Source organism: Macaca fascicularis, chromosome 5 (assembly GCF_037993035.2).
Source record: "Macaca fascicularis isolate 582-1 chromosome 5, T2T-MFA8v1.1".
NCBI lineage: Eukaryota > Metazoa > Chordata > Mammalia > Primates > Cercopithecidae > Macaca > Macaca fascicularis.
The window spans coordinates 35,577,800-35,721,978 of record NC_088379.1 but is presented as its reverse complement, the minus strand read 5'-3'; the positions used below and the strand labels follow the sequence as shown (position 1 = coordinate 35,721,978).

The 144,179-nt window shown below is 36.5% G+C and overlaps 1 protein-coding gene and 1 long non-coding RNA gene across 4 annotated transcripts; both read right to left on the bottom strand.

Annotated features, from left to right (window-relative positions):
- Positions 1 to 56,418: 56,418 nt before the first annotated feature.
- Positions 56,419 to 127,622, bottom strand: DTHD1 (death domain containing 1). 3 transcript variants are annotated; one of them, XM_065544858.2, is made up of 11 exons: positions 127,238 to 127,622; positions 124,778 to 125,393; positions 118,031 to 118,361; positions 115,034 to 115,213; positions 113,700 to 113,944; positions 100,258 to 100,422; positions 98,108 to 98,397; positions 90,058 to 90,302; positions 66,318 to 66,375; positions 61,580 to 61,944; positions 56,419 to 57,582 (listed from the first exon to the last, which is right to left on the bottom strand). In XM_065544858.2, exons 1-10 carry the CDS (start codon positions 127,506 to 127,508, stop codon positions 61,622 to 61,624), a joined length of 2,724 nt encoding a protein of 907 aa, XP_065400930.1. In that variant the 5' UTR covers positions 127,509 to 127,622; the 3' UTR covers positions 56,419 to 57,582; positions 61,580 to 61,621. The 3 variants fall into 3 exon arrangements, with proteins under 3 accessions (XP_065400930.1, XP_065400929.1, XP_065400928.1); XM_065544857.2 differs by lacking the exons at positions 61,580 to 61,944; positions 127,238 to 127,622 and having other exon boundaries at positions 56,419 to 56,618; positions 57,264 to 57,582; positions 124,778 to 126,829; XM_065544856.2 differs by lacking the exons at positions 61,580 to 61,944; positions 127,238 to 127,622 and having other exon boundaries at positions 124,778 to 126,829.
- On the bottom strand, positions 82,127 to 84,399 carry LOC141410287 (uncharacterized). The gene is made up of 2 exons (XR_012434772.1): positions 83,934 to 84,399; positions 82,127 to 82,686 (listed from the first exon to the last, which is right to left on the bottom strand). It is a non-coding gene; the product is annotated as an uncharacterized lncRNA (long non-coding RNA).
- Positions 127,623 to 144,179: the final 16,557 nt, after the last annotated feature.

The window sequence follows — 144,179 nt, the reverse complement described above, 5'->3', positions numbered from 1 at the left end:
GAAGGAGGCATATGTATTTGACATTGAGAATTCAGAGTGCATTATCTTACAAGAGATTCTTTTAAAACTTCTCATTTTATCAAAATTATGAATAATTAGTTTTAAAAATGGGTCATGAGAATTGACAATTGAGTAAAGAGGAATAAAACTTGTATTATTGCAATAATATAAAAAATTATTTTACTTATCTCTTTTCTGATCCCTGTTTCGTTTCTCAGTTAATTTATAATTATTATACAAAGGTTGAAATAAAATGGTTTCCAGCATATTAGGGCTATGATCTATGTTGTCATTAATATGACATTTAGCAAAAATTAGTTTGAAGAGTTTTCATATTAATATGCCAGTGCTGCAACACAGATATGCATGTTGTGCAGTGGCATCATGCTGCTAGCTGGTAGGGATTTTTTTTCTCCCCATTTCAATGGAATTCCAAAAATTAAATTGATTCTAAGTGGACTTTCTACCTTTTGAATATAGGAATAATTTTCATCTAGTAAACTTAGTTGTTTCATGTTTTCTCATGGAAAAAACATGTTAATAATTCAGAACTTTTCACTTTAAAAAATGTTTACTACATATATTTATAATATACATTTCATAAAATCCTAATTATATCAATCAATACAGAAATCTAACTCCTTGTCTTATATACTCAAAAATATTGATATAAATAAGAACCATATATGTTGAAATCTTAAAATTACTGTTACAACTCCAAAGAGATAACTTCAGTGAAAATACTTTTTATAAGCCTCATGACACACATTATTGTACAATGATCCCATTTTCTCTAAGGCTCTAACCCTCATTGTGATGCCCATATCATCTTTTCTTGTTTCCCCAACATGTATGTCCGTGGATACTACAAATGTGATGACATCATTGCTCTGTTTAAACCCCATCAGGGGTTTTCTGTTGACTGCAGAGAATAGTCAGAGCTGTTTGTTTACCTTCGTAATCGTACTCCTGTTTCTCTCTCTCTGGCCAGATTAACTTATTATTACTTTCTCTCAATTATTATATCGGTAGTAATTGAGTATTTCCAGTTACCCAACCAAACCATGATGCTTCATGCCTCTTCCCATTTACTCAAGCTGTTTCTCTCTCAAGAATTCCCTCCTTTAAATATCATTAGACTTTCTCCACCTTCTTTCTGCCAAACTTGTCAGATTATTAATCAATCCCTAGATTCTCACCTCCAAGAGATGGCTAATCACACCTACACTGTGCTACTTGTGTTTCTTACCCATGATTCTATGTTGTATTTGTAACTAATGAGATTTGCTCATTTCTCTATCTCATCAGACAGGCTGTGTGCATCTCAAAATCAGGTACTACATCACCAACATTTAATAATGTTGAATCCACACAGTGCATTCCAAATAAATGTTTGCTCAAAGTATAAAAGAGCAAAACTGGGGACCCAGAGAACCACACAGGAACTTGAGCCCAAGAACTACGCAGGAACTCTGTTCTTGTGGAAACAAGTCTACGATCGGAGATTGAACCAAGGAGAATGACTTCCTGTTAGGGGAGGTGCACATCTCTGAGCACCAAAGCCTTGGAAGCCACGCTACCAGTCATTTAATATCAACTATTTCATTTTTGTGTTTTCCAGACTTCAGTCAATGGTATATTCTTTAATGCCTTTTGCTATTTTTGCCTAAGTTGTATACATAATGTTTACTTAATATCTTTGTTTAAATTGACTCACATTTTACTCACTAAATGTATTTTAATGAAAATCTTGCATTACTATAAATAGAAAATTCAGTGTTATGCTCCAAATTCACAAATTACACTTAAAAATAAATGTAACAGGAAGTTAGCTTTGGCTGATGGCACAGTAGGTAATTAGGAAAAATCTTCCCACTAAAAACAACAAAAAATCTAAACAAGATATTTTTAAAAGTTTGTTTCAATGCACTGGAGATCTACCAAGGCGAGGAAGAATTTCTTTAGAATTTAATTAGAATTTAAAAGCAAGATCTGGGAGAATATAGGAAACCAGAGGGTGGAGTTTCACACTTTAGAATCACCTTTCTTCCTACAGGTACTTGTTCTGTGATTCTTAGGAATCAATCAGAGCTTTCAAAATATTTGCATGTCTAAAGAGGAAAAAAAATAATTTCAGGGCTCAAAAAACAGGGAGGCTAGTAAAACTATAGGCTTTTATAAACTGAAATCTCTGCCCCTAGAGAAATGGCACAGTTGTGATCATCTCAAAGCATTAAATTTTGTCTGGCCATGGTACTTTCTTCTCTTGTCTGTATTTGTTCATCCTCATCTAAGCCTCATCCACCTCCAGAAAAGACTCCCACTTTCCATTTTTCCCACATTATACCCGCAGTGCCTGTGTCTAACTTGTTAAGTGGTAGTCCTTCACTAAAGATAGTTTAACGTTGCAGTGGTCATGTTAGGGAAGTTTTGATTCTAACAAAGTTTTATGGCTCTTCAGAGCTCTAGGACAAAAGGGAAACAATGATCTATTGGACAATGGTCAGCCTTTTGAGTTGTTATGAAATCCGTCATGATGTGCGCACTCTGGAAATATCTCACCCAGATAAGTAGATCCTAGGGAGACTCAGCTGTGTTTTGTGAAACAGCTAACTGAGGGGAGTCCATTGAGGTTTCCTTAGGTAAAGGAGGGCTAATCTCCTCAAGCAGGGATATAAGTATTATTTTTCTGGCACAGAAGACTTGGTAGAACTTAAAGAATTCAGTATCCCCAGCTATATCAGAAACTGTCTAAATGTCCTATTTCAATTTTTAGGATCCCATTTCTTCCCAATCAATGCCCTGACTTTAATAGAAGGCACCCGGAGAGGTCAATTCAATTTGTCTTGTAATTAAGCCACTTGCAGGATGGAGCTCTGGATTTAGTTTTCAGAAATCTTGGCCGTATAACTGTAGTAAACAATGATTTTCTTTCAGGGAAGATATAGAAACTTTCAAATAGCTTATGTAGAACTTGACTTGGGGATTTCAAGTCCTGAGTTCATCAACTTATTTCTCCCTTTTTTCCAGCACAGTTAGAAGCAGCCAGCCAATTCCATTGAATTACTTAGTTCAATGAAAATGTTGTAAGGTAGCAAATACATAGTGACCCAGAACCTTGCCTGCTATAGATATTTGACTAGGAGTATCCAATAGCAATCAATACTTTGCTTATCTCTATTGCCACATCATGCCATGAACTATCAGTGCTCTCTTTACTACTGAAAATAGAGCCTTAAGTGCCTTTAAATCTAACCAGATTTGGTCTACTCAATTCCAGAAAACCCAAAGTCAATTCGTAACACTCCTCCTTCTGCTTCTGTTCCTCTAATCTACCAAAATTTGTATCATTCAGAGTTCAACCAAAGAAGCAGAACCAGTGGAAATTATATAAGAAAAGATTTATTGTAAAGAATTGGCTCTTGAGATTTTCGGGACTGGCTAGGCAAGTCCAAAAACCATAGATCATTCGGTCAGAAAGGGCCAATTGGAATTCTTGGGCACATGCAGATGCTGCTGTCCATAGGTGGAACTTTTTCTTCAGAGAAGCCTCAGTTCTGCTTTTAAAGACCTTTCAACAGATTAAATTGGGCTCACTCATATTGTCCAGAATACTCTGTCTTACTTAAAATTGATTATAACTTTAATCACTTATATAAAATACCTTCAGAGCAGTACTTAGATTCCTATTTGATGAGTAATGGAATTGTAGCCTAGCCAAGCTGACATATTAAAAGATGATCACGCCAGGCATGGTGACTCACGCCTGTAATCCCAGGACTTTGGGAGGCCAAGGCGGGTGGATCACCTGAGGTCGGGAGTTCGAGACCAGCATGACCAAAATGGAGAAACCTCATCTTTACTAAAAATACAAAATTAGCCTGGTATGGTGGCACATGCTTGTAATCCCAGCTACTTGGGAGGCTGAGGCAAGAGAATCACTTGAACCCGGGAGGCGGAGGTTGCAGTGAGCAGAGATTGTGCCATTACATTCCAGCCTGGGCAGTAAGAGTGAAACTCCATTTCAAAAAAAAAGGTGATCACATGCTTCTATATGTTGTTTAATATTTAACAGGAATTATTTTTGAAATTTAAAAATAATAAAATACATGATCGAAAGTTTTTTCAGTGAAATGACAGGGGATGTATTTTGAAGGTTGTTTTCTTCTTTGTACTTCACTTAGGCAATCACATTCTTGGGATCCATTTCCCTTCCCTCACTGACCTTCCTTCAGACTTGGCCCACACTCCCTGTGTTTGAAGTATCAAAGACTGGTGACATAGCACATATGATAGTTGTTGGATGGTAGTCCAAACGAATACAGCTTCCAAAGATAATTTTCTTTCCCTGAAACGATAGGTTACATCCCAAGATAATTTTACTTTTAAATCCCAGGAGCTCTATCATCTCTTATTACATCAAAGCTACCAGTTATTCTTTATAGCAGACTAAATTCTGAACTTCAGATGAATAAAAATGCACAATGACTATTAATCAATTTTAAAAGTCACATTAACTTGAAAAACTAAAGATGAGACACTTTGGCATTGTGACTATAACAGCACAAAGAGAATCCAATCCCACAGAGTGTGATATTCAGTCTCTTGGCTGGCATGGGCTATTATCACAGGAGATTCAATTATGTTAAAGACAAAATATGACATTCTTTTAACACATTTTATATCAATTCATTTTGTTCTGTAATCTTGTTTGGTCTCTGTCATGTTCTAAACAGTTCAGCAGAAAGATGTTACAAACCACTATCCCCATTTACACTGATTCATTTTCCAGGAAATCTCCATGCTGTCTCTTTTCATTAGAAAAGAAATGACTAACCATTCAACCAGATATTTTTCGTGCCCTTGGCAACAAAACAGGGTGACTTCTTTTTAATAAAGTCCCGTGGAAAAGTCATCTGTGTTCTGAAAACATTTATCTCAATTAATTTTTTAAAGAAAGAAAAAATTAATGTCATATCCTAATTAAAATACACTAGACAGAACCCTGTTAAAATATGATGAGAACAAAATCATATTTATAAGTGATTTAAAAGTAGAAGAAAGATGCTGCATAGAAAGTAACATACAGGACCCACTTATTTGTTATTCATGAATTATTAAACAGATAACATTTTTCTTCTTATCTCAACTTTTCAGAGTATTCCTCTACTTTGTCCTTTATCATCTTCATCAAGAACAGAATGAGAGGAAACCAAAAAAAAAAAACTAAGAAGAAGAACTGAATGAGAAAGTTGTCCCTAAATATAATTGGTTCCAAAGAATTGCTGGTTTATAAGGAAAATATTTCATACATGTGACCTCTAAGGAGTTGTGGAATAAAATTGTTTATATTCAATTGAAGTATTTGTCTTTTCAGTTTGAAAGACTTGGGTGGCCTTTCCCGCCCAAGAAATAGACTGATGATACCTGAGCTGGTGTCAGTAAAGAGATATTGTATTTGTCTCTCTGAAACAGAAGATTCCCAGGATGGGTGGGGTGAACCAGGATGTTTATGTAATTCTTTACCGTTAAGACATCTTTTCTTAAAATTGTTTTAATCTTTTAATCTTCACAATTATCTCATAAACTAGGTACTATTGTTTCAGTTTTTAAAAAGAAGAACTTGAATCTTTGAAAAATTGAGTTCCTTTCCCAACTTCACAAAGCAGTTAGCAGACTCTGAATCCCATAGATCTTTCTGTTAGAATACCCTTCCATCTCAGAGGGTGTATCTTAGGCTGTGCTTCCTTCCAGAGAGATAAGAATTAGTATGTTTCATATAGGCTCAAAGATTTTAACAGTCGGAAAGGAATTCATTTTATAGAAAAATAGAGGCCCAGAAAGATAAATTAACGTATTAATAAAAACTACCAAATAATGGTAGAATTAGGATCAGAACTTCATCTTCTGATTTTCACAGCAGTACTCTTACCACTAAACAAAACAACTTTACGTCTTATGATTTTATTGTTCATAGATAGTCTTGCTATGGTACCTACATGGCAGAAGGTAGAGTCAAAGTTACCAATTTGGAAGAGACTTCCAAGGAAACCAAGTGAAATTGATCCAACTTGTAAAATAGTCTGAGCCAATATGGCCCCTCAAAATTACTGGCTTCATTTTAGTATCATAGCAGCCAATCTTCACAGGCAAGTGAGCACTAAGGACTCTCTTCTAGACACCTACTGCCAGGTATCAAAACAATCATTAGAGTGAATTCCATACACATACAATTGTTTATAACAAACAGGAGTTAAGCGAGTCATGCAACCTGTTCCCTAAGCTCAATGAAATCCCAGCTCTCTGTCATTTAAAATGATTTGATCATGATTCACACAAAATCTTTCCTTGATACAAATATGACAATATGCTAAAGACACAAATCTGCTTATCTACTTGTAAGCAACAGACAACCAGATTCTTTCAAATTAGTGACTGAGTATCAGACTCCTTGGGAGTAAAAACCCAGGAACCACCAGAGACATAGACTGCAGGGCTTAGTGTTCCTGTAATGACCAGTGCCTCTACAGTATTTCTAGTCAAGTCACAATCTTGTTTACTACTCATTTTATCAATAGAGTTCTTTTTGCAACATGAGTTATCCTAGTTAAATATCCTCTAATGTTGATAAGAGATAAATAAAACTGAAGTCCTGTAATAGTCATTTCTCATGTATGAGCAGGGTCTTGCAAATTGTACCAAGGTCACCTGTAGAGTATGTTACTTGTGATGGTAATTAACCATATCTCCAGAGAGAGAATTAACAGATACATCACAATGTCTCTAATGAAATATTTTAAAGTAAACTACATAGCAAAGGGATAAAACATTGTTCTGGGTGGAAACATACATATTCTGATTTGTGCAATCCAATACGTTGCCCCCATCTGAGTCTTTCTGTATTGCGTTTCCTTGCCTTCCTAAAAATTATTCTCAGAAAGTTCTACAGTCTACATTTTCAGACATGCAAAAATCTGTTCAAAATATGTTTAAAATTATTTTTAAAGATTTATTTAGTCATACAGCATTCATTTATTATCATTCTAATAAAAACTTACGTGGGAGTCTTAACTATGATGGCAGTCCATGTGGCAATATATCATTTGTTATAAAAAGACTGCTTACGTTAAATAGTTATCACTTTATTCACCATTACCATTAGACTTTATAGAAGAAGGCAGTAGTGATGAGGCCAGGTTATTTTTAACATCACAGACACCAGTGTAAAAATCAGCAGCTGGGAACTTGGGAGGCAGGTTGGATCCCAGAGCTACTTATAATCAGGATTCCTTAGATGAGGGCCGTTAATTCATATATTTATGTAGCTGATTTCAATATATACTCCAAGTATGGAGACTACCATTAAAAATATTTCTGCTTCTTGGATAATTTTCCCTAGATGCCATCATATACTTAAATACAAATATAAGAAAAAAACTGCTCAATCCCTACTGATAATACTTTCAGAGCCCCTTTATTATGTTTTATTGCAGAATAGAAACATTTTTGCACCAACAGAAGGAAACAATTGACAATAAATAAATGCACTACATAAAATGAATTACATAGATCTAACCAAAGAGTTAGGAAGAGGTCCTAACTGGCTGTATTCTCAACACATGACTGATTTATTTGAACTACGAGTGTTTTGTCTCAGTTTTTCAGTTAAAATAGTTTCAAGCATTTCAGGGTAACACACAAAATATGTACTTCCATTTTCCTTTGAACAGAACTTGACATGATTCCACCAGGTCCACTTTCTCAAATGGCCACAGCAGACATGTCTGAGCCGCAGCTGTCCCACTGAGAATGGCATATCCATGCCATGTTCCTAGAGTTTCTAGTCCTTCCCAAGCCTAGGTTCAGTGCTGCGCGTGGGGATTTGATTTTATGACCTATGAGTTCATGAATCACAGACATACAATCAGTTAGCTAATGCATAATGTGAAGTAATTAGGGCTATGCATGGCTACATATTGAAGTCTCCGAAGTGTAATCATCAGAGAAAAATAAAACTACCCGAAAATGAGTACATAATGATAGCAGTTATGCAAATTTTAAAACAAAAAAAGCAATATTTTACTTTTAAAAAATATATAACAGTTGTATTGTTTATAGATACAGGCATAAGTAATAAAAAATTTAAAAAGTGGAATAAACACACACAGTGGCAGGATCATAAATGTTTCTAGTTAGAGAGAGAGAATATAGAAGAGTGACCACATTCTATCTCTATTTTCTCTAAAAGATAGAGACAGAAAGGGAGAGAATCAAATGCAATAAAATGCTATCATTTGATAAATCTAGGAGATAGTATTTTTCATTACATTTTCTGTAATGTTCTGTATATTTGAAATATTTAATAGTTACAATTAAAGTATATAGAGTTATAATTCTAGAATAAATTCATTCTTTGTCATAAAAAAATAGTAAAATCCATTTCCAATTGTGAGTAAACAAGTGTCAGGATCCCTTCTGTTTCCAAGCGGATACTGTGTCATCACAGAGTCTGTCTGTGATCTGTGTCCCTGTCATTTGTGACCCAAGCTAAGTTGTGCTGAAAGATGTATTTTTTTTTTTTCCTATTCTAGAGTTATTTGGTTAAGTTTTCATTTGGAAACTCAAATCAAAAGTGCATGCTCCAGAGAAGACATCAACTCATAAGCCTCATCTATTTTTACCTTTTATCAACACCAGAATTTTGGTTAACATAATGGATATTAGAAATGACTAGTTGTGGTGGGTTGTCCTGTTTCTGGAAGGAATAATGAGCTTGTGGATTTTAGGTTGCTAATGAACTAAGATGTTATATGTTTTACTAAACAATAAAGAATTACAACCTTTAGTTGCTAGTCTGGCATGTAAGGAACTTAGAGGTCACCACTCTGTCATAACAACAAGTAAAAAACTGAAAAATGTGGAAAATCATACATTCTTCTTAAATCTATAAGAGAAGTGAGGTCACAGGAAAAATCATTGTCCCTGAAATAAGGGAGACAGAAGGGCAAATATAGAGACTCACAAGCTACTGGAGCAGAAATCTGAGTGGGAACCAGTACTGAAGTAGGAAACCTTAAAATGTAATTGACTAATTAGGAGTTAAGAAAGGGTAAAACTGGGAGTAAATACTCCAGTAGGGTCCCATCATAGAGGACACTATTAGTCCATTTTCACACTGCTGATAAGGACATACCCAAGACTGGGCAATTTACAAAAGGAAGAGGTGTATTGGACTCACAGTTCCACGTGTCTGCAGAGGCCTCACAATCATGGCGGAAGGTGAAAGGCAGTTCTCACATGTGCAGAGCTTGTGAAGGGGAACTCCCCTTTTTAAAAACCATTAGATCTGGTGAGACTTATTCACTATCATGAGAAGAGCATGGGAAAGACTTGCCCCTATGATTCAATTACCTCCCACTGGGTCTCTCCCACAACACGTGGGAATTTGAGATGAGATTTGGGTGCAGACACAGCCAAACTATATCAGGTACCCCCACACTTTTTTGGCTTTACCTACAGGAGATGAAGTTCATTCTCCACAGTAAACATGAGAGATAAATCTCCAGCTTCCAGCAGGAGAAAGATTCTGTTTTTTACATAGCCTGTCCCTGAGAGAAACTATTTTATCAGATCCTGATCTGAAGGGGTTTTATAGGAGCCTAACGTACCTGGGAAAGTGAAAAACCCAACCCTAACCCTCTCTAGCTTTTCACATGGGGGATGAAAAATACTTGACTCCATCACCCTGTAGCCATCCTCTACTGGTCGATAAAACTGAGGGACACCTGTGAAGTTCACAGTCCAGGGACATAAGCTCATTAAAATACTGAGACATAATCATAGGACTCTAGAATGCTTGCTAAATGCCCACACCTTACCGGCACATCACTAAAGGCCTATTTACTAGAGTTTATTTTACCCACTACATCATGTCCAGCTTTCAATAAGAAATTACAAGGCATACTCATAAAAAAGCATGAAATCATGTCCTTCACAGCAACGTGGATGCAGCTAGAGGCCATTATCCTAAGCAAATTAATGCAAGAATAGAAAACCAAATACCACATGTTCTCACTTATAAGTGGGAGCTAAACATTGAGTTCACATTGACATAAAGAGAATAATAGACATCAGGGACTACTTGAGTGTGGAGGGTGGGAGAAGAATGACGGTCAAAAAATGACCTACCAAGTGCTATGATTACAACATATGTGATAAAATCATTTCTACACCAAACCTCAGTGACACGCAGCTTACCCATGTAACAAGCTTGCATATGTACCCTGTGAACCTAAAATAAAAAGATGAAGAAAAGGAAAGTAAAAATGCCCTAAGGCTAAAAAAAAAAAAACAATTACAAGGCATACTAAAAGACAAAAAACACGGTGTAAACAAGGAAGGCATCAGAACCACTCTCAGACATGGCAGGGATATTGGAACCATCACACTGGGAATTTAAAATGATAATGATTAATGCGCGAAAGTGTCTAATGGACAAAGTACACAACTTGTAAGAAAATATAGGTCAGGTAAACAGAGAGATGGAAATGCTAAGAAAGAATCAAAAGGAAATGCTAGAGATCAAGAACACTTTAACAAAATGAAGAATTCTTTGATGTGTTCATTAGGAGACTGGACATGGCTGAGGAACGAATCTCTGCGCATGAGAATATGTCAATAGAAAATTATAAAACCAAAATATGAAGAGAAAAATGATTGAATGAATGGAACAGAATATCTAATAACTATGAGGCAATGACAAAAGATGTAACACATGTATAATGAGAAAGCTAGAAAGAAAAGAGTCATGAACAGAAGAAACATTTGAAGTAACAACAACTGAGAATTTCCCTCAAATTAATGTCAGACGCCAAACCACAGATCCAGGAAGTGCAGAGAAAAACAAGCAGGATAAATACCCAATAATTTGCACCTAGCCTGAAAATAAAAGGTCAAGAAAAACCTTGAAATGAGTCAGAGGAAAAAAAAACAACTTACCTATACAGGAGCAAGACAAAAATTCCATCTGACATCTCAAAACTCATGCAACCAAGAAGAGAGTGGAGGGAAATATTTAAAGTGTTGAAAGAAAAAAATACATCAACCTAGAATTCACTCTCCTGCAAAGTTATCCTTGAAAGTCAAGGAGAATGAAATCTTTCTCAGACAAACAAAATTGAGGGAATTTGTTAAAAGTAGATCAGCCTTACAAGAAGTTATTTAGAGAGAAGAAACATGATAGAGCTCAGGAATTCAGATCTGCATGATAAACAGAAGAGGATTAAAGAAGGAATAAGGGAAGATAAGAAAATTTTCATTTTTCTTATTCTCAATTGATCTAACAGATAATGATTTGTTTAAAATAATAATAGCAACAATGTATTTGATGATTATAGCTTATGCATTAGTGAAATAAATGACATCAATGATACAAGGATGATGCGAGGGAGGAATTAGGAATATTTTGTTATTGTAAAATACTTGCACCACACACAAAGTAAAATAATTTTATTTGGAAATAATAATGAATTACTCTTACCACTCTTGTTCAACCTCTTCCCTCTGCTCAGAACGTCCTCCCAGCCTCTGGTCTAAATGAAAAACCTCTCCTCTTCCCCTAAAACCCTAAGAAACATTACCTCTTCTATAAAATCTTTCCTGGTCTTCCTTCCCAGCCATCTATTATGTGGAAATATTTTGATTTATTTCTTTCCATTGATTTTTCCACATTGTATGTAGATGTCTACATTAGTGCATATTTCTCTGTGTTGTATTTTTTTCTGTTAGGAATAAAGTCTACATATTACTAATCTTTATACCCTAAGACTTTAGAAAACTGTGAAGTCACATACATATAGAAGTTATTATTCATATACTGCTAAGACTGAACTAGGGTTTCTTGAGTATATCTCTTTGGGACAGCCCCCACTTATATTTTCCTATGAAATGCTAGACACAAAAGAGAAGTTCAAAGTTCAATTGCCTGAATTAAGAAAAGTGCTGCAATGATGACTTTTGTCACCAGAGGGCATCACTGACTCAGCAGCTGCTTCTCTAATGCTAAGACATTTTAAAACTTTGTATTTAAGTTTCCTTGACTAAGTCAAAAAAGTATTTATTGAACACATACCTTGTGTCAAGCAATGTTCTAGGTCTGGGGAAATACAGCAGTAAATAAAAGTGACGAGGTTTCTTTCTTTGATCTTGTTTATATTTCACTCAAAACTGATGGTTGGAAACAGCCTAAATTCTGTCAGCCTTAGGAATCTAAACTTGCCTAGATTTTGTTTCCAGTATGGGAAACCGGGTTAGTTTCGAGTTCTCCTTCTGTCACTCAGTCAATAAATACTTACTAAAAGCCTACTATGTGCTATATTTGGATTGAGTATTCAACAGACAAGACAAAGTGGCCTTAACTTTCATGGAAGTTACAATATAATCGAGAACACAAACACTAATTTTAAAATGTACAATTGTGGTCAGTGATAAAAAGGTAAATAAATTACAAGGTGATTTCACAGTATACAAGAGGGTAAGCTAATTATTTTTTAGAGTTTAGGGAAAGTATTTTTGAGGAAAGAGAACATAACTCCACCACCACCACCACCAAGATGAAGCATGGGTAGAAATAACTTAGGGAAGAATTTCTATGAGGATGTTCTAGAAAGAAGTAACCAGAAAGAGTCTAATAAAACATGACATGATGCCCGAACAAGGGAAGAACTGTCTAATCACAAAGACAGTTTGATATAGAATAGTAGCTACATAGGAAGCTGTACTAACTTTTCTTTTGATGATCTGGGATATGTCTGCTAATCTGGCTCTTTACCTAATGTAATCTCAGCCGTACAACAGCCTCATGACAAATCTAGAGCCGTAAGAGTTTGGGACAAGACTGAGAGTGTTGCTTAATAAAATACAGCAAATCTCATTGAGTTTAAATAGAAGACTAGCTTCTATAGTAACAAGATATGGAATAAACAGCCAATAAAATAAAAAATATACAAAAAGTTTACAACAAAAGATGCATTATAACACCAGATAATTCAAATTAGTTCCACTTTAAGTAAGAATGGTAATTAATCATCTCAAAGGTACTGGAAATTAAGGATAAGGCCCACAAGAAACCAAAGTAGTCTCATGTATATGAAGAATAAGGCATGGCATTTTAGGTATATTTAGCTAGCTTCACGAATGAAAAAAATAAATTTGTTATATTTTTGCTTTTAAAAAAAAAAAATAGACCCAAGAGATCACCCTCTTCCAAACAGGGAAATCTCTGTTCTAAATAAAATACATTATTAAGCTGGCATGTTTTTTTCTCATTGACTTCCTTGGAAAGTGATTTGAGAATTCTATAATCCAGGAAAGTATAATATCAGGTAGCTGTAAGGAGAGACTGAAATGAAGAGATATACTATTATTACTTTTGTCTGTTTAGTATTTCTTTTCCATTCTTTCTCTGGCAACCAAGCTAATTTTATCTGGGGTGAAACAATTTCATGTGGTTCTATGGAGCCTAAGACGAGACAAACAGGGCTTTGAAGAGCTCTTGTGACAGTAATTAGTTCAATGATGATCATGTGATCCAAGTCACATGAATTTGCTTTTTTGTGAACTTTTCTTCAATTGATATCTTAAAGACTATTTTTCCACTGAGGTTTTAAGTTTGAAAGATATGAGTATACGGCTTGATGATGAGAGGGACAGGATGTGAAGTAGCTCCAGGATCTAGTCATGACTGAAATTTGCCATACTCCATAACTTCCAAGAAATTTGGTGTGAAATATTCTTACTCCACTTGCAAGTGAAAATAATTCTTACTTATACCGAATATATTACAATCTATTCTTGTTATATACATTTTTTTTTAAATCTTGAATTTCAAACTTGAAATGTTTTTAAAGATAATAAAGTCGTAATTTCTGCATTAAATAGGCCATTGAATCCTGATATTTTGCATTGTTCATTAACAAAACTATCGTTAACTAAAAATCGTTCAAAAATATAAAAAAGCAAAGCAAGTTTATGAGATATTAGACTACGAGACTTCTGGGATTACACAAACAACACAACGGCTTACGTCAGATTCTGAGGTCATGAATTTCTCATGCAGATAAAAATACATATAGGAAATGAGGTGGATTAGTGAGTGAGTGCAGAGAAAGAGTCTAATTTAAAACTCATTATAAAATTTACCTACTAACAATGTAGGATGCTACATATGCAGTTATAAATGTACCTTAACAGGCTACAAAATGAAATAGAATTTTTGAAGTGTTTAGCTCCAAGCAGAAAGCTGCTGGAGTTGACAAGTCCATTTTTAATATTTGATTTGAAAATCTTGGGCACAGCAGTAACAACTTAAGATGCAAATTAAATTTTTCAGGAAACAGGAGAGACAGATATTTTAATTGCATTTCCCATGAATAAAATGTTATAAAGTTCCCCACTGGAAGGGAAGCAGCTTTGTTTCACAGTCTAAATTTCACTTTGGATGGTTTGGGAGGAAGTCTTAATGTTATTCTCTTTTTTAATTTTCTCCTCCAGTTTGTATTAAGAATCCTCCCATACCCTGATGTCTTAGGATGTTGTCAGAAGAACTACCAGGACATAAGCTTTATTTTAAAAGGAGTTAGTTACAAATGAGACCAAGTGAATGGGCTACATGTGACCTAGGATTAGAAGTGAATGCCTTGGAAAGGCAGTTCCCTCCAGGTCTACCTGCCCAGCTAACAATGAACTTGGGTTTGCATTTCAACACAATTTGCAATTTTTTTGCTTTAAGAGATATCAGTGAGCCTAAACTAAAAATTAAGTCCCTTGTTCCTTGACCAACCGAGGGTAACCAGCCTTTTCTCCAGATGTACATGTAGCTTGTCACAGCTTCATGTTCAACTCTTAAGACTAATGAGATGGTCTGAATGTTTGCCTCCCCTCCAAGTGCATATGTTGAATTCCTAATCCCTAAGATGATGGTAATAGGAAGTAGAGACTTTGGGAGGTGATTAAGTCATGAGGGTGGAGTCCACATGAACGAGATTATTGTCCTTATAAAAGAGGGCCTTGAGAGGTCCTTTGCCCCTTCCAACATGTGAGGTTACACTGAGAATATGGCCATCTATGAACCAGAAAGTGGGCCCTCTTTAGACACTAAATCTGCTGGCACCTAGATCTTGGACTTTCCAGGTTCTAGAACTGTGAGAAATAAATTTCTGTTGTTTATAAGGTATCTAGTCTGTTTTTTTTATAGCAGCCTGAACAGATAAATAAAGAAGGTTAAAAAATGTTATTACTAACTCTATTAGTGCTGTAATGAATTACTGTATTATCTCACTGATAGATCCAGAGGCTCACACATGGGGGACTGCTACTTGATGTTCAATGCTTTCCCCATAATACAGTAAACATAGAGATACATAAGGGCTTGCAAAGAAAATAGCAGTAGAAGAAAAAAATGACCTTAGGAATTACATTTTCAAAGGCAGTAAATTGTCATGTTCCTGTATTGACTGACAGTGACCAGATTGCAGACTTCAGGACCCAAAGCAATGTCAACAGATGAAGTTACAGGATCAGAGGTGAGAGCATGTGGCTTTAGCCCAGGGCCTGGGACTGTCATGTGACACTTGTGTAAAGTCAGTTCAAGCCCATGTTGAGCTGGTCATCACAGTGGCAGCTGGGATAAGAGACAGGTGAGGCCAAGAGGCTCTGACATGGTGCATAAGAGGTGTCTAATACACAGAGACTGATAGAAAACTTAGTTCCAAATTTGCATACAACCACTGACCAGTGCAGCGAGTTTACACATGCATTTTGTGTATTAACTCCATTTCTTTTAGACATTTCCAAAACTTAATCAATTTTTTTTGTCTTGAAACAAGCAAGACTCTGCAATTTTAACCAAAGGTATAACCAAAAAGAAAAAGTGCTATTGATAATACTGAACTATATAAAATACATAAGGGGAAGGCAAGATTCAATGTCATATGTGATGGAGAAAATTTTACATTTTGACATATTTGAGATAGTTGGAATCCTACCAATACAAATCTGGCATCAGGGGCTTCTTTTCCCTCTCATGATCCAAGACATTTAGTGTATTGAAAATATCTTTCAGTTTTATTTTTATATCTATTTTATATAATCTTAACTCAATAATTACTTCACAAATTTTTAAATGTTTATAATGAAGTTTTTATTGTGTATTTATAACTGTATGTAGAGTATATATGTACATATCTATAATTTACATATATAGATAACATATAAGCAGATATATATGCATATGTATGTTATGTTTATGTATGTTATCTATAGACATAAATTATGGAGGTATACTATGTGTATGCATATATGTGTTATCAATACACATAAGTTATAGATATATACAGCAATATAGAGAGAGAAAAAGAGGGAAAAAGAGCAAAAACAATTATGTAAACTTTATAATTTGCTACTCTGAGGAAAACACGAAGCTGATGTTTGTATCATTTATTCTAATTGGTCTAATGCATATCTTAACATATTATATTAAACAGAAAGTCAATTGCACCTCACTGATGATACTGTCCTCATTAACAATGATCCAAAGAAGAAATTATACTTCAATTAGTTTATAGCTATTCTTGGGAAATGTAAACCATTACTCTGGAATTTTTGCATATTTAAATATTTATGATTGGTTTACACATATTTATACTTTAATAATTCTGTATATTAAAAGTAAATGAAAACTGCTCTAAATGTGTAGTGGAATTGAGTAAATAGATGGCAGGTGGTAGGTGCCAGATATGACTGGCATCTATAGAAAAGGGAAATTTGAACACAGACAAACACACTGAGAACACCATGTGAAGGTAGAAATCGGGATGGCACATCTACAAACCCAAGAACTTCAAAGGGTGCCAGCAAACTACCAGCAGCCAGGAGAAAGACGTGAAACAGATTCTCCTCACTGACCTCAGAAGGAACCAACCCTGCCAATGCATGATCTTGGACTTCCAGCCTCCAGAACTATGAGACAATACATTTCTGTTTGTTTAAGCCACTCAGCTAGGGGTACTTTGTTATGTCAGCCCTAGCAAACTAATATAGTGATTTGGTTCCAAAGAGTGCAGAATGGAAAGAGAGAGAAAAGAAGAATAACTTTAAAGTAGATAAAATTTACAATGATCTCAGCCAGGTGATCAAGGTGACATCAACAGTGATGAGTCATAATGATGGTAGGAACCCTTGGCATGATGTGGTGACAAAAGCACTTTACCTCTGTGACCTTCCTTGCAAAACCCCTAGCCCCAGTCTGGTCATGAGAGAAAGTATCAGACAAATCCCAACTAAGCAGCGTTCTACAAAATGCTGACTAGTGCTCCCCCAAACTGTCAAGGTCATCTAAATCAAGGAAAGTCTGAGGAACTGTCGCAGCCAAGAGGAGCAATGGAGACATGATGACTAAATAGAATGGAATTTTGAATGGGAGTAAGGAATAGAATATTTACTTAAAAGGAAGAAAATCTAAAAAACATTATGAACCTGAGTTAATAATAATGTATCAATATTGGTAAGTTAATCATAAAAGATGTGCAATATTAATATATTAATAACAGGAAAAATGAGTATGGAATATATGAAAATTCTCTGTACTATCTAGTACATTTTTATGTAAATCTAAAACTTAGTTCTAAAATGAAAAATGTATTTAAAAAATAAATGAAAATTTGATCAGCTGTATGTTTTGTGATGTGTTTAGAGTACATAAAACAAAGAACTGTGAAACACAGGTATGTTTAACATAAAATGCAGTTTGCAGTAACCCCCATGTGCTCATAAAAGTTAATGTACACATTAAATAAAAATAGTACTATCATAGGCCATTTATGTAAATAATGTAGTTCAGTGAGGCAGAATATAAATTTCAAATATTATCTACAGCACTTTTTAACCTTTTAAAAGTGTAATTAATGAATTATTTTCCCCTGTCAGGTTGCTAAGAATCATAATAATTTTTGTCATAGTATCCTTAGACAGTTACATAAACAACCTGTGGTTCATTTATTTTCAGTGAAACAATAATTTTTGGTTCTACAGTAATAACTTAAGAGAAAATAAAGGAACAGATTGAAAGATTTATTGTAGATTTTATCTTCCGTATTATGTGCAAAATCAGATTGTCTGGGGATTTGCACAGAATTGTTCTGTCATTCTTCGCCTTGTCAGTTTCAGGCAGCTGCTTCTTAACATCAACACAAGACAAGATAGACCATTTACAAAAACATCTGAGGCACTAAGATACCAACTCATGTATGGTATATTAACTTTCCCAATAGAATAACACTTCTTACGAAGACATTAGAAATGCTTTTACTGAGAATTCTGTATCTGGGAATAATTAATTAATGTCTTGCTTTCTATTTGACTAATGATTAGCATTTATCATTGCTTCGGGAATCAATGCAGTTTTATCTGGTGGAGAACTGTCAGTCTGAGAGTCTTCGAATCAGGGATTATTGTAGAAAATAAGCCTTACTACACCATTGTAGGAAACACAGTTCCAGATGAAAGATTGAATCAGAGATGAAGTCACCAAGCAGTCAATTAGAGAAGCCAGGTCCTTCCAGCTAGAGACCTGAAGAGGTGTTTGTGGAGAAACCTATGAAATGCCATTGCTTCTGCGTAGCCACTGCCTCTGTTGGTCAGCAGGACCAGGAGTAGGAAGAATGAACACAGAAGAGGTATCTTTATGAACGTCTGTCACTGTATAGAGTTGGGATAAGGCCTTTGGAGAATCATGACCACTGCTTTATTTCTGTCTTCAGAGTTCACAGAAGTACCTTTTACCACTCTAACTGGAAACCATACAGGAAAATGTAGCTCTCAGTATAATCAGTTTAGCCGCAGTGGGTGTCATATGTATACTCTGTCCTTCTAAAAATCAGATAAAGCTATGAAGTATGTCTGTGCTTGAAATATTTTAGTCTACACATATGCAGGACTTTGTTAGAACACTGATTTGACCATTTGATTCCCAGAGTATACCCTTTATTAGAAAACTTAATGGGCTTAGATAATGACATTTTAGTGAGGATACTGTAAGTTAGGGTTTCACAATGATGCTGCTGGTAAATGCTTTCTTCAGAAATTTAAGAAAGAAAATAAGAGATACCAATGGTACAGCTGTGATTACATCTATGTCTGGATGCAGTCATCAAATATATTACACCTAGAGACCAAATCTATTCTGGAGTGAAATTCTGCTGGAAGAGATAGGGAGACGAAGCCCTTAAAGGGTCAAAGAATTCACAGAACAAAAAGCATACAGTAGGAGATAGCACAAATAATATTTAAAAGCAAGCATTAGACCATTAAACTTCTGAGTCAGATGTCAGACAAGCCTGGGTCTGAGGCTCAGCTCTCTCACTTACTAGTCACTGGACCCTGATCAGTGATTCACTCCCTCTAAACCTCACCTTTATCATTCTATGCTTGTATAATCCTTGCCAAAAGAGAAACTGCTTCAAAATTTTATCATGAAGAATAACAATAATAACTGCCTATGAAAACTCAACTGTACATAGTGCCTGACACACGTGAGTACTCCATAAACAGTTCTAGGAAGGCAGGGATTTTATCTATTTTGTTATCATGAAATCATCAGCTCTTGGCCCTGCTTACTAGCCTCTCATTACATTAATTAATTGAGTAACTAATGACAGCTATTTGTATTGCTATTCTTGCATTTGTTGGTGTCATACACTGAGGTGTACAGTATTCATAAGGAGATATATCATGATTGGTTTGTTTGTCTCTCTCAAAACCACATAAGCATGTGCTGCTTTCAAAATGTTGAAAGAAGACAGATTCGCCATTGGGTTTCCAGTATACCAGGAGTCTCTAAACTCTGAGTGTAGCCATGATAATCAGTCTTTTCTAACATCACCATTGCTCAACAGCCTTTTTCCCCATAAAATTCTTCACATGAATGCTTTTTTAAAGGCTGGTGGTGATCACTTTTGATTTTTACTTCTGGCCTCAGGCACTATAGCGTATCTTTGCTGAACAAAATGCTGTTATTTCCCAGAACTACTTTCTAACATTTGAAGTCATATGTCATGCTGTCTCTCTTTTTTTCTTCTCAGCTCCTAGGAGTAGCAAATGCCATTGTTGTTTCATAAAATCTCTACAGAGTCTTGCATATAAAGTGGGGATCAAAATGTGCCATTTTAAAGCCTACAGCCATTTCCAAACTTCAGGGTAAATGCCAACATTCTCCCTTTGTACCTACTGGAGACGTTTGGGTGACCCTATTAGCCATGCAGATATAAGGCAGTGGAGAAATGAAAATGAATGTGCTTCAGACCAAGCTTTTGAGAATTCTGTTTAATCATTTAATCATGTAAAAGGCTCTATTTACTTTGAGTTGACTTAGTCTTTGCAGAGATAATTATGTGGTTAGGATATATAAGTTTCCTCTGGCTGAGTCAGGTAGGCAGAGTGAATAAAAAGCTGAGAAAGGATGAATTTGTCCACCAAAAGAGAATTTGATTATATCCCAATAATATGTATATAATTTTTATTATACTATGGGAATATAATTATTTTCAATAATATGGAAATAAGCCAGCAGCTTAGAAGACATGTCCAATGTCCAGAGAACTTGAATCAAAGAGAATATCCAAAAATAGAGAAAGTTATGAGATAACCAGTTTTAATGTTTTCATTTTTACATTGTAATTCCTTCCCCTTTAAGAGAATACACTCTACAGGCAGACTGCATGGGCTGAAATCCTGAGTTAATCGCATATTAGAAACATGTCCTTGGGAAATTTATATATCCTCTCAGTGCTTTAGAGTCTTATCTATAAAATGGAGAAAATAATACCTATATCCCAGGATTGGTAGGATAATTAAATGAATATATAAGTATACATAATAGAAATGATATTGTTAAAGCAGTGTGTAGTTCATAGCAAGTACTGAGTAGGTGATTGTTATTTTACCAACCGTATTATTGTCCCCAAAGGTAAGTAAAATCTTAATCTTGAGAACATTGCAATAGCTGTGTTTAGGAACTTATGACGATGCTTTGGGATGCTCAGGAATAAGATGTGGTCATGAGACGGCTGGAGATAACCTGTAACAGCAGAAAACAGGTCATGTGGAAAACAGGATGGATTTCAAGGACTTGTCGGGAGTGATCTCAGAAATCCTTGGGAAGAGACCTAGACTTCCAGCAATTATCCAGTATGGGGGCTTAGATTATTGGAGTGTGTACATTAAAAGTACAGATTGAGTATCCCTTATGTGAAATGCTCAGAACCACAAGTGTTTTTGAGTTTTGATTTTTTGGGATTTTAAAATATTTATATATACATAATGAGAGATCTTGGAAATGAAACCCAAAACTAAACATCAAAATTCATTTATGTTTTATATAGTCATCTATATATCTTTACCTATATATCTATCTACATATATCTATATGTGTTTACACATAGACTGAAGGTAATTTTATACGTTTTAAATAATTTTGAGCATGAAACAAAATTTGTGTATATTGAGCCATTAGAAATTGTCACTGCTTATTAGAATACCCCCTGGAAATTCTTTCCTCATTGGCTTCCAGGATGCTACATTCTCCTAGTGTGACTCCTGTTTTTCTGGATGATTCTCAGTCCCTTAATGGGTTCTCGTCTCAAAGCTGCTGGTTGGCATATACTGGCCTTCATCTCTACTCTACCTATACTTTCTAGATGATTTTCTCTAGTCTCATGGCTTTAAATATCATCTATATTATAAAGTCTCTCAAATGTATATCTTCATCGTGTACATCTACATTAAACTTCAGATCCACATGTACAGCTATCTGGTGGCACCACAGATGTCTAAGAGCTATCTGAGAGTTAACATGTTGAAAACATAGCTCCTGTTCATTTCTCACCACCTCGCCCCGCCAGAGAAACAACCTCACTCTTTTAGTAGCAGTTTCATTAGTTCAATTGTACAACAAAACCTTGAGGTCATTTTGACTCATTTCCTCTTCTTTCATCCTAGACCCAATTTATTTCCTGGTTGATTCCAACATCAAAATATGATAGAACTACTTAGTGTTATTTCCACTGCTAATACCCCAGGAAAACCATCATATCTGGCTTGGATGAATGCAATTGGCTCTTAACTGGTATCTCCATTTTTACTTTTATTTCCCTAAATGTATTCTACATATAGCAGCCACTAGTGCTACTTCAAAAAAAATAAACCTATCATCTTCCAGCCTCCGGAACTGCGAGAAAACTTATCATCACACTTCTCTTTAAACTGCTCAATGTCTTCTCTTTGCAGTTGCAATGAAAGACAAATCTTTCTCTGTAATTTATTGGGCCCTGCTACCTTTTTGACATTATTTTCAAATACTTGCTTCTCATTCACTTTGCATCAACCACATCGCCCCCTTAGTTGTTTCTCAAATAGTGCTCTGTGCTCATTCTTCCCATTTCCTGGACAATTCTTCATCTAGACATTCACAAGGCTAGTTCACTAGTGCCCAACAGGCTATCAGCCAGGACACAGAAACTACATTAGGTATTTCAGGGGAGAAGATTGGATATGGAATTGGTTAAGCAGGTACTGAAGGACAGGAACGCCAAAGTCAACATTAAGGCTAACACGACATAGTAAATGCAGGCGGCAGCTACCACTGCTCCAACTGGGACAAAAAAAGGGGAGGGTTTTAGATGATCAGAGCCTTGCCATTCAGAGGGGTGTCCATGGAGTTGTTACTCAGATATCTGATAGTGGGCTGGCCATCTGGCATTGGGAGCTTGGAAAATCAAAGGAGGAGTTCTATGAGGTTTGGTCTCATACCTCAGAGGAAAAAAACTGAATGGTGTCCCTCCTCCCACCCCAAATCTATGTATTGCAGCCTTAATTCTCAGTGTGACTGTATGTGGAGGTAGGAAATTTAAAGAGGCAGTTAAGGCTAAATATGATTATAAGAGTTAGGGGCCCTAATGCAATATGGCTGATGTCCTTACAAGAAGAGGAAAAGGCACCAGGGATGCATGCACACAGAGAAAAGCCATGTAAAGACACACAGTCAGAAGGCAGCTGTCTGCAAGCCAAGGAGAGAGTTCTCAGGAGAAACTTTGATCTTAGAATTTCTGCCTCAAGAACTGAGAAAAAAAAATACCACAGACCCAGCCTGTGGTATTTTATTATGGCAGCCAGAGCAGACTGACACAGACCACTACCTGTGTGTACTGATGCTCAGGGATTCGAATGGAGAGTGAGGATTCTGAGTCGGGAACTCTAAGGAGTCAGAATGTGACTGGTTCAGAAAGTGCCTGAAAACTAAGATCATTTATTTCTTCCAGAGTGAAAGGATCATTTCTAGAGTGATGCTGTCAGGAACAGAATAGGAAGGAACAAATCATTTCTTCCTTCTGCACTCCAGTCTCCCTCTAGTGAATTCTACTGGAAGAACTTATGAAATCATCTGACAATGGAGAAACAATTTGCAGAGTCCCAACTGCCAGCAAGCAGAATACAGCATCGGAATCACGTGATCCCTGACTCTATTCATAGGGAGAAAATACGGTCCCATAAGTCTTAAGTAAGCACTGAAAATCTGTGTTTTTAAGGTGTCCAGTTGATTTTGAAGTTCAGCTTCATTTGAAAGCTCCTGACCTAAAACAAATCTCTTGTTTTGTGGTGAGGAAACTGAACAAAGGGCAGTGAAGTGTCTTATGGTCTGTAACTCTGAGGTTCTGGCTACATGTAAGGAAAAAATTAGCACTGAACATCCTAAGCATTTGCCATTAACAACCACTGCCTGCTTAGCTTGGTTGATTTGTTTTTCCGTAATTGGGTTTATTCATTCACTGGGTGTAAATGGTGTGTTTCGCATTAGCTTGAATTAAAAGAGAATCCCATATATTAGATCATAATAATATATTGTATTTTTTCTAAATAGGAGATGGCCAATAGGGTACCATAAAACACAGCACTTAGCCCAGTGATGTCTAACAAATTGTTAGATATTTAGAAAAGAAGTATAATAGAAAATCAGTAAAACATATGGGATGGTGGATAAGACAGTAAATGATATAGCTGACAATAAAGAGGAAAGTGGAGTTAATAGATCTGCAGTGGCTTTTGTTTATATAGAATGAACAAAGTGGGAATTCATATGACAAAATTCTCTTGTCAATGTAGTATGAAATGAAAAAATATTCTAGTAAGGTATGAGCAGTGTTAGACTAGGGTGTAGCTATCATTTTTGTGTAAGTGGAGAAACAACTCTTTTTGTCTTTAATAAGCAGATTTGGTGGTGAATAGCATTACCTCAGTCTAGGGCACTGAATCATAAATCTTTACAATTTAGTTTTTTCTTTAAAAAAAAATCCAGATCTTTTGTCAAAGGAAAAAAATCAACGTCAGTGGAAGGCACTCTAAATGTATCCTGTCCTCCATACATTTTAAAACAGCACTATTATTAGACAGTACACTGCAAAAATCAAATGAAGGATAATTATAGGATTTTATGTTTAAGATTAAAATACAAACCTGGCAATATCTGATTACTTGGCTTGCCTTTTCCCAATTGTATGAAAATATAAAATGATTTGTATTAAACTTGCTACTTCTCAAAGACAAAGGAGATAGTTCTTGGTGTTAGAATCCTGTGAGAATTTTTTCCCTGAATTTCATACACTGTTCTTCCACTGACAACAATAAGCAGAGAAACACATGCATAGGACTTTGCATGACATCTACTGGTTAAGTGTGTACATGATACAAAAGCTCATTTTTCTTTGTTCCAAATATATCAGTGGATAACCTCCCCAAGGCTCCCTGTGGAAGGACAATGCCCACAGGGCTGAAAGACTTCCTTTCTCCCAAAGGGTTCCATAGATCCATTCTGTAACCCATGGGATTTCATTTTACACAAATAAAAACTAATAAATTAGACAATAAAAGATACTCTAGTTGCAACATCTGGGCTTCCTCATCTCCTATATCTGATTATTTCCTTAAACTCTAGAGTTTTCTCCCTGAAATATATTAACTTGATAAATTAGCAAATGGAACTGGCTTAGAAGTTTGTGAATGACTGAAAGCAGCAGCATGTTCTAGTAACACAGGAAGCGTGCGGTAGGGTTGGTACCTTGTCACACATTGGTAGTGATCTGAGGGTCAGGCGGAAGTCTTCAGCATCCAAAAATACTTTTTAACATTACCTTAAATTTCACTATTAGAAGGTTATATATTTAAACCCCTGCAAACACGTATATCCCTTTTTTAACATGAAAATAATGCAGTGTGTCTATTTTTGCGCTGACAGCTCTCCACTGTATCTGCCTCCTATCCAGATCCTTCCTTTGACCTTCTCTATGCCCCAGGTGTTGACCACCGCAGACTGAATCGCCCAGGTTCCCTTCTTGGCTGGCTTCTAGTTGAGATGGCTAGTGAAAAGCACTAGCAGGAGATCGATCAAAAGGCCGAAGGAGTGAGATATTGTGTCGTGGTGTTTTTTTCTCACTTCCTCATTGCTTTGGTGCTGTGTCTCTTGCAAGAGCTGTGACTGTCCATGAACACAGTTCCTGTATATGGCCCTTCCTTCAGAGTACAAAAACTCAGTATTGTCAACTTCTAAGTGCCCCACCACCTCCCTATATCCTTTGTTTGTTTTGTAGCTCTGCCTATACTCTTTAAGTAGTGACTTCAATAGAGACTCTATTTGAACCTTCGACTTATGTGCCAAAAACTTTAACAATACCTTTCTAGATGAGACTCCGTTTACATAAAAGGGTACATAAAAGGGAAGAAACAGAAGAAGGGGAGGGGTAGCATGCGAAGAAAGAAGAGCAGTGAAAGGCCAGGAAGCTGAAAAAAGGGACCTCAAACTCTCTTATTTGGCTAAGGACTTTTCCAAAATGGTACATGTATTTATATGAAAGGGTTTACCTCCTCATCTCCAAATTAACATTCTGTGCCTAGGGGTAATTTTGTGCTTTGTTGCATTAGAACTTAAGCTCTATGAGAGAATGGTAGTTTTGGGGTTTTGTTGTTGCTTTCTGCCCGCATCTACTGATAACCAAATATCTAGAATTGATTAGACTTCCTTGTTATTGCAAATATTAAAAACATGTTTATATATTAATTACAACAAAGAGTTTTTGTAAAGACAATTGAATCTCTACTCTGTCCTTTGGAGAAGTTATTTAACCTTTTCATGCTTGCACTTTCTCATCTATTTAATAGGATACAGCATAATATAATGGTTAAGAACAGTGATGTACTGGTAAGTGTTTATCAACTGTCTCTCCAGGAAAAAAAAAAATTATAACATTTGCTGATCTCTTTAGAGTAAATAGTCCCACTAAACTCCTTAGTTTTCTATTGCTGCCATAACTACTTCCTTCTTATGCTGCATCTCTCTGACCCTACTTCTGTTTTCACTTCGTTTTCTCTGACCACAGGTGGGACAGGATCTTTACTTCTAAGGAGTCACATGATTATATTGAGTCCACCTGGGTAATCCAGGCTACTCTCCCATCTTAAGGTCCTTAACCTTAATCACATCTACAAAGTCCCTTCCGCCATGTAAAGTAATATCTTCACAAGTTACAGGGATTCAGACATGCATAACTTTGTTCATGGGGACCATCATTCTGGCTACCACACCCACGATGGACAATTTCAAGCAACCAATGTAACATCAACTGGCTCACAACATCCCTGATAATTCATCAGTTCTGTGAGCCAGATGAAATCACTCCTGCTACCAGAACTCAGAGTGTAAGTTTCAAAATTGAAAAGTCTGGGTTTGAATTTTGGCTTGGCAATATGACTTTGACCAAGTTGCTTCTTTCCTATATCTCAATCCTTATCTGTTTAATGTGTTTAATGGTGATACAAATACTCCAATTTCACTGGGTTTTTAATGAGAATTGACAACAGAGATAATGCATGTAATTAGAAAATGTGAGTATTCAATGTATGTTAAGAATTATTTTTATGTTTCTATCATCTTTTCAAACATTTTTATGTTTGATAGTAGGAGTACAAATGTTTCTTATCCCAGCAAGCTAAAACATTAAATACCAATGTATACAGTGATTAAGTAATTAGAAAGTTCAGAGCACTTCTTTTCTTCCCAAGGCATGTGTAATTTATGTTCATAATGATTATTCTAAAATGTATCAAGAGGCTCAAAGACCTTCTGAAACGTCAAAGAAAGACACATTCAATTTGGCAGTGTTAGTGTTACTTCAATTTTGAACTAGCCAAATTCTTAGTTGCTGCTATTAAAATTTTCTAGTAACTACAATATCAATGCTTAAGAACAAAGCACCTTAAGCTAGGTAGGAGTAAAGCTGGAGTAAAATGGTCTTACAGTATAGTCTTGGAAGAAAAAACATTGTTGTGAATATACTCCTCTCAGTAAAGGTATGGATGAAACAGGAGCGAGGGGCTGGAAAAGGTGGGAAGACTGACAAGAGGTTATCTTGAGTAAAGTCTAGGTTACAATATCTCATGTATTTGATACATGGGGTTGGAGATGTCACCTTACATCCCTCTTAAGACTTCTGACCAAATAAATGTTCTTCAAAGATTTTTCTCATCTCAAGTATCTAAGATATTTTATAACTTTGGAGCCACAACAAGACTGCCACATGGTACACAATTGTTCATTTATTTAATAATTAAATATTTATTGTGAATATTCAGAAATTATTCATAAAATAAAACAAAATTGGACAAAAGATATGTGAGGTTCAGATGTGATCTGCAAGTTTGCTTATGGCTCCAGCCACTTGTTCAAATTATAGAGAGTAGTTTCTTAGTTACCTAATGTCATGAAGTATTTTAGGTATTGATTCTCTGTCTAGTTCATTTAAATAATATAGAAATATGTGAGGGGAATATCCCTGATCTCAAAAACTTTATGATTGAAGTTAGGAAAAAATGGGATAATGTGTACCAGCAAGAGCTAAGTAATAACAAATGAATAGTCAAAACAAACAAACAAACAAAAACTACAAGAAGCATGTGGCTAAACAGAAAAGGGTAATGGGGTGAGGTGTACAATGAGTTCAGAGATCACTGTGAGTTGGAAAAGCCATGAAGAAGAGAAGACTTGAGAACCACATCAACTGATTAGAGGCTTGAAGGGAAGAGTATATTACAAGTAGAAATAATTAGCATGTGCAACAGGCCAGTTCTGTATGTGACATGTTGTGGGACAGTGAGGAGAGTGGCTGCACTGACCTCTCTTTTTATTTGGGAATTTTCTCTTTTAAATCCCAAATAACGAATTTTTATTTCAGCCATCTCACACCAAGATTTGTAGCTTTTCTATGAATAACAAACAGAAAAAGCTATAAAAAAACTAACTTCAGTTTTGTGTAATTTTTTTTCTTCTTTTTTTCTCATGCAACTTTTTTGGCATGGCCTCTACTTAAAGCTATTCATCTGTTTATTTTTAAAAATCTCTAGCCTCTATTAGCAGGTGTAAGATCAAAGAAACCTGAATTGTAACCACCTAGCCAGATTTTTAGGGACATCAAATGTCAGAGGACAAGATAGCCTGATGGAGAGAAGGCTGCATATTCAAAACCAGAGTCGTGACACTCTCCTATTCTCTTTCAGGCTCTTCTTGTTCTGTTTCGTGTCATTTCCATGTGAAAATAAAAGTATCCTGAAAACCATATTCTGATAAAAAGAACACTAAATAAAATCAAGGAAGAATAATTATTACTGTTTCTCTACGTTTTTAAATCAGTTTTGTATCTATAATCATACTTCCCAAAATTTATTTTGCATTGACCCTCATCCATGTTTCAGCACAATACACTGATATGAAAAATATGTATCAGATTAAACAGTTTATTTCACAACTTTTATTTCCAAGGCAAAGATTAACTGTGACTACTCCCCCATGAGGTAAATAGAAGAATCTCCCTTCCCTTTCTTTCCCTGATTCTATAGCTAGAAGAGGGTACTCTACTGGAACTACTTAGTCTGCTCCCCCAACCTCAAGCCACAGAGAACCTAATACATTTTATTAGAATTCTGTGAAGAATTGAAATGAAAACTCACAAAGAAAGAGAGTGGAGACTTAGCCATGCCTGGTTTTGTTTACTGTTAGGTCCTCAGAAACTAGCAGAGTGTATGGCACATGGACATTCAGATAGCGTATGCTGAATGAAAGAATTGGTGAATGAAAACTTCTTAAGGAAAGAAACTTTTACAAGTCCTTGAAGTCACAATTCTAGCATTGTATCTGACCCTAAGTTTGATGGTGTTCAATAATTTGTTTAATGAAAAAACTGTTATAAATAATTAAATAAAAGAATAAAATCATCTCCACTGAAAAAAATGCACATCTCTTCAAACGGGATGGCCTCTACATCACATTTTCTTCTTCTTCAGAATTAAAAAGTCTGGGTTTGAATTTTGTCTTGGCAATATGACTTTGACCAACTAGCTTCTTTCACTGAGTTTTTAATCATGGGTTTCTTTAATCATGAAGATACACAAAATTTTAACTTATCTGCTGACTCTACCATCTTGTCATCTTAAATAACAAATAGAGAGAGACTCTTTAATGGAAAAAATATATTTGGAAATAGAGCACTGAAATGGGAATAAGCATGTGTAAACTGTATGCGTATTCCCATTGCAAAGCTCAGTTCCCAAATAAGCATCTTTTCCATTAGAGAGCTTCTCTCTGTTTGTTATTTAGATTTACACATATGGTGACAGAACTGGGATCTGAAAAGTATCACTTGCAAAGAATCAGTGATGCTTGGGACCTGTGTGCAGTACCCATTTGAGCCCTTTGAGCTCTCCACTTTAATGGCCAGGCTTTTCCACCCTGTCAAATCTTCTCCCAGGTTGAGCCTCCCTCCTTTTGTCAGTGGCTTTAAATGGATCTGGTTTGGAAAAAGCCACCTTAATAGAGGACCATATCTTCCTCCTGAGATAACAATTTTTTTTTTTTTTTGGTCTTTTCTCGTAAGTCCTTTCTGATATAAACACAAGTATCTTTTTTGACTGAGTGCTTATGATTGCTACAGAATGCACATTCTGTCTATGAAGCATATCTTATCTGATTTGATCACCAAGTTTAATATTTTATCTGATCTGTATGCCTATGTTAATATCTTGTGAACATTTTTATCTTGGCTTCTTTTGATTTAGTTTGATATCCTTGCTTGTTTATGAAAACCTGAGTGTGGTGGCTTATGCCTGTAATCCCAGCACTTTGGGAGGCCAAGGTGGGCGGATCGAGAGGTCAGGAGATGAGACCATCCTGGCCAATACAGTGAAACCCCGTCTCTACTAAAAATACAAAAAAATTAGCCGGGCACAGTGGCAGGCACCTGTAGTCCCAGCTACTCAGCAGGCTGAGGCAGGAGAAAGTCATGAACCCGGGAGGCGGAGCTCACAGTGAGCAGACATCTCGCCACTGCACTCCAGCCTGGGTGACAGAGGGAGACTCTGTCTCAAAAACAAACAAACAAACAAACAAACATTCAAGGTGATAGGTGTAAGATGGCTAACTAAAAGCCACTATGGTGGTTGCAGCCATCTAAAACACGAGTTTAAACTCCTGACATTTCCTGATTGCATTTATAGGATTTTCTTTGCTCCTGGGAGATCATTAAGAAATGAAATGAGATTCTCAAATACTGACATGCCAGGTTTTCTGGGAGTCTAGCCAGCTACATATTAAGGTCTGTTCTTGTGCACATGTTAAACTGATAGACAAATTACATCAGGAAAATTCAGAACTCAAATCGTCATTACTGGAGAAATCTACAGCTACAGATTTAATATGCAGAGTCTTCTAATTTTTCTCTATGCTTTTTTTTTTTTTTGCTTTTTTTCGATCTGTTGACTTTTCTACTGGTGTTAAGATAAAAGTAACTGCTTATAGCGTTCCAGCTAAAACATGAATATAAATAGATATTCCAGATAGATAGATGATAGAGATGTCTTAAAGGCCTTTCAAATTAATGACTTTGCGAACTAAAATAGCTCCCTGGTTTCCAAAAACCTAGACACCTTTTAGAAATATAAATTTAGGTGTGCTTAATTATCTATGGTGGTAGAAAATTCATTGAAAATTTAATAAGCCAAAAACAGAACTAGATAAATGTTTATAAGTTAGGCTCTCAGATTAAACAGGTCAAAATCTTGAGCTCAAGGTAATATATGGTATATGTCCAGCATAAAAATTGTGATTTTCCTTTCACACAGAGGGCAAAAAGAAAAAGCCAGAAATCAAAAATTTAACACTTGATAAAATTCTTTCCCATCTGCATTTTGCTAATTAAACGCATCTTACTAAAAAACAAAAGACAGATTTTTTATGAGTTCAAGGCTATTTGAAGACTTTGTTTTTCTTCTGTAATTCATCCAGTCCTAGCAAAAATGTAAATATTGAAAATTTAACCCTAAAGTTTATTTGAAAAGGAAAACAAAATGGTAAAAGGGTCTTTAAAAATCATATTGTCATACAAACTGCTTTACCGAAATTTTGATCTGCAGTATTTATTAGATTATCTATCAGGGCAAATGATGTTTAGCCATATGAGCAGATTCCAATTTTGTTAGAAATATTGTCTTATACAAACCAGTTAGTTGGTATTACTACTTCAGTGCTAAAATTTTAAAATGAAAGTTGTAAAATCTTGTTTGTGTGTGTACATGTGTTTAGATTTGTTTTCCTGTATGTACATCTATTATGTGTTTTATCTACATGGCATGATCTAGCATAGTTGACCAGAAACCCCTTCAAGTTAAATGAGTCCTCACATAAAATATAAAATTATTGATTAAGCCAAATGCCTCCTAGTTCACATGAGTTAAGTCAATCTTTAATAAATATGGTGGTTTTAAAATTATAAGTACAACACAAATTGAAAAGTCTTAAAATAGTCAGCATATATTCTTGCCGGGGTTTACTGGTCAGATAGTTTTTATACTTGCCTTTACCAAATATTTTAAAGTATCAGGTTTTGACAGGAAGGTTATAAAACTATAAACCCAGCCTAAAACAGGGAGATCTTTGTGTGATTTTTAATAATTAAGACTAATTTAATATTATAATCATTAATATAATGAAACAGCTGTGTATTCTGAGTTATCAGAAAAATATCCATACATTTAAATTTTAGGTTCTTTCTTGGGCGATTATATAGTATTCACAGCTATAAATATAGTTAACAAAGAAATAACTTGAAATGATGACTAGCTTTGTCTGATATCTCAGTTCTCATAAATAATGTAGGTGAACTGTTAAAAATTTAAGTAAGTCTTTTCATGTAATTTGAAAACTTAAAATCATGTTAAGTTAAATAATACATACTTATTCAATGTCAGAGTCATTTCCAAGTAGGATTAAAAAATTATAGGAAAACATGTTTCTAAAAATTATAAGATAATTCTTAATAAAACACTGATACGTTACAGTTAATTCAAAATTTTGCCTTCTAGTTTAGTTTTCACTAAAATTTAAGGCTACAAAGAGTTAGAATTTTTAATTAATAAAGTTCTGTCTACAAAGGGTGCCTTAAAATATATAAGATGTGCTTTTAATTAAAAAATAGTATAAAAATTATTAAAATATTGTTTATTAAGAAAAATAACAATTTTGTTTAATTTGGAGGTTATTTCAAAGTTGCTTCAAAATGTGAATTAAAAATAGAAACAAGATAGAAAGAAACCAGTAAGTAGAAGAGAGATGTGAAGAAAGTTATGAATATGAAGAGGTATTTTAGGTAAGGAAAGTTAAAAAAGAAAGGAAAGTAATTTTGTATGAGAAAGCATCTCACATGGTGAATTTTTTTTCTAAAGTAAAATGACTGATTATTTAAGAAATATAGAACAAAGCAGAAAATACAAGCTTGTCATCAACTACCTGAGTAAAGCTGTGATAAGATTCATGAAAAGAATATATGAAAGGACTTTTGTGTGTGATTGACTATAATTAAAAGGGAATTATTTGTGATAGTCTTTCTAAAGATTGAAATTTGATATTAAAAATACACTAATACAACACTAAAAAATTGTGGTCTTCTATTTTAGAAGAAGATTTCTCTTACAATACGGATTTACTCAGTATACTTGTAAGAGGTTTTGATTTTTGATTCTGAAACCTGCTTGTCTTTGAAACATTCAGATTTAGATCTCAGGAGCTGAAGTTTTGCTTACCTCACTGCCTGTGATTTGCAGGTCATCCATCATTGCCTTCTGGTTTTTCTCCCCTTGAAAAAGCATATATTTTTGCTTGGGTGGGGTGACAACTCTTTCCTTCAACCTTTTTGTCAAATTCTATACGTTTATTTTTAAAAATTCCATATGTTATAATGGCCTGGCACTGAAATGTTTATATGAATATCTAGGAAAAGTATATTTTCCTTCAATATAACTTGATTCTATACTCCTGGCTTCTGTTGATACGTCTGAGTTGTTCCACATAACGAGGTAACTTCTCATACCATTAGTAAGAACCACGTACTCCCCTCCTGAAGGTACTAGTTTACTTGTTTATGTTTCTCTATAATGTAGTGTACCCTTATAATCCCAGATGCACTCTTCCTATCTCTGATTAAATTCAAGCACTTTTATCAGGTTTGACTTCCAGTTTATCAAAATGAGCTTCCCATAAATAGGATCAGTCACACTACAGGAGGTTTTTCTTTACCTTTTAGGTAACTAGCCATAGGAAATGGTTTTGTTTTCTCAAAATAATTTCTGGGTTGTCTTTATTAGATTTTTTATTACTTTGGAAAACTGAGCTTTCAAAGGGTTAAAGTTTTTACATCCATATATATTTCTGTATCATTTTTGAAGTATTTTCATTATTACTCTTGTTAAATAAATAATTATTATTTAGCAATGACCTGTAATTCTGTTTTGATCCAGTGTTTTGAACTTTTTGAAATTTTTGGCAGATTTCTCCAAGATCAAAATACCAAATTAAGTCTTTCTGACCTAAAATTAACTCTGAGGTTTTGCAGTTGGACTCCTGGAAAGATATATATATATATATATATATTTGATATATATATAGTAATTATTTAATATTTATATAGATATTAAATAATTAGACCTATTTAGCAAATTGTATGAAAGGCATTTGGAAATAATAAATGATACTAGATCTTTTTTCAGTTACATCTATGAGTATGTTATTGATATAAATTTCTAAAATGAATACAAATTTATAAAAATCTAATGTTATCAATCATAATTTTGATTATATTATATCTTTTCTACGGTTATATTTTTATGTTACTAATGTGAGTACTCTAAAGATTATATGAAATTTATAAAGCTTGATGGTATTAATGCAACACTGTCAGTAATGATTCTGGTTGTTACATGCTGCATGTAATAGAAATAATTAAATTTCCTTGTCATTTGGGAATGTTCATCAGATTTTAACCATGGCTATCTTAAGTTTTTGTCATCCACAGTTATTAAGTTCTTCTTTAAAAGTATTTATAATCAGCTATAGTCCAAAATTGCTTTTAGTGGGAAAACTCTAACAAACACTTTTAAACACAAATTTCTTATAAGATTAAGATGAATAAGCTAAATATAAATTTCTAAAACTCTAAGAAAGAAACAAATGGGTTTATAAAACTGCTAATTAAGATAAAGCAAGTAAATATTAATTACATAAAATTAAATAATTAATAAAGATTATTTTTATTACTTTTATTTAAAATAGCATGAGTCCTTCACTTAAATGTTTTGTTTTCTAGATTTAAGAAAGTTTTCTCTCATGAGCTATCTATAGTTTTACAACAATTTGGTAAAGTATACTTTCATGAGTGAGGTGTGGATTGGTTGCCCTCTCTGCTTAGGCTGGGAACTCTCCAGGGCAAAGCCCAGAGACTCCAAGGATCATCAGTTCTCACTCTACCCTGAAAGTGATCCTTAGTGGGTCAGAAGCCAAAGTCAGTCCCCTTTTTCTGTGTGCTTTGGGAATACTGAACCTAGGGAAGAAGAGAAATTAATCATCCCTGAATTTTCGCTCAATCCTCCTTTCAGTCCTTCAAGGTGCTTACTATTTTCTCCTTTGGTCGACTGAAAAAGCCACATGAAGGACCAGGAATCAAATGTGCAAGGGTCTTTTTAAAAAACCTGTGTCCATTATTTCTACATTGAGATACCTCCTTCCAAGGCTTATAGAGGAAGCTTCAAGGAAGGAAACAGTCTACCAAGGCTCCCCACTCCTATGTCTTTTCTCATCATTACCAACATTCTACTCCACTCAAAGTAGTTGGCTCTTAAACCCAGTCCTACAATTCACCCCCTCGATTTCATTTATTCTCTCAGCAAAGATTGAACAGGCTTTCTGCTTAGTGCTGAAAATATAGCAATGAACAAGACATACAGGGCCCTGCTGTCTTGGACTTTACAATCTGGTAGGAAAAAGAACAAAGTAAATAGGCCTTGTCATTTTGCTTTTACCCTATAGCTTAATGATAGACTTTTAATTCGCCACTCAATTCTCAGCTCTGCCTCTTCAACTGCCAACTAATCTTTTAAAAATACCATATGGGCTAAAAATACCATATGGGTAAAAATACCACGTGGGCTATTCTTGCTTAAATCATTTGCTGATCACTCAGACCTAAAAGACTCTATGGTAAGTTCCTTGAGTGTGACAGTCAAGGTACTCCAGAAGCTACCCTTACCCTTCAGTTGTTACCTGCTATTTCTCCCCCATCATAAACACCGCAGTTCAACTGAGTAACTTCTTATCCTCCCAATATGCCATCTCAAATATTTCCAAACAGTTTGACTTCGTTGCCAACATTTTTTTTTGAAACGAGAGATCTCAATGTGAACAGAAATCTGTATCTCTACCTCATCTGTCAGCACTGCCCACATTTCAATGTGGCAACAATTGGCTGAAGCCAAGGAGTGATTGCCTTCTTTAGATTGGGCATGGATTTTCTGAAGTGCCAGGTACCCTCCTGATCTGAGTGTGCTTTCCTCATTTATGTTGTCTGCTGTATAGGCGTTTGTGCCGGTCATCCCCGTACTGCATTACCTTTTAAGTAGAACAAGAATGAGAGAGCGTGTATTGTATAATGTTAACAACATAGATATGAGTCAAAACCACCAGATTTTGAATCATGGAGAGGTTTCCTGGGGCAAAAACTTTCCCATAAGGATTATCTTTGGCAGACCAAAGACCAATAACCCAGAGACTACTGAGTTTGAAGTAAGCTTTAATATGACATGACTGTGCTTTACACACCTAGCCAGAAAATAGCATAATAGGTCAAAGAGCTCGTTAAAAAGAGACAAGTTTTTAAATAATACTTTTATGAACAAAAGTAGAGACATTTTCTTTTTATCCCTACCTGATTCCTTCAAAATTCAGAAAGTACTTATGAGTATTCTTATTTTTCTTTATATAAGCTCAGTAAAAATCTGCTTTGTAAGCAGGATACAATTGGAAATATTGTTTATATGACCAAGGCTTTGACTAAAAGTCAAAGAATGCACATTCTTAACTACAGTTAACTTAACTTAGTGCATAAAATCCCTGGCTTCAAAAGATCCCAGACATACAATGAATGAATAAAAATTGTCACTTCCTAACAGATCTCAGAACTTAAGACAATTGAACTGGATCTTGAATTCTCTTGATTTCCTCTAGCATTTGGCTGTAGCTCTCCAACTCAAAACAAAATCTGCCCTGTTTCTAAAGCCCTGTGAGCTGAAACTAATAGATTGTAAAGAACAAACCTCATGCATGATATATGGACCATGTAAAAAGTTTATAAAGCTGCCTGAGGTCATGACCCAAGACATTAAAATTAAAACCAGCAGTTAATGTTTTCACGCTGTAGACAGCTTCCCCAAAATGATGGAACAAGACATTATATTATAATGAGACTTTTACCACCCTTAATGCTACCTTTTTACTTGCAGAATAATGGTGTAATTGAAATTTCATGGTCAATAGCTTCTTCTGGTAAATTAAACTTAAAAAAAAATCCTTTAGTGTCCATTAGTTATATAAGAAAATGGTCATGCTATTGATAATACCACATGCTATACTTGAATAATTTCCTTGGGAACGTTGAGACCCAGAAACACAAAATAAGTGGACTGGCCACATGGTTACAATAGATCTCACCTAATTCCTTTTGGTCATAGGAATAATTCAATTGTTTGTCTTTAAGCCCAGGTTCATGGCTCAAAGCCATTATGTAAACTGGAATTGTCATATTACTGTTAATTTTACTTTATATTTTTCCTTTTAAAACTTTGTGTCTATCACTTGTTAAGGTTTTGCAGATGCACAAGTCCTAAAAAAATAATGCTGGGCCAGCATTTTAAGATGATCGTTAAAGACACTGAAACAGACAAAATTGAACTTAATATGGACTCCAGTCACTTCCTTCAAACTTCCCTTGTCACTCAAATGTGACTGAAAGGGTTTTAACACTGATTTCTAATCATCAATCACTCCCTGTAGTATGGGACAAGACCAGCAACTAAGATAGAACCATCCCAACATGAGGTCACATCAAAACCTATCTACAGGATTATTGATCAGTGATACTTTTGGAGAAAGATATTGATCAAAAGGGGCAACTGTGAAAGTTGGCGAAATCAAGATGGTATCACTAATATTAAGAAAACCCTGGGCTGGGTGCGGTGACTCATGCCTGTAATCCCAGCACTTTGGGAGGCCGAGGTGGCAGGATCACAAGGTCAAGAGATGGAGACCGTCCTGGCTAACGTGATGAAACCCCATCTCTACTAAAAATACAAAAAAAAAAAAAAAAAAAAACTAGCCCAGCGTGGTGGTGGGTGTCTGTAGTCCTAGCTACTCGGGAGGCTGAGGCAGGAAAATGGCATTAACCCAGGAGGCAGAGCTTGCAGTGAGCTATCGCGCCACTGCACTCCAGCCTGGGCAACAGAGCAAGACTCTGTCTCAAAAAACAAACAAACAAACAAAAAAGCCTGAAAAATAGAGTTAAGGGAGGCCGTGAAGATAGGGTACTTACATTAGTATGCCTGATAATGAAAAATACTCCACAAAACCACAACCTTGCACAAAGGCCATCTCAACCTTACACAAAGAAAATACTTCCGCAAGTATATCTGTTCAGTAACTGCATATCTAACCTTGAACTGGCATCAGTCACCCTTGTTATTGATTTTTGCAGCCAAAGATAATTATTTAAAAACAATTATCTAATTCTCCTCATTATTTTCTTTTAAAACCTTTTGTCTTCCTTTACCTCTTTGGATATGCACACAGTGTACTACAGCCTGCATATCCCTGTTCTAATACCCTATTCCCAAATGAACATCTTTTCTCTCAGAAAACCTCTCTCTGTTATTTAGGTTGACAGCCCTAATGTAGCCAAATAAATACATTCCCAGTTTGCCTGGCAAACAGAACACCATGGAAGCCCCAGGCTTCAAACTAATGAATAGAGACTTTTCCACTGATGGTTGCAAATGGTGCCTGGAAGGTTTAAATTTTCATCTGTTACTGTCACTCATGATGCAAATGTCACTGCAGGTAGGCTTCTGACTTTTCACCTGCCAAGGAAAGTATCTTTGCAGAGTCCAGGAAGAGATGGATGTGTTTTCAAGCAAGTTTCCTGTGTACAATTGTCAGATTAATGAACAAAGCAGATATTTCAACTAACGAAAGAGTGGGCGTCCTTCTCTAACGCAAGGACCACAATCCATCAGTCTAATGCTTCTGCCAGGGCTCAGGGAGAGGCTTCCTCCTGTTCTTATTTACTTGACCTCAGCATCAATCCAGGTGCTTTCTATTGGATAGAAATCATTCAATTGTAATGCCCTTTAGAGTCAGCCTTAAGTTTCCTGTACTTTAACTCCCAATTTGTATGAAAAGCTTATCCGGAGATGACATTTCTTATAAAAGCATTGACATTTAGTTTTTCTGCTCTTCAAAATTTTTTCTTGAAACCTTGGCAGACACTAATTGCACTTCTGATCTATTTTCAGAAAACTGAACTAGAGAGAGAGCTATGCTCTTATTTGATGCCCAGGCTTTTGTACAGGCCCTTCTCTACCTTTTCTGCCTGGTGGATTTATGGTGCTTGACTCACATTCATTCCATGTACATGATCTACTTGATGCAAAAAGCAACACTACCTTCATTTTTACCCATAGCACCCCTTGTACCTATCTCTATCCTAGCACTTGAGTCCTGGAGCATATAATTCTCCCACACGAGTATCATCTTCTTGAGAACAAAAACTGACTTATTTATCTCTGTATGCTTGATAATAGTAAATGCTCAATAAAATGTTTGTTGATTGGTGTGATGAATGGATAAAGAGATAAATGGGCAGAAGGAAGGAAACTGTATGTATCAGAGTCAGATCACTCTCAATATGAAGACAGAGGAGGAGAAATCTGATTTATTTGCCCCAGGCCCCAGAGATGTAAAGATTAATGAAACATTTATCTAATTCTCAATGTAGCCGATTAGTGATGCAATGTAGGGGTTGCCTACTAATTAGTCTTCTAGAAACACTCCTTATAAGTAGAAATTCTGAAAACCTTTTTAGTAGTTGTAACTGGTTGATAATCACAGTATCATCTTTCTCAGCCAGGAATAATCAGGGTGGCAGATAAGGTGAGATGGGGAGATGATTGACTGACTTTCTTCCCACTCAGTCTGAGTTGGAAAAAAATTAAGTTGAGGAGACTTACATTGGCATATATGATAAGCCAAAAGTGATTCAGAGATTTCCCAGAAATCAGGATAACTAGGAAGCCTTTTTAAAAATTTGAGTGATTGTCTTTTGGCCTCTTTGCTTCCAATAAATAAAATCCTATGCTATAAAATGAAACTTTTTACTTCCCTATGTTCATCTGAATTTATTTTCTTTTTCCATTACAAATGATAATAATGATTTTTTACTCATAATTTTTACCTAAAAACTGAGTTTCGGCTAGTCTCAAAAAGGCTTTTGCTGAAAATATGTGAAAAACTACCCAAAAGAGCAACCTCACAAATAGGAAGATTGACTAACCTTCTTATGGTTGGAACTGAGAGAGGCCAGGAAGGTCCCATGCCCACCTCACCACCTATCACATGTCACAATGTTTAAATTTGCACATGGAAATGTATACATTTCCGTATTACATTTTTCAAGCTTTTGGAGGCCATTCACGGGAGTGGTAACACTTACTAGTGTCAAATAGTCTTCACCTTGAGTTTGCCAGATATGTGACCCATGGGCTGTCATGCCATCTTCATTCTCCCTCCTTCTCCTACAGGCTGGTCTTGGCACTCATAGCCTCAGGTTCCTCAAGACAGATTTCCAGGCAGCTGTCACAAAGGGATTGAAATTGACCTTCAAAATGATACCTCTTTGTTAAATGTTAGCTGAACTCTTCCTAAAACTTGCTTGGAAGCCCCGTCTTTCATCTGTGATCTTTCAGGTGAGTCGGAATATGTGGCTTATATATGCCTCCGTAAAAGTACCTGTTTGCAAAATGATACCTGTTCGATCTCCCAGTTCTAAGGAGACTTACTGACAGCTGGCGAATATAAAGAAATTCACCTATCTTGATGTCAATATAAGCTGATGTAAGTGATCATGGAAAAATTCCCCGTGATAATTTTGTGATTATTGGTAATCAAAATGGTAGAATGACTCTAAACGAAAAGAGAATAATCTGGATGGCTCAACACTTGAGGGAAATGAGTGACATGTTTTTTTTGTTTTGTTTTGTTTTGTTTATGTACAAGGAAGACTCCATCTTCATCCTAATTGACTTTGTGTATAATTACCCCATATCCATGTTGAATATTGTCATGCAGGACCCCAAGAGAAATAAAGAAAGGCATTTGGTTTTCCCTCAGGAAGTGTTCAGTCTGAGGGAGAGTTATGTTGCTGAGCTAAGAAAGCATAGAGAATCATTAAGGAATTGAATGAGAGTATAAACCCAGGACAGAGAAATCACAATTTTGTCTGTCAGTAAAGCTGGCAAATAGCATGGTATAGTCATTTAACTGTTTTAATTTGATGTTTCTCAAATCTCAATTCTTCTCAAACCATCTTTACAATTTTGTAGCCATTTCCACATACGACTGATATAATTATTTAAATGATATTTAAAAATCAACTTGTTTACTTTTAAACAATCTTTTTATTTGAGTATTTTTAGTCTTAAAAAAATGTGAAGCTAGTGCAGAGAGTTCCCACATACCTCACACTCAATTTTTCTTACTTAACATCTGGTGTCAGGAGAGTGCCTTTACCATGATTAATGACTCAAGACTGATACATTATTCTTAGCTAAAGGCCATAGTTTACTTATAATTCCTTAGTTTTTTTATTAAACTAATAAAAACATTACTTTTGCCATTACTTTTAATGACAAAAACCACAATTACTTTTGCACCAACTAGTATTTTATATCCTTTTCATCTTCTAGGATCCCATCCAGAATACACATTACATTTAGTCATCATGTCTGCCTAGGATCCTGTTACCTGTGACTAAGACTTTTTTTATTTTTGATGACCTTGACAGTTTGGGAGAGTATGAGTCAGGTATTTTGTAGAATGTTTCTTAACTTGAATTTGTCTAATGTTTTTTGCATGATTAGATGGTGTTATAGGTTTTGTGAGGAAGACTACCGAGGTAAAGTTCCCTTCTCATCACATCCTATCAGGATTGCACACTGTCCAGATGAGTTATCCCTGTTGATGTTAGCTTATTTATTTTTCACATCAGCCTCACTTCACAAGTCAAGATCAGATCACAGTTTTGATGTGCTGTTTGTATCTTCTAACACATTTTTTCACAGTCTTTTATCTTTGTGTTTCAGTTTAGGCAATTTCTGTCAACCAATTTTTAAGTTCACTGATTCTTTCCTCAGCTGTGTCAAGTCTACTGATGAGTTTACAGAAGGCATCAGCTCTGTTCTCTACTTTTATTTCCAGTATTTTCATTTGACATCTTCCTGTAGTTTGCATCTCTCCACTGAATTATATATCTGTTCATCCGTATTGTCCAACTTTTCCACTAGAGCCTTTAACATATCAATCGTGGTCATGTGAAATTGTGGTCAGATAGCTCCAATATCTGGGTCATAGCTGAGTATATCTGTATGTATCACTTTGCCCATTGAGAGTGTAACATGTTGCTTACTTCTGTGTGTGTTTTGTAATTGTACTGAAAGTTTAACATTGTGTGTACGACAGCAGAGACTGAAGTAAATAGCATTCCCGCCTGGAAATGGGTATAGCTCTTCTGCTAGGCTTTTAGTTTATGGGAATGCAGGTAAGTAAGAGTTGAGCTGGATTTGAGTTTAGCTGTTGCGGTGATACCTTCAGTGCCTCACTGGCTTCTATTTTCTCTACTGTCACCTCGTGCTTAGGGGTTGGTTTTCTGGAAGGCTTCTCACCATATTCCTGCTCTACTCTCAGCTCTAGGTTTTGCCTGTGCTCTTGCCCTTCAGAGAGGCTTTCTCTGCAAGGTTTTGGCCCTCCCCAGTCAAAGACAGCCATTGCTTGTTAGGTAGTGCTTGCTAGCTTGTGGATGGTGGGCACCAGGATTTTCTATTGCCCCAATTCAGCCTCGTATCATTGCATCTCAGGGCTCTCACAATGATCCTTCTCCCTCAGTGGTAGAAAATCTCTTGTGGTTTGGCCCAGTAGGTTCTGTGCCCCTACCGAGATGTACATTTTCCTTTCATGACCTACAGTGTGTCCTGACCTGCGACCTGTGTGTGGTAGGGTTTGCTGTTCTTCTCCCCAGTGACATAGGCATTTTCTCCCAGAGGGAGCATTCCAATGGAATGTTCTGTCTTTCTCCCAGGTTGTGATCTCTCCCTTTCTCCGGGCCTGAACCACAAGGGAAGTTGTCTGTCTTTTCCCACCTGCCCCCAGTCTTTCTTGTGAACACCCAGTGGAGAACTGTGAATAGCCTGCGTGCAGATACAAATTCCCCTTCTGTTATCAGTTCCCGGGGCTTCTATATTCTCACACTTTTCCACACTCCATTTTTAGCAACTCTTCTTTAAATGTTAGCTGAACTCTTCCTAAAACTTGCTTGGAAGCCCCGCCTTTCATCTGTGATCTTCCAGGTGAGTCAGAATATGTGGCTTGTATTTCCCTCCGTAAAAGTACCTGTTTTCCTTCAACTTTGGGTTAGTTGGTAGACCTGTGACCTCAGCTCTCTGATGCATTCAGGAAACTATATCATTTTGCAGAATACCTTGCTATTTCTGACTGTTAGGGTGTAAGCAATGCTCTTCTCAGTTTTTATAACCTATGCAAAAGCCAGAAGTCCCTGGTGCATTTTCAAATAAACATATAATAACTTGTTAATGTTCATCCTCATCTACCTGGAATTATCTAGTTTACTACCATATTATACATATCAGACTTTGGGAGATTTTCCTGTACTAGAAGAAAAATGGACTGGATATCAAGAACCCTGGATTATACCCATGCTGTACCACTAACTAGGTGTGTAGCCTATGGAAAGTCATTTATACATTTTGGATTTCAGTTTTCTCACCTGCAAAATGAAGGTGTCACATCTCGTTGATCCTGAAGAGTCCTTTCTAGCTCTAACTTTGATTACATTTCATATTTTTAGAAGGAAAACATATGTTCACATGCTTTTGTGTGTACATTCTTTACTGAATAGAGAGTTGAAATTAGAACTTAGACAAATGTTCCCTGTAATTTAAGTACTTCCTAGCAGCAAGTTACATGCTTGATAAATTGCACTGAATGGTAAATGTTACTTTAGGAAGTGAGAATAGTAAACAGCCCATAAAGAAGGCCTGTGCTTTGCTGGCTGAGTAGTTCATTAATTTCAATAATTGATTTAATTATTGGCAAAATATAAATCCAGAGCAGCTGTGACTCTACACATAGAAAAAAAAATGAGATTTTCTGTAAATAGTAGCCATAGAATTGCACCTGAAATTTCCAAAAGGAAGTTCAGTGTACAACTCACATGAAAATCAAATTTTATAGGATCTACATATTTTATAAAATATATGTGTTCACTTTATTATTTACTTTTTACACTAGAGTATCCAAATAAATACTACATTTATTTAAGTGTTAATGTTTGTCTGTTTTTAAGACTTCAAATTCCTTGTTGAATTGTTTTACAGTAGAAAAGCACAGGATTTAATATAACTTTTAATAGTGAAAAATACATGCAAGCATATTTATTTTTGGCTTGTCATCTCTCTGCTTGTCCCCAGAAGAGATATTGATTTTTTAACCTATTTGTTTATTCTTATTGTCTAACTTTATTTGATAAATTTGACATGGAATTTGTGAAAATGTCAAGTATTACTTTAGATATATTGCATTTAATGATAAATTATTTAAACTGACCATAGCATTGCCCTGTCATACCGCCATTCCCTGAATCTTGTGAAAGAGCAGTGCTTCTGATTGATCAGCAGGGTTGTTATAGGTGAAGTATGGGGTTCAGAGTCTTTGGTTCCCAAAAGCAGTGTTTGACTCAAGGTGGCCTTTCAGATATATTGTGCCCAAAACTCTACACCTCTTCTCTGCAGTGTTGGGTCAAACTCAAGAAATTTCTCCTGTAATTTCCCTTTTTGTCCTTTGAATTAACTTATTACCATTAAATTTGTTGACTGCATATTATGCACAAATGTCACGTGTGATGATGTAGTAAGGCATATACAAACATAAGTAAGGCAATTTTTGCTTTTAATATGCTTACAATTTTAGGAAAAACATAGACAAGTAAATATTCAACATTGTGAGGATGAGCATCAAATCTGATAATCAAACAAGCTCTATAGTTTCCAACATGGTACCATACATTTTTGCAGTGCTTTATAGCAATGTTTGTGAAACCTGATTGTCAGGATTATCTGAGGAACCTACTAAATTAGAATCTCCAGTTTGGGGCCGAGGATTTGAATATTTGGAAAACTCAACAATGATTCTGATAACCATCCAGGTTTGGCAGCCACGTCTTTTGGGTTTAACAAAGTGAAGAACAGTCTCTTTAATCTATTTTTTTTTTCTGGTAAGATACCCATAATTTTATGGAGGGATGTACTTTAATGCATAGATACTGCTTGGCATTAATGTGGATAAATGTATTGATTGCATTATTCCTTGTCACTATGAGTGTACCAAGTAACCCTGGCATTCTCCTGGTCATCAAGATGTATTTAGGATGGTCCAAATACTGTGAGGTGAAGGTTCTTGGTCATGGGTTTTGCTGTAATCTTTTCTCCTCATAGCCATGCGAAAGAAACTACTGTGCTATAATCATGGGTGAAGGCAGCCTATGGACAGTCAAATGATTGATAATATTGAGTTTGAGAAAATCACTAAGAATTAGTAATAGCGATGAAGGGCTTCCTGTATATCAGAGAATGCTCTAAATCTCTCCCTACCTGTGCTCTTATCAGTTATGTGAACTAAAAGTTCACTCCGTTATCTAATCTAGTTTGAATTAAATTTTGTCCTACTTTCAACCTATATTACCTAATGAATATGTTCATGAAACATTTATTGAGTACCAATTATGTGTTACGCACTTTCTCAGCACTTGGAGCAAATAAACAAACATAACTGAGAATCTCCTTGCATTTTGTTGACTAGATGCTCACAGCTGTATCACAAGTTACTAATAACTGGATATAGTTGCTTCTTTCGGGATGGGGCTGCTACAGTGTTTGTACCTGGCCAGCAAGTCTAGTCATCTGATTAATGTGATCATTTATTCAGTAATGATTTATGAGAGCTTTGTGAGCTAATCATCTGAGTTAATCCACATTAATGTATCTTTTAGGTAATATGCTTCTTTTCCCAGATTATAAACAATTGCAACATCATTCAAGGGCCTCTGCTTCCAAGAGGAATTTAGAACCAGGGTGGAGTTTTCCATATTTTAGTTTCCATCAGAAGACTGCCTGCCATATGCGTAAAAGGACAGATCTTGTTTTTCACCCTTAATCACGATTTTGACTTACCAACTTGCCCAAAACTTTAGTTTGGAGTGGATGAACATTGTGCTGAACTCTGTTTTTTTTTCTCTCATAGTCTACTATATCCTTCGGACCCCATTTGCTCATCTTCTACTCCACTCTCTATTAGAACATCCTCTAAGGAAAGGATTGTACATACATGTTGCCCTATGGAAAGACTTCAGCCAGGATCTCTCTTGCTTGGTCAGCATTCGAATGAAGTCCAATCCAGCTCACAATCCTGCACTCCCCAGCTGTGAGGGCTTTGCACTTTCACATTTCCTGCTTGTCTCCTCAGGTGTTTGGCTTCTCCTGCCCCAACCTGATGTTCTAATAGCAGTTACTCATACTTTCGGTAGAATTTTGCTCCGTGTGTTTACTCTCTGAAATATTCGTGCTATCTTATTTCTTCTTGGAATAGCAATGGCAAGCAGGTAAAGGAGACTTGGAAGGGAAACAAAAGCATCTGACTCAACCTGTGTATTCCAACACGGCTTCCATTTTACTCTGTCATCCCCTAAAGCTATTCAATTTTTTTTAAATTAACTTCTTTAAATCACTTGTGTTTCCTGTTTTATCTATTTTCTGTGTGTGATATTAGTTTCTGTCAATGTGGATTACTTAGTAAATTCTCAAGAGACAGATGGTGTTATGTACTTGGTTCGAGACTTGGCAAGAATACACAGTCACTAATGGACTTTTTGATGTTAAATATTTTAACAATTATGTTCCTTGGACTAGTAATACTAAAGAAAAATATTTTTAATTCAAAACCCCTTGTAAAGAGGGTAACTCTTGAAAACTAAAGACCTTGAAGTGCTCCTGTTCATGTTGGTTATATTTAACTATACTTTCCATGTTACTAATTAAAACAGATTTTTTTTGTTTGTATTTTGTTTTTTGGTTTTTTGAGACGGAGTCTTACTGTGTCACCCAGGCTGGAGTGCCATGGTGCGATCTCAATTCACTGCAACCTCCGCCTCCCAGGTTTAAGCGATTCTCCTGCTTCAGCCTCCTGAGTAGCTGGGATTACAGGTGCCCACTACCTTACCTGGCTAATTTTTGTATTTTTAGTAGAGACGCAGTTTCACCATGTTGGCCAGGCTGGTCATGAACTTCTGACCTCAAGTGATCTGCCTTCCTCAGTCTCCCAATGTGCTGGGATTACAGGTATGAGCCACAATGTGTGGCCAAAACAGAAACTCTTGATATTTTTATTGATTAATTCATTTATAAATAACAACTATATTAAACCCATTATATGTTAACATAAATAACAGTTTCACTAAAATAACTATATTTTCCAAAACAAATAATAATGAACAGTGACATCGTTTAAGTTTTTGCAAATTTCTTTAACATCTGGTCTAATACAACTCAGCTGAATTTTCATATCTTCTTTTTCGTTCAGTCATCACACATCACATAGCCTCTGTAAAATTCCACTGTCTACTAATAAAAATGTAAAAGAAAAGGGCAGATAACATATTAGTAGCACCATTAAGTGCCTTTACCTTGTCTTTTGAGATTCCCTGAAAAGGTTCCAGAGACCTCACCACTGCCACCATGTTTTGAGAGCTGCTACTCTGAGTGATAATCAAACTTAAAGAAACATCACCATCCTGGCTAACACGGTGAAACCCCGTCTCTACTAAAAATACAAAAAACTAGCCGGGCGAGGTGGCGGGCGCCTGTAGTCCCAGCTACTCCGGAGGCTGAGGCAGGAGAATGGCGCAAACCCGGGAGGCGGAGCTTGCAGTGAGCTGAGATTCCGCCACTGCACTCCAGCCTGGGCTACAGACCAAGACTCCGTCTCAAAAAAAAAAAAAAAAAAAAAAAAAAAAGAAACATCAGAGGCATCTTACTATAAGTGCCATCTGGAATAGCAAAAATGGCATATAGAGTTTCATCATGAAAAAGGTAAAAAAAAAAAAAAAAAAAAAGAAGCCATATAATTGTATTTCTCCAACCATGCAGCTTGATATTTACCTGCTCAGATGGAAAGGCGACAAGAGACAGACATCACCCATCACCTCCAGTTCTGTGGCTGCCAGATTTTCTGGTGGTACGGGTATAGCCACGAAGGTCCTGCTGTATGGCACATGACTTGCCCTTAACATCTTTATTATTCTCTTCGTTTAGAAAGAGAGTTTATGTCTCCCACCATGAACCCTTCTAACAAATTGACGAAGCCTATAAATTCTATCCAGAATAACATTTTCAGTGTTAAAAATGAAATGCATAAATTAAAAAGAAAAATTTATATGAAAATAAGTTACCAACATATTTTATTGAGACATAATAAGAAATGACCTTTTTAATAACCCATAACATAATCAAATCTAATGACAGATAAATAACCAATATTATATCAAAGTGGTGATGTACATAAACCATATTTCAATATATCTGAAACCATTGTAAGGTGATATGAAAATATGTCTTATTTATATTGGGACAAAGTCAGGTACAACTAATATTTCTGTGGTTTGTTGCCTACATTCATAGTAGGTTAGTAAAATACAAATATAATTGTTTAAACCGTCTTTTTCTTTTTTATACTCTCCCTGAAATCTATCCATAGATGGTTGGAGATCTACTAACTCTAGCTTCAGTCATGTTTTAGAGAGAAATGTTTCTGATAATGTTATCCTTGGAGTAGCAGCATCACAATCACCTAGAAACTTGTTGGAATCGCAAATTCAAGTGTCTCACTCCAGACCCCCTGGATCAACAACTGAAGTGGGGCCCAGATATCTGTGTTTCTCCAGATGCTGATGTACACGAATGTGTGGGCACTAATGTTCTAATAGTTCATTTACTGTACTCATGAGCAAAGTGTGTCCTGCATTAAGGAAAAAGCAGTCAACCAAGGCACATAGTCGAGAACTAGAACAAAAGGGATCCCTTTTAAAGGTTATGTGAGATTTCTTTCACAGAATGATCCATGCGACATCACAGAATACTAGGAAAATAGAAGAGGACTTGGAGACCATCTGCTCCAGGAGTAATATTCATGTTAAATGACAATTCGATTATGTTTATACGTGTGTTGAAAACTACAAAGTTTAAGAATGAGGATTTTGGTCAAATTTTAATAAATGAATGAATGAATAGTGTCAGGTTTAACTATCTGTATAGATGAATGTGGAGATGGCAGAAAGTAACAACCCTCATGTAGTATATTTGCTCTCTTAAATATTTCCAACTCTCTTATCTGTAACTAGAAAAATATTTTGAGGAAAATATGTAGGAACTTGCCAAAAGACAACAGAAAATTAGTTCCAGAGCCTGAACTAGGAACTCGGGACCTCTAACCCATAATCTAATACTGATGCTCTCTTATATATCATAGGGCAGTAACTTCACAGCCTGTACAATTTTATATGCTTGGACCTCAGAGTCATCTCCAGAAGATAGATTCTTTCTTTCCAAGATTTTATAAACTAGGTAAATAACTTATTTAGATAATATCATATTCTGGCCAGGCATGGTGGCTCACGCCTGTAGTCCCAGCACTTCAGGGAGGCCAAGGTGGGTAGATCAAGACCAGCCTGGCCAACACAGCAAAACCCCATCTCTACTAAAAGCACACACACACACGCACGCACACACATACACACACACACACACACGCAAAACAGCTGAGTGTGGTAATGGGCGCCTTGTAACCCCAGCTACTCAACCAGGAAGGCAGAGGTTGCAGTGAGCCAAGATCACGCTACTGCACTCCAGCCTGGTTGACAGAGTGAGACCCTGTCTCAAAAAAAAAAAAAAAAAAAGAAAGAAAGAAAAAGAAAAAGAAAGAAGAAAAGAGAGAGAGAGATCACATTCCATTAAATGATTAGGATTGCTGTGGCTGTTTAAGTTGTTTACATGCTATTTAAAACATTGGAAACCCCCAGCCAAGCCAAACCAAGTCATCCCTTCTAGAAAGACAATTTAAGACATCGATTTTATAAAGACACATGCACACGTATGTTTATTGCGGCACTATTCACAATAGCAAAGACTTGGAATCAACCCAAATGTCCATCAGTGACAGACTGGATTAAGAAAATGTGGCACATATACACCATGGAATACTATGCAGCCATCAAAAAGGATGAGTTTGTGTCCTTTGTAGGGACATGGATGCAGCTGGGAACCATCATTCTCAGCAAACTATTGCAAGAACAGCAAACCAAATACCGCATGTTCTCACTCATAGGTGGGAATTGAACAATGAGATCACTTGGACACAGGAAGAGGAGCATCACACACTGGGTCCTATTGTGGGGAGGGAGTAGTGGGGAAGGATAGCATTAGGAGATATACTTAATGTAAATGGAGAGTTAATGGGTGCAGTACACCAACATGGCACATGTATACATATGTAGCAAACCTACATGTTGTGCACATGTACCCTAGAACTTAAAGTATAATAATAAAAAAAAATTCAAAAAAAAAGACATCAATTGAAACAATATTACTAAACAAAGAGAAAGTAGGATTGTTTTCTTGAATGAAGACATATAATTCAATGTACCAAGTTAAAATGGAAAAAAAAAAATAAACCTGGAGAGAGGGCATTCTAATTGTAAATGCCAATGAATAATGGAGCACACTTCAAGGGAAACACTAGAAGATTCATTGCTGAGGAATGGATCCGAGAATAACTTCTCATTTCAAGATTTCATTCCATAGAGTTTTAGGTTAGATGAACAATTTGCTGCTGCTGTGCCTTATTTTTCTATTTGTAAACTCAGTAAACTTTCAAGACCATGTTGTTTACACTCTCTTACAGAATGTTGTCCGAACACCTCATAGACCTTGAAATTGGAAAGGAATTCCCTAAAAACTAAAGTCATTTATATTCCAAGTAGTTTAGCTAAGTGGCATTTTATTATAGATACATTTTATGTATAGGAAAAATTAAAACTATTCATGAAGTTTTTGATACAGAAGAATACTAAGGTTAAATAAAAATAATCTTACACAAAAATCATGGAACTTGCCTCCCAAAATTCAATGGTCAACGAATATTTAAGCTATGCTACATAAATAACAACAGAGAAAAAATAACTGGGGACAGTTCAAGGTTATTGTAGGAAATATGTGCATATAAATAAAAGACTATAGCAATGAAAGTGCCCTTATACTTGTTCATACTGTCACCATGGGGAAATCTTTTGAATAGGCTTCTGAGTCCACATAAAGAAAAGAATTAGGAACGCTAGTCTAACTGCTACAGAGAATTGTGCAGTCATGCCAAAGTTTCAAACAGGGTAACATTTAAATTAAATGACTCATGGCTCTGGAAAGTATTTCTTGTTCAAAGTAGTATAATATGGGTTGACCACAACAATTCAGAAAGCCTTCACCCAGATTCAACAAAAAAATCTCAATTAGTGTATATGATGAAATAATAAAATTCATAGGATTACTTTAAAAAGGGACTTGAGAGGTCATAAAATCAGAAAATAAAATCACAAGCTCTACAATTTAGAAGGCAACTTAGCAATCTTATAGTATAATTATTTCTCATCACTTTTTTTTGCCTTACTCTACTGATCAAGCATATTTCTGAACTCTACTTTCCTACCTTCTATGCAGATAGTTCCAAATATAATTAATATTTGTATTAATGACTTGAAGTTATCAGTCTAAGACGACATTAGTTTTCTATTGTTTTGTAGCTAGTTATCACATACTCGGTGACTTGAAATAGCACCTATTTATATGCTTACTCTTTCTGTAGTTGGAATCTAGCACATTCTAGCTAGTCGTTTGATTAGGGTCCATCTCAGAAGGTCGAGCTCAAGGTGCAGCTGGCTGTGTCCAGATCTGGAGCTGTGGCTAGGGAAAGATACACATCCAAGCTCCATCAGGTGGTTATCAAAATTCATTTCCTTGTGATTGTAGAACTGATGTCCTTATTGTATTGCTATCTGTCAGTGAAGATTTTTCTCTTCTTCTTGAGGCTATCTTTGGACCAGGTGCAGTGGCTGACACCTGTAATCCCAACACTTTGGGAGGTCGAGGTGGGAGTGTTACTTGAAGCCAGGAGTTCAAGACCAGACTGAGCAAGAGCAACATAGAAAGAGTCCATCACTACAAAAAAAAAATTTTTGAATTAAGAAAAAAATTGAGGCTACACTTGGAGTTTCACCAGGTGGCTCCTTCTACTTCAGGAATGGAGAACCTTCTTCAACTGGAATTTCATTCATGCTGCTTTTGACTTCCCCTGCTGAGACCAGACACAAAAGGGCTCAGGTGACTAGGTCAGGCCCAGTTGAATACTTTCCTAATTCCTTTTAACATTACCAAATCCCATGCATTAAATCAATTTATATTCATAATTTGGGGAATTATTGAGTGTATATGACAAGAGGATGGGAAATCTGGGGGAGTCATCCTACAATTCTGTATACTATAGAATTCCATGGAATGGAGAAGACATGGACTTTGAAATCAGAAAGGGAGGGGTTAAAAACCTAACTTTGCCACGTGATTTATTTATAATAGGTGCTTAAGAAATATTTGTTGATTGAATTATGAGTGAAAAAGTGAACAAGGGAATATGTAAATGAATGAGCTTAACATTTCAAAGCCTACTTCATCATTGAGAAAGAAAAATAACAGTTGAATTAAAGGACGCTTATGAGAATAAAGTGAGATTATACACAAAGAGATCTTGGCACATAGTTAATATTCAATAAATTGGTACCTAGTATTAATCTTTCCACAGCAGCATAATATCTGGGCTTACCACTTTTATAAGGACTTCTAATGTCTCTGGTTTGCTGCAGCAGTCTGCTGCTAACACCAGCAATAATTCCAATCTTTGCATTTTTCTTCTCTTTCCCTTGCCTGTAGAGCCCCTGGTTCTGCTACTTCTTTGATCAGCATTAAAGTCAGGTATCTTTAATAGCCATATAGTGTTTTCTTCCTTATGCTTGGTAAATTAGTTGTATCCGTCGGGATAATAGGGGTTTACAACAAACAAAAAATGCATTTTTACATATTTACATACTACTTGTCACAAGTAGGCTATGGATCTCTCCCACGTCAGAACCCAGGCCAATGAAATACCCTTCCCTAAACCATTGCTAGCCTCAAGGCAGAGAGGAAGGGAACATGGCAGAACCACGCCATGACTTATTGAGTACTCTGAATCATATGACCGAGCATAACATCCATGGAGCAGAATGCATCATTCCCCCACAGCAGAGCAGCAAATATTTTAATACAATCAGCCTCATTTTAGTGGTCATCCTTATGTAGTTAGTGGTCTTCAATTTTGCTGCTCCTTTTTGCTTTATGTTCAGGGACTGTTTTATTGACACCACATTGTTGGTTTATGTGCTTAGAGAGGTATTGTGGAAGAAGACATAATATTCAGCTTTGTTTAGAATTTATCTCACAAAATACATTAGTTTAAAATTATAACTAAAAGTATTCTGGAAAATATCACCTACTTATTTGTTTTAAAATCATCCTCATTTAGATATTCTTTTTTTATATTCATTTTTAATGTATGCTAGCCACTTTTTGTAAACCAGCAAACCACAGAAATACCCTTGTTCAGAACATTTCAAAATTGAGAAGGTAATTCTTTAGAATGTCAGTCAGCAGCATTTATTGGAGAGTGAATTGAATCAAAGGTACATTTATTTCATAGTACTATCCATAGTTTATACTTTCAGTTTTCATTTCCGGGTAATTCAGAGAAATTACAGTCATCAATTCTAATGATCAATAATATATGTCATCTTTACAGTTGCTTTGATTAAGGAAACAAGATACAGTGTAATGTAAAGACCTCCATAATGCACCAATTCTTGTAGATAGTACTTTGTTTCTTCATAGCAAATGGAAATTATACATTTCAGAACATTGGAACACTACTTTAGCCACAAAATAATGTACTATTGCATTGACAGTATATTAACCATAGGTCAAATTATTCCCTCTAACTCTACAATAACTTCATAATTAAAAAAAAAAAAAGTATCCTGCAAAACAGATCTTTCACTACATAGAAGAATTTTTGAGATCTTGAACATTTCCTTAATTTTATCTGTGACACAGAGGCCCCCTCGTGGTGGCATCTAGGTATTTGCAGTGACTATTTCTAAAGAAGAGTTTCAGGCTGTCTGGCATAAACAGAGCCTTTCTGGTGGAGCGAGGCTTGGATCAGTTCAAATTTTTGAGGCTCTTGGCATATGTAAAAATTACCAAAAATAAGTCTAATAAAGACAGAATATATTGTGGTGTATTTTAATTTTTTAGTATACATAAATGCAATGGAATATAATTTTATCCTTTAAACAGAGAGAAAAGATCAAAAATATTAATTCAAAGTTTTCTAGATGGAGGTGACATGTATTCATAGAACCAAGTTTAAAGGTGCACACTTAGCAGATTCCAGGGAATTCAGTTAATCTTTGTGATATTGGTGGGCTTTTCTCGTTAACTACAATTTTAAATTTGAGTTCTTCTGTTGATGGGGGATTAAGCCAAGTGTTCCTCCTTCCCAACCAGTCCAGTTCCACGCCTCAACTCCTCGGCTCCCCACCCTGCCCTGCTTATTCTTGTGAACAGATAAATCATCTCAAATGAGGACTCTAAACTAAGAGGAAAAAATGGGTATTCAGCATAGGACAAAGCTTGCTCTGTTTCCTTTTTTCCCTCCTATGTTACACTTGGTTCAATAATAATCATGAAAAGTAAAAATAAAAATTGAGACAGTGTTTTGGACAGGAAGTGGAATATGATAGGCAATGCCATTAAACTTCCATGGTAAGAGTGTGACTTGAGGTCTTCATTAACCTTACAGAATACTCAGGTACATAGCCAAAGATTCTGATTTAGAAGGCTGTTTTGGTCCTGTGAAACTGAATTTGAACATCTACTCCAGGGTGTCTTGGATCAGTTTAGCGTGTGTGTGTGTGTGTGTGTGTGTGTGTGTGTGTGTATATATATATATATATATATATAAAACCTTGGCTACAAATTAGAATCAACTGGGGAACTTTGTAATTCTGATTCCCAGAACACATCTCTGACTAATTCAATCAGAATTTCTCAGAAAGGGTCCAGGAATCTCCTCAAATTCTAATATGCTGCTAATTTGAGAAACACTGGGCTGGAAAACAAAAAGGTCACAGCAGTGTCCCCATCAGGCTAAGACGACCAGGGACACACCTGAAATTCCACAAAGTTAGATTTCTTAATTCATTGCAATGAAGGATTTGCACACAGAGGCACTGTGAGTGCCTCAGTAAACAAAAGCAAAGATGGAGTTATTTGAGTACACAGGAGGAGAGTGGATGCTAGTGTTTCGATAGGCTGAAAGCAAAGCAGAGCTGTGTATAAAGGGGTCAACATCAGGTCTGCAATGCAAAGTGGACCCAGAGTTTTCCTTCCTTGGCAGCAGGAATGTTGAGATAGAAACGCAATGTGGTACCCAGAAACCCTTTATCTGAAGCTCTGCAGCTGGGTAGAAATCAAGAATGCTTTTCTGTGTCAAAATGACTTAGATCTTCCAGGCAAGAAAAGAATACGTCTTTCTCATAGATATGATTTCAGGCAGTACGGTTTCTGATAATCCATGATTTGGGAGAACAAAAATTTCTCAGTGTATAAGAAAGCAACAGTCACTCAAAGAAGCGGACACATTACAGCTGCAATATGTGCTTGGAGGAAACACTGATTCCTGTTAACTTTGCAGGTGACTTAATCGGTGTCTGTTATTCCAACTTGAATGGTGGGACAGATTTTTACAGTCTGAGCTAATTGTTTTACCTTCTCAGACATGGCAGCTATCCCCACAAAGTTGCTTCCAATAAGAAACATAGGGTGTAAAAAGAGGATCCCGATAACATGTCAGTGTGTAGATGTTATTCATGAATTAATTCAGCAAAGAAGTATTGCGTGCCTACTATGTGCTGGGCTCTGTCCAGGGAACTGAAAATTCACTGATGAACACTACTCAATCCTCAGTTCTCAAGAAACTTACAAACTGGTTGGAGAAAAGCACAAATAAATAGGCAATTACAACAGTGTATAGAAATGTTATAGCTAGATTTAAAATAGAATTCCACGGACAATTAATCCAGTCTGGGGTATTCAGAAACTCAAAAAACATTATCAGATGTTATGGAAGAGAGAGGAGTGGTGGGGAGTTGGGTGTAGGGAAAGGGGCAGAAAGGTGGAAGTAAAAGAAAAATGATTTTGAAAATAGAATCATCTGACTTCTAACCCAGACTCTACTGCAGTAACTCAGAGTTTTCTCACTTGTAAAGTTAGGAAAACAAATCAGAGAAATATTCATTGAGTACCAGACAGAGTTCTAAGTAACAGGAATACGTCAGTGAAAAAGAGACAAGCACCCTGACCCTTGTGTAACATCAATTAAAGCAGGTGTTTATTTGCAGAAAGTAAATAAAAGCCATAACTAGTAAGTAAATTATTTGCTATGTTAGGTAATCAATGTCGAGAGGTGGTGGGGAGAGAATTGCTAGCGGAGGAGTCCTGGGAGAGGCGGCGGGGAATTGAAGATTCGTTGTGACGTCTTTCAAAATGCGTAGGCAGCACGGGGCATTCTGGTGAGGTTAGATCACAGAAGTCATGCTTAGCTAAGCTAAAAGGGAATCCCCTGGCCTGTGTCAGCCACAATTTTGACCTCACTCAATATTTTCCTGTTCTTCTGACTTCAGAAAGCCTAACTTTGTACCTTAGATAAACTTCTTATTCTATAGCACAGTTCTGGATTTCTCATTGAGATCATTTCTGAAAAAGCAATCAGACAACAGTTGACATTTCTTGCAAACACTGGTAGCAGTTGAAAAGTTTAAGGCAGAGCCCTGGTTTGCGTATAATGTTCTAAATTTCCCTTAGCTGTTCTTTCCCTTTCTTTCATTCCCTACTTCAACCAAAAGCTGATTAAACCATGATTCTCAACACCCATGCTTTCGCCCCCCACCCTCAAAACCAGAACGATGTGTAAGAAATTTGGCTTGTCACATTCACCAGGATGAAGAGGTGTTTTGTTAATTTGGTGGAGATGGTCACGGATGCTGAATGGTCTGCAATTTATGAGCCAGTGCATGTTAATTTTTTGAAAATTGATTTCATTCACAATGCCAATAACTTCTCTTTAAGAAACACTGGGTTAGGAAAACAAAACTTTGCCCAAAAGATTTAGCTATTTCGAAAATTAGATTATAATGTGCTCAAAGCCTACCTACCTCATTTGTTAAGGTGTTTCTATTTTAGTTTAAAATATTTCAGAAGGGTGAGGTGTAGTAATGCCTGTAATTCCAGAACTCTGAGAGGTCAAGGCAGGTGGATTGCTTGAGCCCACGAGTTCGAGACTAGCCTGGGCAACATGATGAAACTCCATCTCTACAAAAAATACAAAACTTAGCCAGGTGTGATGGTTTGCACTTGTAGTCCCAGCTGCTTCGAAGGCTGAGGTGGGAGGATCACTTGAACCTGGGAGGTCGAGGCTGCAGTGAGCCGTGACATCATGCCACTGAGCTCCAGCCTGTGCAACAGAGTGAAACCCTGTGTGAAGAAAATTAATTAATTAATTAATAATAATAGTAAAATGCTTCAGAATATACAAGGAAATATGTATGTGTTCATTTAATCTATGTTTTAGTGATAGTCAATTGCTGTAATCAAGAATTTACACTCCAGATATAGTAAGTATCTAATCAAGATGACTATGGACATATGTTTTGGTAATTCAAATAATAAATGTTACAAGATTTTATTTATAAAATTCGATGCTTAATAATTAGCAAAATCGTGACTGTAATGGTTTTTTCAATAGTGAAACTGGTGTTATTAAAAATACATAGATTCTAAATGGTAGAGCATTCTTGCACCTCCGTGGTGTGAAATAAACCCATGAATAATCATGTTCAAAGCTTAATTGCTAAATGGTCCTGAGTATAGAACACAGTTAAATGAACTATGGTAAACTATCATTTTGCTCTTAGGTATATACTTGGACTACAGTCTAATCGATGTGAAAATTTTAGCATAGGCATATAATAGAATAGTATACATTAATGAGAATGAACCATTGCCACACACAGCAACATGGATGAATTTCAGCAACATAAAGTTGAATTAAAAAATCAAACATAAAAGAATATATACTGTAAAATTTCATTTTAACTATTTTCAGAAATTGATTATACTAAAATTAATTGTGCTATGGTTATGAAATAGGATATTATACAGTTATTAAAACATTCAAAGACATTAAAAACTCATAATTTAATAAGATAATTTTTAAAACTCTATGTATTATATATGACTCCCATTCTGGGAATAAAATCTATGGATAAGTTGCTAGGAGCATAACAGATGTGTGCAGAGAGCTAGCAATCAGGGTCTCAATAAGAAATACAGTGATATACTCAAATTAGAATAATAGAAGGCTTTATTTTAAAAACGGGAGAGCAGGATATAGGGGAACTACAAGGAATAAACAACACAGTTACTCCAAACAACAAGAGAGCTATTACCACCCCTAAAGTCGAAGAGATAAGAAGAAGACCAGTTACCAAAGCACAAGAGAGAGTTGCCTAGAGGTGGCCTTCTTGAGAGGAGCAGTGGTTGCAGGCAAAGGAGACAGCCGGGCCAAGATGAGCACAGGGAGGAAAGGGGGAATAGTATAATTCACTCTCCTTCCTCCTCTCTGTCTTCTGCTGGGACTTTCCATTCGCAAAAGCCAACAAGACATCGCTGATGTGGTCTATACAGGTTGGCTCACCAGACAGAGAAATGGGTACACAAGGGTATGGATGTGGTTATCAATACTGAGGGTGTTCAGGGGCAGGTCTCAACCCAAGTGGCACGGATTACACATAGGATTGATTTCCTGGATTATCTTAGGAGATTCTGCAGGTATGGTCAATTGTTTTCTTTATATACCTTTATATTGCTTTACTGTAACAACAATATGTGCAGTATTTTTTTTTAATTCTAGCGGTAAAATGTATCTGTGTGTGAAGAGATGTGTATATGTGCCTGTGAATGAATGTATGTGAGTGTATGTATGAAAGAGAGAAAAAGAGGCAGGAGGGGTGTGAGAGGGAGTGGTTTAATGAGATTGTATGTGTGCAGGTGAAGTGGTATAGGTAAAGTGAGATGTCGTGTCTGTGTGTGCACGTGTCTGTGGGGGAGGCATATTAATGATTGTATGCGTATATGAAATGTGGAGGTGGGGTATATGTGAATGAGGACAGTTGTGAGAGTGTACGAGTGGATCTGAAACTATATGTGTATGAGGTGTGTGTGTGTGCACACGTATTTATGTATGTGAATAGGTGTGTTTCTGTGAGATAGTTGGGAGTGGGGTGTGCAGGAGGGGTGTGTTTTGACAGCGTATGTGAGGTGCACAGGTGGATGCAAAACCATGCAGACAAAGGGTAGGCCGGTGTGTTTGAGAGTGCATTTGTGAGACATGTGTGGCAGGGGTGTTTGTGAGGGGACATACATATTAGCATGTGTGCATGCAGGTAAACACATATGTGAGTGTCCTTAGATACATCTATACACATAGAAATAGAAATATTTTCTTCAAGTAAAAAGAAAACCAGAAGAAATTATGCCAAAATGTTAATAATAGTAATCTCTAGTGGCAGGATAAGAAGCAAATTTCATTTTCTTTACTTTTTTGTTCGATTGCAATCAGGAAAACAATGAACATTTTGGTCTGTTTTATTTGCTCCAAGAATACATGAAAATATTATTGTATCTTTTTGACAGTATGTAAAAAAATCTTGACTAATAAAATATTCCTTTATGGGACTATGTTTGAAAATTGGAACCGCCTTTTTCAATATATAACTGAACGCATACCTAAATCCCTGGTTAATTTGTAGAAGGAAATCTTCCATTTAAATTTGAGAACCATTAAAACATTTAATTTTGTAATATAACGTAATTAATTCCTAGGTATTCAATAACTGAAACTAATTGCTACTGATGTTTTCAAGCCAATGACCTAATGGTTTTTGCATTAATGAGTCAGTGAAACTAGTTCAATGTCCCATTTATATCAAACTGCTTCAGAGAGCTAAAGGGCTTTAGGTTTTCCAAAAACTCAAAGCTTATACTAGACATTAATAGTGATTATCAATAGAAAGAGGAGTTTAGATAAGTTTTAAGTTTTCTTTCATTTTAGTGTTCTATTTACAGATGTTTTGTTTGTTTTTAATGATGTATATCTAGGGCTTATGTAATAAGGCTTCTGTTAACTAATTTTAAAGCAGGTTTTCTTCCTAAGTAGAAGAAATAGGCCTTGAATTCTTTCACTGAAAACTTATTTTCTCTGCACTGCCTCATTCCACTAGTAACAAAATATGGAATTTTACCTTTTCCAAGTTATGTTTTTATAAAGGAAAAGTTTGTGGCAGTAAATGGCTGAAGTGTTATTCTATTTTTAATTTATTTCGAGCTTAGACAAGTTTTTTAAAGTGAAATACTACCACCGACATCAAGTCTTTCAGCCCAATTTATTTTGTATTGTTTACTGTAGGCTCCATGGTATCTATGTAACTTGAATTGGTTGCCTGAGTCGACCAAAAATAAAATTCTAAGCCCCCCAAGATCTGAACAAGCCCCTCCTCTCAGCCAAGGGCATTCCAAAGTTATCCTGAAAAACTAGTTCAGGCCATGATGGGAAGGGGAGGTTGGACATGCCTCATAATGCCCTCCTCTCTTTTGGAATTCAGGAAAAGCTGACCAGCATAAACATCAACAGACCTTAGGTCTGATAAGAAATATTTACAATCTATTCTCCCTAAAGCCTGCTACCTGGAGGCTTCATAAGCATTATAAAACTTTGGTCTCCATAACTCTTTATCATAACCCAGGCATTTCCTTCCTGTTGATTCCAGGTCTTTAGATAATAGCTGTTTCAATCAATGCCAATCAAGAATCTTTAAATCTACCTATGACCTGGAAGCCCTCGCTTTGAGTTGTCCTATCTTTCCAGATTGAGCCAATCTACATCATACATGTATTGATTGATGTATTATAACTCCTCAAAATGCATAAAAGCAAGCTCTACCCCGACCACCTTGGGTATATGTCATCGGGATCTTCTGAGGCTGTGTTATGGGCCTGTCCCTAACCTTGGCAAAATAATCTTTCTAAATTGATTGAGAACTGTCTCAGATATTTTTGAGTTCACACTTGAAATCATGGAAAACCAGTTTAATTTTATGTAGATAGCAAATTAATAAGTAATTACATATATCAGATCTTTTCTTCACACTCAGCTTTTAAAATGTGAACAAGTCAAACTCAATTGCAAATGCTATTAAGTGAGGCCAAACTGAAGACACTCATGATTGCAAAACATAATCACTCAACCAGAGAGGAGCGCTCACACCCAGGAATGCTTTCTATTGTCTGATCTGTGCTTCTCCCTTTGTCTCATCTGATTTCTCAATAGCACATCATTAAATAGACTGACTTCAAATAATACCATTTGGAAACTGCTAGGAAAATGTTAACAGAAACAGTCTTAAAAACCCACCATGTGCCTTTTCCTAGGGGTAAAGGAAGAGTGATCAGGCTTTTACTCGGCTGCTACATCAAACCACTGCTGTGGTTCAGTGAACACCTTATTTTCCCACTTGAATTTGAGCTCTTCTGCAAGATCGCTCCTGCCAATCTTGCGGAGATGTCGAGCCAGGAGGCGAAGTTTGTCGGTGAAAGTTGGAAGTGATTTTTTCCAGAAGCAAAGAAACTCGTGGATCTGTTCTGTGAGATCATCGGGGTTCTTGAGTTTGATGAGCTGAATGGTGCTACGGTGCAGAGGGAGAGTTGAGGAAAGAGACTCAGCATTTTCTTCTGAGAGCTCCTCAGCCAACCAATGGAGCAAGTTATCCCAAAGGGCTTCTGTCAGGCACAGGAGGAACACTCAGAGTTAGGACTCTTTCCTGAAGGATGCATGGAAACTCTAACTCTCTAACTCTCCACACCTGTTTATAGGAAGTCTCCCTGCTCTTTAGTTTGGCCTTGGAGCGTGGTGCACAGATATGAGACTACCTAGAGCAACAGTCAAAAGCTTCTGAATCCCTGGCATTCTGGGATCATCTCCTGGGGGCACTAACTATTGCAGAGAGTTTTAAATGCTTATGAAATTTTAATGTACCTGAGAACCAAGAGGGTGTGTTAAAATGATTTTTACACTCTGCTCTACATAATCTAATTGAGAAAAACTAGAGTAGGGGCAAACTTGACATTTTTAACAAGCTCCCAGAAGATGCTGGTGCTGAGGTCCCCAACCATGCTTTGAGAAGCACTGTTTATTTGTTTTTTGTTGTTGTTGTTGAGATGGAGTCTCGCTCTATCTCCAGGCTGGAGTGCAGTGGTGCCATCTCAGCTCACTGCAACCTCCGCCTCCTGGGTTCAAGCGATTCTTGTGCCTCAGACATCCAAGAGCTGGGATTACAGGCATGCGCCACCACACGCAGCCATTTTTTTTTCTCTATTTTTAGTAGAGACGGGATTTCACATGTTAGCCAGGATGGTCTCGATCTTCTGACCTCCTGATCCGCCCACCTTGGCCTCCCAAAGTGCTGGGATTACAGGTGTGAGCCACTGCGCCCGGCCAAGTAGCACTGTTTTTGAAGGGTCATTTTAGGTTCAAAATGTATTTCTCCTTATTAGTGCTAATCTGATGCATAAATTGTACCAGCAGCTAGCCAATCCTCACACACATCCCTAACTATACACACAGTCACACACACACACACACACACACACACACAAACACATACACGACACGATCTACCACCCAAAAACAATTCTGTGGAAGATCCTTTATACCAACACTTTCCACTGGGCCATCCTCTGTTGACTCCTGTTCACCTGTTGTTATGGTTGTTACTGATATGTAACTTAGATCCATAACTCTAAATAAAACCTTTTTCTCCGCTATCTGTCTCCTTTCACATTCCAGCCCTCCCCTGCATCATAGCCACTTTCTCCCACTCTCATGCTCCACCCCTGTACCAGTTTCCCTGGTCTGGTGTTAAGCAAGCATTCTATCTGCTTTCCATTCATTACTCGACTATTCCTTCCTCCTACACACTCCTGTAAATTGCACTCTGATTTTACAATATAAAGCCACCTTTCTGTGAAAACAAGGAAAAGGGGCCAGCACTTCCTTCTTCTCCATCATCACTTTCAACCCAGTGTTCTGCTACCTCCATGCAATGCATTCAATTTGAAGTCCATGCTATCTGGGCAGGCTTTTCTTGTCCCATCCACGTCATCAGCAACACTCTGTAGGCAACTTCATCAGCAGCCCTGCGGATCATCATTCACACCTCTGACCCCAGATTATGTGGTTCCTTAATTTTGTCAACTCCAATGACATGTCTCGTGATGCCAAACTGGAAACTGACTTTCAAGGCCAATCTTCATGTTTCATGCTCAGCCAGAATTATTCTACCTCCATGGTTTCAGCCTCTTAATATTACTACCTCCTAAACTTATTCCATGGCCTCTATTCCTTTGCTTCTGCTCAATATACTCTTTGCTGCCATCAGTACTATAGTGATCCCTTGGTGTCCCCCAGTCATTCAGTCACCTCTGCAGAGTCTCACATATCTCTGTACCTGCACTGCTCCTAGTGATCAACTATGCACATCAACGATAGTCTTGCATCCACCTTAAAATATGTTGTCTTTTTTAGCTTTCATTTTTCTCGGTTTGTCAATCTGAATCTTGAGTTATTCAGATTGCATTCACTTACCTGGGCTGCCTGAGGTTAGGAAAATATGTTGAATGCGATCAACAAACTGTAAGCTATGTAATACCATTTGAGCCCTTAGTCACTTGAAAATCCATTAAGAATAATTTTTCTAAACTCAATATAAATTTGTTTGTAACAAGGACATTAATCTTTTCTCTTTAGCCCCAATCTCAATCTTATTCTGTTTCTCTCAGCCCATGTCTGCTTCTACTTCACCCAAAGTCATTTGACTTGATTTCTCCTAACTTTGTTTTCATTTCAAAATTACTTTCTTACAAAATCTCACCCCTCTGTGTTTGCTGGATTCCATCCCTCACACTATTTTTCATCGAGTATTTTCCCTTCACACCTGTCCCTTAATCTCCCCTTCACCAAGGCTCCTTCCTTGCTTCCTACAAACACTCTCAGGCCTCCTCTTCCCTTGCTTCTGCTACTGTGTCACGCTATTGTGCTATTTCTGTCCTTCTCTTTATCACATATTCTTTTAATGTCTAATGTAAACTTGAGGCCTCAAGTTCCTCACTATTGACTCACTACTTAAACCTCTGCTTAGGGGTTCTATTCCCTTCTTCAAAACTCTATTGAAGCTTTCCTTCCCAGTCTTCTGAGAGGCCTCCTAATTATTACGCAATGCACGGATTCCTGGCCTGCATCTTCTCTGATTTCCATGGAGCATTTTACTCCTCTTCTTGGAGGCCCTGGCCTCCCCTGCTTCTCCTCTTTCCTCTCTTGCCCTTTGTCAGCTGTCCTTTCCCCCTGCTAACTCTCTTCCTCCTATATTCTTTTCCCTCTGCTCACTCTTTTCCTCCTAATACTGCTGCATTACTGCATCCTATCTCAGACCTCTTATATTTCTGTCCTCTCCCCTCAATGAATGAATGCATCAACTCTTATTGATGTTACCTTATGGGAAATATCCTAGATCTACCCAATCTTTATCTTTTGGCATTGTTTTCCTAAATCCTGGCATAGCACTCCAATATTCATCTCCTAGTTATCTGTCAGTGGATACTACAGTCAAAACCAATGTCATATTTCTAAAATCAAAATAATCAATGATGGCCTTTCCTTCTCACTACTTGATCTTCCTTCACTCTATTCACTTTCTTAGTTAATGCGACCACTCACCTGAGCAAACTGAGACATGTGATGTTATTCTCATTTTTCAAAGCCTATTTCTTATCCCCTGCACCCAAGTCCTGATGTTCCTAACTCTGATAATCTCAAATATTTGCTCTACTTTCCTGCCTTGCTGACTCAATCTTAACCGTGTTCTACCTAGCTTCTTCCTTGCCTGTTGCAGGAACCAGGGTTCTCACTTGTATCCCTGCTGTCAGTTTTGGTTCACCTGAAAGTCTAATCTGATCTTGCCAGTCCCCTGTTAACGAATTTCTTGCAGGGTCTTCCTACTATCTAAACGTCTTTACTAGGCATTTAAAACTTTTCATGTTTTCTCCCACTCAAAATGTCTAAGCTCATCTACCGTCACCCTTCCTACAGCAGTTGTGATGGCATTGGTTCTGTGGGAGGACTCGTGTGAGGACAAATATCTCCTAACCTGTGTAAGAAACTAGAACTTCCTAGTACCCATAAGAAGAATCCTTCTACCTTTGTACTCTCCAGTGACTGTTGATGATGGCAGTGATTATGCTTCTATCTGGACATCAAATTCTTCAAAGATTAACAGCATTATTAAACTTGCAAAGCTTTCATCTATTGCTGTTGTTTTCTGTATCATCTGCTCTCTTTTTAGACACAGTTTATTTATACCTGAAAGGGTTTCTAATATGGTGTTTATTATATCCTATTCCTAATGGAGTTTAGTAAGACCCGAACATTTTCTGTACCAATCTGTAAGGGCAACCCCTGATTGAAAGTCTATCATTCATAATGGGCCTGATGCACTAGTAAGAAAATCCTCGCTGATGTTTTTTCAAGACCAATAAATTATCACATTAGCAGCTACTGACATCACAAAATAAAATGTTTCAAGAGCTAAAATAGAATAAAAGTTTCCAATTGCACCCTGAAATCTATAGCATTATTATGTAACTGAATTATGCATAATGACAACCAAATATTAAATGTTTCTTGTGGTTTCATATCAACATATACCTCAATTTCAAATAGATTGACTTCAAATGTTGATTTGAATTGACCATACTTTAAGATTTACAACTTAGGAGTCAACATTTCAGCTCAAAGTATAGTCATCTATTTAGTAAACTAAGCAACTGCTAGTCATACAAGTAAAATAAAACTCAGTAACATTTGTATTTCTTGCAGATTTCAACTCAGCTTTAATTACATGCAGATTTAAGAATGCTAGCTTGGTTTATTTGTGTATGACTTCACAGGAAATAAGTATTTATTAGACCAATAAAGTTAACGATTGTTTAATTGGAAAGTCACTTTCTCCATTCCTTTTTATGAAATGATTCACATATATATATAACATATAAGAGGTGTGGGGAAGCACCATAATGATGACAAAGCGAATATTCCTCACCTACAGGATCCTTAGAAACTCTTTGGGTACTCTGTGGACGGTTGATTAATTTCTTATGCTATTGTGGGAAAGGAACACAAAATAAACAGAAGAAATAATTAATTTGTGAATAAGTTACAACAAAAATTCATCCAAACCTCATCTCTATTTGGAAGAAGTACTGAATTGCATACCTCACAAAATTAAATACTGTGTTTGTGCATGCATGCTCAGCACTTGTTTTCCTAAGTAAAGCAAAGTATACTAACCCAAATATTTCAGCACATTTAAATTTAAGAATACACATTTAAATATTATTAAAGCACTCAGATTAACTCTAAATGAACATTTTCCAACCAAAATTTAAAACTGTTAAACCAGCTAGCATAGAGCAAGCTACCAGCATGCTATAAAGATGATATTTTGTATTTTGTAAAATCCCCTGTGGGGCAGGCGCTTTGCCTCAACACTCAGCACAGAACCTGGCACCTAACAGGTTAAAAGCAATCAAATCAGTGAGCGGATATTACTCGAAAATCAACATTTTATCAAGAAGTAAATATATTTATTTTGCCAGCTTTCTACAGAGTCTGGAGAACAGTTTTTTCTCAGGTAATATGAGATAGTGGAGACAGCATATGAGATAAAATAAAATTATCTGGGTTCAGATACCTAGCCAGTGGTTGAGTAGCATTGCACTTTGGGGAATTTATTTAAGTGCTCAGCCTCAGCCCTGAAATGCCTTTATGGATGCCCACATCACAAAGCCTTGCACACAAATGTTCACATCATCTTTATTTGAATTAACCAAAAACTTGAAACAACTAAAATGTTCTTTAGTAGATACATAGTTGAACAAACTATAGAACATCCACACTACAGGATACTAAAGTAATAAAACAAAACAAAACATAGATACATGGGACAATTTGCAAGGACCTCCGGGCATGATGCTAAGAGAAGTATTCTAGTCTCAAAAGGTTGTGTATTCTGATTATATCACATTGTTGAAATTACAAGATTATAAAGATGTAGAACAGATTAGTGATTGCCAAGAGTTACTGATGGAGGGAGAAGGGGTGAGGGAGCACAAAAGAGATCTTTGTGGTAATGGAATAGTTCTATATCTTGAATGTGGTAGTTACATAAATCTATACCTGATAAAATGCCAGAGAACTATACATACACATTGTATCAATGTCAACTTCCTGGTTTTGATATCTTGCCATAGTTATCTAAAATGCAACCACTGAGGAAATCTGGGTAAAGAATACATTGAACTTCTCTGTACTATATTTTGCAGCTTCTTGTGAATCTATAATTACTGTATGTCAAAACGTTTTTTAAAGCTTATTTCACAGCAATGATACGAGGATGATGTAAGTGTTACATGTTAATGAGTAGCATACTGCTTCCCACTGAGCCCCCTAATACAAGTTAGTTGAATCTGAATATCACATTTTATAGGCATTCTTGTCACAAATATTATATAAACATGGAAGCATATAAAACTTCCATTAAGAAGTTTTAATGGGAAAAAAATTAAGAAACATAGCATGAGTTGAAGTATGTTATTATACTATAGCACTGCAAAATAGCACATATAATTTTCAAGGCATCAGCTATGTGTTTGAACCCCTCAAAATATTGAGAGAGAAATGCCAGTTTAAATAATGCAGCAGATTGTATCATTCCCATCAAAGGGCCCATGGCCTTGGACAAGAGATACATATTGAGACTTTTCTTTGTATCAGCAGTTTTTCCCCCCCATAACTGTTTGTTCACAGATGTCTCATCGCATTTTGATGCACACAGAATGCTTCCAGTGTTTAAATTTTTTTTCATGTACATGACAATGCAATTCAAGTACTTCATCTGATGCACAACCATGGAAGCAGTGAATTGGGGTAGCTCAGGCTCTTTTTAGACTTCCAGGCACTGTGCTGGTTGCCCATGTGGTCCCTTCATGAAGGATTTTCATAAAGGATTTTCAGTGTTGCCTTCTCTTCCCTTCCCTTTCATTTTCCTCCTCTCCGTGCCCCCAAGCCTTTTTTGCACGATTTTGGTCTGTGCACTCTTTTCGCTTGCACACTACCTTTTGAACCTCCTTGGTGCTCAGGCTCAGCTACAAGCAGAACAGTCAGCCAACATTTGGCCTCCTGCAGTCTCCCCTCTCACAGGTTCCCAGCATCCCTACGTGGTTCGCTGGATGCGTTCCTTAGCAGAAACAGCTCTCATTCCCGCCGCCCCCTCCCCACTTTCCTCTCTTGCCTCCTTGCAATCAAAAGATGCCTTTAAAGGCACTTCTCTGCTTCTTATTTGGTTTCTATTTGCAGGTTCTATTCCACAGTTTTCCAAGTCTAACTCTGTCACTGAGTATCCCAACCTCCAATCTCAAAATTCATTTTTAAACTTTTTTTTTTCCTTTCTTGATTTTAGCCTTGACATATACTTTGAAACCGTTTGTTTCTCCCTCTGCCACCAGGCACTTCTGTGAACCATGCTTGCTTATCTAATTATGTGCTGGCTTAGAAATTCCAGGGGCCAATCTTGAAACAAACCAGGCAGAGAGACCAAGCTGTGAAATCCTCCCTCTTGGCGGGAGTTACAAACGGCCCGCCACTGCTAGGCTGAAGTCAGGATCGCACAAACCGGACCTCCAGATGGGCGATTATGCAAGATAGCCCTTACAACAAGACACACAGACCTGCGCCTTCCTGCACGACTCCTGCATGCTTTCCACACCTTTTCCTTCTTAAACTCCTTCACTCCGCCCAAAATGTTGAAATAGTCATTTGAAGGCATTCACTTGGCCTTTCCAAGCCACATGCTAGCATTTTGTTAGCGAAACTGCTTTCCCTTCAAAACAGTAACAATAACAACCACCACCACCACAACAAAACAACAAAAGGTGCCATTTGATTACATTTTCTCAGATTCTATTTGTGAAAGTAATATTTCTTATTCCTCTCAAGTAATCTGTTTTATGTTAATGTTGCATATTTTAATTTGCCACCTACGATATCTTAAATGCCACTTGCAACATGTCAGTGCGCTGGAGAAATGCTGGACAAATTTAAACGTGACTCTCCAGCTCTCTGTAAACTATTTCCTTGCTGCACAATCCACATTTAAATGGGTATAGTGGGGCTTATGTGGCAGTTTTCCCTGAATTATAAGCCTCTTGAGGGCATCAGTATAAAAATATAAGCAATTCAGATATGTACAGATGTGTCACATTTTACGCTGTTAAGCACGATGCAAGTCTTATCTATTTAGAAGTCATTTTAAAAATTGAAATCAAAGACAGGCACCTACACCAGAAAGAGGTATGAGTTTCTTGAGCTTTATAGCCACTATCATTAGATTCTTTTGATTACTGACTACTCTTTCCATGTTCCCTAATTATAGCCCCGTATTGAATTCTTAAAGCGAAGTAAACCATTTTTTACTTGAACTCGTATGTGTGAAAATTTGATCTTTTGTGTGCAACTCAACAAACTGGAGTTGGTTACATCCACTCAGTTACCCAGTGTTATCTCCCAAGGAACCTCCACGAGTTTACTGTCCTTGGGGCTTTTCAGTGCTCCAAGATCCAGCCATTATCAGTCTTCCCTTTACTCAATAGACTTAATGTTTTTGAGGATCAGGAAAGTATATCTCATTCCTGTATATGTCAGACATCATCGTAGATAAGGTGTTGTACACACAAAGTGGTAAAAAATATTTTATTGGCTGGGTGCAGTATCATGCTTATTATCCCAGCACCTTGGCAGGCTGAGGCAGGAGGATAGCTTTAGCCCAGGAGTTTGAGTCCAGCCTGGGCAACATAGCAAGACCTCATCTCTACAAAAAAATACAAAAAAAAAATACAAAAAAAAAAAAAAAAAAAAAAAAGCCAGGCATAGTGGCTCACTCCTGTGGTCTCGGCTACTTGGGATGCTGAGGTAGGAGGATCACCTGAGCCTGGGAGGCAGAGGTTGCATTGAGCTGAAAGCATGCCACTGCACTCTAGCATTTGTGACAGAGTGAGACCCCCCTACTCAAAAAACTAAAAAAAAAATTGTGTTCACATGATGATACTGTCTCTCGATTTAAATGATACGCCCCTTCAATATCTGCCATATTTTCAAGGAACTGGTCAAATTCTACCTCTTTTATCAATTGGTTTCTTATTTGGGAATTTATACACTATGCTATCACACAATTTAGCTAATAACTTAATATTATATTGTTGTTAATGCCATTCATATGTGTTGTTTTTCCTTCCCGAATTAGACACTCAGTGATTTATTGTGTCTTCTTCTGCATCTTCTTTTATATCAGTACTTACATTTACCACGTGTTAAGCACATCATACCTTTAATAAATACTTAATAGCCAGAGGGGCCCTCCATGGACAGTCACAAGGATTGTTATCATCATACATGTAAGGTCAGCAGTTTCAGCTGTTCACACAATCTGCACAGCAAGGTTTTAATGTATCCATGAAGATTTCTTCTACTATTTCCTACAGAACACATTTCAGATCTCCGCTGCTTTTTGAAAACACATGCCTTACACCCTGTCTACCACTGTCTCACAAGGTGTTTATTTTTCTATTCGCTGAGAAAATTAAGCAGTGGGTTGGGCATGGTGGCTCATGCCTGTAATCCTAGCACTTTGAGAGGCTGAGGTGGGTGGACCACCTGAGGTCAAGAGTTCGAGACCAGCCTGGCCAACATGGTGAAACCCTGTCTCTACCAAAAATGCAAAAATTAGCCAGGTGTGGTGGTGCACTCAGCTACTCAGGAGGCTGAGGCAAGAGAATCGCTTGATCCCAGGAGGCCAAAGTTGCAGTGAGCAGAGATCATGCCACTGTACTCCAGCCTGGGTGACAGAGTGAGACTTTGTCAAAAAAGAAAGAAAGAAAGAAAGAAAGAAAGAAAGAAAGAAAGAAAGAAAGAAAGAAAGAAAGAAAGAAAGAAAGAAAGAAAGAAAGGAAGGAAGGAAGGAAGGAAGGAAGGAAGGAAGGAAGGAAGGAAGGAAGGAAGGAAGGAAGGGGAAGAAAGAAAAGAAAGAAAGAAAGAAAGAAAGAAAGAAAGAAAGAAAGAAAGAAAGAAAGAAAGAAAGAAAGAAAGAAAGAAAGAAAGAAAGAAAGAAAGAAAAGAAAGAATAGTAGGCAGTGGTTCTCAAACCTGGGTGTTCCTGCCAATGAATCTTGAGAAAAGGGCAAAAAAGGGAAGCTCACACTTTGATTCAACTGGTCTCAGATAAGGCCACATTTGGAATAAGCAACTGGGTGATTCTGATGCTGAGGCTGAGTGACTGCACATAGAAAAAACCAATCAAGTATCAAACCCTACATGAATTATCAACTAGCAACCCTATAAATGTATCCCAATGAATGCCTGGAAGAATGAAAGAAATATCTTTATCCAAAAAGTGATGAAAATTTCTAATGTCACATCAAGACAAAAGTAAACTTCAGATTGCTTCAACTTACCTAAATCTATAGGGATATAGCAATAAAAATATTAATTTCTATTAAGTAATTTCATAAATTACCTTACAGGAATCACACAGATGACCTAGCTCTGGGGCCCATCTCCTCATGCAGAAATTCCAGCTTCTGGAAAATTTTTCTCAAGTATTTCTGGCAGTTCCATGGGCTTTACTCTCTTGGTATCTACACTGTTCCACTAGGTGCCCCCAGTGCTCAGCTGGACCATGCAGCCCTCCACACCACTTCTGTGGGCACAGCAGCTTCTCCCCATGCATCTATCATCACGTAGCATGCCATGATGGTTTCTACCTGTCCTTCAGTTTTGCTTTCATGGTGCCACATAGCTTCAACTGACATCTGTGTTTTCCACAGGTTTGCACAGCTGCTGTCCTACTGCTGCTCTGCTAGGTCCCACCAGCAGTGATACCACTGCACCTGCTCTGTACTGAGCTCTTGGTCCCTCTTGCTTCTCTCCCAAGGAAAGAAATTCTCGTTAGTGGCCAACCTAAGCTCTCTCTCCCGGTATATGAGCTGTGTGGCAAAACATGATAGGATGAAGAAAGTGGCTTCCTACCCCTCATGTCATATGACATTAAAGTAATATTCACTGTGCCCTGATATGCCACAGAACTAAATAAAATAGGCTTTCTGTTTTTCTAATTAAAACTTTTTTCCATCAGACATAATCATACATCTAAGGAGTGGAAATGGAAGATAGATTTTACCAATAGCTGCAGGGCTCAACCCTACACACTTACTGGCCTCTGCTGACTAGAGCTTTCAGTGTATAATTTATATTTATATATTTCACATATTTTAACATATATTATACATAATTATGGTATATAATAATGTATATTATATTTATATTATGTATCACATACTTAACATGCAATATTTAATACATTCATATGTATTTAATAAATTTATATGCTAAATTTATAAAATATGTTCACACGTTTTCAGGTAAAACCATCCTAACTTCCCTGCATACAGAATTCTGTCAAGTCATATCTCATATACCCAGTTATTTCTGAAACTCAGGTTCATTTCTTACCCCAGAAACACCTCAGCTTTCATGCAAATAACTTCTAGGCTGTTTACTTCTCTGCACACTCATAAGGCATGTCTGGAACTCTCAGAATTGAGCCTGAGCTCAAATCTGAATTGTATAAAAATTGCTTTCTCCTTAGTTACCTCATTTGCCTTTCGCTAAAAAAAAAAGAAAAGGAAAGAAAAGAAAAAAAAAAGTGTGGAAGATGGAGAGCTCTTACTGTTTTCCTCTGTGATACATGCAACATTAAGGATCAAGAGTGATCAGGTCTCCTGGTTGAGAGCTAACCACACTAGTCTCTGACAGTTCTTGGGACTGGAAAGAAGCTCAATACTTCAGCCTTGGCAGGGACTCACCCTCATTGTAATGTGCTTTCAGGGAGCTTTGGGGTGGTACTGGCACTGACTAAGCTGATGTCACTGTAGAAAAATGTGCATGAAAACAAGAGTGAAAGACAATGCAGTGGAAAGACAATTGCCATTGTGCACCAGCTTTAGGGCTGATTTGTTTGGTGATATCACGTCATCATTGTGCCTTCCCAGCCTCACAGAATGAACACAGGTCATTATAGGGAGCAAAGCAAAGATAATGGGGCTCCTCACAATACCCAGTAAAACCTAAGGTGAAAGTTAGAAAGGGGACAGTCAGGAAAATCATAAATCCTTCCCACCATTTTACACATATTTTGAAGGGCTAAGTAGAAAACACAAAATGTTACCTTTGAATACTAGTGCAATATTTTTATTATTTTATTTCATTTCATTTCACTTCATTTTATTTTATTTTATTTTATTTCGTTTTACTTTTTGAGATAGAGTCTAGCTCTTGTAGCAAAGGGTCAATGACGCGATCTAGGGTCACTGCAACCTCTGCCTCCAGCGTTCAAGTGATTCTCCGGCCTCAGCCTTGAACTCCTGACCTTGGGTGATCAGCCCACCTTGGCCTCCCAAAGTGCTTGGGTTACAGGCATGAGCCACTGTGCCTGCCCAGAATGCCCTATTTTTAACTGTACCTTGTGCAGTCACTAATTTCAAGGGCAACCGAAACAATATTATTGCCATTTGGCATAAGAAGTTGTAAACTTTGTCCTCTGTAATTTCTACTGCTTCCCAGTTCTTGCAGACTCTAGTGCAGAGCAAATTTTTGTGTAAAGTAACACCGTAAGAATTTTCTGATACTTTTAGCACCATTTAGCATGGATGCCACATAGCCTTATAGCTAAGCATCAAATTTATACAATCAATGAAAGAAAATGACATGCTGTTTTTATTAATTTTATTATTTACCCTAGAGCACTTATGCATGAAGACATTCTAATAGGTTATTATTGTGATACCTGTGGCAATAGCTCTTTCATCCAGCTGCCCTAACCTCACACTCCTCCCATTCCCACGCACTTACTGTAGGGCTTGCTTTTAAATAAGTCTTTTGTTATTAAAAGACATACAAGTAAAAGTGATAGGATTAACAATAGACTAAGAAAGTACATATAATTAGTATTTTTCTGTGTATCTTTAGCATGGATTTTTACCAGAAGCATTTAGGGTATTATAAGTCCTGACTTTTCCTGCTTACTGTACTTTGGATTTATTTTGCATATAGACCTCTTCTACCACGTAAGCATCAACATAAGTAAATGGCAATGCTTAGTTTATAATGTAAAATCATAACTTGTTTATAATGTAAAATCATTATGAATTGTATGAGTCATACATTATAAAATTCAGCATACCCTTTACTATTATGCAATAATGAGCTCCAGTTTTGCTTAACTTGAGCTCATTTATTGCATAATAGTAAAGGGTTATTTACTTTATTATAATCTTATCACTTTTACCTGTATGTATTTTAGTAACAAAATAAAAGACTTCTTTACCGGAAAAATCCTACACAGATATCACAATAATCGCCTATTAGAATGTGTTCATGCATAAATGCTCTAGGGTAAATAATAATAATAGTAAAGAGTATGCTGAATTTTATGACGTATGACCTCAAGTTTTGCTTAACTGGAGCTCATTTATTTCATAATAGTAAAGGGTTTGCTGAATTTTATAATGTATGACTCATACAATTCTTAATGATTTTACATTATAAACAAGCTAGACATTATATTGACCAAGAAAGTAATCTGGTACAAAAATTAATGCTAGTATAAAAACTCTGTGCTGTAGTAATGTGTTCAACATAATCACAAATCTAATAAAAGCTTATGTAAGTATCGAGTGAGGATGTACATGTAACTATATCATTGCAAACCCATAACAATGGTTTGAAGTGTTATTATCCCCATTTCACAGATGTAACTTTTCCAAGGTAATATGGCTAGGAATATGGCAAAATTAGTCATGAAACTGAGGTCTGTCTGAAGCTCTAACAATAAATAATACTTCCTCCAGATAATAATACCAGCTACTATAATTGCCATGTACCAGGAATTACTCTAAAAACTTAAAGTATGTTATAGAACCTTGACAGTATAATATGGTATATAGTCCATCATAAACACACACACACATCCTTGTGAGGTTCTTATGCCTATTTTATGAATGAGGAAACAAGTTTAGAAAGATAAAGTTATTTGACTAAAACATACATGCTAAATGACAAATACAACATTTAAACTGACATCAGTAAGAATCCAGGTCCTGTATTTGTAACTTTAAGTTAACATTTGTATGTAACATGAAGGTTGTAATGTGGAACTTTCCACTCAGTTACTTCAGTACCTCCAGCACTACGCTTACTATTTACATATATCAATTTTATTGACTTGGCGGTAGTATTAGATGGAAGTAAAGAGCTCAACTCCTAACGTATTATTCATTAAACTTGTAATCTTAAACAAAGTAGTCCCTTTGTGCCTCAGTCTCCTCCTTTTAAAAGTAAAGATATACAATGTCATTAGAAAGAGGCATTGAGTTACATCATGTATCTGAAATTAGGGTATCATATGTAATAAGTGCTCAAAATAGTACCGGTTATTACTTAAAGTATTTTAAAAAAATATTTGTTTCCTACATAAATACATGTTAAAAGAAACACTTCTATTTAAACCATAAGTGAGAAAACAATTTCATCTACATAAACACAAGAAAACCTTAAAAAATACAATTAAAAAATAACAATATTATTAAATTCTGTTGCCAGCCAAGATCTCTGAACCTGAGAGTTATTCTTTGTTAAAAAGAAAGCTTTGAGCCGGGCGCGGTGGCTCAAGCCTGTAATCCCAGCACTTTGGGAGGCCGAGACGGGCGGATCACGAGGTCAGCAGATCGACACCATCCTGGCTAACACGGTGAAACCCCGTCTCTACTAAAAAATACAAAAAACTAGCCGGGCGCAGTGGCGGGCGCCTGTAGTCCCAACTACTCGGGAGGCTGAGGCAGGAGAATGGCGTGAACCCGGGAGGCGGAGTTTGCAGTGAGCTGAGATCCGGCCACTGCACTCCAGCCTGGGCGGCAGAGCGAGACTCCGTCTCAAAAAAAAAAAAAAAGAAAGCTTTGCAATTGTTAAGGAGATAGGAAAACAAGTTAACAACAACCTGAGTTCCACTCAGATTAAAGTGTAAAAAGAGAACATTGTTTCACTGTTTTGATTCCTTTTTATTGAAAGCTGGTGTGTATATTGTACTAAAACAGCACCTGCAATTCCAAACTTTGGGAAACAGCAGTATAACCAAGCAACCCTTTTATTTGCTGTGAGTCATATCATTCAGTGTAAACTTATATGAGAAGCATTTTTGTCTTTCAAAACTGTACAGATCACATTTTAAGGGGTATGAATGATAAGTCATAAAAAAGTGCACGGAGCATGAACTCATAACTTAAGATGGAAAAAACTGGAGCTGTCTTGCTCAAGGAACGGCTGTCATCTCTGCTCTGACAATGAGCTAAGAGCTGATGTCACCATATGGATAGAACAGAAAAACACTAAACTGTTCAGAAGTGGCAAAGCATTCAAAATCAAGATGGCTGAAGAAGCCTGCTTCTGACTCCGGAGCTGAAAAAATTTAGGTAAAGAGAAAAACCACTATCCAAGGCTACAGAAGTTCTATTCCAAAGCTTAGTTTCAGCAAAAGGTACGACCTTCCCTCCTAACTGGCTCTTTTGAAAGATCTAGATTTGCCAAACATTTTAAAGGTACAAAGGAAATGACAGGCGATATGACATAGTGGTAAAGGTGGTGGACATAAGGAAAACAAGGATCTGGCTTGCCCAAGGAATAGAAGGAAGCTAGTAAAGCATAAAAGAAAAACGACCTTGTAGTCTGAGTCCTCATACGGTCTCTGCTCCTGTGCAGTTCTACAGGCTGAGCCAATCAATTAAACTCTCTTACTGAAGTCTCTAACTGATTGAGATCATGTCTACAAATGACAGGGCCTACATCAGTAATTCAACAAATGAACCCACATGCAGTGTGTAGGTCCTGATTGGATGCTGTTTGTGAACACATCAACTGCAAAAAGAAAAAAATATAGAGTCACTAGGAAAATAGGGTAGGGCTGGGCAGTAGCTTATATCGTGTAATAATTACTAATATTATTGGGTGTACCAGTAGTAATGTAGTCTTGTGTCTTTTTTAAAAGTTTTTACCCCTTAGAGAAACATTCTGAAGTATTTACACGTAAAATGATATTGTACCTGTGATTTGCTTTAAAATACTCCAACAAAACAAACCCACAAACCAGGGTACTATACAAAATAAGTGTGGCAGAAAATGATGGGAGGGGGGTCCATGTAGGTTCATTGTATATTTTCTCTGTTTTTGTGTGTATTTAAATATTTGTGCATGCTTACATGCATGCCCACGTGCACGCACCCACAGACACACACACATACACACAGTTGTTTTTTTTTAAATAAGTAAATTAAAAGATACCAGTACCAGCACTCGCCAATAATCTGTTGTTGTCTTCATGAACTTTCTTTTTTTTTTTTTTTTTTTTTTTTGAGGCGGAGTCTCGCTCTGTCGCCCAGGCTGGAGTGCAGTGGCGCGATCTCGGCTCACAGCAAGCTCCGCCTCCCGGGTTCCCGCCATTCTCCTGCCTCAGCCTCCCGAGTAGCTGGGACTACAGGCGCCGCCACCACGCCCGGCTAATTTTTTTGTATTTTTAGTGGAGACGGGGTTTCATTGTGTTAGCCAGGATGGTCTCGATCTCCTGACCTCGTGATCCGCCCGTCTCGGCCTCCCAAAGTGCTGGGATTACAGGCTTGAGCCACCGCGCCCGGCCCATGAACTTTCTTATAATTGCACAGTGTAGAACTTCCTGAAAACCTAGGCAGAAATGTTTGGCCTTCAACAGAAAAGGAAGTACCTCCACATAGAGAGGTCTGGAAATCAGCACAAATCCACAGAGAAGTAAGATTGCAGTGGAACAAAATAAGAACAGAGTTTAGAGCAAGCAGTGCTGACCAATAGTGGTCCCACTTGGAGGTAAATACAGAAATTAGATATGGAAAAAAATCAGGCTACTAGCCATCATGGAAGTAGTGTAGATCTGCGACTTTCTTTAGCTCAGATCTTTGCTTCAAACCCATGCACATTTTTTTATCCAGCCAGCTTTATATTTTGCTTCCTCATTATTTTTTCAGTTGCTTACTTCTTAGAAAATCACTCTTTTATAACATCAATCTCATATGGTTTTTTCAAGCAGAGGGAGAATTGATACATTTCTCAGTCCTCGATTGGACAAAAGAAGACAGCTTTAGGCCCCTGGTAACCAGATGGATGAATTCAAATAATTCCAAAGAATCTAAGGAGTGAAGACAGATAGAAGGAAGGGGCATCCAGGAATGTCTACAGATATAAAGTGGGCAAAGATCTAGATATTTCAGAAAATATAAATGGAATATATATATGGAAGCAGTGAAGAAAAATTATCAAAAGCAGTCTGGAATAGATAAACCTGATTTCTAAATGCATGTCTCTATTTTCATTTTTTACCTATTAATGGGCAAAGTAGGTGCACCGCATGAAGTTGCCATGAGGGTTAAATGACGTAATGCACATAAAGCACTTCAAACATGCAAGCACTCCATAATTCTAAATAACTGTTACAATGCATAAGATTTTGCTCAGTATTCCAAGTAATTTTGGCAAGAGCAGATGTCCTTGAGCCATAAATGCAGCTATGTGGAAGACGCTATCACTTCTTAAAGCAGTTCAACAAATCAAAGAAAGATATACAGCATTGCCAGAACTTGCATTAATATTAACCTCCTGTCTTTATTGTTCCACCTTTAGATTATAATCCCAACAGGTTTTGTCAATCCACTTTAATCCTGTCCCTATTTATTCCTGTGCCTATTTAACTCTTAGCATAATTCTTTCTAGGTTATTCTAGGAGATTTAAAAAAATCCTGGGCCAGGCACAGTGGCTGATGCCTGTGATCCCTGCACTTTGGGATGCCAAGGCGGGTGGATCACCTGAGGTCAGGAGTTCGAGACCAGTCTGATCAATATGGTGAAACCATGTCTCTACTAAAAATACAAAAATTACCTGGGCGACATGGCAGGCGCCTGTAATTCCAGCTACTTGGGAGGCTGAGACAGGAGAATCGCTTGAACCCAGTAGGCAGAGGTTGCAGTGAGCTGAGATCGTGCCACTGCACTCACTCCAGTCTGGGCGACAGAGTGAGACTCTGTCTGAAGAAGAAAAAAAAAAAAGGAAAGAAAATTCCTGATATTTTGTTTTGGTTTGGCTTTTCAGATCATAGCTAGAAATAGTTTTTCCAACAGAAAGAGTAATCTGAATGTTTCTGGGAAAGGCCTGGGCAGCCACACACCAAATGTCTCCCTCCCAGGTCTTGCCACAGTGTATGAAATCCTATTAGTCATTCCTTTAAAGTCATGAAAGGCTTCTGCTAGATGGAACTGCTAGCTGGAAAGAAAACAGGTAAGGCTTCTGTCAGCTATTAAAACTCCACCTTCAATTGCTTTTTCAATTTCCCCAGCATGTTTTCATTTATTCATTGAAGAGTTCAGCAAAACATTATTGAATGCATCCTCGGGGAAGGGATTACAAAATTGAATGAGCAGTGCTCTCAGTCCTGAGAAACTCAGTCTCAAAAGCAGACAGTAATATAATGTTAGGAGTGTTGCCATTGAAATCAGACAAACTTGGCTTCAAACAGTAGCTTTGCCATTTTCCCTTGGGAAAAACCTCTCTATGCTTCAGTTTCTTAAATGAAGAAACCTTTTTTTAAGGTTTTTCTGGGTTTTTTTTTCAATAAATAAGTTAACGTGTAAATGCTTTGTCAAGTTACAAGCAGGAAATAATTTAGTAGGTATTCGTTATTATTATCATTACCATGATTTTTATATAAATAAAAAATTATAATGGACAATAGCTTTACATATATATATAAAATTATATATATAATACATGTAATATATATTTTATATATATAATATATGTAATATATATTTTATATATGTTATATATATATTCAAAGTGCTCTAGTTACAGATACAGTGTATCTAGTTACAGATACAGATACAGTGCAGTGTCTAATACTGCCTGGAAAATTTAAAGTCTTCTTTTAAAGAGGGTATAATAGGGTTAAGTGTGGAGTCATTGCTGTCACAATGGCAACCTGCGGGAAGAGTCTTGGAAAGAAATGAGGCTTTAAGTAGAACTGGAGCAAAATACGTTAGTTGGGGAAATGTAATATAAAAAGGTTATGACGATGAGCTGTGGGAGTTTGTAATGGGCCCTATATGCCATGCTAACTGGCTTGGACTTTTGATCAATAGACATCCGGTGAGGAGTTTTGGAAGAGTGATAAAATCATATTTGTTTTAGAGAAAAACCAAACTGTCAATTGTGAGGAAGGCAGCCTAAAGCAGATAAGGGAACTGGTGACAGGCCTCCAAGGAAAATGTTGCTATCATCTATGTGTTAGGCAATATTAGAGGGACTGAAGATGAAATGCAAACAACACTTCCAAAGTAAAATCAACAAACACTGTATTATATCACAGGAGAGTAGCTCAAAACAGTGTACTGAGAGCAACCTTGGAAATCCCCTTCACGACTTCCTCTATCTGCCAATATTCTCCTGCCACCCAGTCCCACGCACATTCACTCTATTACCAAGACCTGTTGATCTCAAATTCTGAATCTCTCTCCAACTCTGTTCTTTTCTTGCTATCCTTACTGTCATGATCTTACATAGGCTCTCTCCCTCTCTTCTATGGACTATTTCATTAGCTCTTTATTTTACTATTGCTAAGCTCATCCATTTCTAGTTTATCCTTATAGGCTGTTGTAGTAAAGTTGCTGACAAAACTTGATCATATCACTCTCCTAGTTAAAATTTTCCAATGGCTTTCCAATGGCTTGAGCCATTACTCAAAAGATAAAAGATCAACTTAATTATAAACAAACCAGATACCTATGTCTCCATCCTTAATTATGGCCATACCAGTTTCAAGAATACCAGTAGATGAGAGATTTTGTTGTTTACTCAAAAACTGAGGGTCTTCGGTTTGCATGTGCTCTCTATGTCATGAAATCAATCACAGTTTTTTGGTGAATTTTGACAGAAAACTTGTTTACCACAATTACAGTATCATTTAGTTAACCTAAGTAAGGAATTAAAGGCCCTCCATAATCTTTCCCCAACTTATTTCCAACATGACGTTTCCAAATCTTCCCCTGAAGACACACAGTTGCATTCATCATCCTTTCTCAGAACACATCTTGTGCTTGACCACTTCAAAGTTTCTACTCATGCCATCTCTCTTGTGTGAAACTCCTTGCCCCTTTCTGTCTTCCTCTCCAGATCCTAAATATTCTCTGCAATCATTTTGCTCTCTGAAGCACCCTCTGATCACCTCAGTCCACAGAGATCACCCCCTTCTCTGAAATGCCCTAGCATTTAACATCTTACTATTCATTTGCAATTAACAATCAGTTCCTGTCTTTTGTTATTGCTGTATTGTTGTATTCAATTATTATTTATCTCTTGCTTTGTTTTATAACTTTTAAAGTGTTTATACTTTATTTCCTAAACTGGACTGTAATTTCCTTGAAAACTAGAACTTTGGCTTCTATTATTATTATTATTATTATTATTATTAGGCCTTACACAATATCTTGTAGGTATTAGGCACTTTGTGGTTGCTAATTAACATGTTGACTAATACAATACATATACAGAAGAAAAAATAAAAACAAAAACAGTTGAAGTTAATGAACTAAAATCTGTTTGAGTTAATAAGCATAACTTTTTACTTACTAAATGTTATAATTTTAAGAGAATAAATGCATACACATCAATGGCTGTTTAATTATTAAATTTATTTAAATAGGCAGGAATATGTGTGCTTCCTTTGTAAAAGAAATAGCGAAAGCTCTATGACAATATAGTGACCAATTCCTGTTTAGCTATACTGCCCTCCAAGCAGAGGAAACCTTATCTTTTAAAGTCAAGGGTTGAAGGAGGAAGAAGGAGGGAGGGGTTAAGAGGGATCAAAGAAGGAGAAAGGGGAGAAGGGAAGAAAAAAAGAAGGTGCAGAGGAAGAGATAAAGGGGAGGAGCGTGGAGGGGAAAGGAAAAAAAAATGGAAGGGGAACAATAGAAAGGGATGGGGGGAGAAGCGAAAGAATCTCTTCTCATTAAACTGGTGGTCAAAGTACTTTCCAAAAAAGAACACAGGATCCTGTTTCTGACTAAACCAGCTTTGTTCATGTTCCCCTCATGTTCCTCTTAGTGACATGGTCAAAACTGTGGCTTTGAAGGTCATTCTGGTTGCTTGTAGGAAAGTGGGACTGCAGACATGAGGATAACATGTAAGGGAGATGCATGGAGTGCCAGAGTTCTCCCTTCTCCATCCATCTTTCTCACTGGAAAGAGAGAAGATTTTGGAAACTTTCAGGGGTTAAAAAAATTCACATAATATTTCTACTTACCAAGATCCTAGTGGCTTTCTTCTATAATTGATAGGGGAAGGGACATGAAGCACCAAATATGGTATTGGCATTAACTCTAGTATAGAAAGTATGACACTAGGTTATGGAAAACTTAAGAAACACCTTGTGGCCACTATTCCCTCAAAAACCACAGCAAGAAAAAAACAAAACAAAACAAAACAAAATCCTGATTTTTCTTATAAGACTTTCTTCTAATGTGCTCTTTCAGTTTCCTTTTTAAAATGCCTAGCAATAACAGAATAAGTTTCATTTTATCCTTGAACCCTAATATAATTTTGTAAAATTACTGCAACTGAGAAGTCTGAGTAGAATTAAAATGCTTGTGGATGTAAATATTTTTAATGGTTCAGAATCATCTCATTTATCTAGTCAAAATTGCTTTGGTATTTCGTATTGTTGGAAAAAATAATATAGGAACAACATTACCCCTAGCAGAGCAGTGAGATGGTAACGAAATCCAGTGGTGAAAGTGGCGATTCCGACCAACTGATTCCTGCACTGCTATCTGCCTGCTTCCTGCCTTTGACACAGCAAGTTATTTAATGTGGTGAGAAAGAAAGTGTTGAAGCTGTATCATTATTTACTAGAAATCACATGTCAGGAGTTCAGTTTTAAAAAAACAATAATCCAGGAAGTTCAGGCTAAGCAAAACTTGGGTCAACAGGTCGCTTACGTAAATACGTGGGTTAGATTTTACTGGGAAACTCCAGCCTTGAATAGGTGACAGCAATCAGATCTGCAGCCCTTCTTTCCTTCAAAGCAAAACCTCCAAGTAGGAGGAAGGAGTCAAAAGCAGTCACAACCCAAGCTAGCACAAATAAGCAAACGGCCTGCAGTCACCTATCTGGTGTGACTTCAGAGGCACGCACACACGCACACACGCACAAAATATTCTCTCCACTCCCTTCCACCTAAAAAACCTTTGAGAGTTTTTTTGAAACTTGCCTTGTTTTTGCCAAAGTACAATTATGTACAGTGTGAACTGAATTTACTTGAACATATTGTGAAAGGAGAAAGGCTGAGGCACAACTTAAGAAAGATATAGGGGTGAATCATTATTCTTTTCAGCCACATATTTTCAAATATATTGTTTATGGGATCATTTTCAGAAGATTATATGCAATATGAAGTGTCACCAGGACGCTTCCTATCTTACAAACCTCATCATCTTTCTGTAGCCCTCACATGTGCGCTGACCATCACAGCCTTCCTTCGAGACCTTGACTTGAAACGCGTGCCCATCTCGGAGTCTTGGAACTTGCTGCATCTCCCACTTGGATGCTCTCCTGGCCACATAAGAAGGTTCTGGTCTCCTGTTGCTCCTCAGCCCAGTAGTTCCCTCCACAGTGAGGTCTTCCCAAACAATCCCACCTGCCATTTCACACCACGAATTCTGTGTCCATCTTCTAATGCTAATTTATTTTCTTCTTTGGCACTTCTAACTTTCCTCCTTACATTTTTGGTCCATAAAATGCAAGTTATATTGATATATACACATTCACTCATGTTTATCGAGCATCTCACTTACGCCTGACACCATTCTAGGTACTTGTGATTTGGCAGTGAACAAAAAATGTTCCCCATCTTCACAGAGCTTACTTTCTAGTTATGGAATAGAGGGTTTTTCTGCAAGAAATGTACAAATGAAGAAATACATGTAAAAATGGAGAAATGATTTAGAGGAAAAGAAATAAGGCAGATTAAAGAGGATTAGGAATGTCAGGCTGTAGGGGTAAGAGTAGATTGCAACATTAGAGTCAGGATAAACCACAGAGAGAAGGTGAAGTTTCAGCAAAGAAGTGAAGGACGTAAGGGTGACAGATATGCAGGTATCTGATGGAAGAACATTCCAGCAAGGGGAATCACTAGCACAAAGACCTAGAGCAGAAGCAGGTGTGGCATATTCCAAAAACTCAAGAAGGTCACTATGATTGAATAAGTGAGGAGGAGAGTAGAGCAGAGAAGGCCCTGGAGTCAGTGAGGGCCAAGTTCACACAGAGCCTTTATTCTGAAGGAAGCTGGGAGCCACTGAAGGGTTTGGAGCAGAGGCATGAGATGATTTGACTGATACTTTAAGGCAGTAGTCTCCAACTATTTTGGCACCAGGAACCAGTTTCATAGAAGACCATTTTTCCATGTTGCAGGGATGGTTTCGGGATGATTCAGGCAACTGACATTTATTGTGCACTTTATTTCTATTATTATTATATTTTAATATATAATCAGATAATTATATACCATAAAGTAGAATCAGTGGGAGTCTTGAGCTTGTTCTCCTACAACTAGAAGATCCCATCTGGGTTGATGCGAGACAATGACAGATCATCAGGCATTAGATTCTTGTAAGAAGCACACAACCTAGATCCCTTGCAGGTGCATTTCACAATAGGGTTTGCACTCCTACAAGAATCAAATGCCGCCACTGATCTGACAGGAAGCAGAGCTCAGGCAGTAGTGCAAGCAATGCAGAGTGGCTGTAAATACAGATGAAGCATTGCTCACTTGCCCACCATTCACCTCCTGGTTCCTAACCAGCCACGGACTGCTATCATTTCATGGCCCAGGGATTGGGGACCTCTGCTTTAAGGGATAACTCTGCCTCTTAGTTGAAAACAGGCTATAGGCCGGGCGCGGTGGCTCAAGCCTGTAATCCCAGCAATTTGGGAGGCCGAGACGGGCGAATCACGAGGTCAGGAGATCGAGACCATCCTGGCTAACACGGTGAAACCCCGTCTCTACTAAAAAATACAAAAAACTAGCCGGGCGTGGTGGCGGGCGCCTGTAGTCCCAGCTACTCCGGAGGCTGAGGCAGGAGAATGGCGTAAACCCGGGAGGCGGAGCTTGCAGTGAGCTGAGATCCAGCCAGTGCACTCCAGCCTGGGCGACAGAGCAAGACTCCATCTCAAAAAAAAAAAAAAAAAAAAAAAAAAGAAAACAGGCTATAAAGAAGAAAGGGAAGAATGAGACCCTACAAACCAGAACACCACTATACATTGAGGCTTTGGGATACACTGTTTGTTGAATTAATTAATATATGAATGAATGAACTACAGAGGCTGTAGAATAAGAGACACAGAGATCCTCACAAGTATGAAGTAAAAGTGATATGTCTTCTCATCTTTATGAATCAGATACAGTATATTTACATCACACTCTATAATTTTGTGTGTGGTTCTATGCCTATATACATATATGTAAATATTTGCTGTGGGTTCTCCGTGAAACACTTTTAATTTGTTTTATGCTACATGTATAAATACCCACACAGTGTCATGTTCATTAATGCCAAGCTGTTACTATATTAGGCTACTTCCATTTCCTGAAAAATAGCACATTCTAATACTGCTTAGTTGAGGTGAATTTTTTAAATTCTGAACTTTATGAAATAAGTCTCATCTTGCAAAAATAAATGTCATGGTTTCAATTCCCATTTAGTTACACTAGTTTGAACAGAAAAAAGTTCCCACAGCCACAGATTCTTTTTCAACCCGACAAACTTATTTCTGAAGACTTTGGGCACAAGAAAGGGCCCAGGGAGTGAATTTGGAAAGCCCTATACAAACCCATCTGGGATAAAAAGAAAGCACAGATGGCCTATTGGCAGTAGATTCATCTATGAAAGGCAGCAGACATTTAAATGTACTATTTTTAAACATGCCAATATAGTTTCAGGATTATCAATTTCAAGGCTGAGTAATTGTAAGGTTTGCAGAAATTATCTTGTTCATCTAGTTAGTCACAAATATTTATCAAGCATGTACTATCTCTCCGCACTGGCAACAGAGAGTTGAGTGGGACAGGGTCTGTGCCTGCGCAGTTTATTGAATGCATTCTCAATTTTGATAATGTCACCCTTGGGGAGAGAAAATTCGTCCCTGGGTGAGACACAAAAAGGCTTATTCTTTTAGATGTATAAAACACAGATAAATATGTAGTATATAAACAGACACACAATATATCTGTGGTAATAAAATTTCACAAGGAGGGGTGATTAGAAAAAAAAAATTTTAGGAAAAAGACTCCCTGAAAAACCATTACAGCAACAAGGGAAGGAAACAAGCAAGTGGTTGTCATGAAATATGGTAACTACAGTGATAAGGAGAGTACAAAACGCTGTAGGTCCATATACCAGGAACACTTAACCTGCTACAAAGGAGGAGTGAGGGAAGGCTTCCTTGGAGAGGTTGCACTTAAGCACCAATGTGAAAGAGGTTCAGTAAGAATTATTCAGGCACATAGGTAAGGAATGGTGTGTTAGAAGCAAAGCAGAGAAGAAGCTGATGCAAAAGTACTGGACAATCGTAAACACAGACTTTTACTGAGGAAAATCTACACAAACGCCTAAATTATCTATGTTGGCTAATTTGGCTTGACTAATTTGGCTACTTTTATAAAGTCAGGCAACAGAGAAAACACTGATAAGTGAAAGCTGAATTCCTGTCACATTTTGGGACTTCACATCTGTCCTCTCTGACATAAGGGCCCTTCTTTCCATGGTCTGCCGTCATCTCAGTAAGGCCCTTACCCCCTCTCGCCAGAGAATTCCAACCACCCCTGGCTTGTCTCCTTTTCATCCTCTCATGGAAGCACAGCAACATGGTGCTCGCTGGAAGTAATGTGCCGGCTGAGCTGCCTGGAGAGCAGCCCTTATGTACCCCTCTCCACTCCAGATCTTCATGTTGATCCACATCGATGCCTTAGTGTGCCAGTTAAGAGTTTGTAGAATCAAGCTCTAAACTATGGAACAGAGAGAATTTGAGTATTCCTTCAAGTCAATAGTTCTTAAACTTTTAGAATCTGGAGAGAAAACTATAGACCTCCCCTTATTCATCAAGTCATAGATATTTAGGGTGCCTGCTATGTGCCAGGCACTTTTCTAATCACAGAAGAAGGAACCTGGATAGAATAGACAGGATCCTTCATTCACAGAGTTTGCTTTTTAAAGAAGCAAAGAAAAATAGAAAATATATGAACAAATAAATCTAAAAAAATCAATGATGGGTGTTAGGAAGTAAATCGAGAAAGGGTGACAAGTTAAAAAAGCGACTTCAGATTGGGAGATAAGGGAATAAGAATAACAAGTGACATCTGAGCTGAGGCCTGAATGATAAAGAAGCAGTTATGGGACTATCTCAGGGAAAAGTGCCGCATGCATAGGTAACGGCCATATGGTGCAAAGTCTTACAGTGGAAATGAAAACGCACAGAAGCAAAACTGATAGTAGATGTACACCAGTTTGGCTATACTGTCATGAAAGTATCATTTTCAGTATCAATGGCTTAATCAATTCCTCTACTTATGCGTACTTACCAGGGACCCCGGGATCTCCTCAAAAACAGCAAGTAAAGTTAATGTCACCAGGAACCTACTGAGGGCTGCTTTCAAGTTCACTGGTTGGTATTCAGGTCATATCATTTGTTAAATATTTCTAATATTATCTCTATAGTAAAGCATAGCACAGACATCATACATCAAATGTGAACCTAGATGCCCTAAAATCCATCTTGTATCTTTGACTAGTAATCCTAGCTTTATGTGCTAACAAAGTGACAGCATCATAGCCATTCAACACACAGGAAGCAGATTTCTTGGGTCTGAATTTTAGCTCTGCCATTTACTTAGCCATGAGAACCTGGGCAAGTTGCCTAAAATGTCTGTGCATCAGTTTCCCACAAAGTAAGAACAATTATGTATCGTAGGACTTTTGTGAGGGTTTAGTGATACAATGCATGTAAAGTATTTGAAAGGCCTTTGGCATATTAGACATTATTACAATGGTTATTACACAGCTTGTGAATTCCTGCTAAGCTATGCTTACCACCCCAGTCAAATGCACTGTATTTTCTCCCCCTAACTTGCCTTTTTTCTTCATTTCCAGTGGCTGAATTTCCACCAACTTACAAAGTTCAGATAAAATGCCACAAATACCACAAACTTCTACTGGTTACAGATTGTGGAAAAGCCATTTCCCTTCTCTGAACAACTATTAATACCATCTAGTACCAACTGTTAGTACCACTGCTTATATCATCTAAATATAACTTCAATCAGTTACTATCTTACAACGTAATTTTGTGTATATGTTTTGTGTACTTGTTCACTGGATTATAAATTCATTTACAGAAGCACTATTCCATAGAAATATAATTTGAGATACATATATAATTTAAAATATTCTATTAATAGTAACTAAAATGTTTAAAAAAATAAAAGAGGAAGTTAATTTTTATATATTTTATATAACCTAGTATAACCAAAATATAAATTTATCATGCAGTCAATATAAACAAATTATTAATGAGATCATATATATATTACTGAGTCTTTGAAATGCGGTTATCTTAAACTCACTGCCCATCTCAGTTTAGACTAGCCATATTTCAAGTGCTCCATAGCCACATATGGGCAGTAGTGACCATTCAGAACAACACAGCTTTAGGGCATGTATTATCCTTTACAGCTCTGTATTTATCACAAAGCCTAGCGCAGCACATCCCCTATTTCAGAAGTTCAATATTAATATTTGCTAAATTACTTTAATGATTTATTTTAAATCAGAACAAAATCTAACCACATGGTAAACACATTTCTGCTAGTCATACACACAAAAAATATAAACATGGGAAAGTGATTTTAGCTTTCTTTAAAGAATAAGAAGTTTGTTTTTACCTCAAGATTAATGAAGTAAATTTTTCAGTTATATTTCTTATTAAAAATGTAGTTTAGATTCAACAAGTCCTGTTTCACTGAAAGAAATTGTAATATACAGCAAGAAAATGTATTTATTTGTGTGTTAGACATATTCAAAGAAATAATTTAATCCTACTTTCTGACATGAGTAAGAATTTTAGGCAAGTATAACTCATGAAACAAACACGCAGAATATGGTAAGTTTCAATGTAAATATTTTGAGGTCATTTTGCTCTTCACCATGACTTTTCCTTAAAATGATGTGCTCTGAAATGCATTTTTTTCATAAATGATTTTCCAGTGACTCAGAGGCAGTTACAGAAAATGAATGACATTATTTTCATAGTTAGCAACAACATACTGTGAGGACCAGACCAATCTGAAGCATTCTTGTTAGAAAGGCTGATACGAATAAAAGGAGAAATCCTAACACGTTTTCTGATACTCTAAAATTGGACCTACCTACTCCTTCTTTATTAACTCTATTCTTACCTTTTCTTTTAACTGTGTGTGTCTCTCTGCCTGCAAAACTGATTGTTACAGAATTTTAAATAAGTAACAAAATGTAATAATTAGAAAAGTAAAATAACTCACCTTTGGCAATTTCAATGGTAATTTGCAAATTGGCAACTGAGAATGGTTTTCATTAATTACGAGAGATTGATTCAAGTTGGGGACTATCTTTCCTTTAGGTACTTTATAAACGACAATGGTGCCTTTATAATGAGGGCAGCTATAGTTTCCAAATTCGTCCACTTCTTTGATTTGGAGTTCCAGCCTAGGTTTTCTTTGCAAGTGAAAAATAAGTGTGTAGTCTTTTCCATAATCTTTCCCATTACCTAAATAGAAGTAAAATGCATTTATTACCATTAAGATATCTCACTTTGGGAGGCCGAGGCGGGCGCATCACGAGGTCAGGAGATCAAGACCATCCTGGCTAACATGGTGAAACCCCGTCTCCATTAAAAATACAAAAAAATTAGCCGGGCATGGTGGCAGGCGCCTGTAGTCCCAGCTACTGAGGAGACTGAGGCAGGAGAAGGGCGTGAACCCAGGAGGCGGAGCTTGCAGTGAGCAGAGATCGCACCACTGTACTTCAGCCCAGGCTCCAGAAGGAGACTCCGTCTCAAAAAAAATAAATCAATTAATTTAAAAACAACAACAACAACAAAAAGATGTATCACTTTGTGTTACTTAATTTTTAAAAATCCAAATAATTATTTTACTTTAAAAATATGACTAAAACTTTTGTGTATCATTATCTTTTGTCAAAACATAACTGACAAAGGAACAATAGGCAGAGACCATGTGGATTGCTCAAAAGATTTCTCATCGGTTGTTGGGCCAGGTGCTCTCTGGCTGCTTCTAAACCAAATAATCTTTAGCTTTTGTTTCTCTATTTCATTTTGATATAACCAGAAACTACTAGAAATATTCAGCTTTTGCAACATTTAGAAAATTATTTTCACCCGTTGAGAATTATCTTTCTCCTTTCCCCTAACTATTCATATTGCGACCTCACAATAGACGTTCCAGAACTGCACTCTCCTATAACATGTGGCAATTTAAGTTTAAATGAAAATTAATGAACAGTAAATATAATTAAATTTAACTCCTCAGTCTACCTACATTTAAAAGTCTCAGTGACAGCATAAGCATAAAGGCTACCATAATGAATAGCACAGATGTAAAACATTTCCACAATTGTGAAAATGGACAGTGTTGATCTAGAACTTTTAGGTGTGATAGTTATTGAATTTGTGTTACTGAAATTTCTATGAAAACCTGACGGATTCTCCTAAAATGATAATATACCAATGTTTTATCAACTCCTTACTGAAAATTCTAAAGTTTTTGTGAACATAACATTTCACTCATTGGGGTTTTACCATGACAATCAGAATATTTTACCTTGCTATTTCAACAGCAGAATAAACACTACCATGTTTCCTAAGGCAATATATGTCTGCATCAAAATTTGTAAAACTTGTAGGAAGCTATAATGTAGCATTTAAGATAATATGCCTTGGATGTATCGATCTAGGTTCAAGTCCAGCCTCTCTGATTTGTGTATTCTGTAATATTTATCTGTTAATATTTGTCCATTGTTTTTCAGATCTCTGAGCTTTTTAGAGACTTCCCTTAGCTTCCTTACCCTTCCTTAGCTTCCCTTAGCTTCCCTTAGCTTCCTTACCCTTAAAACAGGAGAAATAAAGCTTAACTCCTAGGATTGTTTAGGAAATGAAATGAGAAAATATGGATAAAATAATTATCATCGGACCTGGCACACAGTAAGTGCTCAATAAATGACAGCAATGATACCAAATGATAAAAGGCAGGATTCTTGCACTATTTTGAATTTGCACACACAAAAAAAACAAAACCAAAATCAAAACCAAAAACAAAAAAAACTCAGTTTTTTTAAAGAAATGTCAAGATGAAGCTTTTTTTTTCTTTTTTTGAGACTGAGCCTCACTCTGTCACCCGGGCTGGAATGACACAGCTCCACAGTGGCACAATCTCAGCTCACTAAACCCTCCACCTCCCAAGTTCAAGTTATCCTCCCACCTCAGCCTCCCAAGCAGCTGGGACTATAGATGTGTGCCACCGTGCCTGGCTATTTTTTTTTTTTTTTTCATAGAGACAGGGTTTCACCATGATGCCCAGGCTGGTCTCGAACTCTCCTGAAGGCAAGCAATCCACCCTCCTCGGCCTCCCAAAGTGCTGGGATTACAGGCATGAACCACCACATCTGGCCAAGATTTAGCTTTCATGTCTACATGGAAACTTCCTTTGTCTACTGTAAGTCAACATACAGTTGACTGCCCAGAGTTTTCTCTCACGGAAAACGTTCCGTTTTGCCCAGGGAACAAAGACTTCAGTGAGAGATGTAGATGATACCAGGACCCTTCCCCCGGTCCTGACTGCTTGAGGTCATTTTGGTGATTTTTCTAAAGCTCAGTTAAATCTAGAAATAGAATAACTCCAGATTACAGAAGGTGTAGAAGTAGATCCCTTTGCAAAACTTTGTATTTGAGAGGCAACCTGGCTACTTAGAGAAAAACAAAAAACAAAAAACAAAAAAACAGATTCCTAGGAGACGAATGACTAGCCAGGGTTTGTCTTCTTAAGAGAGTCTCACTTTGGTTAAAAAATAAATAAACAAACAAATAAAAAATAAATATTTGGGGTAATTTAAATGTTATCTAAATAGTAAATTAGGTAAATTGGAGTTTCCAGCTCACTGGAGTGACACCTGGCTAACTTCTGCTTCTATACTACTAGAGTGCTATCAAGAAAAATTTTACTACTTTGGTCCCTGTGGAATACAAATTAGTAAATTTCCCCTTCTACCCCTTGAAAGACATTATACTCTCTGTTGGGTGCACAATTATTCATAAGAAATGATTTATACAGAGGATATAAGGATTGAGGGTGAGGCATAGCCACTCTGGTTCAACTGAGACCTAAAACATTTACCAATTTTTAAAACTAAAGATCTCTAGGGAAACTCTCTAAAGATCACATTTATATATGAAGTAGGGATGAAATTATTGAGGATTTACTAATAGTAAATAGCAAAATCTTCATGTTGTAAACAGAAACCATTCTGTAATTTTTTAAAGTTGGAGTTTCATCGTTGTTAAGGCATAATATTATATTTTAAAGACGTCTGGTCCCTGAACAAAAAAATAGATCCAAAAAAATAGAAGTTGCATGAAGAAATTGCAGTACTCTGTTTTTTTCTCCCTCACTGGCATATTTAAAGGAGAAATAAAAGAAAAACTCATTCATTCCATACCCAAAGTGTAAAATCAAGCACTAGTTGACCTTCTGAGAAGCTTTTTCTTCTTCTCAATATCTTACGTATATAGTCCCCTAGCAGTGTCTTGAGATAGTAGCTATTTAGTAAATACCTGTCATGTAAAAAGTTCGAGAATTTACTTATATTTTGTGGATTATCTGCTGTCCCTTATAGTAATATATTTTCTTCTCTATAATGGGCATTAAATATTTTTCATTGATGCCATAGAAAATACAAATGTAAGAATAAATGTTTTTGCTCAGAAAAGTCAGATAAAAAAATTGAAAGGGCTAGCAGTCCAGGAAACCAGAAAAACCCTATGAGAACCACTGGCTCAGTGTATTTCTATATTCTAACCCATTCTCCACCAGCTCTACCTCTAAGCCATGCCATCTTTTGCCTGGTTTACTGCAATTAAACAGTAGTCTCCCTGCTTCTCCTCTTGCTCTAAAGCCTATTCTCAATGCAGTTATAATCTAACTCAGATCACTTCTCTGTTGAAAAGCCTTCATGTTTCCCCAAGTCACTCAGCAGAAAAGGCCGTCTTTCCAATGCCTACAAGGCATGATCAGTTCTCACCTCATCTCCCACAACCTGTGCTCACTCCCTCTGATCCAGCCATCTCAAGCTCCCACTGTTCCCCACACACACAAGGCAGGTTTCCACCGAGTTCACTGGCACTGGCAATCCCTCTGCCTGGGATAAACTCCCCTGAGATAGGATTATGGCTTGCTTCCTCACCCTCTTAGAAACTTCTTTTTTTTAAATGTCACCTTCCCAGAATGGTCTTCCCTAAGATAAAACTGCAAGCCTGCTACATCCCTTAAGATCCCCCTATCCTTTCCCTTCTTTATTCTTCTATAATTCACTTTTCAGCCCAAATTAAGCTATGCATTTTATTTACTTATTTGCTTATTCTCTGTCTTTCTTCATTAGACTTTAATATACATAAGGTCAACAAATTTTTGTTTAGCAAATTAAAGAATGGTTATTATATAGGTGTACAGATACATGTAGAGATACATCCCATAGAATATCTAGGAAAATCACTGCCCTAGGCCAAAGGGCATTCAGGGCAACTTTAAAAGACAGACTTCACAGGGCATTACTAGATGTTATGGGTGATGCTATGTTGCCATTATATAAAATCATATTAAAATACTTTCTGGCACTTTCTGGATTTTGTGTGCAGTGGGGGCTTGGTTATCTTGCAATAATCCAAGTGCTAAACTGACAACTCTCACCTAGAGAATGAAAGCTTGCTGTAACTTGTGTCCAGAAGAATGCCAAAAACCATTATAAAAACCAAAGGACACACCTATCCATCTTCCTTCCTATTAGAGATAGAAATATAGTCCATGTCGTGTGACCTTCACTGAAAAGCCATTCATATTCTCTATAAGTGAATAGAGAGATTTTGGCATTTTCAAAGGGCAGTAATCCAAATTTATTAATTAAAGTTTTAAATACTTTTAATTGCACTTAATATTATAATGTTTTTTTCTAAACTTTAGTCTTCATTTCTTTCAACAAATACTGAGTTTCTTCTAACTGTCAGACTTTTTCCTGGGTGTGGGGACTGAATGCTGACCACCAACAGGACAGTGCCTCCACGGATGGGACTGTGGTAGGAGAAACTGGAATTGATCAAACAATTAAACGAATGAATAGAAAATTGCATGTGACAAAGGCCACAAAAGAAAAAAGGAGGATCTACAAAAGTATAATAGAACTATTAAAAAATAAAATAAGTTCTGACATAATCAGGAAGGACAGAGAAAGCTTCTCAGAACATGATCTTTAAGGTGAGACCTGAAGATACAGTAGGAGAGAACTGGGGATGAGGGTGGGGGTGGGGAGGGCGAGGAGAATCCTCCAGGCAGAGAATCTCTAGCTTTATCTCTTTGAGCTTCACAGAGACTATTCTAGGCCCTGATAAAAGGATGGATCAATTCTTTTACCAGGATGAGGTATCAATTGTTTACTGAGGATCTTGTCCCTCTTAGGCAGAGAAAAACCCAGTGAGGCTCCAGATCTGAGCCTGTCTCCCTAGGAAAAGCAAACCTAGGATTTGGGTATCCTGCCTGACTCATTTTCCTTGAATGAAGGCGAACTCTTCCCCATCCCTTATACGGAGGAATTGCTCAGGTGCCGGCTACCTTGGATGCTCTTGGTTTAGCAGGTGCTCCCCGGTCTCCACAGCAGGCAGTGGGATATTCAGTACCACTGCTTGTGAGTAGAACAGTAATGCGCTCCTGTTTAGGGTGGTTGGTAAACACAGCTGCTGTCCACAGTATTACAGGAAAATCATTTGCATCATTAGTTTGGGTGGGACACTTCTGGTTAGTACTATATCTCATTAGAGAGATTTCTCCAGGGTGGACGCTGTGGTTTCTGCTCCGGAAGCCAAGTAGGAAGGGGCCTCTTCCACCCTTCCTTCCTCTCTCTCCTCTCTCCTCCCTGCCCCCTTCTCTGCCATCTTTGTCACTTGCTCACTAAGTCCTGTCAGCTGGTTCAGATGCTGAAATCCTGTATGTAAGAGTAGAATAGACACTTAAAATTCGGACATTTTAGGTCTCACTTATTCCTGAGATATCAAAAAAGGGGGGAGAGCAGCATCAGCTTCAAGCCTTGTCCCTTCTTTGAAGCAAAAAAGAACCAATGAGGTTGGAGCTATTTCTTGAATCAGAGAGAAAATAGGCATAATGAAATAAATGGGATCCATATTAATTTATAAACAAACAGAGCACATCCCCTCAAGTCAATGTAGAAAGCCTCCAGAGCCAGAAATCTTCATAAAATCTGTCCTGAATTTTCCCTCTCACCTCATTTTTATACACACACCTGTTAGACGCTATTTCACCACAGGGCAAGCAGTTAGAAAGAGGAAGGTGTTGACTTAATGAAAAAGAAATTGTTGTGATGGCAACTCTTTCAAAGAACGTTTGCTTTCTATTCCCACAAAGCTGTTTTCTCTTCATGTTCTTTTTCTTCCTTTTCTCTTTCTCTTCATCTCTTTCCTTTGGCCGCTTTAGTCTCATCTATTCATTCACTTCTCTAATCTCTCCTGCCACCTCTCATATTCATCCTGCTTGCTTTCCTCATCACTGTTATATAATCATTCATTCACTACACACTTATCAAAAGTACTTGCATGTTCATAGCAGCACTATTTACAATAGCAAAGCCATAGAATCAAGCTAGGTGCCCATCAACAGTGGACTGGATCAAGAAAATGTGGTATATATACACCATGGAATAGCATGCAGCCACAAAAAAGAACAAAATTATGTCCTTTGCAACAAAATGGATGCAACTAGAAGCCATCATCCTAAGCAAATTAATGCAGAAACATAAAACCTAATACTACATGTTCTTATAAGTGGGAGCTAAACTTAGATGCACATGGACATGAAGATGGCAACAATAGACACTGGAGACTACAAGGGCTGAAAAACTCATTGTTGAAATCACTCTCTAGATATAAGTCTATCAAACATTGTACAGAAGAAAATGAAGGTGATAGTTTGTTTATCAGCCAATGATATTTCTTCAGTGTATTTGATTACGGTGTACAATAACTGGTAATACATTACTTGTATCAATGTTTAGTTGGATTGATATCAAAAATAAAGCATTTTGTAAAGAAAAAAAAAAAAAGCTTTGGATATACCAGTTCCTATGTTAGGCTCGGAGGATGTATTAACAAGAAAGACATGGTCACTGCCCTCATGAAGTTTTCATTCTGGTGAAGGGTAAAGGACATAGCATAACTATATGAACAAAAAGTAAATAAGTTAATTAAATAATTTCAAATTGTGATAAGATTTAGAGTGAAAACAAAAATAGCACTAGAGAAATACGGTAAAAGAAGTAAGCAAGGTACATACGTCATTTAGATGATCTCAGCTCACTGCAACCTGCAACCTCTGCCTCCCAGTTTCAAGTGATTCTCCTGCCTCAGCCTCCCAGTAGCTGGGATTACAGGCACTGGCCACCACACCAGACTAATTTTTTTTTAACTGAGTAGAGACGAAGTTTCACTATGTTGACCAGGCCAGTCTTGAACACCTGACCTCAAGTGATTTGCCTGCCTCAGCCTCCCAAAGTTCTGGGATTACAGGGGTGAGCCATGCACCCAGCCTAGATCAATTATTCTTAATTTCTTTTTTGTCATAGACTCCTTTAGAGTTTGGTGAAAACTGCCCATTGATTCTCAGAGTAGTCTTTGAAAAATATAAAATAAAATACATGGAATTAAAAATATGGCAATTATACTGAAATATAGATCTATTCACATATCTTTTGGGAGTCCACTGATGCCCAGGTTAGATTCTTTGTAAAACATCTTAAAGAGTTTGGATATTATTTTATAAAACATCTTAAAGAGTTTGGATATTATTTTAGATAGAATAGGAGGTAAAAATAAGGTTGTAATCACTGGTATAATATAGTATGATTTATGTTTTTAAATGATCACTCTTATTACCACATGGTAATTGATTTCATACGGCCAATAATGGAAGCACTTAGAAGGCAACTTTACTGTCGTAGGAAAGATATGATCCTAGTTTGGATTCAGATAGTAACTGTGGAAAAGGCTGTTTCTAAAAAGTATCACTTAGAATCTTCCTGTAAAGGAACATGCATTGCCTAAGTAGAAAATAAAGAAATGGGAATGGAAGAAGTATAATACATAAGTCTTTTTCTCTTCCTACTTCCTAAAGTCTCTCGTCAATCCTCTGAAGGTTTCCTTAGTAACACAAGTTTAGCAAACTCTTTTGAAGAGCTTGTGGCTTATAGCCCATAAAATATATAAAAAGATTTCTTTATACGTACTTGAAGCAAATATGTTTCCAGTAAATCTTAAAAGAAGTTGTTCTCCTTCTCGAACTTGGAAATGACGAGATGGCTCTGGAGGTCCCCCAAACCCTTCCAAGCGCAGGTTCTTAAGTGCCTGGCTTAAATCTTTGGGAGGCACCACTAAAACAGCTATTCTATATGGATTGTCCTTCTGGTGAGACAGCACTATGCAGGCAGTGGTGCTGAGCATGGCTTCCTCTAAAGATTTCACAAAAGTAACCAAACGACTATTGTCCATGGTGGAAGAGAGGTGAAGTACAATAAACCTGCATGGAAGAAAGAGGTGAGACCCGAGGGAAAAACGCAGCATCAAGAACATCACTGATACCTAATAACACCCAAGCAAAGAGCCGTTATCAAACAGACGTCTTTTAAAATCAAGTATTCTCAAGGCCAACAAGTTAGATTCATTAATGATTGTAAAGAAACTCTTGGCCATCAAGAAACCGGCTCAGGCTGGGCACCATGGCTCACGTCACTTGGGAGGCATCCCAGCACTTTGGGAGGCCATGGAGGGTGGATCTTTTGAGCCTAGAAGTTCAACACCAGCCTGAGCAACATGGCAAAACTCAATCTCTGTAAAAAAAAGAGAAAGAGATAAAAAAGAAACCAGCTCAAATCAAACTAAATTCTAAAACATGTTCTTAAACGAAGAAATCATACAGTCTCAGCTCAGCTCTAAACATGGCAGCATATTTTAAGTTATATTTTAATTAGAATTACAAAAGAGCATATTTAAAATATAGAAGAGAGAGATGAACACAATAATTTATTGACTCTCCATAGGATGCAGAATATATACCATAATTAAATGGGGATTGAAATATGCATCTCTGTGTAGGTGGGAAGGATCGTTAGGATGGACCTTGGTAGGGACTGCATTATGTATCACCGTCTCTGCACACATACACCTTCATGTGTTGAAGTAGTATCCCCTGGTACCTCAGAATGGGACCTTATTTGGAGATAGGGACTTTACAGAGCTAATCAGGTTAAGGTGAAGTCATTAGGGTCTTCTCTAATCCAGTATGACTGGTGTCATAAAAGAGAGAAATTTCAACACATAGAAATGCATAGAGAGAAAACACCCTGAGACCATGAAGACGGCCATCTACAAGCCAAGAAGAGAGGCCTGGGCAGCTCCTTCCCTCACAGCCCTTGGAAAGAACAAACCCTGCTAGCACCTTGATTTTGTACTTCTGGCCTCCAGAACTGTGAAACAGTAAGTTTCTGTTGTTTAAGCCACCAGTGTGTGGTACATTGTTACGGCAGCCTTAACAAACTAATACAGACCTCTTTCCCTGGACTGGGATACCCGTTCTCAAATTCTTCTCCAGTGATTTGGCCTAAAAGAGGCCCTCACCCAGAGTAGCCCTACATCCACAGACAAGGACTAACCAATGTGGGGATGCAAAGCCAGCCACCTTGGTACTGCAGAGCTCCCCAGAGGGTGTCAGGCTACAGAAATACTTCATCTGAAACCATCGTTTTTTCCATCTTCCTCCTTTGCCCTACAGGATTTACCCAAGAGCTCTCTTTCAATGAATCACTTGCTTTTCATCTCAGACTCTATTCCTAGGAAACTGGATTCAAGAAAATCATAAATGTAAAACCTCCCATTATGAAATAAAAACTGTCTTTAGATACTTTAGATACATGATCACCCGTCTCTATGAGTGGCTATCCTTCATGAACCTTAAATCTGTCTAAAACTCTTCTCATAATGGGCTGTGTCGAAAACATGGAAATGAGAAAGCAAAATGAGGGCACTGAAGTAACAAATTCCGCTTATCTATACATAGTTATAAGATATGCATAATATGAACAGTTAATTACTATCTCCATGGAATTTCAGAAATGAAGGTGCTATTTTAAAACTATTTTGGAGTTAGCAGAAACCTGTAGTTATGAGTGCTTTCCAAAAGCACTTGTTTAACTATCATAAATGAAATTACAGATAGCATATCCGTGTCAATTCTGGTTTGCATTTTAAGTATCCTTTAAAGAACGGTTAATATTTCTATTTGAAGGATTAAAATGTAATCTTACTATTCCATTTCTATAAACTCCATTTATGACCATCAGAAAAGAGTATCATCAACTTTGATTGTTTGTTATTGTATTACCTCTGCAAATGTTCATTCAATTCAACTGATATCAAGCCGCTCTGTATGGTTTTCACAACATCATCATCAAGCTCACACCAACCACTGTCTTGGCTTCTGAATCCCAGTAATTTCAAACATTCACTGGCATTTTTCCCAGGTTTTCTTATGGAGGCACCTTTTGTCCTATATGATGGTAACAGAAGAGATATTGGTACAATTTACACGGTATAAATATTATTTAATGCATTCATTCTTTCATTGTGAATGACCTAATAACAATTCATTAAGTACATACTATGTGCCAGTAATTATGCTTTGCACCAAAAATACAGAGATCAAACTATATAACCCTTGTCCTACAGAAGCACGTAGTAACACAGTATTATCTGATTACAGCACAAAGTGACCTGTGTGATAATTAAAGAAACGTACACGGTGGTTTAGGAGCAGAAGCAAGAGGCTCGGAAGCCTGCAAAGTTAAAATGCTAATATTTGAGATGAGCTTTGGAGAATGACAAGCTTTTTAAAACTGGCAAAATAGATTTAAGAGAGTACCCAAAAACATTAATAAACTCACTGATGTAAACCCAGATACTCTAGAATAGCAAACAGTGGTTGTAAAGCAAAAAAGGTAAGCGCACAAACCCAGGAGCAAAACTGCCCAGTTTCAAAGCCTGGGTGGCTCTGCCTCTTATGAACTGTATGACTATGAGCAAATTATTTCATTTCTCTGAATCTGTTTTCTTATCTATCATATGAAAATAATAATTGTACTGATATGGTTTGGCTGTGCCCCTATCCAAATCTCGTTTTGAATTGTAGCTTCCATAATTCCCAAATGTTGTGGGAGGGACCTGGTAGGAGACAATTGAATCATGGGGGCAGTTTCCCCCCGTACTGTTCTTGTGGTAGTGAGTAAGTCTCATGAGATCTAATGGTTTTATAAGGGGTCTCTCCTTTTGCTTGGCTCTCATTCTCTCTCGCCTTCTGCCATGTAAGACGTGTCTTTCACCTTCCACCATGATTGTGAGGCCTCCCCAGCCACATGGAACTGTGTCCATTAAACCTCTTTTTCTTTATAAATTATCAAGTCTTGGGTGTATTTTTATCAGTGGCATGAAAATGGACTAATACAAGTACCAACATCGTGGGATTAAATGAATTAATATTTGTAAAGCACTTATAATTGTAGTGAGCATAAGTAGTATTAATATTCTAACTCTACTTTCTACTGTAGGCACAGCCAATTTACTTTCTTGTACAATTTTCCTTCTTGTGTAGCCTGCCCCACCCAAAGGCCCTAAAGAAATTGGCTGTATGTGCCATGTGATATTTTTCCCCAACCACAGCTCATGTGACTAACAGTATACCAATTTCGAACGGCCAGCCAATTTGATTATCTTTCTTTGGAATTTGACTAAGTGGTCCAGGGACTGTAACTTATCACAGTCCTATTTCTGTGGTACCTTGGTCAATGAAAATTAATAAGCAGAAAGATTATTCAGAAAGGAAAAATAGATGCTAAGAGAGAAAAGGAGAAAAATCAAGAGGAGAGGATCCATATAGTCCTAGAGATCCATATAGTCCTAGAGATAGAGAAAGCAGAGGTTCACTATTGTAGCCTCAAAATAAAATATTTTATTGAATTTGTTTAAGTGAACATCTGTTCCCTACAATTGAAGGAAGAAAAGTCCCTAATACTGAACATCTTTGGGGAAAAATACATAGTCTAATGATGCTACCTACACTCCACAAAGAGACAGAGCCATGGTATATGAATGGAGACCAGAATGTGAATTTCATATATTCATTTGTGAAGTGAACTAGAGTTAAAGGCTTAAAAACCAACTTACTTTCACAGGTTGACGTGTCCTATGACCCATGGATTCAGATTAGAAACTGAACTTGATTTAAAATGTCTACTCTGAAAACTTCTTACTCTGTATTGGTTACTTCAGGGGATCAGCTAGATTAAAATTAGGAGCTTAGGGGAAAAATAACATTTACTTTTATGCTACTGGGTTATAACCACAGATATGGTGAATTCTGTAACCCTTGGAAGTTAATAATTTATTTACACAGGAAGTTACACTCTCACTGAATCCAGAATGTTGGTCATTTACTAGAAATTGACTTGAATGTAATTTTTTTTCTGATAGCATTCATTCACTTTTTTTTCTGTCGAAAACCTAAATTATCTGTGGAGACCGGCAGGCTCCCAAGGGTGGTGGGGCTGTCCCTAATCCTAGGACCATTGGGTATATAACCTAAGGCAAATAGTGTATTTGTCATTCATTAATGCTCCTCACCAGAATATCCAATTTCACCCTGATCTGAATATATGACAGGGTTACACTTCCTGGACTCTGTGGTTGAATGGGGCCAAGTGACTAGTTCCAGTAAATGATGTGAATGAAAAAAAAATATGTGTCACTTTGAGGCCAAGCACTTAATTGCTAATATGGGTCTAGCCAAAGATCTTTCTTCTGCCACTGTCATAGCAACCGAACAGTGGCTGTTCTATCTAGAGTAAGTATGACCAAGAAGCAGCCTACGTTTGATGGCCACGACAGATGCAAAGATTGTCGTTTAAGCCCTTGGGATTTGAGAGTTTTGTTACCATGCCATAACCTAGGCTAATCTGCACTATATCTGTCTTCTGGTTCCAGTGATCCATTCAGTGATGAGTTTGTGATAGATCTGGAGTGAGAATCAGGCCCTGGGCTTTTATGCATATTCATAGGGAAAAAGCTTCCTCTTTTCCACTGAACTTGGACTTATAAAGATGTAGCTATGTTGCCAGAATGAGGAACAAGCATGTCAGAGAATGGAATTGGCACAGAGGAAAGCAGATAGAGATGAGGAAGAGAGATTAGGTTCTTCCTGGTTGAAGAAATATATATATAGATAGATACATCCTCAGATTTTTAATTTACATATATCAAAAATTCTTTTTTGCTTAAATACTTCGGATTTGCTTTCCCGTCACTTAAATCAAGAGTCCTTAATGATATAAAGATTAAATTTAAACTTTAATAGGCACAGTCCACATTCAAATTAAATAATCTGATGGTATACTTGTGTCTCGCAGCTGTTAACAGCTCTGCAACTAAACTATTTCCTTCATATATGTTATTAGCAAAGTTTGACAACTAGTATTGTCTGACAGTGAATAGCACTTCATCAAACTCCATAAAAGGCAACATGCTGACATAGTGATAGTTCCAAAAATAGTAAAGATTTATTTTTTAAATGTGTTTATTTTAAAATGACCAATTTTGCTTGGGATTCACGCAGACAGTACTAATCTCTCTGAGGTTACTGATTAAAATGTCATGCTACTTTTTCTGTGGAAAAAAAATAATATATGATACAGAACTTGACAAGCATTCAAACTATCAAAATTCTCATTCTATATTATATTTTACTTTCGGGATATTTTCTTTGTGATATTCATCATGCATAGATATTTAAACGTGAATGTCACCAATGTTTTGAGGTTAACTTTTTCTCAGGAAACTATAATTATTCATTAAAGTATTAATTTTAAATGGTATGCTGTATTCAAAAAACTTAAAATATTTTCCCATTTTAAGTTATTCATGTTGATTATAAAATTCCTTTAAAATGGAAAAGTAAAGGGAAGAAGAAAGTCCACATAGCCACATTGTCTGAAGTCAAATATTACAATATATAGATACATTTCTGGTAGTTTTTATTTTTACATGGATTTTTTGACTTTAAAGTGGTGAAATATTTGACGTATTTTAAAACATGTCATATTTATGTTAATATTATGTCATAAATATTGCCATATTTATGTCAATATTTGACATATTGTATGACAAATTGTGTACCTTAACTTTACCATTTGTAATCAGTGTAATGGTTGTTGGATATCAATTCAAATGACCTGAGTGCCTACCACACAGCTGAGAGAAACGTTCTCTCTTGATATAACTGTACATTCTGACTGTAGGTCCATCTACTCTTGGAGCTTTACTCAGTTCAAGGTGTCACAGTTATAATTATCGTACAGAGGAAAAAACCCTACATAATCTAAGTAGTCCTCGGTCTTCATGTATCGTCCCATTCTCCTTTGCTTTGCTGATGTTGCTGCCTCACTGCTACTGAAAACAAAAGATCCTCCATGATCTGATGCAGTGCCCTCGTTTGGTGTATTTACCTACGTGTGCCACTACTCTGGCAATAGCTTTTAAGGTGAGGAAAAAGAAGAAAACTCTCTTTCCACTGTTATGCTATATGTGATTCAGTTATTCCACCCTGAGCTTGAGCTCCCAATGACACTGTACCTTAGTGGACCCATGCACCCTGGCCCCCAACATGCCCACACAGTAATTTTTTTAAAGAAATTTTCACAGTGCTGGAACTGTCTTATATTTTATCCAGTTTCTGGACAATAAATGAGCACAGGTCATCCTAGGCTGAAATGTAGTCATCCATTCAAATTTCTTTCTCTATTATGCTATCTTTTCTTGCCAGCTGACAGCAGAATATCCACTTAAATCCAACAGAAACGTTTCAATAATGTTGCACCTCAGGAAAAAAAAGGGAGTGATGACTTCAATCTCTTTCATCTCAGGAGACTCTGTTCACTCTGTAGATTTGTCTGTGTATCCCTAGGGACAATAAGATTCATATACCAAGGAGTATACAGATAAGTAGATGTATTGGATACGACTCTTTGGGGTACAGGTAACAGAAACCCAAATTCATTTTACTTAGTTATAAATAAATTAATTATAGTAATCCTTGATTGTTAATGGGGAAAAGAGACAAATGTGGAGGGCCTCAGATATAAACTCTGTCTGGAATTGGAATATCATCTTTGTCTAATTACTTCTCTTCTCTGCATCTTTCCTTTTTTATCTAGTACTATTAATAATCATTCTTTTTCCAGCAGCAGAAATCACGGTTGTTGACAACTTCTGAGTTTTATATCCTAAGGTATGAGCTACACCCAAAATTACCCTTTTTATTAGGCATCAGGGAATTACAATCAGCCTCTTGTGGTTCAAGTGTTTAATTATACGTAGGGATATTAATGAATATAGAAGCTCCCATTGCATCTGCATGGATAGAAAGGGCAATTTGCAGAAATTGTGGTACAATTCCCAAAACATAAGGTGTCTAGCAGGGAAAACAATAGATATATCCTCCAGTCTGCATTTTCTCAAGCCTAACAGTACACAATTACATATTTCCCAGTTAAATTGCCTAAATACCACACAAACGACATTCAAAAGATTTTTCACAAGATTAAAAAATCTGCTCCAATGCACCTTAATATTTTGTTTCTGTAACTAGGAAATAGACACTATCGGGAATTTTTCAAGGATAGTTTCTTTTGTATTTAAAAACTAAATTATTTCCCACTTGGCATTCCAATTCACAGGGAACCTTGTTTTCTTACAGAAAATAGTACATATGAATTAAAAATACTTCTAAATACACTACCTCCAAATTTAACACATGAAACAAATCTTACTTTCTCTGTAAGCATTTACTTCAATGTTTCATTGAAACAATTTCACTCCATTAAATGAGATTTGCCTGTGTTGACAATACGGCACTCACTGATAAGTACAAAGGAAAATGTAGTATGTGCGATTTCATTATTTATAAAATTGTCATTTCCTTCTTAGGTAGACTGTCTAAAATATTATAAATTTAATACACAAAATCCACAATTATAAATAACAAATTTAGAATAATCTCTAGTTTAAAACAACTAGATCTTGATAAATGTGCTTTTTGATTTTTTTTTTTTTTTTTTTTGGCTTGCATACTTTTGAAAGAATTTTTTGATACAAATTCTTTTGAAATTTTCCAAACTCCTCTCCAAATAAAATGTGTGAAGTCAGGGTTGCAGCTAAGGGAGAAACCAGGCAGGAATGAGGGGATTACTAAGATGGCAAGCACCTTTCCTGTAATGTAGATGCAGGAGCATGCAACCGTAAGCAATAATCAAGTGAGCAGAACATGAAGCTGTCAGTCCTTGGGGTAACAGCCATGTGGGAAAGGTGAACTTGAGATCTTCACCAAGACTCTCAAGAAGGTTAATGTAGCCCCAGGTAAGTAGCAGATGGTTCTCAGCAGAGGTGGGAACAAATGCCACCTTGAGGAAAGCAACTCCATTATGCCTGAAGAAACCCCACGTTTGCATGCTCACAAGCAAAAGTTCTCAAACAAATTAGAAGGTAAATGCCACGGATGACAGATATAAACACTCCCAAAGACTTCAGATGTTAGAATTAGGAGATTTAAGATGAAAACAACTATATATGAAAAGTTTAATAAAGGACAGTATCCCACAAATAAGTAAGCAGGAGGAAACTCTAAAGATAATTAGGGAGATTTAAATAAGGGCCACGTAGAACTTTTTTTTGTTTTTTGTTTCTGTTTTTGTTTTTTTAAACAGGGTCTCACTCTGTCACCCAGGCTGGAGTGTAGTGGCATGATCTCGGCTCACTACAGCCTCAATCTCCTGTGCTCCCACCTCAGCCTTCCCAGTAGCTGGGAAAATAGAACTTTAAGAAATAAAAAATATAATTGTCTAAAACAAAACTCAAATAATAGATTAAAAGTACATTTTTAAGGTATGCGTTATTTTTGCCATTTCAAACTGGAATGTGAATAAATCGCACAGAATATGGCACATAGAGACAGGGAGATGGAAAACATAAGGGAAGTAAAACAATACGGAATTTAAAAAGAGGTGGTCATTTGTCAATTTTGACTTTTGTTGCCATTGCTTTTGTGTTTTAGATATGAAGTCCTTGCCCATGCCTATGTCCTGAATTGTATTGCCTAGGTTTTCTTCTAGGGTTTTTGTGGTTTTGGGTCTAACATTTAAGTTGCTAATCTATCGTGAATTAATTTCCATATAAGGTGTAAGGAACGGATCCAGTTTCAGCTTTCTACATATGGCTTGCTAGTTTTCCCAGCACCATTTATTTATTTATTTATTTATTTTTAGAAATATCTTAACAAATTTTATTTTGCTGATATCTTTCTTTTATGTGTGTACCAAAGTGATGGCCAGTACAAATCCATGTCTAATTAAGTCCAGAAGAGCTCCTTCAATAAGTGCAAAATGAAAGTTATGAGTGATAAGAAAGCGTCATGTCAGTTTCATTGGCAGCATTTTCTCTTTCTTAGTGGTTCATAAAATAGTGCAGTGCTTTGCTGTCGATGGTGTCTTAAATTCGGTGAATATTCAAAGTTAAATCTAATGCTGAACAGTGGCTGTGTGCAAGCCGGGTGATGTGTGTGCTGTGTGTGTTCGCTCATCTAATGCTCATGACACCTTGTCAGCTGTGAGGGAGGAGAGGGAACTGGGGAGCCCCGGGGATGGGAGTGCAGGGTGCAGTTTAGAAAGTGGGGGGTGGTCAGGGGTGGCCCCTGGGAGAGGTTTGAGCCAAGACTGCAGGTGGCAAGGGGGTCATGCCTGAGCCTGGGAGGGGGGGATCCCAGGTCCCAGCAGTTCTGTTTATTTCTTATTTTGGAATCCTTTCCCCATTTCTTGTTTTTGTCAGGTTTGTCAAAGATCAGATGGTTATAGATGTGTGGTATTATTTCTGAGGGCTCTGTTCTGTTCCATTAGTCTATATCTCTGTTTTGGTACCAGTACCATGCTGTTTTGGTTACTGCAGCCTTGTAGTATAGTTTGAATTCAGGTAACATGATGCCTCCAGCTTCACTCTTTTGGCTTAGGATTGTCTTGGCAATATGGGCTCTTTTTTGGTTCCATATGAACTTGAAAGTAGTTTTTTCCAATTTTGTGAAGAAAGTCATTGGTAGCTTAATGGGGATGGCATTGTATTAAACTAAAGAGCTTCTACACAGCAAAATAAACTACCATCAGAGGGAACAGGCAACCTACAGAATGGGAGAAAAATTTTGCAATCTACTCATCTGACAAAGGGCTAATATCCAGAACCTACAAAGAACTCAGACAAATTTACAAGAGAAAAACAAACAACCCTATAAAAAAGTGGGCAAAGGATATGAACAGACACTTCTTAAAAGAAGACATTTATGCAGCCAACAGACACATGAAAAAATGCTCATCATCACTCACCATCAGAGAAATGCAAAGCAAAACCACAATGAAATACCATCTCACACATTTAGAATGGCAATCATTAAAAAGTCAGGAAACAACAGGTGCTGGAGAGGATGTGGAGAACGAGGAACACTTTTACACTGTTGGTGGGACCATAAATTAGTTCAACCATTGTGAAAGACAGTGTAGCGATTCCTCAAGGATCTAGAACTAGAAATATCATTTGACCCAGCCATCCTATTACTGGGTATATACCCAAAGGATTATAAATCATTCTGCTATAAAGACACATGCACACGTATGTTTATTGCGGCACTATTCACAATAGCAAAGACTTGAAATCAACCCAAATGTCCATCAGTGACAGACTGGATTAAGAAAATGTGGCACATATACACCATGGAATACTGTGCAGCCATAAAAAAGGATGAGTTCGTGTCCTTTGTAGGGACATGGATGCAGCTGGAAACCATTATTCTCAGCAAACTATTGCAAGAACAGAAAACCAAACACTGTATGTTCTCACTCATAGGTGGGAACTGAATAATGAGATCACTTGGACACAGGAAGGGGAACATCACACACCGGGGTCTGTTGTGGGGTGGGGATACAGGGTAGGGATAGCATTAGGAGATATACCTAAGGTAAATGATGAGTTAATGGGCACAGGACACAAACATGGCACTTGTATACATATGTAACAAACCTGTACGTTGTGCACATGCACCCTAGAACTTAAAATATAATAAAAATAAATAAATAAATAAATAAATAAATAAATAAATAAATAAATGAATAAGGTGGTCATATATACATCTATACAACTATTTGGAAACTCAGAAGGACAGAGTGCATACAATGGAGAAGTGCCATCATTTGATTAGAAAGCACATAAGAACTTTTCAGAAATGTGAAAAGGCATACATCCACTTATTCAGGAAGCACAATATATTGTATTCAGAAAAAGTTTAAAATTTGCATCTAGGCACATCATAGATAAATGCAAAACACCAAGTGCAAAGAAAAGATCTTGAAAGCAGCAGACAAAATAAAGCAGATGATCCATAAAGTTATGAAAATTGCGTCCACTGCAGTCTTCACAATGGCAATAAAGAGTGACATAATATCTCCAAAGAAGTGGAAAAAAATCATTTTTATCCTAGTATGTTATAGCAAATGTGGTAGGTGGTCTCCAAAGATGACCCCTAGTGAACTATGCTCTCTCCCAAACAAACCACAGTGACTCAACTTTAACATATGGAGTGCTGCCGTAGAAGAAGAATAAAATGTGTCGGGACAAATATAAGTATATGTGATCAAACAGAGAAATAAATAAAAGCAAAAGAATAATTGAAAATTTCAGAATAGTGGTTAAATTTGGTGGGGATGAGTGACTGTGGTGAGGACAAAGGGGATTGAATGAGGTGGGGCAAGTAAGGAGATGCATAATTTTATCGATAACGATCAGTTTATCATTTGATATTAGCTGTACTAGTTGTCCATTTCATTATATGGTATGACTTACATATATTTTATAAATATTCTCAGGTATGAATCGCATATTACATTTGAACAACTTAATCTTGAAAGCAATTCCATTATGTCGGAAATGTCATTTTTCATGGGCAAAAACCATTTTCCTGTCTAACTCTCTAAAATATTGATTGCATAGTAAGGAATAAACTCCTATTTAATAAGGTATTTTCCCCCTTTACTGCCACGAGAAATCTTTTTTGGCACATAATTAAATGACTCTCATCTTTTCCCTAGAAATCATTCAGACATAAAGGAACATGACACAATACAGACCTTTCATTCTTAATCTTCAGACTATGCTTTGGCCTCAAATAGTTTTCATCTTTTTCATTACATGGAGTATGGATTGCTTTTTGTGTTTCTGTTTCCATAGAAAATGTCCAACTGGCTTTCATTCTTTGATGAAAGAATGCTAAATAAACAGTTGAGATGGATTCTCATTTGCTTGTTTTATGCTCCACTAGATGGAAAAAAAATGTACCTACTATTTGAGACTAATAACAACATAGCACATTGTAATGTGTCAATTTAATATTGTCAAAAAGTGCAGATGAATTTGCAATACAATTTACATTTCCACGAGTTTACTCACTAATTTATTTAATTTACCTAATGTTTTTAGCATTTACTATGCTGCAATTGTGCTAAGTGATGACATGTAAAAGAGAATATATATTATTGCTACAGGAGAATGTAGGGTGTGTACAAAGGATGGGGTTGGCACAAAAAGAGAGCACTTGATTGCTCCTAGAGAGCTTAGGATATCTGCGCAGAAAAAGAAAAAGTTGAACTGAAACTTACAGAATAGGCAAGAGTTTATCAGTTAAATGTGGCAGAAGAAAGATTTTCTAGAAGAGAAATTATGTACAAAGGCAAAAAAAAGTGTCAATTTCTAGCAACTTGGCCAATTTAACTGATGACAAATAGCCATTTTCCCACTCCACAAGAATTCTGGACAAAATGTCACATAAACACACACACACACACAGAAACACACACTTGCACACACACACACTTATATGAACTCAAAAGCTGAAAAAGAAATCCCCTCTAGATCTGGACTCAAGGATCTAAAAAGTAAGAATTCTCTTTCTTCCTTAGGGAACTCGAGGAATTGATTCTGTGGGTGCTCCTTCCTCAATCGGCCTCCTCTTCTCAACCCCAAACATGCACACATCCCAGGGACTCGAGGTACATTTTAATATCTATTCCCAGACATAAGATGCAACCTCCAGCTGCGCAGGGAGGGAACTTGAACTAAGTCTTGAAGCTGGGATCTCAGAAGGGCATCACTGGCCATGAGAGAGGCATAACCTTTTCTGGTTATTTGGTTATTGGTAGCAATAACCAAAACCCTGTTGCTTGTTGGCTCAAGAAAGTAGTCAAGAAGCACACACATACAAAATTAATTGCTTTGGATTGGGGGAAAAGGGAGAAGAAGAGTTGATATTTATATCTGATCAAAAATTAAAATCAATACTTGGAAATGAATGTCTAAGGGTAAGAGCCTAGAACAGAATCAGTATGAAATTCTGCAAGATTACACTATGCTCCCAGATAGATGATATAGTGTTATACATCATGTTAATAAATAGATTATTCTAAAAGAGACCATAAAATAAATATGCTTAAATAATTAAAGGAATAAAGGAAGAAATACAGCTGAACCTTGAACAACACAGGTTTGAATTCTGTAGGTCTACGTGTACACAGATTTTCTTGCTCCTCTGCCACTCCTGAGACAGCGACACCAACCCCTCCTCTTCCTCCTCCTCCTCAGCCTACTCAAAATGAAGATGACAAGGATGAAAACCTTTATGATTATCCACTTCCACTTAATGAATATGATTTTCTTAATAACGTTTTCTTTTCTCTAGCTTGCTTTATTATAAGAAGCAGTATATAGTACATATACCTTAAAAATATGTGTTAATAGACTGTTTATATCATTGGTAAGGTTTTTCTCCTGGTCAACCATAGGCTATAAGCAGTTCAGTTTTGAGGAGTCAAAAGTTATACACACATTTTCAACTGCTTGGTAGTTGGCACCCCTAATTCCCCTGCATTGTTCAAGGATCAACTATATAAAGCGTAGTAAAACAATGAAGCAGATTGGAAAAAGCACTAAGCTTTTAGAAATGTTAATTATAGTGAATAAAATGAACAATTTAAACAAATGATAAAAAATTAATAATGTGTATAATAAACCTTAGGAAATCACCCAAGCACATCATATAAAGTATTTAAAAATATCAAAGTAAGATTATGAAATATGGATAATAATATGAATTATGTTTAACTCATTTATATTCATTGTCATAAGATTATTTTACATATATTATCTTGCTTACACTTGCTTTTAAAAGTAGACACATATCACCATGCTGATGTTTTGTTTACTTTCCATTATCTCTTTCATATAAATTTTTACTTTTGAATTTTTCTGCTTTTATATTATTTATGCTCAATATCAAATTTTAAAGATAAGAATAATACTTGCTTGTTCTTGATATCTTGAATCTTATTAAGTCAGCCTATTAATTTTATCTACTTTAAGAGCATGTGAGTAGTCCCTTCTGAGAGCCCTTGTATTTAAAAACAAAACAGAAACAAAATGGCGTCTTTGTAGGATGAAAACCCTAATTTCTCAATCTTGCCCTTTGAGAACTTGAGAACTTTGAAGATTTTGGTCCATTTTTATTTCCTGATATTAGTGCTGCAAAGAATAAAACTGACACCAGATTGATTTCATTCCTTTTTTGCATAATCTGTTTCTGGTTAACGGATGCTTACGGAATTATGTTTTATTTAAACCTACATTTCAGTTTGCCATGTTATGTCTAAGTTGGGTCTTTTTTCATAAATTTTTCTAGTAACCGATCAGCACTTTTAACTCAAGGCTTTAATCAGCATCAAAAAATCAAATTCACCTAGGCCTTTGATTGTTGCTTTTTTAATGATTGCTTGGCCTCTTCTTCAATGGTACCTATAATTATCAGTTTGCAGCACTTTGAAATGACTCCTTATCATATTTTGGTCCCTTTTCATCTCATCTTGTTATCTTTATGCCACATCCCTTTGTCCTTTCATCTTTTCTTCATCTATTCTGATGATTTTCTGCTAGTGTTTCTTGGCAATTATGCTTACTGGCTACGACTAAACTTATAAAATAGGTTTCTTTAATATTCTCCAGGTAACTGTAATTCTCATTATTCAAATGACTGAGAAACATCAGGATGATGCTATCTCTCTCTTCCTTTGTATTTCTACAAGTTTGTTTTTTGTTGTTTTTGATATTCTTTAGAAATCTTGGTATTGATTTGTTTTTCTTCAAACACCACGTAGGATTTTGGTTTTTTTTCTTACCCTCAAATGAATGCTCATCCACCAATTATTGTTTGGTAGCTATTTGAATCTCATTCTTGAATCTAGAGATGAGATCCCTTTGCATAATACCTGATTCAATTGTCAGCATCTAGCCGTTTTTACTGAGTATAATTCCTCTGGACTAAGGTATGTCTTTCTCCTACCTCTGCTGACTAAATTTCCAGTGCTTTGAATAGATTGAAGCTTTCAAAATGTGCCACCCCAGCATGCATTTCTGCTAGGGTTCTTACTGTCTCCATCTTTATCTTTATACTTGTAGGAATTTTGGGGTCCATAACAGCTAAAATTATTACCTTTTTTTGGATCCACAATATTTTCTTTCTAGATTAAAGGTATTTCATACTATTTTAATACAGAATTTAAATACAAGATATTTGACTGCAAGTTTTAATCATCTAAGCTTCTTTGTTTGACATTAAGCCAGTCACAATATTAGAAACTTACTCACCGGCTGAAATATGAAGATGTAATCCTATTTATTGTGGCACTTGCTCGTCTTTTATGATCTATCTCAGAATCAAGATTGTTTTTATCAAGGTATGGAGAACAAGGTAAAAATACAGTCACTGGCTTCTGAAAAGGATAAGTTGATGGGTGCTGAATGTGAATCAGAGGGCTTGTGGATTGGACTGAGTAGAAAGTATCTTGCTGTGCTTTTAAATGTGCCACCAGAGCTGGGTCAACTGGTTGGATCTAAACAAAAAATATATTTTTTCTTACATTTTAATAGAAAAGATGCAAACTGTTGGTACATTTCTAATCCAGTTTTTTGAAAATTTTATGGAGCATAGTTTTATACATTTCTCTATACATTGTTAGCTGTAATCAACATTGCATTTTATAAAATATTTATAATGTATAAAAGAACACAGTATTTGGGCCCTTTTTACAAAGTCTTTCTGAAATATGGGTTCCCTGTTTTATGTTATAAATAACTAAGAAACAGACTTAATTGCAGGCAACAAAATGACCTAGAAAACAAAATAGATGTTTTATAATGATTTCTAATTAGGACTATTATTAGATCAAGTGATCTTTAGAAACTAGAAAAACATGACTTGTTTCTTTTCACATAAGAATGGTTAAAAATAAAACATAGCTAAGATGATTCCAACATTTCAAAGTTCATGGAAAATATCTATAAATAAGTTATTTATTATATGTTTTCTTCCTAATCGTTCTTCTTCACTTACCACTTACATTAACAACTGGAAGAAATAGAGAGGAGAGCATGGGAGGGGAATGAAGCTAGACGAACAGAGAATATTATTTGAGGAAATAAGTCTTGAAAAATATACATTTACATGCCCTTTGCAAATAGTGTTTGTATATATTAAATCCTTACTCCCAGAAAATGGCTGTTTCATAATTAAATATAACCAAATATTTATTATAATAAATATTGTAATTGATTGTCCTCTTTTTTGCCATCCTCTCTGATCAAAATCTTTGAATTATATGAATGTTCCAAAGTCTGTCATCAATTCTTTCAGTCATGCAACATAAATTTTCCCAATAAATATCATAAACAAAACAACACAACACAAAAGACTAACTGCGAAAATCTTTTGAATAAAGAGAAGATTTATTTTTTAATAATATTTAATATGCTCAAAATCATTACATTATTGCTAATATCACTATGTATTAGGCCATTACAACTATATAAAATAATCCATTTATTGTTATATTAAATATTGGTACCTTCTTTGTTGTTTAGAACCATGCTTGATGACCCACAAAATCTATGAGCAGGAACTCACCTATTTTTAATATGTTTACCTTTAACTGCACAAGTACTGGAGAGGTAAAAACTCCTGGAGGGTAACTTAAGGATATTCGGGAATCCATGCTTGACTTAAGAGTGAGGCCTTTCTTTGTTACTGTGAACGACTCTTTCTTTAAACAAGACACAACAGAAAAGATACCCAATTTGTAAACTTTTACTGAAGCACAAGTCCCCTGTATGGAATAAAGAACATTAAAACAAGCTATAGCACCGATTTGAAAAATATTTGCTGTATAGACTCTATGGATTGTCAAAAAAAATCTCTACACTCTTTATTTAATCACCTACGATTTAAAATGATTCCAGGAACCTAAAATGGATGGTTATTTTATGAGATTAAGTAGAAATCGGTAAGAGTTTCTCAAATTTGGACTACAAAATAAAAAACAAAAGTAAACATATTTCTTAAATTTAAATTAAATCTTCCCCCAAAATTGTGCGAATAATGGGCAATTATTTTCAGTGTTTTCACAAATATTATTGTTCCTAGAATTCTAGCCTCCATTAGTGAGAATTGATTTTAAATACTGACCTTTATCCAAAACATTCAACACTGTTTTAGGGAATCCTAAGGTCTGGAAATCCATTATTTGTGTAGTTGGCTTAAACACTATAACACCTGTGCTGTCAGCAAATTCTTTCTTCTAACAGCTCACGATAACTTAGGTTCCCCAAATAAAGTCATTTTCTCTATGTCTCTCTGTGTAGTGGGAGCAAATGACTAAGATATTTGTGTTTCTTTTCATATAACGACATTCAAATTTATAATGCATATATACAGACACATACTGAAGGTTTTTTATTGCACAAAAGGCAACTGCGTACATAAATGAAAACAAAATGATCTTTTCCTATAATCACCAAAGCTTAAAAGAAGGAGGCAGAGTTAGAAGTAATTTGGTCTATTCATACTTCCCCAAACAGCAGCCAGGCTCTGCCCCAGCATGAGTGGATAATCACGCTCACATACACAAAAAAACATTTCAGGGACAATCACAATGGAAAATAGTCTACCATTTGAAAGCTGACTAAGGAAGAGATTTCACAATATCGCTGAATGAATCTGTCTCTGGGAAAATTCAGGGCATGGTGAATATTATTAATTGGCCAGAGGGAAAATTGTGAGAAGTGAAAAAGAAAGATCTTCTAGAAACCAATGGTGGTTGCTGTGCACTTCGATCATATTTGATAGATTCTGAAAAGCCAAAAAGGTTTTTAAATAATTAGAAATTGAAAATGTCATACGATCCACATAAAAATTTGGAAGTAATCCAGAGTTTAAATATTTTTCTTACTATAAAGAGAAAAATTCATGCCTGTATTTGTTATGATACCCAATGATTCCCTCTCTCTCTCTCTCTCCTTCTCTCTCTCTCTTTTGTTTTAATTATCCATTTACTAAACATTTTCCAAACCCATTTTATGACAAGTGGGCTATGAGCAGTTTTCGCTTTTATTGTGATAGTTACACAGACTGGCCAAAATTTAAGAGCTCCAATCGAGGGCAATGCTGACTAGACTATCATACCTAGAAACTTCTGATACTAAATATAAAATGTATTAGTTGCAGGAATTGGAGTAAGTACATAGAATAGGCTTAGCTTTCATATTCAACTATAAAACCTTATTTGAAACCCAGAGAAAACCAAAATCACAAAATAAATATATAACAAATAATTCCATGTATATATGGATTTTTTTTACATTTATTCCCTGCCCTCCTCATCAAATGACAACTTACATAAAGCTGAAAAAGATAAATATTTTAATTGCTTAAAAAGAAGTTAAGTGGCCCAAAGAAAAACTTTAAATATTAGTATCCCTAAACTCCATACTAAGTTTATTATTATTATTATTATTTTTTTTGAGACGGAGTTTCACTCTTATTGCCCAGGTTGGAGTGCACAGGTACAATCTCGGCTCACCGCACCCTCTGCTTCCCGGGTTCAAGCGATTCTCCTGCCTCAGCCTCCCGAGTAGCTGGGATTACAGACATGCACCACCAGGCCCAGCTAATTTTTTATTTTTAGTAGAGACTGGATTTCTCCATGGTGGTCAGGCTGGTCTCGAACTCACGACCTCAGGTGATTAGCCTACCTTGGCCTCCCAAAGTGCTGGGATTACAGGTGTGAGCCACCGAGCCCAGCCTCCACACTAAATTTAACAGTTATTATATTCTCTCTTCACAGCATATGAATTTGTGATCATACAGAGCCTCAGAGTTATTACAATTAAAATCTGACATGAAAATGATGATTTATCAACAACTAACATGTATTTACAGGCTTCTTTCTCTCTTCATAAGTGTATTATCTATTTAATTCTTATAACCATACCAGGTAGACACTATTATCATGTTTATCTCTCAGATGAAGTCACTGAGTCACAGCAAGGTTACATAATTTTCCCAAGTTCACACAGCAAGAAAGTGTAGAAACCATATGTCAAACCTCACCAATCTTCTTCCACAGGCCACATCTTAACTACCACATATACTTTCTTCTATGTATAGACCAAATTTCATTTCTAGACTTATTAACAATCTCAAGGCATACACACACATACACAAATTTTTAAGTTTTTTGTATATTTTCCCAACCCATGAATAATAACAATTAAAGCTACTATCATCTGGGGATTCTAACATTCTTAAATTTAGACAAGGGTCCATCATATTAGAAATGTTGGTCTGAAGTTAGTCAAAAGCACAAAAGTAATTAAGCCATGATTTTGATTTTGTTTCCTAGGTGAAAAAAAATAACATTTGGTAGGTGTTCAAACCAAGCTCTCCATTCCTAACTTTGGCTAATCATTTCCATCCTTTGATCTTTATTGATGGCAATAAATTGTGAATGCTCTGGCACAAATCCAAAAATCCTTCCATTTATTACTAGTGGAGCAATTATATCTACACTACAGTCTATTAGTCTGAGTAATATTTAGAAGAGGAGCCAAACAGCAAATGTAGATATAGCCAAGAATTTACTAACCTTATAACCTCCCTTCATTCCTTCCAGTGAATTTGGGTTTAGGTAACTTGATTGAAGGTTTGTGTCACACACTTTCACCATGATATCTCTGTAATTTCCTCTGTAACGTGCAGTAAATGGAATTGCAATGCCTATTGGAAATGGAATTCTCTTTTCCTTATCTGAGCATTCAATAGTTACGACGTTGCTAACTAACTCTTCATTATCACCCACTATTAAAGAACTCATGTTATTTATTATCCGGCATTCCAGTTGTTGTAGAACATATGATGGTGCTGTAATATAACAAGACACTTGGGGGTCAGTATCATCACTCAGCACATCAAGATACCTGAAGGGGAAAAAAGAATGTCATTTTTCCAATTATTTTATTTATGTACTTTACAGCTAAATGCAGAAAAGCACAGACTCTAGATCTACATTGTCTTGGTGTGAATTCCAGTTCTGATCAAACCTGTGACCTTGGGCAAGATCCTCAGCCTCTCTGTGCCTCAGTTTCCTCAATGGTAAAAGGGTGATAATATAATAACTGTCTCATGGGAGTATGAATTGAATTAAATGAACCATTACATGGGAAGTAATTAGAGCTATGTCTGGTACACCATATGTGTTATATATATCAGCTATAATTCGTTTTGCTACCATTGTTATTTAAGCAATTGATTCATTCCACATTATAAAGCTGAAGATTGCTGAAGTTTCTTGGTAAAATCAGTACTAATACTTGAATAATTTCCTCAACTGTGAGGAGAGGGAGTCAACATATATGAAGTATTGTAATTGTCTAAACACACTAGATCAAATGATGATGGTGATTATATATTTTTAGAAAAGCTGAGAAAGATACAAAAAAACTGTAAATTTATCATTAATCATAATAATTAGGCAAAGATCACTTACAATCTCCCAAAAAATCAATCCAAAATTTTATTTTGATCATTCATTTTACTCTTTTTAACCATCAAATTTGCCGAGGATTTGAGAGTCATAGATTTGAATTCAGATTTGAGATCAGTCACTATTTACTTGACCTTGCAAATTAATAATTTTTATTAAAATAGCTAATATTTTACTGCTTTCTATTAAGTAGTTTTTAGGCTACACACTATTCTCACAACTATTGTATCAGGCAGGTGTTACTAATGTAACTATTTTACAGATAAAAACACTGAGGCTTAGAAACTGTAACTTTCTTTCAAAGATCCCACAGATGGTAAATTTTAGGACGGATAATTGGCTCCATCTAGCTTTAATGTAAAAGTCCAAACTCTTGAATATAATATCATAATTCCTTAAATCATTCAAAAATGCTGGTTACTTTATTCATTGCAAATTGAAACTAACATCTAATTCATAATAGTGTGAAGACTGAATGCAATGAAACACTTAAACATACAATAATGTGTTGGCCTAAGAAGTGTGCTCAATAAATGCTGGTTTTCTACATTAAAATGACCAACTTGAGTTCCTCTTTTTTTACTACTCATTTATACCAGTGAAATGATTGAAATACTGGCAATGTTGAAGAGAAATAAGAGGATCTATATTTAATAAAGCATTAATGTCCAGCTCTACAATAATCAGATTTTAGACATTTTTCAATTACTGGTGAATAGAATTATAAAGTGCAATTTAACATAGAAATCCAAAAAATATGTAGAAATTGCAGAGAGAGTCATTGATTTATGTTTACAATTCTAAACTCATAGTTAGAAGGAATAGAAAACGACTCAGCACATTGTTCTGCTTGAGTATTCTTTGGTGATGGTGATCAATGTAATTCAGAAAACGAGAAACATTGTTTAATAGAGGATACAGTGACCCAGCATTGTATAACTTTAGGAATGACTCTCCTCTGTGTCTTGGAAACCATATTAATACACTTTTCTTCCAGGAGTTATGTTTCTCAACTGACAGATGAAGTAGGACAAGGAGACTTTTAAACAGTTCCATTCTCTCTAGCCCTAGTGGAATAGATCTAGACTAGACACTAAAATACAGTTACATGGTAGTTACCAAAACAGCATGGCACTGGTATACAAATAGGCACATAGACCAATGGAACAGAATAGAGAACCCAGAAATAAAGCTAAATACTTACAGCCAACTGATCTTCAACAAAGCAAACAAAAACATAAACTGGGGAAAGGACACCCTATTCAACAAATGGTGCTGGGATAATTGGCAAGTCACATACGGAAGAATGAAACTGCATCCTCATTTCCCACCTTACACAAAAATCAACTCAAGATGTATCAAGGACTTAAATCAGACCTAAAACCATAAAAAGTTCTAGAAGATAACATCAGAGGCCCAGCACGGTGGCTCACGCCTGTAATCTCAGCACTTTGGGAGGCCGAGGCGGAAGGATCACCTAAGGTCAGGAATTCAAGACCAGACTGACCAATATGGTGAAATTCCATCTCTACTAACGATACAAAAATTAGTTGGCGTGCTGGCAGGCACCTGTAGTCCCAGCTACCCAGGAGGCTTAAACAGGAGAATTGCTCGAACCCGGGAGGTGGAGGTTGCAGTGAGCTGAGATCGTGCCACTGCAATCCAGCCTGCGGGAAAGAGTAAGACTCCATCTCAAAATAAAATAAAATAAAAAATAACATCAGAAAAACTTTTCTAGACATTGGCTTAAGCAAAGACTTCATGACCCAGAACCCAAAAGCAAATGCAACAAAAACAAAAATATATAGGCCTTAACTAAACTAAAAAGCTTCTACACAGCAAAATAAACAATCAGCAGAGTAAACAGACAACCCACAGAATGGGAGAAAATCTTCTCAATCTACATATTCGACAAACGACTAATATCCAGAATCTGCAAGGAAATTCAAACAAATCCACAAGTAAAAACAAACAATCCCACCAAAAAGTGAACTAAGGACATATATAAACAATTATCAAAAGAAGATATACAAATGGTCAACAAACATATGAAAAAATGCTCAACATCACTAATTTTCAGGGAAATGCAAATCAAAATCACCGTGCAATAACACCTTACTCCTGCAAGAATGGCCATAATAAAAAAACAAAAAAGATGTTGGTGTGGATGTGGTGAAAAGGGAACACCACTTTACATTCCCACCCTCAGTGTAAAAGTATTCCCTTTTCACCGCATCCACACCAACATGTTTTTTATTTGTTTGTTTTTTGATATGAATGAGAAAATAAAACGTTTGTTTTTCCATTCCTGAGTAACTTCAGTTAATGTTCTCCAATTCCGTCCAGGTTGCTGTGAATGCCATTATTTCATTCCTCTTTATGGCTGAATAGTATTCCATGGTATGCATATATGTGTGTGTGTGTGTATATATATATAATATCTAATATATTATATACATTTCATATATAATATATAATATTTATATAATATATAATATATAAATATATATTATACATAAAATATTTATATACAAATATAATATATAAAATATAATATTTACATATAGCATATAACATAAATATACAATATTATATATAAATATAACATATAATATTTATATCTAATATAACATAATATTATATAACATGTATTATATATATTTATATATAATATATAAATATAAATATATAATTTATCTTATATATTATATAGTATATATTTATATAACATTATATAAATATATAACAGGCCTATTATATAAATATATAAATTTATATATTATATAAATTTGTATATTATATAAATGTATCATATAAATATATAAATATATATTATATAATAAATATAATTACAAATATAACATATTATATAATATGTGATTGATTATATAATCATATAATATTTATGTAAATAAATATTATATAATATATAATATTTATATATAATATTTCATATATTGTTATATATAATATGTAATTATATATAAGTATTACATACAAATACATTATATATTATATAAACATATAATATATAATATACATACATATATTATATTATACATAATATTATATAATATATAATTATATAATATAGTATATTATATATCTATATGCACACACACATATATGTATGCCATGGAATACTATTCAGCCATAAAGAGGAATGAAATAATGGCATTCACAGCAACCTGGGTGGAATTGGAGAACATTACTCTAACTGAAGTTACTCAGGAATGGAAAAACAAAGATTTTATTTTCTCACTTATAAGTGGGAGATAAGCTCTGAGGATGCAAAGGCATAAAAATGATACAATAGACTTTGGAGACTCTGGGGAAAGGGTGGGAGGGAGGTGAGGGATAAAAGACTACACATTGGGTACAGTGTACAGTGCTCAGGTGATGGGTGCACCAAAATCTCAGAAATCACCACTAAAGAACTTATTCATGTAACCAAACACCACCTGTTCCCCTAAAACCTATTGAAATAAAAAAAAGAAAAATTTTTATTAAAACTTTAAAAAATAAAATACAGGTATGTAGAACATGAAGACATACCAGTTAACAATGGACTGCACATATAATAGTGATCCTAAAAATTATAATACTGTATTTTTACTGTACCATTTCTATGTTTAGATATGTTTAAATACACAAATACTTACCATTGTGTTATAGATGCCTATAGTATTCCGTATAGTAACATACTTTACAGTCTGTGGCCTGGGAGGGATATGCTATACCATATAGACTAAGTGTGCAGTAGGCTGTACCATCTAGATTTGTGTATGCACATTCTGCAGTGTTTGCATAATTGACAAAATCACCCAACCATGCATTTCTGTGAACATATTCCCATCTTTAAGTAACCGATGACTGTAATCACACTGGTTTATTCTAGCCTTATTTTCCCTTTTTGTGTACACCAGGACAGCCAGGAAGAGATAGGTTTCTTTCAGAAAGCTATCTGGGTTTATCACACACATCTTTTATGTGGCATGATAGTTTCCTAGGCCAAGGGATTGCAATGAGTACTCAACTTCTCAAATACACAAGCGAAGCACAATTGGTTTGGGTGCTGCAAAGAGGAAGTCACTAACCAGGAAACACCTAAAAGAGGTGTTAGAGGGAGTAGTTCAGGCAATGACTCATTAACCGATGCTTTGAGTCATTTCTGAATGTGAGAATATGAAGCTTCAATGTTTTTCTCAAGTGAAACAGGTAACCACATATAGACTACTTTAGCAGTTGTTTTGTCAGAGCAGTAGTTCTTACAAATCATGTAGGTCTATCATGCACTGAATACCCTCAAACATAAAATTCATCAGACTCTGACCTGTAGAAACATTACAGCCAAATTAGAACCACCTCTTCATTTTATAGCAAGATAACTAGTGTCAAGGTGAGTAAAATGACTTGCCTAAGGTCATAGTCCTCAAAATGGTATCATACACCTGAAAGGGCATCAGCATATCACAGCAGAGATGGAGGTAATGGAACAATGGTGGTAAGTGGCAGGTGAAGAAAGTGGGAGTTTTTGGAGCTAAAATAAACTAATAGACTAACATTTACCTGGTGTGAATATCTGAAAAAGTGGCCTGGTGTTAGGTCAGTTAAGTGATTTTCTCATTTGACCTTACCAAATAATCCCAGGATGTATATATTATTTCTACAAATAAGAAAATGAGGCTAAGAAATGAAGCAAGTTGCCCGGGGTCATAGAATTAGTATATAATAAAACAGAAAGTGAAATTTAAGTTTGTCTGATTCCCAAAACAAATAATTTTTTTTCACTTCTAAGCGTGTTATGTTTGTCTGGGAAAATATGGGTGTGAATATCTTATTTTATATGGACAAATAGGGCCTTATTACCTCTTTGCACAGGAGATAAAATTTACAAAATAGATGGGTCTTTCTCACTTTTTTGAAGTCATGGTCTCCTAGAGAATCTGATGATAGTTCTAGACCATATCCAGGGAAATGAAATAGGTCTGAACATACACATTCAATTTTAAGTACCTCCCAAAGTTCATCCATGAAATCCCAAGAGTTCTACAGACACAGGCTTAAAACTCATAATGATTTTCTTGAGAATATAAATAAAGTGAATCCAAGGATAAAACATTCTCTCCAAATCTTCTAACTCCCTACAGTCTTCTAGTTTTTGTTACTATAATTGAAATAGTAGTAATTTGCAAAGTGTTCATGATCTGGACAATTGATCATTTTAACTACTTTCCTGTCTACTCAATTCCTTCCTCTTTAAAAAAAAGGTAATGTGTTTCCTAAAGCTATAAGAAATACAGCTTTAAGATATATAACAATATTAATAATAGTGGCCATATAAATTTTCATAGGAGTGATTCAAGCTGAATTACTAATTTACAATATCTTTGGGAGATATGAAATGGAAATTTTATTCATGTATAAATACTATGCATGTTGCTATAGTCTAAATGTTTGTGTCTCCTCAAAATTCATGCAATGAAATCCTGGCCCCCAAGGTGATGGTATTAGGAGGTGGGTCCTTTTGGGAAATGATTAGGTCATGAGGGTGGAGTCCTTAGGGATGAGATTAATGCCTTTATAAAATAAGCCCAAGGGAGCTCATTCACTTTTTCCACCATGTTAGGACACAGCAAGAAGCCACCTCCCAGACACCAAATCTGCCAGCACCTTGATCTTGGATTTCCAAGCCTCCAGAACTGTGAGAGATAAATATCTGTTGTTTAAAAGCTACCCACTTTCTGATGTTTTGTTATAGCAGCCTGAATGTACTAAGACATGTACTGACTATAGAAACACACATATAAGTAGGCATACTTAAGCACTTCCCACATTGCATTTACTTACTCCTTTTCCATTATGTTATTCTTGTGCTTTATATTCTCTGAATCATTGGGAAGAGTACTATTTATGTATTCCTTGGAGATATCACATATTATTGAGGACGTGGTCATCTCTTCTCTTGGGCTTTCTGAGGTTTCTTGAATTTCTCTCTCTGTTGTCTGGATTATGCCATGAATCTCTTTCCTGTTGCCATTTATGTTCTCAACAGTCGTGTGTTCTATTTGTTTATCATCTTCATTTTCTGCATTATCTGGGAACATTTTGTTCTGTGACTCTTCTTGCCCCAGTACACATCCTTTTAGTGATGTATTGTTTTCTTTTTCCACTAATGCTGAACTCACATGTGTTTTATTTTTTTCTAACTGGACCTGGTTTGTGTAATGACTGTCCTCTCCATTTGTGGGAGAAACAGTAACTGTTTCTATGACATTTCGTTCCCCTCTTGCAGCAATGTCTGCTGCTTTGGTATCTTGAATGGAGGACATTGTCTGCTGTGGAGTACATTCATCATGCATGCCGCATAAATTACACATCTCCTTTTCTTCTTTCTTTAGAAGTGCAGCAGTGCTCCCCAAATGTTCAGTTATTTTTATGAGGCAGTCTATGAAAGTAACGATTTCTACACACACATACATAGACACACAAAGAATAAATACAAAACTAAACCAAATCATGTTTCTGCATTGCCATCTAATGAAACATGGCAAGATAATTTTAGAAACCTACAAAGACCTTTTCTGGGCATTTAAGCCAATCTCATGAAGGAGAAGTAATTGTACAACTGTCACTCTTTTAACAATTGTAGGATTGAAAACAAACCACTTTTAACATGGTAGCAAAGAGTAAATCTAATCCCTCTTGCTTATAAAGATATTTTGAATATTTAAAGACAAATGTCATAACTTCTCGCTCCTCCAATAAGAACTGAAGTCAACATCTCCCTCAATTGTTTTTCATTTGCTATGATTTTGAGAACTGTTCTTTTACCACTGGATGTACAATAGTTTACCAATGATCCATTTAAAATGCTGGGCTGAAAATTAGGTGAACACTTCAGATGTGGCTTGGTTGGCAGAAACACCATAACTCCATTATTTCTGCCAATGTAGATGCTACGTTTTGGAGCCCAGTTACTACTATAAGAATTGGATTAGGTTCATATTATTCCTCCTGATGAATTTGTGATCACTGGAAATTTTCAAATTAGTCCTTTAGAGAATAGCTCTGACCATACCAATTCTCTGATTGGAACGTGAAGTGACTTTTCAAAGCCTGTTAACTCAGGTCAACCTTCTTCATTCTGGAGTAAACTCTCAGTATGGTCAAATCTGATATAATCTCTCACTCCATCATCATTCTTCCCATGCTCCTATTTGTTCATCCTGCTTCTCCTCACTACTGAGGTCACCTGATGACTTCTTGCAGGCTTAGTGCCTCTCTAGTCTTTAGAATTCAGTTCTAAACTAAAGAATATGTAATTTAAGGCCCCATAACTTAGTGTTTTTAAAACCATCACCAAATCATCCCTTCGCCAAGTCCTTGCTTTTTTCTGAATATATATTTGTCTTGTTATGTTGCCAAGGACCATGTTCCATTCCCTCCAGAGATTAAAGGTCTGATTTTGGGCTGCAGCTGATGGCGTCTCAGTCATGCCACCTTTGGAAAGATTTCCCTGATGCCCACTATTTGCCCTTTAGACTGAATTTCTTAATATCATCTACCCTGGATTTCATCATAGATGGAACCTGCCCACTTATCTTGATACTGTATTATTTAGAGTTGAATTTCATGATGCCACCTAGATGCTTATCTGGAGTAACTGTTGTTATTTAGGATTATATTCATCAGATTCCACATTCTTCCTGCCCTGCTGTACTTTTCCACATCCATAACTGGACCTATTCCCAAGAATCCCTCTCCAGCCTCAGTGTATACGGATCCAATTCCCTATCCCAACCCACTCCAGTCTTCCCAGGAATTTTGCAATTAATAAGTCTAAGCTCAAATGACCCTAGAAATAGAATATTATATTCTGATTAAAAAAAAAAAAAAAAAACTACTAGCTCTGCCTCAAACTAGGCCTGTATTTTCCTGTCTCTTAAGTCTTGGATCCTACAAAAAATACCAACTCTCTATTTCCTGCTGCATAAGTCCAATTCACTCTTTAAGCTTCAGCTTAAATACTACATTTTTCTAGCAAACTTCTCAATTCCCCACCCTACAGATGGGATTTAAAATGCTTCTGAAGTCCAAAAGCACTTCATTCAAGTGTTTCTAATGGGACTGGCCCCAATGTCCCTGGCATTATTGTGCATTTGTCTCGACTTATTTCTCGTATGAAATTGTTAGTCTCTTGCGGACAGAAACTCCGTCTTAGCCTTGTTGGTATGCTCATAGTCCCTCTCAGATCTTGCCCTAATCAATATTTCTTAGAGAAAGAATAAGTTATAAAAAAATACTTGCCTTTTCTCCAGACACATTGATTCTCCTTGTCAAGCAGCACATGCAGCTGCTGGCAGGTGGAATGCAGGGTGCCTGCGGTGTGCTCCAGCAGCTGGTGAAGGGCCCTGCTGAGCTCCTGACCCAGAAAGACCACAGTGGCCATCCAAGTGGCCCCACCAGCCCCCTCACAAAGGTCATCACCCAGGAGTGCCTGCTTTAGCATCTGGTTTTGTCTCCAAATCTGCTTCAATATTTGGCCCAGTTTCCCTGAGCCCATGTATTCCGTATCCATTTTATGGTCCAAAAGTGGTATTTTCTCTCCTGCCAGCAAAGCCTAAAGGTTTTGCAAATTCAAACTTGGTGATGGTTATGTCTCCTAAACTCTAGGAGATGATCCAAGTCAGCTAGCCAAGCACCTTCTCACAACATAGTGGTTTATTCAGTTTGGTGTTGACTAGTGAAAAGTTACTAGGTGACCAAAGAAGGGGCGTTACTGTACCGTGTGTGCTACTGTGTACAGAATACATTAATCACTGGGGTAGAGCTAACTCACACGATCCAACTCTCTATGTGAGTTTTACTAAATCAATATACTGTGGAAGTCCCAAGTACTTTTCAAGTTTTGAGGCAACAAAATATGGATTCCAGGTGGGATAAGAAGTTTATTAATCAAAGGTAAACTGTTAGAACAATATTGCTGGCAGGATTCCTGTAAACTTAAAAATATTTATGAATAAAATAATGTGATGTCTGATTTGCTTCTAAATAATCTGGGAGCATAGGGGTTGGTAGAAGTATAAAATGTGCTGTAAAAATTAATAAATGTTGAAGCTGGATATGGTTACACATGGGGTCTTGACAAGTCACTCTAATTAATGTGTATATGTATAGTATTTTTATAACCAAGAGTTTAAAAAGATTCCTCTACTGGAGCAGAGCCTATTACCATTGGTTAGGTAAGTATAATTAGCATCTTCTTATATGGTAAATCTGCAGAGACTGAGATAAGAACTTGGCCTCTAATAATTTCCCTCTAATTGGATAAAAATGCCCCTTCACTGAAAGAAAGCAAACCTGAAGAGTAGCTTTCTCTAAACTAGCAAGAAGTCTTTACCATGTGTAATTAAAATTCAGATACAACAAGCTCTCCCCACTGCTGCCTGTCTGCCTGCCAGCACATCATATATGGGGCTATGCAATACAGCACTTGGGGGTATTTGGAGTAAACCAGAACAGTCTGCCTCCCTCTCTCCAATCCCACTGCTCAAGGAAGGGAGAACACACACCCACGCCAAAGGGAGAGGGCAGTGAGTACATTCCAGAGAGGCTCATGTTCCCTCAGGGGTACTGGAACAAAATGAAAGCTTTTCAAAGGGAAGCCGGAGTGCTTCCCTCCCACAGGCAACACATTATCTCATCTTAAGCCCTGGAGTTCTAAGAGCTACACTCAGAGCACCTGGAAGACAAGATGGGAAAAACAAGCCCAGAGAATAAATAATGAAGAATGACTGCCACTGCAGTAAAGACTGTCAAAACCTCTGAAGGAAAAGGAAGGGAGCAGTATTGAGCGACTGGTGGCTGCGGAGTGGAGAGGGGCTCCTTCGCTATTATGTGTCTTATTTTTTCAGTTAACTTCTGTTCACTGAAAAGGGGACCTTTTTTGCAACATGAGTTCCTATCACTTCATGGATTGGATCATATGAATCTTCTCAAACTAAAGACTCACTCATTCATTTTATTTTCTTTCTCTTACTCCTTAAAGAGATGTCATTCTCAAAAATAATGTAACATGGGGCCGGGCGCGGTGGCTCACGCCTGTAATCCCAGCACTTTGGGAGGCCGAGACGGGCGGATCACAAGGTCAGCAGATCAAGACCATCCTGGCTAACACGGAGAAACCCCGTCTCTACTAAAAGTACAAAAAAAAAACTAGCCGGGCGAGGTGGCGGGCGCCTGTAGTCCCAGCTACTCGGGAGGCTGAGGTTGGAGAATGGCATAAACCCAGGAGGCGGAGCTTGTAGTGAGCCGAGTTCGCGCCACTGCACCCCAGCCTGGGTGACAGAGCAAAGACTCCGTCTCAAAAAAAAAAAAAAAAAAAAAAAAAAAAAAAAAAAAAATAATAATAATAATAATAATGTAACATGGCTTTAATTCAATGCCTATTTTGAAAACTCCTGTAGCATTTACTGTGGGACAGGAATTAAGTGCTGGAGGTCAGCCCTTTTTAGGACTTCAAGAGACAGGTGCATGAACAGATTATTAAAATAAAGCTTAGACTGTGTTGAGAGCTAGAGGAGAAGTATAAAGAAAAAGTATCATAAAAGCTTTGAGGAGTTTAAAAAAAAATTCTGCTTAGAGGCCTGGAAAATGTTTGAATTGGAAACTAAAGGATAAGCAGGCTATAGAGTAAAAGAAAAAACTATTCCAGCATAGGAAATAATATGATCAAAGTCCTGGTGTCATGAGATTACACAGTAGGATCAAAAATGTAAAAATATGGCTTTGGGGGAAGGTTCAGTTAATGAGTCAAGAAAAGTGGCAAATGAAGAGTTCAATAATTGTGGAGAGTGAGGAGAAGAAATTAGAATATTGGTTTACAGATAAGAGAGAAATTGAATAGATTTAAATCAGGCTGCAATGTGATGAAATCTGAGCTGCAGAGATGCAGCTGTATTAGACAACAGAGATATAAGAGTTAGGAGGCTTGAAGGTCTGTACTAAAACAGCAATAGAGCAGATGAAAGAAGGGGATGGCATGAGAGGGGTTTTGAAGTATAGTGGATAGAACTTACTAAACTTACCAAACCATCAGATTATAGGGAGAGGACTAGAAAGCACTGAAAATGCATCCATTTATTTATTTGAGAAATAAATATACTAAGAACTATGCTTAGTATTAGAATATGACTAAAATATTTAATTTAGGTGATTACATAGACTATAAAACTATTAAGGAATTTAAGAGGGACATTGGGCTTGATGGGTAGAAAATTTGTTTAATTTTAGATTTGTTGAGTTTGAGGTAACTCAGAAAAATTCCTTAGAATGTGTTTGAAGTTTAAAAATTAGAATAATATTGGTATATTTGAATGTCATCAGTAAATAAGTGGTACATGAATCCCTGGAAGTAGATTAATGGAGAATTTACCAGGCACATTTTAAGTATTGAATAAAACTGATCATGAAATGCTGCTTGATCACTTCAGCAATCTACATTTATTTCTAGATATGTGGGAAAATCCTTTCTCAGGGAAAAAAAACAAACCCAGACATTCTCTTTGTTTCATTCACATTTGCTATCCTCAAGTTTAAACTTGTTCTCTGTTTGGCTTCTTAGGAACATATAATATTTGCAAAGTGAGACCTACCACAGGCCACGCTGCATTTACTTGTTAAAACATGCATCGGCATGTTCCTGCACCTTGTTTTCCATTAATTGATGTCACTAACCACAGAAAGAACAGACATTTGCAGTCAAGACACCTACAGAAGTTCACTGCAGAAATTCATCTGAATGGTTTTAACATTTGATTATCATCTTCATTGTAGCTACTAATTATTATGACTCCTTTTACTTTCTTACTGAGAATTCAGTGCTTCCATTGACGTTAGCTTGCAGTCTTGAATTCATACCATTATGTGGTCAAAAGACAATAGTTTTTCTTAACATTAAAAGTATTCAAGTGGATTAGAAATAAAAATCAAATAGTAGGATAGTTCCTGTTTACTACCTAAAGAAATAAAAATATGCAATAGGGCTATCAATGACAGGCTATTAATTTCAAAGGAAGTGAAGACAATAAAGTTTTAAAGCGTAATGAAGAGTGCTATTTTTCATGGCATTTATAGTGGGTAGTGGCGGGTAGGTCAAATGTAAGCAAAAGAGTTATGCATGCCTGAAGTATTATGAGTCAATGTTATTAGTTCTATAATGTGATTTTATTTTCATTGAATTTCTGTAGTTGCCTACATCAGAGACTTTGGTACTTAGAGTCCAGAATAATTGTTCCCCTTTTGAACATTCATATTGAATGTCTGGTCATCTTTTGTCTGTTTAAGATAAACTCATGCATTTGGATGATGAGTGGATGGAGAAGGAAAATAAATTGTTTTCTTTTTGTTGTGTTTTTGTTTTCTTTAGTAACTTTTGCACTAGTAAAATATAAATTATACATTCAAATTTTTAATGTGCTTATCAATTTTAAAATGTTTTCAAAGACCAAGTGGTAAAAATCAAAGCTGCTAACACTTCTGATTAAACAAAGTAGATTAGATATATATTCCATATCTGATTTCTAGCTAGATGCCCTGGAAAGGATAAAACGATATACAAATCCCAAAAGATAAAGAAAATGGGTGATAATAGACAAAAGATGTCAATGAACTCCTGGAAGACTAAAAGCAGATGGGCAAGTAGTAAATAACCAAACAGAGCTGAAACCTAAGCACCCAGACAGTGGAAAATAGGTGAGTTCTTGTCACAGAATCTCAGCAGTTCCTGGAATTAGAGACAGTTAGGACCTCTGAAAATAAAGGTGAACTTAGGGCTGTAAACAGGTGTTTTTGTTGAAACTCTGTTTGGAGAGCAGGTAGATTCCTAGAGTCCTCTCTTCTGCTCCAAAGAGCCAGGCAACAGTCTCTCTCCCACCCATCAGAAGCTAGAGACTTCCTCTATGAATAAATGGGGGCAGCAAAGCTCAGCAGAGCAGAGAGCTGGAGGGGGTGCTATGCTGACAATGAGGTTAAGTGAAATTCTACAACGTTAAACTATGAGATCCCGCTCTATTCTTCTGCTCAACTCCAAGAACACAGGCTGGGAAGCATAACCTCCCAGGCAGAAAACGCAAAGTTTCCTCCACGGAGTAACTGAACACTCCATGAGAAAAACCTACTGACAGTGAAACTTTCAGTGTCCCTCTCCCTATTTCCAACCCCAAAAGCCTGCTCTGCCCCCGTCAGATCATCCACAGTGAAGCTCCACATCATATAAAGATTCCAAACTAGGCTCTTCATGCCTCACTTTAAGTGGAATAACAACCAAGGAGGTCGGGCATTTGAAAAAGCCTCTAATATAAAGCTAGAGACTAAAGTAAACAAACACAACTAAAGAACTTGGGGGGAAAAAAACAGAACTTCCCTGTGTTTACAGAGAAGAGAAAATATCAAATGAATCTATAATTAGCATGTTCAGAGTCTAGGATAAGAAAAAATAATGCACTCACAAGTCAAGAAAATATTTTCTTTAAAAGGGGAGCATTACGGCAATGAGAAAAGACTCACAAAAATTAAATTATGATAATAGAATTTTCTTAATATGGGAAAGAAAAAGCGGTTTAGTAAATTCCCCAAAACATCAAACAAAAAGACAAAGAGATGGACAATAGGGGTAAAATGGAGGTTAAGAAAATTAAAGGTTAAATCCAAGTGGTCCCACTAATATGAGTTCTGGAAAGAGAAAACAGAATGAATGAAATTATCAAGGAAATAATATAGAAATATTTCTCAGAATTAAAGTATATGATATTCTAGACAGAAAGAGCCCAGAACAGTATATGCAAAAAATAATCATAACCAGTCATATCAAATTCACACCAAGGATCAACATTCCAGTAGCCTCCAAAGAGGGAAAAAACTGTCACATTTAAATCAAAAGGCATTGAACTTCTCAACAGCAACACTAAGACCTAGCAAATAATAAGTGATTTCAATATTCTGAGGGAAACCTCTTTCCAATTCAGGATTCTTTTTCTGCCAAAAAATCATTCAGATGTGCAGAGAAAGAAAGGGCATTTTCAGGTAGGCAAATGTCAAACGATTTATATCCCGTGTACCCATTTTTGGGAAGCCACTCACATGAACTCTATCACAAGCAACAGAATGACACAAGAAAAACGTAGACATAGGAGTCAGGAACTGGAAAATCCAGCAAAAGAGAGAGAGCTAAATCAAATGCTTTAAATGATGTCCCAGAGCAACAGCAATGCTGTGGTCCTAGAAAGTCCCCACTCCAGACTGCAGCAGTCACCTGAGTGCTTCAGGAGTCTGTCTGCAAGCAGAAGAAATTGAACTGACAAATTAGCTGATGTTTTAAACATTTTAAGAGAAATTTTACAATTCTATTAGAGAATTGAGGACAAGAATTGTTGATAACTTAGCAACAGAAACGAAAGACAATTATTAAAACCAGCAAAAACTAAATTGTAAAGAAAAGGATATATAATTATAGTGTATCGTATAGTTCTGTTATGAATAATATTGACATAGCCACAATAATAAAGATGTCCATAATTACTTTAAAATAAAAAGTGTCATATATGTGTATTATTAGGATGGGCATAGGAGGCATGTACACAGAGAATGTATATAGCAGCATGGATACAAGAGAGCAAAAAGTCTTATTTCTACAGCAGGAAGTCAAATATTTAAAAATAAATCAAACATTTAAAAACAAAGAAAAACTATTAGGAATCTGGAGGTAAGTGCCAGAAGAAACTTCCAAAAAGTTTAATGTGATTGCCTCTGGGAAAAGGCATGGGAAGGAACTAGGCAACTCCTGACTTCCAGGAGCTAGCCTGGCACCACCAGCAAAGCCCCGGGGTTGCTGTCAGCTGTCCTGGTACTCACAGGTAGGTGTTAGCATTCTGTTGAACATTAAAAAAAAAAAAAAAAAAAATCACATGACATCATCTACTATGATGGATCAAAACAAATTGAAGATCACTCTACAATCATGTCTAAACACATGAGCGTTGTTTAAGCCACAAAATACAAAACATTCCTCTCTCTCAGCTAATACGAATGAGGACTGTTTCTTAACAATTGCATCTTTAGCATTACCCTAGTCCGCCCTCTCTAAAGATAAGATTTATTGAGATAGCCAATCACAGATCATAACCACTTTTAGACAGCATCCAATTCAGAGCGGGAAACTTCCGTCGGTTCACCCAACCAAAGCCCAAATCCTGTTATAAGTCCCTTTTAACATCCTTTACCTGAGACACCACTGGATTCTCTGTGGTGTGAGTGTTCCCTCAATGAAATGGGTAATAAGTCCTGCTTATTCAATTACAGGTGTGCTGCTGATGGCATTATGCTTGAGGACAATGACAGACGCTCAGGTACTTGGGGAGGGAGAAGGGCAAGCTGCAATGATCTGTTGCTTTTCTTTCAAGTTGTTGTTCATACTATATGATTTTTTAAAACTATATGTGTTATGTTACTTTGATATAAACTAAATTCGGATGTTAACAATGAAAGAAGCCAAATGCTGCATTCCCTAGGGATCCTTCGATGGTGATATTAAGGTTGACACAACGCATCACTTCAAGTGGGTTACATCAGATCAGCAAACATACACTCCACTGAGTTTGTAAGAAGTAATTCACCATTTGAAAATGCTTGGAATTTGGTGGCACATGCTCAAGAATGAACTCAAATTTAAAGCAATCAAATGAACTGGGCATGAATTTCAAACAGAGGTAGAGTAACTACCACCTGGTAATGGCTTAATATCAAATACTTCATCTGGATCACAGAGCTCTAGATACAGCAGAAGGTCAACAAATGTTTGATGATTAAGACAATGTTGAAATGTAATAAACAATTCACACATTCTTTTAAGAAAATCATGTCATTCTCCCACCTAGAAAATAATTAATAAAATTCCTTAATATCACAAAATATGTGATCAGGTTCAAATTTCCAATTGTCTCTCAAAAGCCACAATTATTTTTACACAATTTTTAAGAAGTAGGTTCCAAATACAGTCCTCAAAGGCAACTAAATCTCTTTTAATAATTTTCATATGAATTATGACAACTGAAAAATGTATTAAAAACATATTATATGCCAACAATGGAGAAATTTAATTATAGGCTAGAAAATTATCTTTCATTTTTGTCATTTTTATGTGGATGAGGAACAGAGGTAAAGGAATTAATTCGAAAGAAGTCACCAAAATTTAAAAGTCAGTAGACATATTTGCAGAGATATTTTCATTCCTTTGTGTTTAAGTAAATTCTTTACTATTCCATTAAAGTAGTTATTGATTTTGAGATGTTTTGTTTTACATAGAAGTTTAGTATTGAAAGTTCTTGGGCCGGGCGCGGTGGCTCAAGCCTGTAATCCCAGCAATTTGGGAGGCCGAGACGGGCGGATCACGAGGTCAGGAGATCGAGACCATCCTGGCTAACACGGTGAAACCCCATCTCTACTAAAAAATACAAAAAACTAGCCGGGCGAAGTGGCAGGCGCCTGTGGTCCCAGCTACTCGGGAGGCTGAGGCAGGAGAATGGCATAAACCCGGGAGGCGGAGCTTGCAGTGAGCTGAGATCCGGCCACTGCACTCCAGCCTGGGCGGCAAAGCCAGACTCAGTCTCAAAAAAAAAAAAAAAAAAAAAAAAATTCTGCATTCACTACGTAAAGAAAATGGTTTGGTGTGAAGAACTGAACTAGAACTGAAAAGTAATTATGAGTATTCAATTATTTGGTTAACAAAAGCTCCTTCTTAACACCATGAATGGCCTCTGAAATTAACATCAGTGTTTTGGATTACAGCTTTGCAACATGTCTCTGTGAGTCACTGTTGTGTTTGTAAAGATTATGATTCTTTATACAGTCATGGGCCTGTGACATGAAACCAGTGAAATAAATTTTCATGAAACCAATGAAATAAAAACTAGACAGTTTTATCTTCTGTCAAAATCTTCTGAGACAGATGTTAAAATGAGGGTGTGCCAGATGCATTGCTACAGTATACTTTATGGTATCATAGTATTTGGAATGTGTTTCTGTGCCATCTTCATTGCTGGACTTCTACCAGGATGTGACTAGTGATTTGAGAAGTAGTTCTGAAAAAAACAAAGAAGAAACACATGAATTAAAAAGAGTTTTTAAAAAAGGGGACAAAGAAAAGGTCTCATATGTTCTGACACTAACATATTCCTCCCAAATCACTTCCAGGTTCTCTGTTTTACTTCTGGACAATCATAACACAATTCATCAATTAAATGTGACTGTCCTATTTTAGATCTTACCTCCTTAAAAAGTCCTTTCTACCTGCACTCCATGACATCTCTTAGAGATGTCGTACACTCATCTCTTTGAATGTTGAATTGTCAGCAAAAATATCCCTCGCACTGTAAAAATAAATTTGCAAGAATCAAATTCTTCAGCATAAACTCAACACTCAACATCAAGAAAAATCTATCTTGAAGTAGGGAAACGATGCAAAAGAATGCCTCATTTGTTGCTTTTTAGAAATATTTGAGCTCTTCCAGCTAAATGTGCATGAGCTGAGAATACCTCAGGAGATCATAGTGTTCATCATTACTAGAAGGATGACATTGTACACAATGAGCCTTCAAGAGTCTTTGTTTCTCACATATATACATGTGGGTATATATACCCATATATATCTCTCTCATATATATATATAGGTATTAACCATGTCCAGTATCAGAAGAGAAAATATTATCAATCTTCTTTTTTACATTACTTTCCCTCATCATTGTTCTTATCACCAGGTTCAGGGACATTCTAGAACCTCAGTGATTGGCAATGAGTGGAGGAACAGCCATGGCTGGACCTAGGCTAGCATGTTCATTATGAAATCATCACTGGCATCTCCTTTCTGGCCATGTTTCCCATCCAACTACCCCTTTCAATATACCTTCCAAGTTACTCTTTATCTCTTGCTGCTTTGCGTCATCTGTCAAAAATTACCTGAATAAACCCACTTTCATTAGAGTCTTGGCAGGTGTTGAGTCTCCTCATCAGCATTATTTGATGATGATGATGATGATTATTATTATTGTTATTATTGAACAGAGTCTTGCTGTGTCGCCCAGGTTGGAGCGCAGTGGCACAATCTTGGCTCACTGCAACCCCTACTTCTGGGGTTCAAGCGATTCTCGTGCCTCAGCCACCAGAGTAGCTGGGACTACAGGCATGCACCACCACACATGGCTAATTTTGTAATTTTAGTAGAAAGGGGGTTTTGCCATGTTGGCCAGGCCGGTCTCAAACTCCTGGACTCAAATCATCCACCCACCTCGGCATCCCAAAATGCCAAGAGCCACCATGCCAGGCCCTATTTGAATTTTTAAAGAGTGAATCTGTAATAATAAAACCTGAAGCTTCTATGGGATGCCTCTCCAGGTGCATCTCAGCCTATGTGTTAGGTTTGTATGTGAAATGATATCATTAGGAGCATTTGTTTTCAGTACTGTCAGAAATACATAACTACTAACTGTTTCATTTCTTAATTCAGAATTAGCTGTAACAGTCCAAGGAAGCTGCATTTGATTTTTTAAAATTTATTTTAACTCCTTGTGATAAAAATGAGAGCAAGGGTGAATTAATTTCTATCCTAGTGGAGAAGTCATTTTTGTTAGGACAGAGATTGTGCTACTGTTTAAAGATGTTATTGCAGTTACTGGCAGACCCAGATAACAGCTCTGATGTAATCCCAGATTCCCATATTGAATTAAATCTGATTTGGGTTATTTAGGTCACATATTGAAGAAATGCCCTTTCCGTGTCATTTCTCTGTAAATAGTGGGTGTCCTTTGGTTTTCTCTATAATATACATTTATTTTTGGAGCTCATTAAACAGGTTAGGCAATTTAAATAGGTCTAGTCAGTAGACAGGAGTTAAAGCTGAGGATAGAGAAACTCTCTGTGGTATTATCTAACACACAAGATGAGGGTTGTTCTTAATTCTTGGCTCCTACCTACAAAAGCACTGAAAGAGCCATTTGAAAATAAGGTCTTAAAATCAGATCCATACTTGAAATGAAAAAAAAAAAAAAAAGACTTATCACCTTTTATATTTGCATTTCTTAGGAATATTAATTTTGTTTTAAAAGCAAAAGCTTTAATAGATAGTGGATGTTATAAGAGCCATTTTGTCCAGGTGGGGGTGAGAGTAAGGAAATTTGAGCTTAAATAGTATAGTACAATTTGTTTTCCCCATCTCTCGTCTCATAACTGCTTTTGCTGCAAATACGTGGTTGCAATCACTTCTTAATCTTAAGTCAATCTGCATTTTTGAAAGTCTAAAATAAACTGCGTGCTTAGGAGTTAACGATCTCATTATACTTCAGTAATGGTGCCATATGAATTCATGTGATTATACAGGATAGTACAATAAAGTCAGAACCTCTGATGGGAAGTGGCTTCCTTGTGGCTTGAAGGAGTTAATTCCTCAGTGTCTCAATTATGTTCTAAGAAGGACCGATGGTACTAGGAAATATATGCCAGAATGTTCAGTACTAGAGGACTTCTCTTATTTCAAAAGTACAAGACTAATAATATATTCACTCATGGAAGAAACTGTTTGGGCTCTTTTAAAAACCACAATTTCATTCATTAAATTTTCAAAATGTTAAAGATACCTTAGAATAGTAAAAAGGAGTAATTTCTAAAAAACTGATGATTACTAATTGAATATCTGGATGTACAAGGAGCCCTCGGATTATATTTTATGAAATAAGATGTAAGATTTTAAGATATGCATTGTCAACATATTCAAAATAATTTTATTTAAAAACTCTAGATTTTTTTTTTTTTAAACAGACTTTCAAATATTTTACTGTATGTCACTTGGTCTCATTTCAGCAATAAGATCTAAACTTAATACCTGGAGAATAATCTCAACATTCAAAGATAGCATGAGACATGCCATAAATTAAACAACAACAATAACAAAAAAAAGCAAGAAAATATCTTCAGTATGCTTTTTGAGAAGAGGTAATTCACACGAGGACTATTTATGAGTAAATTAGGTTGTTATGATGACTTTTTAATGCAAGTTGGAATTCTTGTTCTGGTCCAGAGAGATAGTCATGTGTTTGAATGACCTTGAAGACCGCTTTTTTGAGCCATTACGTAATCCAGCAGCTGTGGCAATGCCCTTTTCTGAGATACACAAACAAAGAAGCAAACTGGAATAGACAAGTGAATTCTTGAGAAAGTTTGCACATCTCCATGTAGCTATGTGTGTAGAGCATCAGCCTCCATACAACGTTAACTGTTTTCAAATGATAGTAGTGATGCCCAACCTGCAGTTTAGCTGTGAGATTTGGGTCAGTAATTGATGTCACAGCCCATCTAGGGATGACTTCAATCAACATCACCGGTGAGCCATGAATAGTACAAACAGCAAGTAAAGATCATCAACAGTAATCCACTACAGGGAAACCAAATGTATTACCAAATCTCTGCTGGCTAAAAATGAGCAGTTATTCTCTGTTATAACTACATATTACAGAGAATAAAAGCGCTAAAGTGAGTCATTTGTCCATCAGGCAATATATAGTGTTTATTGTATACTAAGCACTGTTCTAACCTTGTAAGTGGCTTAAATAGTTTTTCTCTCTGTGGATCTTAAAAATCTAGCTGGAGTGATTAAACTTGCATTTAATAAAGACCAAAGAAAACTAAAAATGTACATTCAAAAGAAGAAATGAACAATGTATAAAACAAGTTGTTTAAAGAATGCATGAAATAGGCAAGAAAGCAATGGAAACACAACAAATAGATGTCAAATATTAAAAACTCGAGATGTCCTCAAATGCAACTTCAAACTGTTGCATAGACCTCGATTTGAGGAAAGAACGGGGGAATCACAGCTGAACTAATAGTGCAGCAGTCAGGAGAACTTCACAGTGAAACCAGCCCCAGGGATGTAGCCACAGCCTCGAAGCTGTTTGTCTCCGTCAGCTGGTTACACCGAGCACATCCTGTTTCCATGGGGACAAGAACTGGGAAGCAGCCATATCTTGAACTTAAAAGAAAGAAAGAAGGATCTTCTGGGTTATGTACCAACTTATTATTAATGATGAGACATTCTTTTGCTCAGTCCTTGAATTTCTCATGCTGGTGGATTTAGTTTAATTTGGTTGACTCAGAGAAGACTTTGTGGATGTGAATTTGAATGAAAATGCAAGTTTTTCTTTTTTTTTCTGGCCTACAATGTGTAAAACATGAAACAAACAATTTTACTCCCGCCTGCTCCTTCTCTAGATGTTCCTGGGATTTTTACCTCTCCTGTATATTACTTGCTAAAGCAACTTTTCCCCTATGTTTACTCTCAAATGATTTTTTTGGATACAAAAAGGAGAAAACAATGGAAGTATATATTATCAGATAATTACTTCTAGCCCCTTTCAGCCAAATCTTGAGATTTGAAGTTTGGATCCTTTACACGTCTTCAGAAAAGTGTTTTATGCTGTGGCTGATTGCATTAACTACACAAGATACAGTTTCCTTTGAAGTTTTGAAACATACATCTTTTGGACAGCCTCAATATTAAGGTAAAATATAGCTTATAGCACTTCATAAGGTCAGGCTCAAAGGACTTCTCACAAGTAGACAATTCTATTTCAACAGTTTTGAAGAAAACAACAGCAACCACCGTAAACGGCTAAACAAAACATCAGAAATATAACTAGTATCAGTGGCATCTAAGTATACATACAGAGTTACACACACATTCCATCATAAATTCCGTGTGTTATAGAGAAATAAAATTCATCCATTTTGGTGAATGCTAATAATTCCCAATTTCGACACTAAGCTGATCAAGATAACAGAAAAGCTTGTTTATTTAATGAATGTTCACTAAGCATTGATTATGTGCTTTCACTTTTGTGTGCCTACTCTTTTAAGCACTGAGAAGAAAAGTTTCATTTCTCAGGCAGCTGAAATTAAAGTATGTATCTTATATCCTGTTTGTGTAGGTTAGCCTACATGACACGGCTAGCTAGCTAACTATGTTAGTTGGACTTAAATAAACACATTTCTATTGCTATATAATCTGCCCATATCATATAATTTTGTTTGGATATCAAATTAATGCTACAGGAAAATACATACTCAACCTGTTGCAGCATGCAAGGACTATCTGATATTTCACAACAAAGTTAATGCCAAGGTGCTTCAGATAGTATTGCTCTATCATGACTGCTAGAATAAAGTAATTGGTAACAGTTATGCTTGAAACAAAGCAACTTGTTGTATTGCTAAATAGTTACTGAGTCTATTCTGTTGTTGTCAAGCTTAGAATCTTTTTTTTGCACAGTATATACCAAAACAGTATGTTTTTAAGCTGGTTATATAATAGTTTCACAGAGCTACTATAATGACTAAGAAATCGTAGATGCTTTTGTTTCATTTTTTTTTTCCCAAAATGAATTAGCTCTTTTGACTGGTTAAGGATCCATTTTCATGACATCAGACCACTGAATGGAATTTTGAGTTCTTAGAACTTCAAAAGCTTCATTATCTGATGTAATATTCAAATCTAATTTGAAAGGAAATGCTTCATTGCAGTCCATGTCCTCAGAATGCCTTTGTAAAGAGAAAAGAGTTAAGAAACTTCCTCTTGCATAGTCACTTCTTATTGTCATTCTTGAATGTGTTCTCCTATGGTAATTAGATGTTTAAATGTTGAAATAGAGTAAGAGTAAACTTAGAAGAAATCATACAATTCCAGAGCTGGAAATGATCCCTTAGGTCTTCGGAGTCCAACCCTCATATTTTATGAATGGAGATACTGAGGGAAGAGTTAGCTGGCTCTCGTGATACTACAGACCCACATCTGTAACCGATCAGCTTCGTGTTCCAGTGCTATTACCTGATACAAGTTAAACAAAAAGATTAATTCCTTTAAAAAGCTATGAGATGTAAATTCACATGCTTGCTTGAATTGAAACTATTAAATTTTTCACAACTCCCTTCAGTATTCTTTCTTCTTTTGTTCTTTTTTTAGAGATGAGGATCTTGCTTTGTTGCCCAGGCTGGAGTGCAGTGACACAGTCATAATTCACTGCTGCCTCAAATTCCTAGGCTCAAGTGATCTACCCACCTCAGCCTCTTAAAACTCTGACATTACATTCTTAAGGCACGGCACCTGGTCTGTTTATTTCTAAAATGTCTTCAGTGATTTGTAATCATGGTTTGGGCACAGTAAACATTGATATATATGTACATATATAATTTATTTAAAATTTTATAGCCTACTTATTTCCATCCCCTCTAAAAAATCCAACTATTTAAGCTTACCTAAAATAAACTCACAAACAATATGAGTACTACTAATAAAGTTTTAAAAATAAAAAATTTTACAGGGAAAAGAGAAAAAGAATTACTAGGAAAGAGGAAACATCATTCTTAAGCATTGAACTTCACACTGAGTTTCCCGGCCATCAAGGCAATGGCAGAATAAAATGTTAGTCCCATTTTTAGATGAAAAGAGGTATAAAACATTTCTGCCAGGGAGAGAAAAGCGGAGGTAGCTGGGAAAGACTTGGTTTGACCTCGGTTGAAGAAGAAAAAGAGGAAAGAAAGAAATGAAGGAAAGGGAAGGAAGGAAGGAAGGAAACAAGGAAGGAAGGAAAGAAGGAAACAAGGAAGGAAGGAAGGAAGGAAGGAAGGAAGGAAGGAAGGAAGGAAGGAAGAAAGGAAAGAAATTTGAATGGAAGCATTTTAGATGGGCCCTGCAATTTTAAGGAATGATCACCCTAGCCATCAGGTACTGAATTACAGATGATTTTAGCATCTAGATCTTTATGTAATGGATATTAATATAATAAACAAGGGTCTCCAAAGGAGGCTTTGAAAAAGTATCAAAATGTCTTCCTGGTTCTTATATTGAATCCAGTGAAAGCATTTGAACATTAAACTGTCCTCCTGGGAAATAATTTTCTTTTAGGCAATAGGATACTAACTTAGCATATTCTTGATCATCTCAATGGAAGCTGAAATAGAAGATAAAGCAATGCAAGAAATGAAGATTAGCTTATCCTTTATATATTATATATATCCTTATTCATATATTAGATCAACTATGCTTTGGGCCAGAATAAGTGTCAATCCAATCAATGTTGCATTATATACAGTGAGGTGAAGAGTATCTTCACCTACTCGGATTTCCTGGAACTTGGAAAAGGTTGCAATATTTTCTTGGATACTCTTTCATAGATAACTTCACTGTAGACAAAAGACTAGTGGAAATGAGTGAGAACATAGGCATGGAACAGGAAAATTTCCATGGATGTTCATCTGTGTGGTCTCAGGACAACTGGATTTTACCATTCTAAGTACAGAACTTTCCAAACATAGCCTGGCTTCTGTTAGGGAAGGCAGGGTATGTGAACTATGAGTGTGAACTCTATATAAAGAAACTCTTATTTTGAAACTCTATGTAGTGAAAAAAAGGTCTAGAATTAGCACCCAGGGCCGGGCGCGGTGGCTCAAGCCTGTAATCCCAGCACTTTGGGAGGCCGAGACGGGCGGATCACGAGGTCAGGAGATCGAGACCATCCTGGCTAACACAGTGAAACCCCGTCTCTACTAAAAAATACAAAAAACTAGCCGGGCGAGGTGGCGGGCGCCTGTAGTCCCAGCTACTTGGGCGGCTGAGGCAGGAGAATGGCGTGAACCTGGGAGGCGGAGCTTGCAGTGAGCTGAGATCCGGCCACTGCACTCCAGCCTGGGCGGCAGAGCGAGACTCCGTCTCAAAAAAAAAAAAAAAAAAAAAAAAAAAAAGAATTAGCACCCAGGCAGTTTTGTTGGTCTAATCAAATTACAGATGTCAATTTTTCTAAATTAATTATTTGTTTATTAACTTTCCTTTTTTTCCCCTCTTTGGTGCTAGACCTTATTTTCTTAGTATGCTAACATTTTTTCTTTCACAGTTGTGTTTATCCATGTCATCCAAGAAGGAAATAGCAGTACCAGATTAAACGTGTAAGAAATGTATAATGGGAATGGCAAGGGAGAGAAAAGGGGAGGGAGCTGGGAAAGGCTTGCTCTGACCTTGGTTGAAGAATAAAAAGAGGAAAGGAAGGAATAAAGGAAAGAAGGAAGGAAGCAAGGAAGGAATTAATTTGGGTGGAATCATTTTAGATGGGCCCTGCAGTTTTAAGCAAAGATCAACAGAGCCATCTGGGAGGCCTCA

Bases quoted from the DNA above. Each gene is read 5' to 3' on its own strand.
- DTHD1 (XM_065544858.2), bottom strand. From the start codon at position 127,508: ATGGATACGGAATACATGGGCTCAGGGAAACTGGGCCAAATATTGAAG. The intron at 113,945-115,033 runs GTAAACATATTA...TTTTTTGTTTAG, and splicing joins CAGTACTTGTGCAGTTAAAG to ATCCAACCAGTTGACCCAGC. The intron at 100,423-113,699 runs GTGAGTAAGTTT...ACCATCATATAG, and splicing joins ACATCTTCATATTTCAGCCG to GACAAAAGGTGCCTCCATAA.